The sequence below is a fragment of the Passer montanus genome, unplaced genomic scaffold, assembly GCF_014805655.1.
Source record: "Passer montanus isolate IOZ18808 unplaced genomic scaffold, ASM1480565v1 scaffold21, whole genome shotgun sequence".
Lineage (NCBI taxonomy): Eukaryota > Metazoa > Chordata > Aves > Passeriformes > Passeridae > Passer > Passer montanus.
Window position 1 is genome coordinate 11,915,399 of NW_024366703.1, and position 121,896 is coordinate 12,037,294.

Genomic DNA, 121,896 nt, shown 5'->3' on the forward strand with positions numbered 1-121,896 from the left:
CACACAGAGGGTGATTAGGCATTGGAATGGACTGCCCAGAGAGGTGGTGGAGTCAGCACCCTGGACGCGTTTAAGGAAAAACTGGCCATGGCACTCAGTGTCACGGTCCGGCTGGCATGGTGGTGTAAGGTCGAAGGTTGCAATCGATGACCTCAGAGGTCTTTCCAACCCAAGTGAGTCTGTGACTGTGATCCATTTCCCTGCCGGAGCTGCCCACAGAAGCGGGTCTGGCTCGGGGCCCAGCAGCGGCCGGCCCGCAGCCCGGGGCCGGCACAAGCTCCCGGCCGGGCGGGAACGCGGCGCTCCCGGCTGGCAGCGCCCGCGGCCGGGCGGAGCGGAGCGGGGCGGGCCGAGCCGCGTGCGGGGGTGGCGGCCCCTGCAGGACACCCGGAGCCTCGGCAGCCGCGCAGCCGGCGGTGTCAGTGCCACGGTGTCCGCCGGAGAGCGAGAGGCAGCGCCGGCGCCCGCCCGCCCGATCCCCGCGGCCAGGCCCCCGCATGCAGCCCTCACCCTGGAGCGGCGGCGGCGGCGGATCGAGGAGCTCTCGAGGTCCTCCCGGCAGCGGCTGCTGCAGTCGCGGGACAGGATGTTCTCCAAGTTCACCTCCATCCTGCAGCACGCCGTGGAGGCGGTAAGGCCGCCGGCGGGCCCGGCCACGCCACGCCGGGGATTCGATCCGGGCCTAGCGCCGAGCGCGGGCCGGGGGCTCGGACGGGCCCGGCGCCCCTTCCCCGCTGCCCCCCGGCGCTGCTGCCGGCGGGGCCCGCAGGGCGAGCATCCGGCTCAGCCCTGCCGCGGGCCGCGGAGGCCGAGCTGCCCGGGCGGGCCCCGGAGGGAGCACGGGAAGGGAACGAATCGCCCAGCGCGGCCCTGGAGAGCCGGGGGTGCCGGGGGAGGAGGGAGCGGCTGCAGCCTCCGGCTGTCACCGCCGGGCATTGCCGGCCCCGGTGCCCCGCGCCGGGCCTGAGGGCAGCCCTGGCCCGGCCCTCACCCGGCCGTTGCCCGGCTGTTTCAGCGAGACAAACAATAAAGGAGAGGAATCGGGAAACTCGCCAGCATTTCCATCTCGTCGTGGCCAGCAGACAATAGTCGCCGTCACCGGTGTTTTTGCAGGATGTTGTCAGTTTCAAAGCGACGCTTTCCATGCCTGGTTTATTTTGTAGTTGTGCGTGGGGTCAGGTTTGCCGGGGGACACGGGGCTGTGTGTGCAGCCTGGCTCCCTGACGGGACTGGCAGAGGCAGCGGGGCCTGTGCCCGAGCTGCCATTGCACTGCCTGCCCACACCGTTCATTTTTGCCTTTCAGTGAGGTGGGGTCTTGGTAGTAATTCCCTGCCTTTCAGCGCCTCTCCCAGTAAACCCACACACCCAGGAGACTGTGAAGAGGTGATAAAAATCGGCAGGGAAATACTCAAGGGAAGGTGGAAAGTGTTGAAGAAAAAAATGCTCAAATGGTTGAAAAAACAGCTTGCAGGCCAAATCCAAATAATTGAAATAAGAGCCTGCATGCCAAATCCTGCCTCATCTGAGAAGCAGCCTTTGTACCTTAATGTATGCTTCGATGCTGCACTTGAGCATATGCCTGTCTTTATATGAGCCTGTAGTTCTGCAGGAGTATTCAGGTTTTAAAGTTAAACATGTATTCATTAATTACAGGCTCTTATTTTGCTTTTTTAATGGTGTAGTGGCATTTGGAAGGAAATGTTTTAAATAATGATGAAATGTTTTACTTGAAAACAGTCAGACCACATGTGAATGCCTTCAATAGACAGCGCTTTCATTGGAGAGGAAACAGAAATTAGTGCCTGCCTGACTAAAGAAAGTTTGTTGTGGTGAGCTGTGCCACATTTTGAATAACAGAAATAAAAGTGGGTGACTGAGAGGTGCAGGAATGGAGGAGAAGATATTCTTTCAGGCCTACCAATTTGAGAGATGTAATAGAAGTTATTATTAGAAGAGTGTTTACATTATCAATGTGAGAACAAAAAAAAAGAAAGAAAACATATAAAGAACTGCATTTAGTTGAGATCCAGTAAAAAGTAGGAAAAACAAATGTGCTGAATGGAACAGGAAAAAAGTAGGGACTAGACACACTTTTTTGATTAGAAAATCCAAATGAAAATACAGAAATATATTGATACCATAATTTTGCAAGTAAGTGCTATCCAACAACATACTGTTTGTCCTTTCTCAACTCTGGTGTCCCTTTTAGAATTGCCTCATCCTGCTACCACCACCGTGGTGGATCTCCTGGTAAATACTGCACTATTGCATTTACAGGATTGTCACAAATACTAAGAATGAAACGTGGAATTCCAAAAGCAGGAAGATACTAAGAATGTTTCTTTATAAGTTTGACCCACTAATACAAAGACAGAACTAAGAAATATAAATGTTTAAGCACTTGAGTGGCTGTATGTGGCTTTGTTTCATTCTCCCTGTAGTAATAAGATGTGGTCTGCTTAGCTTTGCTGTGGGGAAGTGACAAGTGTTGTAAATACTAAGTATTACCTCAGTCCACTTTGATGCTGCCTGTTTCCAGACCCAAGAGAATTTGGAACATCATTTTTGCTTGCTGTTTTTGCTAGGGAGCAAGTATAACATGGGCAGCCTCAGTTGGATTCTTAACAGAACTTCTGTTTCTTATCAGCAACAGAATTAGTAACTAAGCTATCAGTTCTCCATAGTTTTGGGTGCCTACCCCAGAGTAGGTAGAGTTGCAACTGTACAATTTTCAGCTGAGCTGGACACTAAAATACACGTGAAGAGCCAGGGTTTAGCTTTCACGGGTGGGACTTCTTTAAACCAGAAAGGTCTGGATAGTCCTTCTGCCCTGTCCTTTCTCCTGCACATCAGTTCTGTAGTGCTCCTGCCCTGCCTCAGGGCCCTCCGGCCTGCAGACTCCAGAGAGTGCATTTGAACAGCAATGGTTCCCATGCTCTTAGATAGTCGTTGTTATCTTACCCTCAGTGTGCCACACTCTGACCTCTGACAGGGGCTCCAAAGGTTGACAGTCTGATAGACATGGCAGTATTTGCCTTTTACTTGTTGTCGGTGTGTCACTCTTGGACTGACTGCCCTTGTGACAGGGCTGTGCTTGAGGCAAGCATAAGGGATCAGTTGCTCTCTACTAAGGTGTTTTCTTACCAAGGTTTTTTCTCGGAGAGGTTGTGGTGGTGTTCAAGACTAGCCTGGATGGGGCTTAAAACAACATGGCCTAGTAGAAAATGTCCTGCCCATGGCAGTGGGGTTGGAACTAGGTGGTCTTTTAAGATCTCTTCCAACCCAAACCTGTCTATGATCCTATGATTTTCCTTGAATAAATCAAAACTTTCAGTCTTTTCTGACTAAATTGCCCAAGTGTTTGAAACCATATTCCTGATTTTCATTACCATTGAATTCTGGGGTTTTTTCTCATCTCTTACCTAATGTCAATCCTGCCAATATTTTAGATACTTTTTGCTTTTTAGATTTCTCTGCAGTATTCAGATGAGCAAGCACCACTGTGTTACCCTGCCAACAGAGAATCCTTAAATTGAGTCGGATGTGTTAGTGAGAATGGTGGAGAGGACTGCTGTCTCTGTTCTGTTACTTCAGGGCAGAATAGAAATGCTGTTGCTTCGTGGGGTTCATATTATTAAATCTGTGACAGTTTATATATGGCTTGTCCTCAAGATGTTTTCTCTTTGCTATGCATTTCTGATATCCTTTCATCCCGAAGGGCTATCCATGAGCACTACATTGTCAGCAGCAACACAATGTGTTGTACAATAACAAAGCAGCAAGTTAGACTTATTTTGCTCTTATCTTGTGCTTTTCACTCATGTTTCCCTAGACAAAATAGCTTGTCTGTGAAGTGGCCACTCAGTGTTCAAAGGACTTTCGTTTGTGTTTGATTTGGGTTTTTGGGTGTTTCACCTTGATAGTCAGTTCAAAAGGATGTTTTTGAGCTGTGTACCTTGCACGAAAAATGTAATTTTGGTTGGCTTGAATTTTGCAATTTGCTTTCAAACAGGAATGTTAGTACCATGCAATGGAATGAATGAAGATTTGGTGTGTGCTGCAGATTCTTGAGACCCCCTCTCTCCCAGCCTGTTATCCCACTGTGTCTCTGACACTGGTACATTACCGTACTTTCAAGTAGCTTCTGTTTATATTTTGAAGCAAACTCAGCTTTGAAAGAAACTGAGTCACTTGGTACAGGCAGTGCTCCAAAATCATGACCTGCATAACTGATTAGAACAGAACTTATTCCTCTTGAACCCACTTTATTTGATGTAATGACCTTACATTACTTGTTGTTTTAATGTTGTGCTGGTATTAGCAAATTACATTGCAAAATTGAATGCGTGACTTGCAAGCATGTGCAGCGTTAATTTTATGTGTGAGAGCAGTGGCCATTATAAACTCTGTGCATTCTCCAACTGAAGATCAAGTAAACCTTCAAGCATTATTCCTTTTTCACATTCTCTCAGACCATTCACATTGGTACAGTAGTAAGACTGAAGAAAAACATCAAGTGACTGTGTCAGTCAGGGCAGTGTGCATGCACTTCCCTTTCCTTTCTCTTTGACCCAGTTTTCTGCTCTCTATTTTTTTTACTCTGGCATCTGACCAGACAGTACCTGTAATTTTTTTATACAATGTTCTTTCCTTTGTGAATTTGCCCTAAAGTTATTGAGGCATATCACCAGCTTCTGATGTTTCCATCCTTTCCAGTATTGAATTGCGCTTCTGAAAAACATACATGAAAAATATGACAATGATTTTTACATGCACAAAAAAAGATTTGCTGTTAAATACTGCAGTATATGTGTTTCTTCACTCTTTATGTTATTTTTTTTCCTGCCTAAACATGAATTCTGTATGCTTTGGAAAACAACATGGAAATGTATTTTGGACAGGTTTTGTCTTGAGCAGACTGTACATCTGGTCAAAGATCTGTAGCTCTCCTGAGAACAGCTCTTTTCCTGAAAGGGAGTGGGCTTTGATTATTTGTTACATATTGTCACCAGAAGGATGAGGCAGCATGTGTTAAGTTCAGCTCACTCCCAGGAAGCCCAGTGTCTGGAGCTGGGCACCAGATGGAACATCTTGCTAATCAATGGCTGCTCCAGTGGGCTGCAGTTCAGTGGGGTTCAGTGAATTTTAGCTATTTTGTATGCCAACACCTACACTGCAGGCTTGAGGATCATGGGGTTTTTTCCCCGGAGGAAGAGAGCTTCACTTTGAGATTAGGAATCACTAAGAACATATTTAATTACATCAGGATTAATTCCAGAGTCACAGAGTACTCTGTGTTGGAAGGGACCCACAGGGACCGTCAAGTCCAGTTCTTTAATTAATGGCCTATACAGGGATCAAACCCTCAGCCTTGGTGTTATTAGCACCATGCCCTAGCCAGCTGATTTAATGGGGAGAAATAACTGCATTTTTAAGGTAACTCCTTCAAATTAGACAAGTAGCAGGAATTAATGGCCTTCACAAGGAATTCTGCTTTGCTTCAGAATCTCCATGCAAGCACTTAGACAGTAGAGTGGTTATACAGGGTGGCAGCTGTAACATGTATTCCATCTCAGCTGATAGCTAATAATTCATCCTAAAATAGGAACTATAACCTCATACTAGTACTACCTGTCCTACCAGGGTTAAAGGATGTCAGCCAAGTGCTATAGGGTCCTAATTCTTTCCAGTGCTTGGCTTTGTATACATATAAGCTGATATCTTGGTCTTGGTCTTTACCTTGCTTTGTCTGAATAAATAAGTTAAGAAGATTGCTTGGTTTGTTTTTTGGTTTTTTTTTCCCTTTATTTTTGTTTGTTTGTTTGCTTGTTTTCTTGTGGGTTTTTGTTGGTTTTTTTGGTCAGTAAACACCTACCTTAAAATAATTTGTTGGGGTTACATCTCCAGTCAGTGGCAATGCTGATGCCCAATAGGCTGCCCTCTGCCCTGCCCAGGTGCACACACATGCTTATGTTATCTCTGCTATGTCTGGCTTGCAGTCCTGGTCAGAGAAGACTCTGAAATCACTGGGTATTTTAATTTGAAAGGGCAGGACCTGTCCCTGAATTATTTTTTCACCTCTGAGAAGAGTCCCTAGAGGCAGTTGTTGAGAGGGGGAATGTCTCTATCCACAGTTCTCTCCCATGGTGGATAAATTATTGACAGTGCTGAGAAGTGAAATCCTTTTCCTGGCACTGCTCAGAGGCACTAAATTCATCTTGAGGCAGATGAGACGAGAAGAAGTGGAGAGGAAAATCACATCAGCCAAGGATAAATCTTTAATGTTATCCATCATGTGTTACGTTGGAAATAGAGTGGTCTGGGAGGCCTGTATTCCTCAAAAGTTGTCCCTGGGTTATTCATCAGCTGGCGTTGAGGTTTTGATACAGCTTTTTTTTTCCAGAAATGATAATTACATTGCTTGAAATACACATCTAGTGCAGCTAGCGTGACATACAGAGCATGATACACAATATCATATGCTCAGTCTTCAGTTTGTTTGGTTATTCTTCTGAATGTCAATAACCTAGTAAATGTCACAGTCAAATAAACTGGTTTTGCGCAGTGTGGAGTGTTCAGATACTCGGTGGTAGCTGCTGTGCTAATGTGCTGCTCTGAGTGCCTAGCCGTGGAACCCAGTGAGTGCACAGCCTGTCAGGGCGAGGATAAGCACTGTCAGTTTGATTTCCTGGTTGAAATTTCCAAAGGCACATTTCCACCCGGGATGGAGGCAGAGATAGTTGCCAAGCACCACTCTTTTTCCAGAGTCTTGCCTTCCAAAGTCCTGTGTGCAAAGGGCCATTAGCAATTAGCACTGCACTTATCTTGGCATGGAATATTTGTCATATACTGGGCTTTACAACTTTACCAAGATAAATTTAAGTGTCATTAAATTAAAGGCAAAGAAAAGACTGATGTGGAAAACATCCAGGGCTTTTTCAAACAAACCCACCAGCCAGTAGAGACCGTATGAGCCTATCCTGTACTAGACTGTATATGAACCCTGTGCTCCTGAGCCCTTGTTTGCCCAAGAACTGAGACAGCACAGCATATTTTAGACCCTGTGGGGAAACACTAGAGGAGTTCAGAGTTATAAGTCTCAAATGTGGTATCTGCAGCTCCTGGGGAGAAAACTTCCTTCAGTTAACCTTTCTCTGTGAGGTTAACTGACCCCTGGCACAGGTTCCTGGACAGGCTGTGGAGTCTCCATCCTTTGGTATATTCAAAAGCCATCTGGACATGCTCCTGAGCAGCCAGCTCTAGGTGACTGTGCTGTAGCAGGGGGACTAAACTGGATGGTGTCCACTCCCCTTCCAGCTTCAGCCCCTCTGAGATTCTGTGAAGGACTGGACTCCATCTCCTGTCAGGATGGTCCAGCTCCTTACCCTTCCAAAACAGACACACCAATTTATACTTGGGATTCTTTCTGTTTGCCCTCAGGGCTCATCGCTGCCATCCTGTCAAGTGATAATCCCCTATTTCAGGATGGCCTGCAAAAGAATGACTTGAGGACTTGGCCCAAAAAAAAAAGCCTCAAGCAAGTAGGATTAGGCCTCAATAAAAGTAGATTCTCATGTGACCTATTGAATGGTTGGGGTTTTCCCTATAGGATTCCTGATTTTAACCAGCTCAGAACATTCAGGGGCACAAATTCAGTGCTTGTCTCAGCTCTCACTTTGGAGAGCAGAGTGGTGAAGTGATTGTGGTCCTGTTTTCACAGGCTGCCTGTGGTGTGATGGGCCACAGGCCACCTGCGTCTCAGTGGGAAGGAGCATTGCTGATGGTGGCTGCATTTCCTTCTTGCACTGTGTTATTCCTGGATGCTGCTCACGCCCAGCCAGCCATCCCAAACTCCTCCAGGAAAGAAGAAACTTCCTTTCTTGAAGAAATGAAATAAGAAACATATTTGTTTTTAAAAAAGGAGCAACCCATCAGGCTCTGCGTGTGGGCCTAAAAAAACAAACCAAAAATTTGCAAAAAACAAACCCAACCTAACAACTGAACAAAGATTTTTTTAAAATAAGTTGTGGATAATGGGAAAAAAGGCATGGTAAAAACTGGATGAAGCAACTATTTGGTATTTTTAAGGGAGCAGACAGAGAACAGAGTGTACAGGAAAGCAAGAAGGCATCAAGAGCAGAAGCAAAAGAACATGATTTTTTCCTACGGGACAAAATTGTGGTCTAAAAAATACAAGCATACATTTCTAGTGTTGCTGTGCAGTAGGAGCAATTGCTTTTGTTGCTTCGAATAGATTGTCTGGTGATAGAGACATCACAGAGATTATTACTGATGTTTACAAGCAGTCAGTGTGGCAGGGGGCTCAGCCATGAATAATGAATGTAGTCCTTGTTAAAGGTAAAAGAGCAGAGAGTAACAGTTGTAGCACTATCTGCAGCACTTTATTTCCAAGTATAAGATAAAATTGAATTTAATCTCTGGGCAAGTATGTTCATTCCATTTCTGACTGGTTTTTGTTGTGTTTTTTTTCCCCATAGCTTGCACCTTCCCTTCCATTACAAGAAGATTTTGTTTACCACTGGAAAGCAATCACCCATTACTACATAGAGACCTCAGGTAAAAGAAAAAAGCCCTCTGGGTTTGTTTTTCTATTGTGGAAACTAGAATTCACAATTTCAGTGTTTTTAAAAAGTATAGATTAAGAAATACTAAATGAATCATGTCTTTAATCAAAATACCAACAATAACCAGTAATTAAAAATATAATGTACTTCCATGTGTAAAAGTAGACATGAAAAATGGTTGAAGTCTTCTTTCCTGAGTACCATGTAGGGAACTGCACTTTTTTACATCTGACCCAGTTTCTGCCTTCACATACTCTGTTTAATCTAAACAGACAGCTGCAGAAATGCAGTCCCTGCTGTTAACATTTTTATTGCTTTGCATCAGGGATTTTCTTTTTCTTTGCAAGATTTTAACAAAAGTAATTTTGTGGTCATAGATTTTACCAGACAGAGATGGATTCTGTGTGCTCAGTATTAGTTATTTTTGCTTTAATGTCTTGTCTCAGTGTATTTTGATAGCACAGACAACAAGTTTTATTAAACCTTACTCAGATGTTACACTGCTGTTCTTAAAAATAGATATTATGATGAAATATGGCTGTAGTTGCTTTTTTTAAAACTCTTTCCGAGTCTGGGGTTTTTTCCCAACAATTATGCAGCTTGTAAATTTTTAATTTTGGACCTAGTTATGAAACAGTTATGTTTTAAAAATGAATGTTGCCATGCTTCCCTCAAGCCTATTAGTTCTGACCTTCTGCTGGAAGAGCTGTTGAGTCTGTGTTTGTGTCTGATGATCTTGTTTATATCAATATTTACTTGTAAAACTGCAGCGTGACCCTTGGTTCCAAATACCCATCTTTTGGAACACTATGTGATGTTTCCAAAGGTGGAAATGACAGGGTGGCAGGGAAAACTGACACCTGCAGTGACGTGGTGCAGAATAAAAGCTGACCTCTCTCCCAGAGTTTCAGAAGTGTTTTGAAAAAGAAGTTTCCACTCAGTGGATGTATTTCTGTCCTCTGCAGTAGGAGCAGAATTATGTGTAGGAAATTCAAGCAAAACACTCCAGGCTAACTGGAGCTTGTGGCAAAGACCAAACTCACTCTGACATGGCAGTTTCCCTGTGTGATCTTGTTGCCAGTTGCAGGCAAGTGACAAGTTATTTTTAGATTGTTGCGTAAACAGTAGTAACCATTTCCCTAGGATAGTTGTTCATGTAGAATTCAGCTGAAAAAAATAAAAGAGGAAAATCTTCCATGTGTGGATATGTTCTACAATATCTGAATGTTAGCTCCTACTTCCAGTGGCATAAATCCACTGCAGTTTCATGACTTTAATATAATAAAATCAATATCTTACCCTTTCCTTCATAAGTTTGAATTCTATTTTAATGCAGAAACTACAAAAAAGAAATTTAAAAGCTTTTGGAGAATAAACAGCATAGAGTTTGAATTTTCTTTGTTGTTATCAGCAGAAAAGCCATTTATTTAGTTATCTAGTTTATAAAGGAACTGATCAGCTGCAAATTAAGCTGATTTTAGAGGCCAGATTTGAGAATAATGTATCAAGGGTCAAAGAGGAAGTTATTAAGACCTCGTGCATACTAAACAGAAGATTGAGAGTTGTAGATTTCTCTCCCTTGGCTTGCTCTCTGGCAGTAGAAATTTTCCTTTTTTGACCGTGTAATTATTGCATATTTTGAATTTTGGCACTTCACCTTTTCCCCATTACAAGGTCAGATATCTGCCCAATGGATATTCCAGTGTACATATTCAGATACAGTTCTGAAAGTTTTCTTTAAGACATGTTAAAAACCCATGCTCTATATAAAATTCTTTAAGTGGATGTCATGTTTATAAGTCTTACATTTGGAACTGAATTGAAATGAGGGCAGTTTTAAAATCATTCTTAATTTCCTATTTCTTTTATTTAGATGACAAAGCTCCTGTGACTGATACGAACATTCCCTCTCACCTGGAACAGATGTTGGATATTCTAGTTCAAGAAGAAAATGAGAGGGAATCGGGTGAAACAGGACCATGCATGGAATATTTGCTGCATCACAAGATTTTGGAGACACTCTACACACTAGGAAAAGCTGATGTATGTATCTCTCAGCAGAGCAGATTATCTCTTGTGTGAGCTCCTAGTTGTGACTGAAGTCCTACAGTAGGTGGTAGTGTGGGACACTGAACTCTAGCAAAGAGCTGCTTGCTTATATTACAAGTCTTGTGTGAGCTCCTAGTTGTGATAGAGACTGAAGTCCTACACTAGGTGGTAGTGTGGGACACTGAACTCTAGCAAAGAGCTGCTTGCTTATATTACAAATATTCCAATATACGTTTCCACATTACCAGGATATTACAAATAACAGCCTTTTACAGATGTGATCAGGGTGAGACAGCCCCTGGGGTGCTGGCAATGGTGAGACTCACCACTCTAGTAATGCTGATGGTGAAACTAAAAGTAGGAGAAACATTTTTCTTCAGTTTAGAGTTTTTCTGGCTACTACATGACAGTATTATCCCTCTCTGCCCTTTGTTAAATGTTGGGGCATTCTTGGGTGAAAAGTGCTGTGTTAAATACAGATTTTTGATTAGCTTTTCTGAGTGTGTTCAGCTATTGCCCAGAAAGACTTTGCTATCAGAAGACATTAATTTGAGTTGATCCCCAGCCAGCTTTCATACCTTGGCAGTATTGTCTGGTTCCTCATGTCTGCTTTGTAGCACACATGAAGTTTCCTTCATGGTCTTGGTCCATCCTTGTTGCTGTCTGTCTTGGCAGAACTTCTGAGCTGAAATGTGTGGGGCTGGGTGGATCATGGGGTGAATGAGCTTGGCAGCCCTGGGGGTAGAACATTTTGTACCACAGTGCAGATGCAGTTAGGGAGGCATGGTTTATCCTCTTCCAAGGATAAATGGAGCTCTCCAGGGTTTCTTTCTCAATATTTTACACATTGTCAAGAGTTTTTAATTGATTTTACATGAGCGGGTAACACAGTACAGTGGCTGTCTGAGCCTGAGATGTTCCTTGCTCTGGCAGAGCCAGAGATCTGCAGTACCTGTTACTGTAGCAGCTGTCCTACAGTCAGGCTAAAATACTTGCTCCAGCTGGGCTTAAAACCACAACACTGCTGTATTAAAGATACTTGCTCAGAAACACAGCTCGTTCAGTAATCTCTAAATGTTGTCAAGAAACCAAGATGAAATTGTGACATATGTGAAGTGGGTAATTAGTAGTGTGTTTCTAAGAGTTGAGAGAAGTCATTCTGTACTCATAAAAATATGTCTGTACAGGCAATTCTTGTACAGCCTGTCTTTACACTTTGCCACTTGTGAGTTGATACATCTGAAGTAAACACCCAGTTCAGTGCTTGCAAGATGTTGCAAAGATCTGGTGCAAAATGAATAGTTCCCTTTCACAGCAGTCAGTTAGACTTACCACATTACTGTGGATGTGCCCTGATGGTACATATCTTGCCATTTTGTTCAAAGAATTGCTTGACAATTAGCAGTGATTAGGGATTGAAAATCTAGAGATAGTTACTTAGAAAGGAGAGCCAGGTTAGGCTGCAGGTTGCCACCTCAGCTGCATTTGGACATGCAAATGAGGGAAATTATGTGGGTTAAAATTAACAGCATTTATTAACGTGGTTGATAAATTAGTTATTAACTAATTAGTTTGGGGGAATTTAGCTAGGAACAAAGGTATATAAAGGCCCACAAGCCATCAGATCTCCTGGAGATAAGAAGGTCCTTTCTTGTGGTGTGGTGCATTAGGGACAGTAGAACAAGGGTCTGCATGTTCCACACATATTTGTGATTTATATTCTGCTCAGGGAAAGCAGCAGCTTTCTCTTGTCCTGGATCATCTGTGCATTTATAAACACTTTAGCTGGCTAAGGTTAATTGCTCATGACTTTAAGAAACCTTCTGTAGGTATTAAGATTTTTATAGTTTATCATTCTGTATTTGTATGTACTGATTCACTGAATTGCTGGATTTTGTGGCACAGTACCTTAATAGACATCTGACCTGTAGCAAATTAATTCCGAGTTAATTTCCCCTTATCACCATAATGATACGGAATATTTTCTGGAAAGATTGGTAGAAGTTTGCCCTAGAGCAATTAACTGAAAGTATGAATAATTTGAAAGAGAAAACAGTAATGTGATCCAACATTTTTTATTGATCTCCGTTAATACTGGTAAAAGTAATATGTTAACAGATGATGACTTTTAGTTAAATTATTGCTGATTAATTAGCCATTCTAAGTGAAAAATTTACATCTGTATTTTTCTCTACATTTTTTCTATTTTTGTTTTTGTTCCAGTGTCCTCCAGGAATGAAACAGCAAGTTCTGGCTTTTTATACAAAACTTCTTGGAAGAATAAGGCAACCTCTTCTTCCCCACATAAATGTGCATAGGCCAGTGCAGGTACTTTTGAAGTCAACTGTATTTTTGCATAAGTTTCCTTTATTCTGCTGTAGCTAATGTTGTCTTTCATTTTTCCATTGTCAAGTGAATTAAGGAAATTGCTTGGGAGCCAGATCAGTTTGGGTTTTTTTAATGTGGTGATGTTTGGAATCTTGGACTGCCACTGCAATGCAAGTCATAGATATTAAAGAAAACTTGTTCATTGCAGTCTAAATCCAGAGCAAATGTTCCAGTCAGTACTCATACGTAATTGTAGTGTTTAGATAGAAAAATAATTCAGTCTGTTATTCCTAGAAAAAGCAATAACTTTCTGTCTTAATTATTCACTTTATGTGACAGAAATTAATCAGGCTCTGTGGTGAGGTTCTGGCAACACCAACAGAAAATGAAGAAATTCAGTTTCTGTGTATAGTATGTGCAAAACTGAAGCAGGATCCATACCTGGTCAACTTCTTCCTTGAGGTGAGTAAATCAATTCAAAATTTTACAGGTGTATTTACTGTGTCATATACAAAATCTAGTGGAGAACTGGTGGTGTCACGTTATGCTTCATAGCTTAGTTTTCATTCCATCTGTTACTTTTTATCATGTGATATTAGAAGTTGTTTTTTCTCCCAGAGACTTTATACATCTGATTTTCAAGGGAATTTCATTCAGGGCTCACAAGTACACCTGCCCAAGGTCCTTTTCCTTTGCAATGAAAGTGCCTTTAGAGTAGGGATATGAGTTGCAGTGTAAAACACTGTGTGAGGGAGACCTTGGCCTTCATGTGTTGTTTTTGTCATCCCAACGAAGACAAAGGGACACATTGCAGGGGACACTGAAACCTTGCAAGTTGCTGAGTGTTCTGCAGGATTGGGCCTTTATTTTGGTAGTGGCACATATGTTGGAGCTGCAGTGCCAGCTCACAATCTACAACACAACACATCTTCTGTCTGCAAGACAGCCTGTGTCTTTACTGCCTCCTTTAACATGTGGCATTATGAAATCAGAGTGGGAGGATAAACAGTTTCTAGACTGACTTTCAGTTCCTGTTTAGAAGAAGCATAAAAAAATTGGTTTATAAAAGTCCATTTAGTGGGAGCATTTTGCTCCCACTTTGCTGTTTCCTATGGTGACACGGTGTCTATTAAGTACATAATACTTAGCTGAAAAATATTCCTTCAGGACTATTTTACAACCTTTCCACAAACAAACAAGATCTGTGACAGCAGAGACTGCTAAATTGCAAAAAGATGTTATTTTTCATTAAGTATGTGATTTTCATTTCCATGTCAGTAGTAAAGAATCAATCTTGAGTTTCTTTTTACCTCAATTAAGTATTGTGCTGATTGCCATTGTATCCACTGTAGTTGTGTAAGCAGCAGAAATGGTATGAGGTTGAAAAGTTAATGTTTAAACATTAGAAGCACTCAGAAGCAAACTACTGCATATATTACATGCAAAATATGGTAGAATTCTAAACCAGGATTACTTTTAGTGTTATTTGTGTAAGTTGTATGGTTTAAGCCCCTTAAATAGTGCCCTTGCAATCAAACCTGAGAACCCAGTCATAAGAACCACAAGTGTTTTGTCCCACTTTATTAGTGTTCCTCCCCAAAATAGCAAGATTCCAATATTAAAAAACAGACATGGAGAAACAAATGATTCCAAGTTTTAAAGGGGTCTCTAGTTTCACAAAATGCTGGCTGTGGGGTTCAGGCAAGCTGGCAAACATTTCTTGTAGCTCCTGTTATTTCACAGTGTTATTCTAGGTGTTGCAGCCTAAAGCATTTGTCTTCACAACTTGTAATGGTTGTTTCCAGAGCAGTTATGTGGAGTGCAGAATTGTGCTTCATTGGAATAGGATATTCTGGTTGTTCACATTTGGCCTCTTAGGGGTGCTGTTGTGACTTGATCACTTTCAAATGCATGAAAGGGTAAATTTACAGAATTCTGTGTGGCATTTCTACCTCCAATCTCCAACACTTATAAGATGAAATGCAGATGGATCTCTCCAGAGAGTGTTTGTATCTGTTAGTTTTGCTTCCTTCTTTGACTGTTTCCAATCAGTTTATACAGGATTTTGTGAACATAAAAACTGAGTGTGTTCAAATGCACTTCCTTTGTATGATTCCATGCCAGATAGTTTGTTGATAGAAAGCTGGTTTGTATTTTATATTTACATAAATATGTGTATTATTGGTTAATCAGTATAGGTGAAATCTTTCACCTGTATTGCTTAATCAATAAGCCTACATGGCATAACTGTATCACTTGGACAAGTTACATCTGTTGTGGAAATAAGGACTTGAAGAACTTCATTCTACTTTTTTTAAACTTTAGGATCCCTATACTAATTTTATTTTAGTATTAATGTATTCCTTTTTTTAAAACTGAGTTTTCCTAACTCTTGTGCAGAGAGAAAGAATATACATTGTAATGTTTATTTATCACCTCTGCCTCAGTTATATTTTAGGGTAAACTTGCCTCATTGCATCTTATCCCATTTTAGATGAGATACTCCTTGCAACTGTTTCTGGCAAAGGGACACTTAACTCTCTCTGCTTCAATTTCTGTTCCTAAGACCTTGAATCATTTGGACAAGTCATGTCTGTTGTGGAAATAAGACCTTGAAGAACTTCATTCTACTTTTTTAAAACTTTAGGATCCCTATATGGTATTAATGTATTCCTTTTTTAAAAACTGAGTTTTCCTAATTCTTGTGCAGAGAGAAAGAATATTCATTGTAATGTTTATTTATCACCTCTGCCTCAGTTATATTTTAGGGTAAACTTGCCTCATTGCATCTTATCCCATTTTAAGTGAGATACTCCTTGCAACTGTTTCTGGCAAAGGGACACTTAACTTTCTTTGCTTCAATTTCTGTTCCTACGACCTTGAAAAAGTTCTAATATAGCATCTAAATAGTTTTTTTACCTTCATTTTATAAAATGAACAATAGTTTTACTGTTCACTTCTACTTTCAGTACTATGAATTATCACCTTTATATTTCTCACCACAAATTAAGTAGAGATTCTCATCAGCTGTGATATCACTTGATGTTTTCATAGAACTCTTTTTAAATCTATCAGAATTTAGACATGGCATCATCCACCACAGATTTTAAAACTGATGTTTACAAATCACAAAAATACAAAAGGGTGTTTTTATATTATCTGCTCTTTGTTAATGCTGAATTCATGTATTCAAGTAATTCTGAGTACTTGGTTTAGAAAGCATTGAATATGTGTTTTATGTAACCTTTTCTATTAGGTCATTGAGGATCCTGTTTTGCACCTTTGCAGGAGGCAGGTGAGCAGCTGAGCTGCAGAATTGCATGATTAAACAATAGGAAGCTTAAATACACACAAAGATTCTGCCTGTGTGTTATTCAATGTACAAACTGCTTTGTGTCACCTGCCAGTGTAAGAGTAATGAGCTATGGACACATTTCTAGGGGCATTCATACATTTGTATATGTTAGTTCTCTCATCACTGCTTTAGCTAAATAAACAATGGCCTTTCAAATGGCAGAAGAATCCAGACATGAACTAATAAGCTGCTGTAAGATGAAATAAGTATTTTACAGAATATTGCCCAGTTTTTGAAGAAAAAAAGGCTTTTGCTTTTAACAACTCTGCCTGCAGTTTGAGTGGTGCCAGCAACAGTGTTAAATCCAGGATTGAAATGCTGTTCCAACCTTTATGTGAAGGGTCACTGTTGTGATTCAGATATTTCTGTGTATTGATGAGGATATTGAGGATATTGATACTGAAGGACTGCAGAAGCTCTGGTGATGGGCAGACTTGGTTCAGACAGACACCTTTTTGTTGCTTTGCCAGCCTTGCACTTTTCGCACTGACAAAAAAAAACCCAACAAAGCACATTGAAGCAGTAATTTTTCTACTGCATTCAAAGATCATCCTTATTTTTATAGCATGCAGTCTGCTGCTTTTACCACTGGTTTGCTTCTCCAGGGAATTATTTCTGTGAGTGCAAATTCCCCACACCGAATGCACGGCCCTCGAGCAAGTGTTCACAGCAGCTCTCCAGTTTGCTGCCTCACTGTCATGTCCTCAGTCCCTGCTGGTTTGTCTGTACTAAAATCCATTAACCCTAAATGGTTAGTCTTTTAAATTATTAATGCTTGAGATATATTTGTAATAATTTTGCTGTTATCATAGAGAAGGGAACCGTTTGGATTTATAATCTCACTGCAGTTCTCACTTGAAAGAAATGTCTTGTGCTGCATTCTAATTTATGATTCCAATAAAGTATTCCTCACCTGCACTTATGCCAGAAGAACACTGAATTCTTGCCTTTCTGTGAGTTTCTTCATGGTATCACACAGCACAAATTTAAATATCTTTTTATGTGCTGGAGACAGATTTATGGGAAGACAGATGGGTTGCCTTTTGTCAGGCAAAGCAGGGATGATTTGGAGCTTCCAAGAAGGTTCTCTGTGACCTTTTAGTGTATCCAGTGCCCAGTGCTAACTTCTCTTTCCTTTGTCCATTCAATCTACTCAATTTTTTCTTCTTGAGAAACACAATTTGAGAGTACTCTGCTGTCAGAAAAGGTGTTTCTTTCCCTTTCCTGTTGAAGGTATAATCTCAAAAAATTTAGAATTATTTTACTTGGGTGATTCCAGCTAGAAATAGTGTTTCAGACATTAGGTGAATGTGAGGCCTTGACACAGAAAGGAATGTTTTATAAAAAGTGCTAAGTTCTGAAGGTGCCACACATAAGATAAATTAAAAACCTCTACCAAATTGTGTGCAAGTGAATATGTGCCTTAGGTAGAGAAAGAAATAGCTGCCATCCTTTTGTAAATGGCATATTCAGCCTTGAAGCAAAATGTGTAGGGCTTAAGAGAAATTTAAGCAGATTTAAAAGTGTCCTAGGTTTATAAAACACCCACACTCCCACAGCCCTGTACATTTTACATGGTTACTGTATCCAGCCTTGACTACTTCAAATGTTGATGTTAAAAAAATTGCTTTTAGTAAACTCCTGCTTCAGGATGAACAGTAATTTCAGCTATGTAATTCCAAAAAATGCTTTGCAGAGCAAGTTAAAAGCAATGGCTCTCCAAGGATCAGCAAGTGTAATCACAGAAGACATGATAAAAGACCAAGATTCCGTGGCAGCAGACACGGGGCAGCCTGGGCAGCCTGAGGAGACACCTGGTGCTGCCGGAGCCGAGCACATGGAGAAGGAGGATGAGCTCCCACAACAGGCAGAGGAGCTCTCTTTCAGTCTGGATGAACTCAATGTCACATCGTCACCTGAGTCCTCCACTGCTGGTCCAAATCAAGACTATAATTTAGTGAATTCTCTACTAAACCTCACTAAAAGTCCTGTGAGTTGTTTTTTTTTATTTGGTTTTTGGGGTTTTTTCCACTCTGTGTGATAAGATGAAATAGTTGGATGCTTTGTGAAGTGGGCAGAGGGAGTGAATAAACACACTGTATTTTAGCTATTAAAAGTGGTAGGTTTTGCAGGCACTTTGTGTAAATTGGTAATTTTCTTTGTAAATTCATATTAAAGTAAAAATGCCATTCCAGAAAATTAATACTAAGCTTGTTGATGGTAATATAAGTGAGTTTTTTAAGAAACTTGTATAGGATGCTGTATGTTTCACAGAAAAACTGCACAGGATAATCAGAAGGTTAAATATATCACAAGAGAGTGTTTTTAAAACTACTTTGAATTGTTCTGACTTAACCAAACCCACTCTCTTTGTAATGCCACTGAGCTATCTCTAGGAGTGTGTTTTCTTTTAAAAAAGCCTTTTTTATGTTTTACCCAGCTCAGTCCTCAAATTCAGACTTAGATTCTTTCAGAAAATTTAGAAGAGGTTTGGGTAAGCCTGTGATTGCTGCAGTAGTGCTGAGAGCTGAAAACCAAGTCTACCACTGTACCTCATTGTTGTTACCTGAGTAGTTTACGGGATTTGGTATCTTGGTCTCAAGCTGACCTACAGCTCTAGTTCTGTCAGCTGGAAGGCTGCAGCTGGCATTCTTGTATTTCACACAAAATCACGTGAGAATCTTTATTTTGTAGCATCCAAATTCACTAGAGTGAATTACTAGTGAATTACTAGTGAAGTAGACTCAGTAGACTGAGAACACAACAAAAATACATGTATTCAGTCACTGTGGGGGTGTGGAGAGGTTTTATTTGGAAAGTGTGTGCTTCTTGATTTCCAGTGGCCTTCATTCACCCTCTGATTAATTCTTCCATGCCCTTCTGCCAGGACGGCCGGATAGCAGTGAAGGCCTGTGAAGGTCTCATGCTTTTGGTGAGTTTGCCAGAACCAGCAGCTGCCAAGTGCCTGACTCAAAGCACTTGTTTATGTGAATTGTTGACAGACAGGCTGGCCACCCTCTACAAAGCCTTGCCTCAGTCACTGGATCCCTTAGACATTGAAACAGTGGAGGCAATTAACTGGGGGTAAGAATTTTATTTTTGTATTTAATACTCAAAGTGACTTTACACCTTTCCCTGAAACTAATTTGATAGGTAGATAATATGTATAAAATATTCCCCCCCACACACAGGCTGAAGCCTCAAGGGCCCAGCTGAGATAGAGCTGTAGCACAGTGGTGCACTTTGGGTGTCCAGAGTACCTGTGATTTCTGACATGGGGCCAGGTCTGCTGCCAGTCCTGGCAGAGATTCCTCAGGGGGCAACTTTTTCCACTGGCTTACATCAGCAGTTTCTAGTGATGTCACTGTAATATCAGGTGTGGATTAATATTCTTAAACAGATATCAAGGATTTAGGAAGCATAAACTTCTCACTGTACACAGTGGGCATTGTAAGCTGCTCTGAGGGGCAGGAAGGGTCTATTTGTTAACAGACTGTTGTTGCAAAATTTTTGCAGAAAAAAGAAGAAGGAAAGAATTGCATAAGTCATCAGCATGAAGCAAAAGATACATGCCTGTTATCCTAATTGTTTGTAATTTAGATTCTTAAAACATTTATCTTCCCCACTCTGCCCTCATTATTATGAATTGCTCCTGATCTGTTAGTACTGAGACAAAAGAAGGTATTTTCAAAATGCCTAGCAAAATTTCTGGTGGTTGGAGTTTGAAAAACGCAACTTTAAATTGTGGGATAAATAATCAGTGGAGTTTTTTACCAAAGAAAGTGGTGTATTTGTTATTCCTTACAGCCCTTAAATTGAGATAGATGTTTCTATCCAAAAGATACACTCTAGTTCAGGTATACACTGTGTGGTTTTGGTTGACTTGCCTGAGGTCACTTACAGAGTAGAGGAGAACAATTGCCTTCATTTTATGGTTCTGTGACTATAGGAGTTACTGATTCATTTTCTGTAGTCTGTATTCTGGGAGAGCAGACTTGGTGATCAGTTTTCCCTTCTGACTCCAGAAGCACTTAACCAGAGTACCTGTGCTGTACATTCTGTGTTTCCTTTAGCATGCACTGAGTACTTGTGTTGTGGTGGCACTGCCAGATCCATAGAGTCCAGCAGAAAAGCTTTTTTGATGTTCCCTTCATTACAAGTAGTTTGTTAATTATTCTGTTAGGTTCAATAAGAATGGAGTCCAAGATTGTTCAACTATTTGTAGACTAAATAAATATTTTTTCTCTCTATGCTCTAGTTTGGATTCCTACAGCCACAAAGAAGATGCATCTGCTTTTCCAGGGAAAAGAGCATTGATTTCATTTCTTTCTTGGTTTGACTACTGTGATCAACTCATCAAAGAAGCACAAAAGGTTTGAAATGTGTTCAGATGATACAAATATATTCAGAAAATAAGTAGTTCCAGTTGTTTCCTAGCTTCTGAGTTTGAGACACGCCATTTTGTACTTTTGTTTCAGACGACTGCTGTTGCTATGGCAAAAGCTGTGAGGGAACGATTCTTCATTGATGTTATGGAACCTCAGCTGATGCAAACGTGAGTAGCATCCTACAAGACACAGCAGAACAGAATCTGAGTCAAGCTAATTTTTAGGGAGTGGAAATCCTCTCCATATCTGATATGAAAATGTTTCATTCAGTTCAGAGATTGGAATCCTCACGTCAACTGCACTGTTGCACCGCATTGTTCGTCAGGTGACTTCGGATGTCCTGCTGCAGGAGCTGGTGTATTTTATCCTTGGAGAGCACAGGGAGCCAGAAACCCTGACAGACATCAACAGGCATCCATTGCGGCACAGGCTGATCGAGCACTGTGATCACATTTCTGATGAGGTGAGGGCTGGTCTGACACAGGATGTCTGCTGGACAGTTCTGGAGTGTGGAGATGCTGTAAACACACCATTGTGAGGAGTTCTCACATTTATGTCCAGTAACATTTTTTCCCAAGAAAGGGAATTCTGGGTCCTGGCCCTACAAATTCCCTTTAGAAAATGAAGTCAAGCTGTTTTCTCCACCTAGCAATATTTCTTTTTTTTTTTTTTTTCCCCCTAGATTTTTTGGTGAATTTGTGTGCCCACTATCCAGTTAGACTTGCTTGTCTGGAAGATAGAGTGAACTGACGTTTTGTAATTGCATTTTAATTTGTTGCTGTTGTTTTCCATGCTGTGTCAATTCTGTCTTATTATCATATAAGATATAGATAAAAACTTGGAGTTTATATGAACTAAGTGTGGTTGGAGGATATATGCAATGCCAATTAAAAGATGATGTGATAACTTTAAGCTCTTTGCATACACTAAGCATCATTAAAACAATTTAATTCAGTAAAATCTCTCCTCAGAAGCTGCTTGCTTCATTTTTTCCATGAAACAACCTCAGCCCTCTACTTTTTCAAATGGAAACTAGGGTTGCCTGAAATACAAATCTTTGTATTCTCTTACCCACTTTTTCAGTATGTCTGCCTTCTCACCCTGTCAGAATGAGTTATCTCTGTAAGTCAATTATCTTTGCAAGCACTAAGCACTCTCAAGCAGTCTTGAAAAATTGTCTTTGTATTGCTTAAAGTTTGTGTTCCTTTAAAAGCCTACATAACATCTCCATGTAAAAATCTTAGCCTATAGATCTAGTCACAATATCCCAGTATTACTTTCTTTTTTTTTCTGGGTATTTATTACTAACTTTAGGTCCTGTTGTGGGTCTCATTTGCATAATGATAATCATATTCCAGCATGACTCCAACTGTAGAACAGAAAGCTAAATTCTGAGTTCTCTGTATGTTCTTTGTATTGTTATTTTGACAGATTTCAGAACAGGTTATTTTACAGGAAAAAAAGAAAGCATTCCCATAGTGATTTTCAAATGTATGTGAAGTCTTCATCCATGTTTATACCACATGTAGCATCATCATTTCCATAATTTTTTTCCTTCCATAATGTCAGTAAGTGATTGCAGTGTTCTAAGATGGACAAAGCAGATAAAAGGCAAAAAGCACAGGGCAGCGGTGCATCAGTTTATTGAGTTTTTACTCTTTCTGTTGCAGATCAGCATAATGACTTTACGAATGTTTGAGCACCTTTTGCAAAAACCCAATGAGCACATTCTTTATAATTTGGTTCTGAGAAATTTGGAAGAAAGAAACTACATGGAATACAAGCCTCCCTGTCAAGAAGATAAAGATGTGGTAGAGAATGGACAGATTGCTGGAGCAGTGTAAGTTTCATTTTTAAGAGAAGTTTTCACAACAAGTAACTTGGATCCTTATTTTTAGAACAAAATGGGGTTTTTTTCCAGTAATTGAAAGAAAAGTGAGCCTGGAGAGCACTTGAGTGCTCTATGTATTAATCCATATCCGTAAACTGATGCAGAAATTCCTACATCAGCAGCTTATGGAAACTCTTAGAACAGGAACAGAAAATCTAAAATTACCACAAGCCTCTTTACAGAACAATAGACACTCAGAGGTCTTCGTGTCTCAATTTATTTATGCATCTACCAAGTTTAAATCTATGCATATTTTATTGCAATCAGTGAGAATGTTCTTGCAGTCAATAACTTCAGTGTTCTGCTTACATTTATGTTCCTAGTAATTTTTGATGGAAGAACATTTCTGCTACATAAAATAAATAAATGCAATACTGAGGAACTACATAAAATGTATTTGCTAGGTAACTCTTATAACTCAGTGTTTTAGTGAAGGAGAGGTAAGGACTGGCCACACAAACCTATTTTAGTAATCTAGAATAATTTAAATGTGTCCTGGAGTAAAACTCTCTCATGTGAAAAATGTGGCTAAGAAGTTTTAAGTGACTTGATGCAGTAATTTTGTCCAAGTCAAAAATGTCTCATCTGTTGTTCACTTTGTTGGGTATTTGCAAAGGTTGGTATTTCTGCATATTAATTATGTAATACATTGTGGATATTATATTCTGGAAAACATCCTCATTTTTCAGAAAGGAAAAACAGCCTGCCTTGTGACCTAGAGATTTTCCTGCTTTCCATAACATTCTGTGGATGATTATGTTTTTGTCTGATGTAATTTCACAGAGATCTGGAGGAAGATCCATTATTTACTGATCTGTCTCCAGATAACACATTGTCAGCTCAGGAGTGGCTCAGTACTTCTCCACCTGTCAGTCCAGAACATCCAAAAAATGATGGGAAGACTGAAGTTCATAAAATTGTAAATAGGTGAGTTGAAACAAAGACTTGAGGAAATGTCTGAATGTGTGGGTGTCTGCACACACTGTGCAAATTAAATGTGTACTCTGTAATGGATGTTATTCTGTGCCAGCTGGGAAAATGACTCCACAGAAGGAAATTGTGGCATTTTATCAGAAAGCTACTTCTAAAAGATTAGAGCTTGCATTAATTCAACATAAATGAGAAAAAATAGAAGAACTTTGCAGCTAATGGTTGAATACTCAGAATTCACAGTTATAAAAGTTGCTTTTTGCAGAAATATTTGCTGTACTTGAAATGCTGTTACAGGACTTGACATTTCTGGACAAGTCTGGGGAGTCTTGCCATAAACCTTTCAGGGGAAAAAAACCCCTCAAACTTTCTTAGAACTTCAAAGTTCCATCAATACATAGATAAAAGGAAATAATTGCCATGCTAGAGATAACCTTCTGTTCCCTGAAAGTCAGAGGGCACCTGTGTCACCTGTGGCATACCTCAGTGCCTGACAGACTCACTGCAAATTGGATTCACAAAGAGGACAAGCTCTGCTCTAAGCAACTTAGGGATGGTAATTCTCTTAGGAACTAATATTAGGACAAGGGCTGTTTGCTCTGTCAATACTTGGTAGCAGAGCAGCACTGGTGTGTCAGTGCTGACCTATCTGCCTGCCCAGAAATAATCAAAGGTGTTAGCCAAAGGAAGCAAACAGCCCAGGGACAGCCAGGACACAGTGACTTCATCACTTCTTGCCCTCTGTTCCCCAGTATTGCTATTTATAGTTTATGGTGGACATGGTTTGGAGCAAAGACACAAAGAATACTCTCCTAAATTCACCTCGTGTAACCTGCATCAGGGAATAGAAATGTTTTCTGATTTGCTGTGTCCTGCAAATTTGTATTTTTTGAGATAAAGATGAACTCCACATGACAAGTCACCTACTACATGTTTCTGCATATAAATTCTACAGGACTGTCCAGCAGTTCTTGGGGTATAATGAAGGCTGAAATTTGGAATCAGGGTCCAAAGACTGGGTTTTATTTTCTCTCCCAAAATGTCAATGGGTTTAATTTTTTTTTAATGTTAGTAATATTATTCAGATTTCCTGATGCATTTTACATCAGACATTGGTGAAGTAATAAGGACAGAGTATTTGACTACACACCTGGTAAAGGCAAATATACTTATAACAGGGACATTTATATGCAAATACTCTTGATGTGTCTTAAATGTTCATTTTTTTGATGAAGTAATAAGGACAGAGTATTTGACTATACACCTGGTAAAGGCAATTATAACAGGGACATTTATATGCAAATACTCTTGATGTGTCTTAAATGTTCATTTTTTTGCCACACCAAACTGGTAAATTAAACTACCTATGAAGTAGTTCAAGAAGAATTTTAACTGTAATTCTTCTTCTCTTCTGATATGTCTTAGATGATCATTTTTTGCTACACCAAACTGGTAAATTAAACTACCTATGAAGTAGTTCAAGAAGAATTTTAACTGTAATTCTTCTTCTCTTTTGGTTCATTTATTCCCAAGTATACTTTGGTTTAGCTCTAGTAAGATAGAATCTGACCTTTAGCAAATACTTGACCTATTTATGAATATTCCCTTTAATCTCCATTCTGTCTCCTGAGTCTCAGAAAATGCTTGCACTGATGACTTTACCTCTCATGCCAGATACAAAACTTCTCAAGTATATACCTTGTTATGACCTATAGCAGTTGGAATAGGTAGGCTTAAATAGATGCTGTGTTCTCTGTTCTTCACATAAAGTTATGGTAGAGTGTGTGGATTAATTGGCCAGACAGTTCAGCATTGTGTGTACACTGCTGCAGATGATGAAAAGGTATTGATCTGGTGCTCTGTGGAATATAGTCATTAATGTACTTTTTTTTTCTTCAGTTTTCTCTGTCTTGTACCTGATGAAGCAAAGTCATCATACCATGTGGAGGGTACAGGTTATGATACTTACCTCAGAGATGCCCACAGACAAGTAAGTCAGTGAACTCTTCCTTACTCCTTGAGAATTTGAAATGCTGGTGAGAATATACAAATGGTTCTGTAAATAGTACTATTAAATGCATCTTTTGGTAATAGAAGATGGGAAAATTCAATTTTCATTTTTAATGAAAACTTACCTTTGGAGATCTTTTGATGATGAATTCACCTTGTATTGCACTAGTGGGAATAATGGATGACATTAAATGCATTAATATTCATATAACAAATACAGCAAGAGAAAACCTGAACTGCAGATAGATTCTTAATTTGCTTCTGCATTTATCTGCATTCTCTTGGAGAATTGCCTGCCAAGCTGTTTGAAAGAACTAAAGAGAAATTAAAATGCTGCATAGGAGTTATGCAATCTGGGACTTTGCAAATAAAGGCTCATCTCGGGGAAGGCACAGCCTAAGGCATTCAGGTTTGAAGTTGGGAGGTGGGGTAGGCAGGGAAAGCTTTGTCATTTACTGTCTAGAAATAAATGCAAGTTTTGCTTTTACAAACATAGTTTCCTTGGTCAGAGGAGAGTCAGTGTTTGCAGCTTTCTTATTGAAACCTTATGAATCTTCTCAAATAGAAAAATTTATGCAAAGGAGCAGAGTAACTGAGAGCTATATTTAGTAGGTAATTCAAAAATTCCATAACCTTGGAATTATGTTATCAGCTGCTAAAGATAGGACATGTGGATTTCTGGATTTATATTCCTTCATCTGTAGTCTCTCCTGAAAAGAAAGGGAATAGAAAGTAGAGAATAAGGAAACACAGGTTGATGTAAAATGCCCCTATGTTGTATTCTTGGATGCCAGAAACCACTTATCATCTTCGTCTTTCATTCATGTCTTGGGAAAAAGAGTGTACTGGGAATTATTAGAGAGCAGAATTGGTTTCTGTCACTTCCTGACGATGATATGGCTGCTGTTAAAATATTTCCCCCCTAAGAGTAGCCCTGCCTGTTGCTGTTATTACATCCAAATAGCTGTTCTGCTTCCTTATTGCTATTCCTGGAAGCCTGCAGTAGTAGGTAAGCTACAATCAATGCAGAATTTTTGAGTGTTTTCTGATTCTTTTGCTTCCGTTTCTTCCTGTGTTCTTTATTTTCACTGTTTCAACTTGTGCACCTTGCAAGGTGTAATTCCTTGCAAGTGAGGCATCAGGCAGCACAAAGCAAATATGGGGCAAGGTAGAGAAAGACTGCCAGGAGTGTTAGGAAACAAAGAGAGGGAAGAGGAAGCCCTGAAATACTTTTAGTTTGTATGTTCTGCATGTACAGGTGCCTTTCTTGTCCTGGGAATTAGGGAGCAGAATGGTTTCAATAGCAAGATCAGCTACATGTAATGCAGTAGAAGTGTGGAAATCTACCCTCAAGAAGATGGTTAAGAATGCAATTCCTTCTTCAAAAGAGCCCTGATTAGGTTGTGTATTGTTGGTGTTGCTTTGTGTTTTGGTCCCAGCTGCTTTTTGGGAGCTCTGTTCTCCACTCAGTGCTTCTCAAACTACTCTAGTAGCAGGAATATCCCCAGGAAGATGACGTCCCTGCTGACAGTGGTTTTACTGATAGTGTTTACTTTAGAATGACTGATCTTTTAGGGCTTAGATTTATCATTTAGCTACAGATTATGGTTTTAAGGTGTATGGACTGTCAAAGGAAATGAAATTATTTCCATGGGAATTGAAGTGTGTTCTTCTCACTACTTTTTTGTAGTTCCGGGATTATTGTGTCATTTGCTTACGGTGGGAGTGGCCTGGATCTCCCAGATCTTTGGAAAAGTGCAATTTGGAAGCGTCATTCTTTGAAGGACACTTCTTGAAAGTTCTGTTTGAAAGAATGGGGAGGATTCTTGATCAGGTAAGAAAAAACAAGTATAAGAATCCATTTCTGATCCTTTCATGACTTTTAAAGAGCTGATCACCATCAGGTCCTGTGAATTCCCATCACTCTCTATTATAGTGTCATATTATTGTGTAATGTGCCATTTCCTGGTCATAAGCCTGACAAGACCCATGTGCACATACAAATACACAGGGAACATGTGCAGGAAGCCAGGAGTAGCCTCTGGGCCAGCTCTGTGAGTGTTCATGGGAACACTCTGATATGAATCTGTGATACCAGAAAGCTTTGCAGAGGTAGTAGCTCTCACTGACTTCATTTCTGACAGAAGACAGCTCAGGCACACAAGTGAAGTAACTTGTTTCAAAGACCTCATGTACTAGACACTACCTTCTTCTTCCGGCTATTGCAAATTTCTGTAGAACTGACTGTGCCCTAAGATTTTATTTTTAATTTCCTGAACTACAAAATTTCCTGGGTTTAATCTTTTTAGCTACAGGGAATTTTTTTAGAATTTATCTGATATGGGGCCATTTAACTGAGTCTGCTGACATATGGACAGAAATAAAAGCTCTGTGTGAAGAAGCAGCTTTCTTTAATGCTCTCAATTAGTTGGAATCACAACAGCAATCTGTCAGAACAATGCAGCACGTGTTACTCCTTTGTTTCCTTCTCCTCTTGTGAACACCAGATAATGCTCATACCTTCAAAGCTTCCTAATGAATTGTCTGACTCAAACAGCTCTAAAGACCTTCTCCTACAGTTCAGCTAGGTAGGCAGTGAATAGATTTATGGAAGGAATTTTTGTCTCTCTCTGCAGAGTAACTCTGCAATAATAACTCAAAATGTAGTGATCTCTTTTACCTGTAACATCTGTGGTCCAGGGGCTGAAAGCTTCATTTGTTAGGAGATTGGGATGAATCTATTGCTGGAGTGCCAAGTACAGAAATAACTGCCACTGACTGGAAGAAATAAGTGCTTTCATTTCAAAAGATTTATGAGGCAACTTTGCAATGCAATAGTGTGTGGTAACAAATTCAAGAATAAGATACCTAAATATTACTTATGTGGGCACATGTAGTCACTGGAAATTTTGTCAGAACAGCCCCAGTAGTCCCTGGGGCTCTTAGGCTGAAAGGCAAGTAGGTGTCTCTTTCAGAGCAAAGTGAATGACTCAGCTTCCTCAGCTCTGTGGACTGAAAGCTCCACTCAGGTGCCTGAGCTCAGGTATCTGTTGCCATTTTTGTGGTGTCCAAGATACTCCCAGAAGTTTGTGGTTACAACACAGATCTTGCAGGATCCACCCTCTGTGGAGACCAGCAGATACTTGGGAGCATCTGAGATGGCAGGAGATGTTTGTGTGTGGGCAGGTGTATGAAGTGACAGATCTCTGGTGAGTCAGCTAATGAGAGCTTAGACATGTAGACATGGCTAAATGTATCTGCCTTAATCTGAGGCTGAATTAATCCAAAACTCTCAGATCTGAAAAGGGGAAGAATCTGTTCTCTTATTCTTCAAGTGCTAACTTGAGAGCATAAAGATGAGAATTTGAGGTCAGTGAATCCTCCTCTTCCAGGTGTGATGATGCCAGTGAGGGTATTACTGCCAATATGCAGTCAGAGATTAAATGAGGGCCCTGTAATCCACTCAGATCAACAAGATTGATTGACACAGAGGTGTACCAAAGGAATGTCTGTCCTTCTCTTGTCAACTTAGTTTGTTGTGCCATTGAAAAAATGGAAGGAGGTTCTACTAGTTTGCAAATTCTGGGCTGAATTAAAATGTCAGCTTGTTTTCACTGGGATGACAAAATCAAAGACAAAATAAAAGTTTTGAAACATAAAGAAGCCATGGTGAAAATTCTTGCTTTTATGGAAATAACTTTCTTACTAGAATGGTCAAATCCTCTAAATTAGGCACCTTTTGTTTCCTGGAAATTTAGGTACTGTTTTATTCCTTATGACTGCTAAGCATTTTCCAGCATCTGACAGTGTTGCCTCTCCCATTTGATTGATTTGGGGAAGGGAGGTAGACAAGAAGCTCAGGATTTCCTGCTGCTTTCCCAGCTCAGCCCTGGTCCCATCTCCCATAGGTTGCTGCCACAAGATGGCCAGGCCTTCTGCAGTGGTTCTTCCCCAGAAAAAAATAAAGTAGAAGAGAAATAACCTATTAGCTGTAAACATGGATTGGTCTCTGGCAATTTCCTGAGCTCATATACTTTACAATTTCCCAGGAGAAGCAAGCAGATGTTTAATCTAGGCTGATTCCATGCTATTTCTTTAGCAGAAGAAATGTTTTACAGGAAGAGCACTTGCCCTGCAATAAATAAGTGTGCAAAAGCTTCAAGTGGTTGTAGTAGCAGTGCAGATAATAACATCTAATGCCCGACTGTCATAGTCACAGCACTGCTGTTGTGAAAAGCAGAGGTTGGGCCTGTCTTCTAATCTAACTTTTTATCTTTATTTATTCATAACCCTGTGGAAAAAGTTCTGGTAGTTAAATAAACATGAGGTGGATAAAAAGAAGCCAGCATGAAAATAACTAAGCAGTGTGTTTCCCTCTTTTTGCAGCCCTATGATGTAAATTTACAAGTTACGTCAGTGTTGTCCAAACTGTCCCTGTTTCCCCATCCTCACATACACGAATACCTTCTGGATCCTTACGTCAACCTCGCCTCTGGCTGCAAGTCTCTCTTCTCTGTGATTGTCAGGGTGAGTAAACACAGCAATAATTACACATGGCTGTGCAATGGTAATATGTTTAATAACTTTGCCATTAGTTCTGGTAGTTGCTGGGTATTTTATGTTGGTAAATGTTTGTCATTGAAAGCTGATTTCAAGTCAAGATTGGGCCTACATGGGTATCTCTGCTTACACTCTTTTTTTTTTTTTCTGATGAAGGGTGTTCTTGATAATTAAGTCCTGGATTTATCAAAAGTCCCCTTCTTCTCCAGTTCCATCTCTTCCTGCCAGACTTGCATCCTAGAAGTGCTGGCTGGGTGCCTGTCACACTGCAGTGTCCTCAGTCAGAATACAGAATCCCTCTCTTACCCCACGCACCAGCTGTTACAGGGCTGGTCAGGAGCCTGATAATGATGCTTGCCCAAGTAACAGAGGGCATGGCTCCCTTTCTCCCCAGCAGCCCTCCCCGTTCCAAAATACAGCCTTCACTCTCTCCCCTTGTGCTTTCATGAGGCCCAGGAATTCACTGGTTGATTGTCTGTGTCAACATTTAAAAAGACAAATGAATCATTGATGTAATTAAAAGAAGTAATGCCATTTGTGACAAGAGCAAGTAAGGCTTTTGTATTTCTTTACTTTCTGCACTCACTCACCCTCTTGGGCAGAGCAGCCTCTCTGCAGGCTGTTCTGTGAGCCTGTGAGGATGCTGAAGTGGGCTCTGAAGCTGCCACTGAACCTTGCTGCCAGGCACTCTGCAGAGGTGTTAACTTTGTGTGTTAATGGCCTGGGCTTTACAGGTGGTCGGGGACCTCATGGTTAGAATCCAGCGCATCCCAGATTTCACTCCCAAACTTCTGCTGGTCAGAAAACGCCTGCTGGGCTTGGAGCCAGAAGGGCCGATGTGAGTAAACACATTGCTCGTTCTCTGAGATGCGTGGCTGGGTTTGTGTGCCAATCCTGACTCCCTGCAATTCTCTTCCTGTCCCAGCATTGACCACATGACGTTACTAGAGGGCGTGATTGTGCTGGAAGAGTTCTGCAAGGAGCTGGCGGCGATCGCCTTTGTCAAGTACCACACCTCAGCCACGCCCTGAGCAGCCCGGCCCCGCCGGAGACAAGGCGGTGCCTCCCGGCCGTGGCAGGGGATGTTGGGAAGACAGGTTGCTTTCACCAGATGTTGAGATTGCAAATGGACTTGGAATATGAGCAAAGGCATTTGGGGAGAAACCAATACACAGCATTTCTAGACCCTGTGTGAAGAGCTGCAAAAGCTGCATGAAGAACCACAGCCATCAGACCTTGGTTATTCTGATGACAATGTTGAGAGAGTTTGGGCTCTTGTGTGTCCTGGGGCTCACATGCAACAATTTGCTCTTTGTGACCATATTACTTTTTAAAAAGCAAATTAATTTTATAACATTTTTATGTCTTGATACTTTTTCTTTTCAGTTAGATGTATGAAAGAAAAACACACCTATAGTTGCAACGTATGTTATTAAAAATGAAGAAATTCAAAAAAATCCACCAATCCATATGCAACAGGATATGTTAATGAGGGATCATTTTGCTTTTGGTAGATCTTAAGTACAGCTCTGAGCTTGATTCCTCATTGGTTTACTCCAAGAAATCTATCAGTCTAAAATCAATACTAAAGAAATTAATCCTGATTCGGCATCACATCCATAACAAATATATCTGAAGTGTGCATGTTTGTAGCATGTTTGTCATTCCAAGTGATTGGTCTCCAGGTCATCCATGTAACTAATTATCTTTAGCTTTTTACATGGGAGCTCTAGTTGTTTGACTCATGTCACCTTTACATTATAGGTTAATTATAGGTCAACAGTAGTTTTTGCTGAAACAGCATTTTTAATTTCTTTTAAATTGGTATTAGAATTGGTTTAAGAATCCTTTGTGCCTTGAAAATTGGCAGCATAAACATTTTGTTATTTTGAGAGACATTTTTATTGCTTATCTAACCATCACAGTGATGCCAACTCAGTTAAAGCATTGATAACTTATTTAGGACCAAAATTTGCACTGCTTTTCACAGTGCTGGGATGCAGGAATGCCTCTCAGTGACTTCCTTTCCATGTGAATGCCATCAGCCAGGGCAGGCACTGGCATTGCAAGCAGAGGCCACCTCAGGGTGCTTTGCTTCTGCCCTCCAGAGGCTCCTCACAGCCAGCAGCCTGTCTGGACGTTGCAGTCACACCCAGTGACCTGTGCTGCTCCCCTCACTCGTGGGTGGGACCCCTTTCCCCTCCTTTGAGCAAGGCCAGGTAGAGCTCAGCTCCTTCTGTTTACATTGCCTTTCCTCGTTTGTCTTTCCTGCCCCCTGTTTGCACAGCTAATGCCCATTTCAGATGTCATTGCTCATATGCAAACATGGACTAATTTATTCAGTCACTAGAATTGCTCTGAATTTACATGACTGTACCTAGAATCAGATTCTGCTCTTTAAAACAAGCCTTTGAAGTCTTGTTTTTTAATATTTATGGAAGCTGGATGTTAAGAGACCTTCTAAGTTAGCAGGTTAATTAGAGCACTGTCACAGTTAATGGGCTAAATTTATTCTTGTCACCAGTGAAGAGCATCCTGCTGTAAAAGCTTCCAGTACAGGATCAGCTGGAGAAAGCAGTTCTGGAACTGGGGAAACGTTTTGGTAGGTAAAATCTGTATTCAGTGGCTCCGTGTACTGGGACACTTTTGTAAATACTGTTGCATTTTTCTGACAAACAAAAGCATGTTTTACTTCTTCACCTGTTGGGTTTTTTTCTGCATTTAGCTCCAAAGAGTTTTCAGGTCCAAGTAGCATGGTAGGATAAAATTTGAAAAAACTGCATTTCTTTTTCTTCTTGAAAAACATACCTTGAATATAGCAAATCATTTTTAGTGATCTGCATTGCAGACAGTCCACATTAGGACCTTACTTAATACCTGACACGTAGTTTATAACATGTTGATCTCTATGCAGAGTGATGTTTAATACATACATTTGTTATTTATAAGGTCCCAATTCAGCAAAACAGTTAAACATAAACTTAGTTTAAAGTATTTTTTCCTTAAATTCCAGTCTTTTACATGAACAAAGTTAAGCAGTTGAGCAGAAATGCTGATGCTTTTCTGAATTTGGGTCTTTGTTGGTTTTGCTTGAGCTTCATTACTTTTTCCACAAATCATCTATTTATTTTTTTTTTAAAGTATGTGATCCAGAATATTTGTAATGTCCCAGTTTCAGTGGAAACTGGAAATGATAATACTACTGTAAAGGAAAGTGAGCAAAATGTTAAACAAAACTTGCAAGAGCATTCCAAGTAATACAAGAATTGATAAAGCCATTCAAGAGTTGCCTGATCTCAAATGAAAGCATTCACATCCCTTCCTTTGTCTGGCTGTTGTCACTGGTAGCTGAACTCCTTACCCTGAAAGGCTGCAGCCTCTGTGGTGTTCTGATGCAAAGCACTGCAGAGCTGCAAACACAGCTCCTTAAGCTTGTCCACGACAAAAATAAGTAGATAGAACTATGATCACTCTTAAATTCAGTGATTGTTCAGTCTCCAGTGACATTGTGATGCTCTCTTTCAAACCACATGTTAATTAGTTGATACATTTATAAGACATGGATCCATCCTCTGACAAAAATAAGTCGATAGAACTATGATCACTCTTAAATTCAGGCTATGATTGGTCAGTCTCCAGTGACATTGTGATGCTCTCTTTCAAACCACATGTTAATTAGTTGATAAATTTATAAGACATGGATCCATCCTCACACAAGTGAAGCCATCCTTAAAGTTGCTTTAGCCTAAACTGCTTTTGTGTGTGCTGCCTACAAACCCTTATTACCATACTGATGACAATGACCTTTATTTTTGTAAAAGTGCTTTAATCTTTCTTAAGAGATGGAACTCATTTAATTTTTTTTTGTGGTGATATTTTTCATGCACTTTTTTAATGATTAGAAGTTAGTTCAGGTCCATGTTTTCACCTTTTTGATCTATGCATGTCATGAGGAGCCCATTTTGTTTCTGTGTGCATATGTTTGTATGTGGTTATTTATTACCCAGAGAGGGCCACCAGAGAAAATACTTGGCCTGAAGAGTTCATGGCTTGTACAGATCCTCCAGATGTCAGTGGGAAAGACAAGTGCTCATCACCTTAGAGAATGGGGCCACTGGTATTAGATTGAAATACTTGAGATGGGATACTAGAATAATTTTTTATTTCAAAAAGCAGATCCAAACCACATTCTAATCCTGATGCACATGTGTGTAAATAGAAGCATTGTTTTATTTTTTTTTTGTTCATTTATAGTATGTATTTGATTTAGATTCTGATTTAGAAATTTTTGTAATAAGCCATGTGCTAGCTCTGGTAGAACGAGTTTGTCCTTAGGTTCTCCTATGACTGTAATATTCTTGATATTCAGATTCTGTCTGTGTAATGTTCTTACTCTATATTTGTCTGTGCAATATAAAAGCTGTGACTTGATGCACAGCTTGAGTCTGGTTGTACATCACCTATGTATATATATACATATATATATAAAAGGACCAGAATCCTGAGCTTGCTTACACTATGATTAGTGTAAAGATTGCCACACTTCATTTTACAGGGCACAAGTAATCATGGAATGGCTTTGTAAATGCATGGTAATTTCTACCATAACCTGCTGTGCAATCTCACAAGTGACATTTTATTACTGCTGTTTGTCTTGCTAGAAGAAATACTAACCTGAAGGACTTGGTGAGATTAAAGTGTCTTGGAGTAGACCTGGGGCTACATGGAAAATCCATATCTGATATTGCATATCATACAGGGTTTTCAAACCATGTCCTCAATGCTTCTGTGCCCTGTAAAATAGTGTAATTATATAAAAGATCTACTCCTTGTTTTGCCTCCTGCCTTGTTTACATTAAACAGAGGATATTCAGTAAAAATTTTCTAATAAACTTTGTGTAGGTCACTTACTAACAGTGTTGCCAAGGTTTCACCAATGTGGGAATTTCCAGTGAGGAATTGTTGAAACAGCCACATTACCAGACATACAAGATTAAGTTTTATGAAGGAGGTTGTGATAAAACTCAACTTTTTGTGCTAAGAAATGCATGGAGGATTAAAAGGGATATTCTCAAAATAAATTAATTTCAGTGAAGCAACTGCTTCTATTATTACAGAATCTGTAATAATTTTTGTATGCGTGACCTTGAGACAGGATGTGTTTTAACATTTTACATTATGCCTTTGATCCTGAAATCCTCATGTATTTTGAGTCTGTCACTACAGCATCTTCTGGGATAAACATGTTTTGTGTGCTGTGCTGTGCAGGGCTTGGACTGAATCAGCATGCTCTTGCCCAGGAGAATGGGAAACCTAGGGAAATGGGCAGGCTGGAGCCATCCCGGGCACAGATTAACATCAGCTCTTTCCTGGGAGCCCTGGTATCCTTCCAGAAAGGCTGCAGCTGGGCAAGGCCCTGGTCTTCTATTGCATTTGAGTGCAGAGTGTGTCAGTCACAGCATTGGTTTGTTGGAGATTAATGTCATGAGGGTGAGTGAGCATAGTTTCTTCCTTCAGGGCCTTCATGGAAGGGTTATACACAGGGTTTATATATGTTTTTATATACTTCTACATTGTGTTTGTTGTGTGTTTTTTCTGCTTTTGGTTTCCTTCTGGTTTTCATCAGCCTTTTAAAAATCTTGTTGCTCTGTAGGATCCCCTCTGAGAGCTGCACTTGGATGTTAAGCTGCTCCTTCTCAGTATTTAACATCTGCAAGTGCTCTTACATCTTTCATAAGAACAGTGCTACTGCAAGATGATGCACTTGACAGCTTTCATTATAGCTCTCTGCATCTTTCTCCCATCCTCTTGGTCTCAGAGATTGTCATCTCCCACCCCAGATCATTTATCTGCTGTGCCTGCATGAGCCATTCAGAGATTTAGGGAGACTTTGCTTTCTCAAGCAGTGAGGAAGTTGTATCAAAATGGAATGTTTTGCATCTTATATTTTTTCTCCTATTTTGATATTCTTGAAATGACTGAGTTATTGAAGCATGGTTATCTTATGGCACTTGCATTCTGATACAAGATTTTGGGGCTCTGCATCCTATGGGGGTGGGAGGAAAAGAGTGCTATAAGTGTGTGGTCTCTACTTCATATTCATTAACTCATTGTACAGATTATCAACCAGAGTTCTCAGTGTAGATACAAGTAGCACAGGATCTACTGATTTTGTTAACCTTTAAATATCAGCAGAACTGGTGCTGTCAAAGCCTCAAGGATTTTGCTGGTTTGGTATGTGATCCAGTTGGATTAAAGTGGATTAATGCTCAGTGAAGTGAATCTGTCCCAGGTTGTATGAGCCCTTTCAGCCTGAACCGTGTGTTCCTGGTGCATCTTTTATCAGCTGAGACTCCCTTTGAATGCTGAGAGAAAGAACTGAAGAGCAGTTCAGGAATCAAGTCAAGCATATGGTGGATTAAAATTTTCAGGTGTCACAAGCTTCTTGGAAACGCCAAAAAGAGGGTGTGAAATTTTAAATTTTACATGTTTTGACTGGTTGCCTTTGGAGTTAGATGTGTGCCTTTGGAGTCAGGTCTGTGAGGATAAAATCTTGGAACATGGTGTCTCACTGGGCTACCTGATTGCCCTTGCTAGGATGGCACATCCATTCTCAACTATGCTTCATTGAGTTCCTGCTGGTTATTACAATTAATGCTGCTGCTGGTATAAAATCTGCCACAACAGTGCTGTGGAACTCACAGCTTTGTCAGTGTCTTGGAACTCTGACAAAAAAAAAAGTAGATTCATCTTGCTAGCTTTTTCTGCTCTACAGCATCATAACTCAGTAGGGGTTTGTATGGTGTCCCCTTCCTCTAGTGAAACATTTTACAGACTGAAGAATAAGGAAACACATGAAAGAGAGAAGCCTGTTTCTGTGCTAGGCTGGAGAAACATATTCTCTTAATCACCTTAATTTTCAAAAAGTTGGAACTTCTTTTCTAAAGTCAATGGTTCTCTTCCAAAAAGAGGGAGGGTATCCTCCACAGGGAGCCCTAGACAGTGAAGATAAACCTGCTTCAGTAGTTTGCCCTGAGCATGGCAGAAATGTGGTGTTTGTTTTATATATTTGAAGGTGTGTAGTATCTAAATTCCAGTTTGGAGGGATGAAGCAGGTTAAAATTTAAGTCTTTGTGCTGTGTAATACGTATAACAAGAGACAGGATACAGGAAGTTCTGCAGAAAATAGCAAAAGATCTTATTTTGGAGAGCAGAGCAACAGTGGTAACTAAGTTTAGCACAATTAAATTATGGCTTAGGGTTAGAGGAACATTAGTTCCCAATAAAAAGGTTTGGAAGACTTAAGCAGCAAGACTGAAATAATTATGAAACCTTAATTTATAATAATGCAATTAAGAATGAAGTTATATCATTCAGGCAAACCAAAACTTGTCAGTGAAAACTTCCTAACCTTGAATGTCACTAGATCAGAAGAGGAAGGAGCCTGTAACCTCTCACTTTTGAAGCCAGACTGGACAAAATCCATGGAATGTTTCACGAGGAAACCGACCTGTGTCAGTGAGGTGAGGCAAACACAGTTACATCCTCAGACTCCCAGCTGATGAACAATTCCAGCATGACTTGGCTTTGTTCTGCTGGCAAGCAGGGAGAAGGACTGATCCCCTTGAGCATCTCCTGTAAATGAGGGAAGTTGCTGCAGCCTGAGGAAAGCAATTTTCAGGTTTCCCGAGCTCCACTCAGTGACACAAGAGCCCCTCTGCAGATGCAGCACCCATCACACGCAGCACAGGTTGATTAGCAGGGCAGGATCCCCCCATGCTGAGCTGCCTTGGAGAGAAAAAACAAATTACCTGCTCTCTGCATCGTCATTATCCTTTACTTGAGAAACCCTCTTCTACTTCCCTCATCTCCACATCCACAGGAAGCACCTGTCAAGTTTATATTTCTTAATTTGGGTCATGAATTTTTATTTCCTAGCGTTTCAGAGACTTCTGTTTTTACTGTTAGCAGGCTGTCCATCAAGACTGCACATTTCCAGACGATTTTCTTTTCAGCTTCCTGAAAGGCAAAAGAAATATCTTTGTATTGTTTATCCTGGCTTTTAGACTTACATTCTCCTACCTTGTTAATTCCATCCTTTCAAATAGCTGAAAATGTTTTTTTGTCTTGCCCTTCACCTTGAGGATTCAGTAGTCAGCAGTTTGTGCAGCTCAGCAGGCAGGGGGGGTTATGGACAGCATGGATGAAATCAGAGCTGCTTCTGCCCACCCAGGTCCAGCTGCAGGATCTGTACAGGAGGAAATCCCATTTGCATAGCAAACGTGGTGGAGTGCTCAGAGGGAAAACCTGGACACACTGAAATCTGTGGAAATCTTGCTGTCAGCAGGACTGCACACAGTCTTCACTCTGCTTCACAAACCCACCATGGCATTTCTGATAATGTTTTTTCAGAAGGAAAAACAGGGATGAAAATTAAGAAAAAAGCGGTTACTGAAGAAAACCAAATAGTCTGGACATGTTTAAAAGAAAGACCCTTAAACCAATATCTTCTATTGACCTGGCAGCACTTCTGAGCTTGCCAACAGCCGTGTTTGGTGCCAGCACAGGGACAGGACCTGGATCAGCTCTGGCATGTGGGGGACAACTTGTCTGGGATCAGGAGAAATACAACAGTTTGTAACCCTCAAAGGGCATTTTTTTAAAGAGTTACCACCGAAGTAAAGGTAAACCAATGTGAGGAGTAACATATTTCATATCCAGTTATATATAATAGATGTGAAATATGTATCATACCTATAATATTTCTAATTGCTTAAACTTTATTATTTTATGCTGTTTCTTTGTTCAAACAATCACAAATTACTAAGGAATGCAGTCACCCCTTGCTTACACTGGCAAAAACTTAGCAAGATCATATAAGATACATACTTAAGCCAGTAATAATTGAAGTAGACAATTAGAGATTACCCTCTTAGAGACATCCAGCAGAAGGCTGGATGAGAAGAATTTGCTGTTGGTAAATAAGACCTTCCATTAACACTTAGAACTCAGCTGTTCCCTGATTTTTTGCCAAAGTTTAGGAAAAGTAGTAGTAATACTGGCTAAATAATGCATCAAAACTGTGTGAGAAGTTTCATTTTATACATACATACATATTTTTTTATATATATATATATATATATATTTATATAATGTCTGCTTCTCTGGAGCCATGATCTCAGCTTAGATCATTAAATAAGGAGTTGGTTTAATATCAGCTAATAAATCACAATAAACCTTCATGTTTCCAAGATGGCAAATATGCTTATCAGACCATATTTTTACATTCTAAAAGATCAAGAGTGAGCACAAACCCTTTTCTCCCCTTTTATAATTAATTCCAAATGTCAATTTGATCTACTAATATAATTCTAATTACCAAATTCCTAAAATAAGGTTGCCTTTTTGTTTCTAAATATCAACCAAACAGAATAATGAAAAAAAATAGATGCCTTGATATGATTAAATGTGATCTGATCAAGCAGTCACGGCTTCCTCTCTCTCCAATTTATGTCTGGCAAGTGAGATGCTGGCAAGGACAGTTCTGGCTGGCCTTGCCTAAGAGGGGAAAGCTGCAACATGAAAAGTTTCTGCCTTTTACTTCTGGTGTAGAAAATGGAAATACATTATGATGGGTACTTAGAGATTGTGGCATATATACTTATCCTGGAAACCACAATTTTTATATTTCATTTTATTCCAGGAGGAAGCAAAGGTGTGAGAACTGTAAATGATGCCATGCTAATAATCCCAGCCAGCCTCTGCAGCAGTTGATGCCATTTCAAGGCACATTTTACTCTTTAGCCCTGATCACTGTCTTGTGCTGCCAATTGTTTCATTATTTTTAAGCAGTTTGCTTACTAACCACGCACTGAGGTGATGCTGAGTATTCTGAGCAATTTTGTTGAGTTTGTGGTTTTTAGTGGCAAATAGGTTTTTGTCTCCCTGTGACAGATGGATGACTTAGTCTGTTAATAGAGGAAGCTGTCACAGAGGAATTCCATGTATAGACTTCATTTACATTTTTAAAGTGCAAGCTGTATAGGTGAAATTCATCTTTTCAGCTCTTCAGGTATTAAACTGTTTGGTGGAAGGGGCTTGGCTTCTTAGTCCTGACTCAGTTTTCTACAGAAACTTTCTGTGCCCAGCAGCTTATGAACAATTACTAGAAGCCCCTAAGAAATTGCTCCAACATTGGCCTCACTGTTTATTACTTCAGTGGAAAAGTGTGGACTGCAAGCATAAGCTGACCCAAATGCCAGATAGAGAAGTTCTCCAGGTTGGAACTGAAATTTGATAATGAAAACTTGCACCATAATGAGCCAAGGTCAGTATAATTGTGTAACTCCACTATTTCAGCAGCTGAAGATTCCACCTGATTAACCTATTTATAGCATTGTATTAATTCAGTACCATTTATTCCAGATGCTCCATGGAATTTTATAAACAGCAAAGGAGACATCAACCCTGAGTGCAGTATGGAATGAGCTGGCTTTCATTAACTCCTGATATTCTGCTGATCCCCTACTTTGAGCAATGTGTTAGCAGGGTCTGAGTTGGATGACAAACAAATGAGAAATTTAAAAATAGCATAATAATGTAGCTGTGGATCCCTGTTGTATTGTATTGCCATCACTGTTAACAGGCCACAGGTTTAGTGCTGAGTTTGCAAGGTATGAAATGGGTTAGCAAATGTATAAATGAACCCAAACAGGTCTTAGACTGAGACAAAAGCATCACCATGAACGTCACAGTGCTCCTGGGGAAAGGCTTCGGCACCACCACCAACATGACCACTGAGCCCTAGGGAGCAGGGAAAGGGACCACAACATCAGAAAATGGGATAAAACACAGGAAGAGCACTTTTAACTGTTTTATTATAGGCACTGGAATTTTTTGTGTCTAGAAAAAGCTGCTTCTTTCTGTGATAATTACATCTGGGCTGATGTGGCTCTTGGAACAGGCTGCAAGTATAGGAGGTAAGAGGATCAAACACACCAGGAACAGTTTAGTCTCCTGCTGCCAGGGAGAAGACTCTGACAAAGCAGAGACAGATACTTCCATCTTCTGATGAAAAATGTCATCTGTTTTGTTGTTGGTTTTGATCCTGATACCCTCCATGCTGTGGAAAAGCTGCTTGAGGGCTTTTCCTGCCTGAGATCAGTGACATTTGATCTGAAATCTGTCTGGAGCCCAGACTGGGGATATGCATGAGGCTGTTGGTAAATACCAATCTTCAACATTTAAATGGTGCTGTAGCTCCAACTGAGCTGACTGCAGCCACACCATGCCTATTAAAGAAACAAGAAAACACCCAAGTCCTGTCTCCAACCATGCATTTTATAAGAAAAGCTCTTTTTCTTTGGTTTAAATATAAACATAGCTACTCAAGTCATATTCTACTCCACTGCTGCCTCCAGGTTTATCCAGAATAAAAAATTGCTACTGTGACAGTCTGACCAGACTGCTAAAATAGAAACATGGAATTTCATTCAGATGATCATCATTATTTAATCCAGCAAATACTAAAATTTAATTTCACCAGAACATATTTTTCTTTGGATTTGGTCCCAAATAATTTAATTCCCTGGGTTTTGCATTGTTTCAGTGGCAACCTACTCACACCATAATTATGTTTAAGGGGGTCAGTGTCCATGTGGGGAACAAAGCTCTCTCTCATCAGTGGGTACCATTCTTAGTATCCATTTGTCTCTTGGTTCCCTGAACCACTGTTGTGAAGCATTTCCAGGGAGCTGATAATCACAATTTAAACCATTATGTTTTCCACCATTTATAAGCGTGTCTGAGCCAGAAATGATTCTGTGGCTGTTGCTGCTGCATCCTTCAGGGACAAAATGTTCTAAAGAGCTAATGTTGCTCTTTCATTAAGAAACCTATTCAGAACCACAGAGAGTGATTTTGACAGTGCAATTGGTAGTTGCTCTAGGGCAGGAGCTTGACAGGAGTCCTATTTTAAGGTAAATGAATGTATTCTGTTTATTTAAAGAAACAGAGTCAGTTCTAGATTTTGGCATGCATGCACCTGTGCATCTTGTGCACTCTGCCTCTCCAGATTGCAGAAAATGATGCTGCCTTGATACATGAAGAAATGTTTGCTGCTGGGGAGCCCTGGCATGAAGACTAGGAAAGAAAAAAAAAAAAAAAGAAAGAAAAAGAAAAAATAAAGAAAAATAAAAAGAAAAGGAAAGGATAAAGGTTTCAAAGAAAAATCAGAGAGATTCCTACAAACCTAAGATCAGTCATTTAACCATATCTCATGTTTTTGTAGCATGAACACATAGAATCATTTTGGTTGCAAAGGACCTCTAAGATCATCCAGTCCAGCCATTAACCCAGCACTAGTGGTGTCAAGACCACCACTAAACCATGTCCCCCAGGGCCACATCTACACATCTTAAAATCCAGCTCAAAATCTACACAGCTTTAAATCTACCATGCAGGGGATGGTGACCAGCAGTTCCCTGGGCAGCCTTCCAATGCCTGACCAGCCTTTCAGTGAAGAAATTTTTCCTAATATCCAATCTAAACCTCTCCTGGTGCAACTTGAGTCCATTTGCTCTTGTCACCCAGGAGAAAAGACCAACTCCATCCATGTTTTGTTGGATTTAGTTGTGGGTGGAGAGAGAAAGGCATGAAATGAATAAGGGAAATTGAGGTGAAGGTCACTGAGATTCAAAGTGACAGAAGAGATTAAGTCCTTGCAAAGATGAACAGGGGTGTAGTGTCACATCATGGTTTTTCTGGTGGCAAAGCTGGTTTTCAAAAGTTCATATCCTTAGCTGCTGGGCATTGTGTTATATAAACAACATTACACTGGTCATTGCACCACAGCTCAGAAAGTTCAGCCAGCACAGGCAAAGGTTATAAACTGCAGAGGTGGAAATGTGAACCAAGGTGGGAATGGGCAGCACATTTCCTTTTGTCTCCATGGGCAGAACTGGAAAGAGCAGCAATCTGAGAAGGAAGGGTGCTTATGGGGCTGAGCTGTGGTCTGGGGAGCTGGCAGAAGCTGGTTTCTGTTCCTGACCCTGCTGCATGACCCATACAGCATGAGAGAAATATTACTGACAGTATTTCTTCAGAAGGGGGTAGTTATGTCTCATTAAAGTAAGAACAATGGAAGATGGTGTAAGAACACAGCATTGTAATCAGTCCCTCTCATCTTTATGAGTGTCACTGCTCAGGTAATCGCAGACTTTCAGAGTTAGATCTCCTGGTAGTGCTACCAAACACATGCTTGTGTCTTAGCAAAATGTTCTTTGTGAGGACTTTGGAGATCAAAGAAGTCTGGGCTTGATTGGAAACCAATTATCTACTGCTGTGTGGACCTTTGAAAACTAACAGGATTTTTATTTTGTTTGCACTTTGATCCCCAAAATGAGCAATAAAAAGATAAGGAATATGAGAATAAAAGAGTAGAAGTACCGAGCAGAGTGGAAAGGGAAAGAAGAATGTACCTACAGGTTAGTTGGATAGATTAAAAACCAAAAATTTAAAAATCAGGTTTCTGGATTGGGACATCCCAGCAAGCTACAGGCATAAGCAATATATCTTTCAGCTCAGTATTTCTGTAAGTCAGAAAAACACCCAAACAGGGCTCCAATATGGATTACCCATGGATGTCCGTGGGAAGAATATTTTTTGCTCCACATGCAACCTGAATTACAGTATTACTTGTGCAGCTGATGCTATTCAAAGTATCATTTCTTTGCTGTCCCTTTATTCTTATTGCCTAAATTCTTTAGCCTTTCTCTTACTCTTTTCCTTGTATGGCTTCATATTCCAGGAAGAACCCAATGCCTACAAGTGTGCTTTGCAGCTCCAGCTCTGTTGTCATTTCCAGTGCTCTCTGCAGTCTGTGGGCCAAGGAAAGCAGGTGCAGATCCATCCCCTCCTGCAGCATTTCACCCACTTCCACGGCCCCTTTACTTTAATTTTCGTTTCACTGTCTGGGGTCAGTCCTTGTACAGGGACAATTAACACTGAGCCTCTGAAATCTGATAGGGATTTAAAGCAGTGGGTGAGTGGTTGCCACCTGGTGAGAGGAGGAGGAAGGAGGGGGAGGATGAATGAGCCGCCCTTTTCCTTTCTCATCCGGCACACATTAGTGGATCAATGACTGAAATGGATGAGGGTGCTGCTGAAGTGTCGGCACTGCAATGATGTAGCTGCTATTAATGGCTAGAGCTCCAGCCCGGAAATTATAGATGAAGAAATGGAAAAAAAAAATATTTCTGTGGGCTCTGAATTGGTGATTTGAGGATTTTAATTTAGTGCTCGCTTTCATATTTCATAAAAAGGCTAGTGTGCACATTTTCAGAAGTTCGCCTGTTAGTTAAGGAAGGAATAAAGTCAATAAACTGTATTTGATCTCAATTCTCCTTCCACTCTCCATCTAAGATACGACACACAATCAGCAATGGTGGCTTTCCTTTAAATCAAGGTTCACGCTTTTCAGCAGATCTCTGCAGTGGGGAAATGTACCACCAGCTCTCTGGCTCTCTGGATTCAGAGCAAACATACAAAATATTTTAGTTTATATAGCCTGTGAACTCAGCATATTTCAAGGTCAAATTCCTATTTCACTGAAATCGCTGGCAAACACATGGTTATCTTCAGGCAGCCTGGATCTAGACACAGTAAAGGAAAAACAACCCAAAACTGATCAAAGCAACCCCAAAATCCCACAGCAAAAGCACCTTGTCTTGCAAAACTGTTGAAAAGGACAAATCTGCTATTCTCAGCTAAATCTGTGACCCGGGGGAGGCTGTACCCTTCCACCAGCAGTCTGACCAATACCAGAATTCAACAGGGTTTTATCCATATTGACTTTCTGTGGGCTTCCCTTCTCCTGCAGCAGTCAGGTCACAGGGGGAGCACGAAGGGAGGGAGCTCAGCTCCCTCCTCGCTGACAGTGATGCAAAGCAACACCCTCTGCTTCTGAGACACTAAAAAGTGAATATATCAAATCCTATAAGAAAGATGTCTATAGAGCAGTGCTCCCACTCTCATCTTTCAGGTTAACCTACTTTCTGCCTCCTGCTCTCAGGCTTTTCCCAGAGTCCCTGCTGTGGTTGCTGCTGTGGCTGCAGCTGCCCTTTCTGCAAGCAGCCAAGGGGAAGGCATCCAGCATGGGTTGGCTGAAACAACAATAGCTGGTCCTGAAAAGCAGCTCCTACCTAAATCCACAGCAGTCACGCCTGCCGAGATGAGGGAATTCTGCCCTTCACATGATTGCACCACGCTGCTGGGGCACCCGCCAGGCCCCACTCCCAGCCTTTCCTGCCTGGCAATTAATTCCCCACAGCTCTCTTAGTGGAAGCTTCAGTGTGTGCCAAAAAGGTTTTTCTCTAATTTCGGTCTCCTAACTTTTTTTCTGTGCTCCCTAAATTGCAAAGACTGTCTGATAAGGCAGCCCGCGGTGAGCGAGGAGAGGAGGCACTGAGGTAAACAACAACGGGTGATCGGGCATAAATATTTCAGAAAAATGTGCCAGCATAAAAGGCTTGGCTGCAGCTATTCCTCCTCAGGGGTCAGGCTGCAAAAGCCTCTTCCTCACTCCCCCAGCATCTGCCTCCCTGGCTCTGAGGCATGGACACATCCAAGCGCCCAATAAATCCCAGGGACGGCCAAGGCAGGGGAGCGAGTATTTACTTTGCACTCGTAAAACAGTGCTTATAATTCTGCCTTGTCGCTGGCTAATTAAAGCCTGCACGGCCAGTTCATCATCAGTGGGGGCTGGCAGCCCCGGTCGCTGTGCTGTGCTAAAGCCAGCCCGACGGGACTCGGGTGATCCCGGTGATTGGGGCGGCTCCTGCTCCTCATGGCTGCGGCCCTGGGCTATCCCGGCAATGGCACATCAGCAGCTTCACCCTTTTCTAACAGACTGGTTCAGGGAAAACGCTTCACTGCAGCTGGTATTTACCTCAAAATGCGCATTATAGAGAAAAAAATCTGTAACGCCCTGCCCTAAGGACCCAAAGCAGAGATTCAGCGCTCCCCGGGGGTTTGTGCTGCGCTGCTCAGAGGCTGCTCTGCCCCACAGCCCCGGCTGATCTGACCACAGCAGAAGGGGATGATGCACCTGCTGCTCCCCCCTGGCTGCCAGAACAGCTCCTGCCCTGCACACATCTGGTTCATCCTGCAGAGCTGAGCACAGCCGTGCTGCTGCAGGACACACAGCCCGGCGCGCAGCTTTCTGAGAAGGTGGGAAAATCCTTGCTCTGCTGAATTCTAATGGGAGCTGCACTCTGAGTCTATTAAGCAGCCTCTTAGTGCAAAATATCATGTTTGTGAAGACTGATAAAGAACTCAGGAAATTACTAAAGACTGTGGGCTGTCACCCTGAAAGTCACATCAGACCCAAATATTGTGTACACAGAAGCATCTTTAAACCACTCCAGCTGTGTGGATTAGGGCAGATGCCAGCTTGGGAATTCTCTGTGTTTGGATTCAAGCAGTGGAGTCAAGGATCCAAGTGGTGGGACTGCCCTGTGAATAAGCAGGGTTTTCATGGTCCAGCTCAAATTCATCTAACATTTATGTGTTCTAAATGTGGAACAATCAGGATGCCTAGAGAAAAAGAAGTGGAGCAAAATCTCAAGTTCTGGGTTCATCTGAGGGCTTGTGGGTTCCTCTTGTGCTCTTCAGAGCTCAGACAGCACCGGTGACTCTCAGCCCTGCAGCCACAAGACAAAAAATCCTCGTTGTGCTCCTGGAAGGAAAAATGCTGCCAGAGCCCTGAAGTTTAAGGACTTTGCTCATGGTGTATGGGACTTCTTAGAAAAGCTGGTTCCTTGCTTATTGATAATTTTTCCTCTGGTTCTGATTACAGAGAACAATATTGCTAAACAGAACATTAGAAAGTCAATTAAACATTGCAAAAGATAAAAAAGGGCACCTATTCTAGAAATATTTCCTTATTTCTATTTTTTCTGTCTGTCTCTGTAAACTTACCTGACTATATTTGCATTCAAGATATATAATTAGTATAATATTAAACTCTTTTGTGGGAGATAATTACTTTCTGTATTTGACTTACTTTGAGAAAATACAGCCAGAATGTGGATTTTCCTAATCAGGCCCACTGCTTGGAGATAAATAATTCATCTTTCTTTTAACATGTAATCTATTAATTTTTAATTAATAGTACATACAAGACTGGACAATTATTGTTACTTCTTTTGGCCTTTTCCACTTAGCATAGAAGCTGGAAAAATAAAGCTTAGCATATTCAAAATGATTCAACAAAATGTTATTTCTGACTCTTGAGAGTGTAACTCTCAAGATTGGTTTCATTTCACATAGAAAATAAAAGTAAATCTAATATGTGTTATATGAAACTGTAAGGGGAAAAGCACAGAACCAACACAATGATCCCAGCTTCTTGTCCTCTAAAGGTCAGCTGTGAGGATGTGACACAGTGTCAAATTACCAGGGCAAAAGGAGCTGGAATGCTGAAGTATGACAATAAAAAAGAAAGAAAATGAAGACTTGAACAATTCCAGGTCACTGCATTGTAGTCCTCAGAGCATCCACCTGCTCTGTAAATATTGCTTAATTAAATGTACTTAGATTGACAGCAATATTTAATTCCAATTGCATTATAGCAGAATCACTACCTGCAATATTAATTCCAGATTCCACAGTGGAAGCAAACCAGGAGTGGGTTTAACTTACATCCTGATCAAGAATTTATTGTGCAGGGCCAAAAGCGTCAAGTCTAAGGACAATTTTAATTTATTACAAGGTCATGCAGACCTCCACCTTCCTGATTCATGTTCTCTGCTCCTAACTTTACAGAAGACCTGCGTAGAGGTTAACTGCTTTGTCTGAATGTCATGAAGAAGAATGAAGCAAATAAGGTCACCCCTTCAAATTTTAGCTTCCTAGAACTGGTACTACATCCAGCAGACACTTGTCTTGGATGCTGTGAGGAGGAAAGGCATGGAGCAGTGGCTGAATGGGAAATCTGACATGACTACAAAAAATGGACTTATGATGTGTAGAAAATTCAGGTCTGTCAGTCAGACAAAATGTGAGACTCTGCTAAACTAAATGAGCTTGTTTATCACTGTAATTATGTAGCTTTACAATGATAAGGTATTGCATCTACATGTCTTTGTGCCAGGAACTGTTCTGCAGAAACCCAGTAAATTTAATTATGAGAGATAGAAAAAAATTCCTTTATTTCATGATCTATCCACCCCTGCAATGATTACTCTGGGGAAATTCCCACTGAAGCCAAGCAGATGGTTCCTACCTTGTTGCACACCCAGCTTATTTTCTTTTAAGCTATGAAGTGGTTTACAATGCCATTTTTCTCTGGAGCTGTCTTGCATTTGGCAGACCTCTGACTGTGTGTGAATTCTCTTTTATTGTATATGTGGGTGAACAGCTAGTTTTCTTTTTTACCACAGACAGCAAATCCCACTTTGGATTCATATAAATGAGGGCATGAATCACAAAGGTATCTGGTCCAAACATGCTTTCAACAAGATGATTCCCACTGACTTCGTTACAAGGGAGTCAATAATCAGATTTAATGTCACTGAGCCACAAGGGTGCATTTCCACCAACACCCATAGTGAGCTCTGGAACACTTGTCTATGGACCAATATTGTGTATTTCTGCTTCTGACTGATCCCTTGCTCCCTTTCTGCACAGATGTGTAAATCTGTAGCAAACTGGAAGTGGTTGGATGAGAGAGCTCCCTGTTTTTCCTGTGCTTGCTGGAAACCAACCCTAGAGGTAACCAACCAGGTCCTGAGGGCAGGAGGAAATGTGCCTGTGAAACTCTCCAAGGCAACCTCTGTCCTTGTATCAGGAGCCAGCTCAAGCCCCACACACTGTTCAAGGGATTTACCCAGGATAGAGGTGTGGCTGGGCATTGTTCTCAGCAGAAAGGCAAATTTCTGCTATTTCTCCTTTCTTCTCATAATTATTCCAGGCTAACAGAAGGAATATCATACAGGTTTTGGAAAAATGATGAACACTGATGATATCTCTCAGGAAACTTTTCTTGAAGTCAAATCTTTGTAAAACTACAACTGCCCAGATTAAAGGCTGAACCTAAGTTGGCAGGTGCCTGATTGAGGAATAGTATATACTTTATCTGATTTGAGACTATGTAGCTCCAAGGAGTTCTTTAAAGAAAGATAAATCATTAATCCCCACAATCAGTTCAGAGCAGCCAGAAAAGAAGATAAAGTTCCTATGTCTTTGTGCCACATATACCCCCAGGCATTTTCTAACAGATTTCTCTGCAGTTTGAATTCAGCCCTCTACTTCAGAGCCGAGACACACAGGGAAGCTGTGTTTGAAAGAAAGGAAAATAACTGAAAACTCTCAAGAGATATAATTTAAAATGGATGGTGGTGTGATGGGGAAATTTATTTGCAAGCATTATGTCATATTTTTTCTTAGATACCCATTAAGAGCATACACAATACCTGGATGACTTAACCTGTGACCATTATTTATTGTAACCTGTGTTTTCCCCAGAGTGAGTGCCTGAATTCAAATCTTCCATTAATGGCTAAGTGCACTTCTGGGAAGGGTAAACAGAGCAGCAAAGGCCTGGATCCCCAGGCAAGAAGCACACAGCAATCAAAGCCAGAAAGAAGAAAAGTGGCTGTAAGTGTCCTCTTTGCTCCTGGACAGGCTGGGTAAGACTGGCCTTAGTGAAAATGAGAAGACCCAGCAGTTTGCTCATTGTGCCCATAGTTTGCTCCAATCTTTCCCTTTTTCTGTGGAATAAAGAGCCCATTTTCAGGCCCTGGGGAGAAAAGCATTCACCGAGGAATGGCTCCAGCACAGTGATCTGTGCAATGCAGAGATTTGCCGCACAGCATCTTTGTTGCAGAATTACAGTGATGATCAAAGCCAGTTTAATCAGCTCTGTGGTTTGTAAGTGTTTGCAGCCCCTTCTGCCCGCCTGCCACTGGCCAGGATGTCTCCTTCACTTTGGACAGCAATGATGCAGGGAAAACCAATCACAGGTCTGTGGCCAGCCTCCCCCCAGGAATGTGTTCACCCTCATCCTTCAATGAGAGGACAGATGGAAATATGAATTACGAGTGGGAGATGTTGCCAAGTCTACCCATTGAGGGAAGGACTTCTGAGGGAAGGTCATCTTTTCTATCTGTTCCCTGCCCCATGAAGCCTCTGAAATGAGCTCAGAAGATTTCCAGAACCATTTGGAAGTGTGTGCCTATGAACTGAAGCATGGCCTACCAGCATCATACAAGGCTGTTGTTTTGGCTGCCAAGCCCAAGCACAAAGCAGAGCTGATTTCAGAGACATGATGGAGATCCTCTGACTCACAAACATCTTTCTGTGAGCATCTCCTATGGCTCCACTCTCATTTTATGCTGGTCAGACAATGCAGAGATCCCTGGAGAGAAATCAAATGTACTGTGCTGCTGAATCTCACAAACTCACAGTTTTCAGTGTTAAAACTATTGGACTTCAAAGCTAAACCCAGATGAATGTTTCTGAGGAGGAAAGCAGATCCTTTTAGTGTCTGAACCATTAAGCTGTACTTAAAAGAATGAGGGAAAGGTCTCAAAAGTCTTGTTTAATACAAGCTGCTATTCTAGATTTCATTCCTCCCCCAGCTGGTATTTCCTGCTCTGCAAGACACAGGGGAAAGCTAAGGCATTATTTAATGGGATTTCTCTGAAAGAGAAATCTTTAAGCTCTGCTATGGCACTAGAAGCAGGGGTGGCTGGGGGAGCTGCATGGCTGGTACCTGCCCAGGAGTGTGTGCTCTGCAGACAGTCCTGGAAAGTGAAAGCAGAGAAATCTGCCTCTGCTCTATCCAAGACAAATCTAATTTAAGCTTTCTTTTTGAGGATTTAAGTGGGGAAAAGCCTTGTCCTTGTCTTTGCACAAGAATTAAGCTTCCAGCAGCTGGAGCTGCTGGCCATGGAGCAGTCAGAATAACTGATCTACTCTTGCTGAAAAGTAACTTGTTAATTTGACTGTCAAATCACAGATTTCTTTCAGAGTCTCTCTCTCCCACTGCCAGTATTGAATGGGCAGGTTCCCACACTGACTTTCTGGGTTGCTGTCATTTGCAGCAGTTCATCTATTCCAACTCTTACCCCTTAAGCTGATTTTGACTGAAACAACTGTAAACTCTTTGCAGTTCATTCACTGGGGCTCTCACTTTGGCAGAGTATCAGACTGATGCCAGGACAACCACGGCCGCGGGATTTTTTTAAGGACGTTTAGTTCCTGCCATCTGTCTGTTGGCTCAACGCTAAGAAATTTAGATTGTGCTGCCTTCCTAAAGTTGTTTTTTTCCCCCTTGGACTGCTGTCAGGATATGCAATCTGTCTCTGTGAGTGTTCCACTGAGACAGTACTTGAGATGTGATAAAAAGCAATTCTTACATGTGTTACTTTATTTCTTAAGACCAGGTGATGACAATGACACATTCACGATGCACGTCGCTTTACAGGCAATGAGTAAAAAAAGGTTCCAACATTTTAATGCAGACATTGTGCATTTTAGGAGTAGTGTAACAACATTTTCTATGCTATTTCCTCATTTTGGCCTATAAGACCATGTTGTTTGGTCAAGCTGAGGTGTGAGATGAATTATTGGTTTTTGTGCTGCCACTAATCCGGGCTGGGGCTTTCCACAGTGGAGCCATTTCACCCAGCAGTGCAGGCATTGAGGAGGAAGTGGGGTAGCTGCATTACTTCTTGGTTGTGTGCAATTTGGTCAAATCCTACTTTATTTTTCACATTTATTTTCCTCCAAGGTGTTTTGAGAGGAGCTGGCATTTCTCTGATGCTCTGTACCCGTCCCCATGAGCCTGTTTTTGCCACAGTGTTAGACTGCCAGCTGGACTTGAGTAACACTGAGAGACAAACCTCAGAGCCAGGGCCATAAGCACCTGATCCATTTTGATGCTGAGCAGCTGTACATAATCCATTAAAAGTTTAAACTCAGAAGTGGTTTATGAATGATTCCCATGAGAACAGGAAATCCCTACTAGAAGATGGGAGCAGAGGACACAAGTCCTTTCCTTAGGTGAGTTGTTTTTATGAAATTTCTGCTTTTGACAAAGTTGGGGTACATATTTTGTGGACCAGTTTTCAGATGACTTTTAAAACTGGGACATTCCCAGTGATAAATCTGAAAGTATGGCAAATTCTGTCTGTTTAGGTAAATCAGTTATGAGCACATCAACATTTACATTATGATGTTAGACTCTGCTTGAGGGCCCACCTAGGCTTAGATTAGATCTTTTATCTTACAAGGTTTATTTATTTTAACGACCTTAAAAATATTACATTGATAGTGTGTTTCTAGATATAACCCATACAAAAGAGACATTTAGTTTATAAAATGAAACAATAAAACCCTAAAAAATGTGGGAGTGCAGCTGGTTAATCTCTGTGTTCTTGTCTAATTGACAGTTTAAAAAAATACTGTCTTAGCTAGAAAATACAATCTCTGCTTTAACAAAACACATCTTCACAGTCCTACTTGATTGCAGGACTCACATTTTATCTATATAGCTGAAGTCCAAGTAAATGATCTTTGTTTTTAGCTGACTGCAGTGGTTTTGCAGAGAATGATGATAAATCTGCAACAGACAAAACCTATATGTTTTCAGTTTCAATAAAAATTAGTTATTTTTTAAAGGGAGAATAACAACAAAGAGGCACAGATTAGACAATGTAGGATTTAGATAAATTTAGGGTTGCAACAGTTCTCTTGCCTTCAGCCAGCATAATGAATAATTTAGAGCCAAATTTAGGGGCACTCCAGGACTAAAGTATTGCACTATCTAATTTCTGTTGTTACTCTGAAGTGTAAGCAGCAAGCTTATTAAATATGAATGGAGTAATCAGACAAATTCTATGACTGTGTGCAGGAGCTTCTCATTAATGATTCACAATGAACCATCATGAAAGACTAAATAGACTGCACTGGATTTAAAAGTAATAAATATACTCCAGAAAGAAAGTAATTTAATGACCTTCCTATGAATGATGGGGCTTAAAGCAAACGAGTACTCAAGCAGAGTATCCTCATCAAAGCTCTAACTCAAGCAGATCATCTTTGTACATCCCTCTTGATTATCTTTTGTCAAAACAGCCCTGCCATGGTGGCCCTGTTTAGTGCCTCTTTTCAATGCTGTGTTTATTCCCTGGTAAGCTCAGCCACCACAGCCTGCCACGATTTCACCCCTGCAGAGGGTGATTGCTGCTCCTTAGTAGGACAGAGCACGTACCTTCAAGCCAAGCTGGCAATTAGGGCATGATTTTCAGCATCCTTTACCTCTCGCTGACTTCAACGGATAGCACTCCTGGGATCAAGCTCTTCAGCTGTGTAAGTGAATACTGCTTCAAAGGGAAATTCTGAGCTAAAAGAAAAAAATACTTGGGCCTTTTTTCAGCTTTCCAGGAAGGGGCTTTCAACATCTAACAGAAAAGATTCTTCAGCTTATTTTTGTGTGTTTGAGATTAGATGCACTGATGTTCCTTTCAGAAGGGGAATGTGAATCAGGATACCAGAACAGCAATTCCTTTCTTCATCAAACAGTTTAAACAGATTCAAATTAAACAAACAAACAAAAAAAATTAAAATTGACTGACTTTCTAGTTTTGCAGTTCTATCAAATTGGGTTTTTTCCTAAACAAAAATATTTGTGAATAAACTTTCATTATAATTTCCCCACAGTGATTTACTATAAACCCCAAAAGTTCTCTTTGTCAGCTGTCTAGACAATATCCTTACTAATCCTGCAAGATAAAATAGCCAATGAAAGAATGATAAAAATACATGAAAACCTGGAAGAGATGCCAGAAAACTGGAAAATACTTGAATTCATTTTACTTTCCTATTTCAAAGAAAATTATAGGTCTTCAGATATGACAGGCAAAAATATAGTCTCAGGGTGCTCATTGCACATGATCAAGATATGGGATGGGATAACCCAGAGTGAGTGGAATATTGATTTGGGTATGTGTGCTGGGCAAAATATTTATTACTTTGTTCACACAGACATGATAAGTATGGAACATAATTTTAATTATTGTAACCCAGACTAGAAAAGCAGAGTTCATCAACTTTTTGATCTCCTTGTTTTTAACAAGGTACATGTAAGATCAGTCTTTCTTCTCTCTGCAATTTTAAGTGCAACTTTATGGAAATAAAAAGCAGGCATTATCAATTTAATCCTGCAGTTGTCAGTTAGCATCTTTACAGACTCTGAAGCCTAAACAATTAAAAGTTGAATAATTTATAGCAAATGGAACCATTTCTGTCAACAGCATTGTAACATGCATTTGAAGGATGCTTCACTGCCTGGAGCTGCTTGATGATTGATCCTGGAGTTCTCATTAGTGATGCAATTGCTGCCCCTGCCCCTGGGCAATGGCTACTTCTGTTTGCCTGCACTTCGGAATTAATTGTAATTAAGTTGTGGTTACTTGTGCTTCTTCAGGGGACATTGTGACAATAAAAGGGGGTGGAGGAAGTGTGCTTTGGCTGCCCTCATGCCAGGAAAGTATCTTCCAGGCCAAACCTGATGGAATGGCCACTGACTCCCCTGGCCAGGGAACACAGCAGGCACTTCCTCAGCTCCAAGTTCATTCTTGGGACAATGGACAGCAAATCCACAGCTTTGAGTTTCTTATCCTAGGTAGCTGCTGACGATGTTTATAAGCCACTCACAGCATAGATGTTTAGCTGGGCAGAAAGTAGGAAGCAACTGTAAGGATGAATGATCAGGTAGATGAATATGGGAACTGTCTGTCTTTGAAAGAGGATTGAATACTTACAGGGAATACAACACCAAAAGGTGGCTTGGAAAAAAGCTGCCAGGGTAGAGCGAGGCTGAGAAAGGCCAGTTTGTGCCCATGTGGGATGACTGATGTGGGGATGTCTCTGGAGAGATTTGTTGATTGAGGCCATGTCTAGCGGTTGGTTATCTACTTTTATGTCCCTGCTCTTTTTGGCAGGAGGAACCTGAGATGCTTAACTATTGCCCTTCGCAGGTTTCTGGAGAGCTCTTCCTCTTCAGTGTGAGGAGAGGGATTTCTTTCTTCCTATGAGCATAATGGTAGATCAGAGCTTTTAAGCAATGTTACATTTTGGGCTGTAGCTCCAGGACCTTCATGTGGAGCGAACCTTCATCTCTGTGCTTGTCTGGCTGCCTCAAGCAGAAATGTTTTCACCTGGCAGTTCACTTCCTTGCTGGGAGTCATCCAGGGCAGGCTACTCTTGGGAAGAGTGTGAAGGCTTGGCAGACTGGGAGGAAAGACTTATTTTAAAAATAATGATGTGTGATATACTACTTCTGCAGAGGATTATACTTTCCCCCAATAATTTGTGTGTTGTACCCCTAAAAGAATCTTCCATGCAATGGAAGATGGAGGATGCAGGGAGAAAGGGAACAGCTCTCAGGGATCAGGCAGCTTCCCTTGCAATCCCTGAAGTCAGGAAGTCAGGAAGTCAGAAAGTGTGATGAGGGCCAGGGACACTGCAACCATCCATGCCCTGCTCTGTTAATGATACTCCAGGTGCAGAAAGAGCCTCAAGAGCTTTGCCCAGGAGGTCAAGATTTGAACCTCATAAAGAGATCAACAAATTAAATTGGGTGTTAAGAATTTTGGAAAGGAACATAAATCACAACAGAAGGTCATGCTATAAAACCAGAGCATGGCCAGATTTACCTGCTTAGTAAAATACTGGCCACCCCATATCAAGAAGGATGTTGTAAAATCTAAAAATAGATGGTGAAGATATAATAATGAAAAATATAAGACAAAGAATATCCTCTGTACAAGGAGCAACTCAATAGGAAGCTTCAGAAAGAATTAATAGGATTCTTCATAGTGAGAGGAGACAGATGGGGACGAGCAAGATATGATTTAAGACCTTTCAAGTCATGAAAGAGATGGAGGAAGTGAATGTGTGAATTTTTCATTTTTCATTGTACTAGAACTGGGAAGTACTTAGTGCAAGTCAAGGTAACTCGAAATAAAGGCCAAAATAAATAACACTCCTTCACAGAACCTCCAGCTGACTGGCTTGGGAAAGTCACTGCACAGAGGAAAAGTGAACGGACTAATGGCTTCAGAGCAATTAGGCAGAGCAGACAACAGCTAGAAGACCTGTGGATAAAGGGCAAATATAATGGCCCATGTTCCAGCTTTGGCTAAAAATACCTCCAGCTGCTGACCACAGAAAGCTGGGAGTTATGTCAGGGGAGAAGGAAACTCCTAGCAGTGCCATTCTTATTTCCCCAGCCACTTCTCAGGCTTCCAGCAGCGGCACTGGGACCTGAGCTGCCCCTGTTTCTGCAGAGGAGATGGCTCTGCCACCACTGCAGGGACATTATCCCAGTGAACCTGGACATGCAGGAGTGTTCTGGGAGAAAAGCTTTTCCCTCTCCACAGGTGGGCCCTCCATAGACTTCAGCTTTCTTGTGCCAAGAAAATTACACAACATTTATTTAACTTTAACATGAGTTTAATGGCAGATGTATAAGGTGGTTAGTTTTTTGGGGTTTATTTTTTTTGTTCCTCGAGGTACAATCTCCTCCTTCCCTTGAGTGAACAGGAGAGGAAAAGAGGTCACTTGAGGAGCTCAGGTGTGCTCTTTTCTGCACATTAATCATAAACCATTAATCAGAGTCTGTATGTGTGCTCACAAGATGAGAGTTGCCAAAGGGCTGATAATTAACACATTTATCTGAATGCTGAAATTGTACAAAGCCAGTTGAGAAAATTAGTATAAATTTGAACTGCTAGTGAAGATACAGATCTAATTTTTTCCCTGTCTCCCAGAATCTCCAAATCAAGATTGAGTATTTTTTAAGAAAACACACTCCAGATCAACTCATTGCTGAATTTATTTTCTAGCTGTGGCATTACAGCTTCTCAGCTGTAAAAGTGTTTAGATCCTTTTAACCTTATGTTCTGAATTTACAGAGGGGCAGGTTGGACTTAAATTGTCTATATAAACAATCTCTCATATGCTGCCTTCTTCCACATGCACATCTGGTGAGTTCTTCATCATTCCTAATTATGATGCAGGTTGATGGAAAATTACTTCTTTGACAGAATCTGTAGCAAGAAATGGTGTGAATTTAAACAAGAATTGAGAATCCCACTGAGACTTTTATTAGCAGAAAAATCAAAGATCTGCAAAATGTATTTTCTTTTTTTTCCCTTCAGCATCACTGAATCTTCTGATTCCAGAGCATGCACAGTCCTCTGTCATTACAGACAGACCTGGGCACACATCAGAGATTAGAAGTAACTTTCCAGATCTATCCTCACTAATGCAATGTGTTTATAAAGGGTCCACAAGGAGCAATTGAAAACTCTGTCATATTTTTCTGTATCACTACATGTACCAGTGGTCAGGAAAAATTGCTGTTTTCTTGTTTAGTTGACTGCCAAAACTGCATTTCACATAAAGAAGAAATAGCTAAAAACCTTTGGATCCTACTGTAGTCTGTCCAGTCCAATTCAAATTGGCACTATAAGTCTGCATTGAACCAGCTCACCAAAACCTCCTCTTGTCTAAACTATTCTCAATGAAAAAGAATCCCACTAATAACAGAGAATCCAGCATAAAAATCTAAAGAAAATATTTCTATAAATAATAAGTCTAGACTTAAAATCCAGATTGGTGTAAACATTGACTGCTGATCTTCTGGACAAAATGCAAAAATCTGCTCATTAAATACTTGCAGTTTAGGAAACTGTTTTCTGGGGAGAATGATTAATTGCCAAACCTAGGACTGGTGTATGCTGTGGGTAGTTCTATCTTTCCCTCACATTCTGTACCTGACATTCTTTTTTCAAACCTGCTGCAGTTCAACAAGATCCTGAAGAAGCTGCCTTTGCTCAGAAGAGCTGCTCAGAAATTATGAATGAAGGATGTGCTTCATGCCCGTCTGAATGGGACTTAATGAACAAACAAATTGCTGTTATTTATCTACAACTTATTACCCAAACACATGGAACAGTTAAAGGGAAAAAAATTAAATATTTCAGGCTTTGGTAGTCCTTATTCCAGACAGAATCCCTCTGTCTGACAAGGGAGCTGTTTACGTGACTGTGACCTGAACTTTCAAACAGCTGCAACTCTTTGTTTTACAGGAGACCTTGAGCTGTGATTGACCTCCTTGCAGTTGTTTGGGTACAGATGATGGAGCTGGAATTCTGAAATGAGCACAAACACAGGAATGGGCTCTTGCTGCTGAGTCTGCTTCCAAAGCTGTAATGCAGCACCAGTTTCTTCTGCGTTGTGGTCTCTGAGCATTACCTCATCCAAAGCCAGTCTGAAAGCACACAAAGCAGGGAACATCTTGCTGGAGGAGGTAAAAGGAAGTGTTGCATCTGTTCTGCACAAGCAAGTCAGGGATTTCTGCTCTCCTGCAATAGCACTCATCTGCTGTTTGCATGTGCAGCAGCTACTGCCCATTCATTATCTCTGTACAATTGCACCAGGTCCTCAAGGCATTGCTTTGTGCAGTTCCAGTGACCTGAGTGGAGGATTTGGGCTGCCTCTACCAGACCTGTCATGTTCCATGCACAAAACAACATCATCCTTTCAGCCATTTACTGAGCCACTTTATTAGGGTTGCAAATAAAGTCAATAACTCTAATCATGCTTTTGGTCATTGTGAATCCTGGCTTGGCTAGGAATCGTTGGAGATAAACATCTCATTTCAAATAAGCTACTGAGCAGATGGTAATGACTTTTAATCACAAGCAACACAAGGAAAATCTGAAATAAAGCCCTTGAGATGAACAGTTTGGTACATCATTCCCACCATTTTGGATGCTGAATAGCCTTGCCCCACAAAGAGCCATGTGAGATTTACGTACACATACACTTCCCGTAAACTAAAATACTGGCAGTCATTAATTGTTTTTCACAATTTTTATTTTGGGCCCTTATCCAATGCCCACTGAAGTTAAACCAAACCTCTTCTTTCTAAGTCTTCAAAGACTCCATCTGCTGCAATTACAAAGTGTTGTGTTTTAATTGTGGATGCAGAAGTTTGGGAGACCTACAAGAACTTCCTTCTCAACACTGAAAACAAGAATGCGGGTAGTTTCTTTATTTACCTGAAATATTTCCCTTAAAAACAAACAAACAAACAAACAAAAAAACCCCAAACAAAAACAAAAGAAAGTACTGCTGATCAGACACTGCCCTCAGCTCATAGCCTGTCCCTGTGTCAGGTTAATGGCCTCATTTTAGACTCTTCTCAGGTTAGGTCAATCCTGAGGAGGCAGCACAGGGAATTTTTTCATAGGATAGGGCCTATCAGCTACTGCATTTTTGGAAAGTTGAGATGAATTAAGGACAATTTTATGCCAAGAGTGGAGCTCTCATTTCTATATAATCTCCCTTTGATCCTCTGTGATGTGTTCAGAGCAGTCTGCTTGCCCAACGATATTGCTGGCCATGGCAGTGTGGCAGGTTTGTATTTCAGTCCTTGTGCTGCAATCTCTGTGCCTGGAAGCTCACTAACACCATCTCTTAATGGTCATGTTTAAATAGTTTTGCTGGAGCCCACTTACAGAGCAATCTGTGCTCAAGATCTTTTTAGCAGGGAATTGGCGAGAACTGGTTTTCAAACAATGTGATTAAACCATGTCTGCAACAAAAGCTCCATCACCATTTACAATATGCCTTCCACACAGTGCTTAGATTTTAACTCCATGTAAATCAGTAGTGATTTTCCAGTTGAATTCTTCCCCCAGTGTGGCTTTGCTATTTTATCTTCCCAAGAAGGACTCTCATACCTCACTTCCATGTCCTGCAAAGACCTGCACCACTCACCAGGGAATCCACCCTCGCAGCTTATGGTAACAGTGAACATTTCCACAGCCACATTACAGCTCTGCAGATGAGATCCAAGCAAATAAGGTGCCTGGATAATAATATGCACGAGAGAAGTGCAGGGGAGGCTGGTTGGCATTGCTGGTGGCAGGAAGCCATTCCCCATCCCATGGACACAGTGGTGGCAGCTGCAGCTGGAAGCTCCGGGGAAGGCATGGAATGAACCACTGACTCCAGCACTGGCTGAAAACCCACACAGGGACCTGGATCCTGCTCTGCACAGAGACAGCCATTGACTTCAGCAGGAAGATTTGCTTCTCTCAAGCTCTGGAAAGGTCTGGGAACATGGCCCTTAGTTAGACATGTATTTTTTTAGGTGCTTCTTCATGGTTTCATCTGCAGGCTCTTGCAAATGAATAAATTAAATCCATGAATGAAGCATCCAAGCTCTAGGCGCTTTGCTCAAGCATGACTTGTTTAAATGTCTTGGGAGTGTTGTCAGAGAAACGAGTCTGTACAAATCAGACCTGGAGAGGAAAACCCACACGCTGTACTTATGAATGGAGGCGAGAGATCCGACAGAAGCCTTCCCAACACTCTGTATTAAAACACCTACAGAGGCAGGAAGATTAATGGACACAGCAACCAGTCAGCAGAATATCACAGAATCAATTAGGTTGGAAAAGGCCTCTGAGATCATGGAGTCCAACCTACGACAGAACATCACTGTGTCAACCAGACCGTGGCACCGAGTGCCACATCCAGCCTTTCTCTGAGCACCTCAGGGACGGCGACTCCACCACCTCCCCGGGCTGTCCGTTCCAGTGTCTAATCACCCTTTCTACCAAGAAATTCTTCCTAATAACCAAACTAAACCTCCCCTGGCGCAGCTTGAAACTGTGTCCTCTTGTCCTGTCAAAATACAATTCTTTCCATTTGGGCATGGAAGGTACGGAAACACTGAGCGAACTCCCCCAGCGATGCCTGCAAATCGCTGTGTCTGATGGAGCCGCCTCCACATAATTTTGGGGCTGGATTTTGGTTTAGATCTTAGATTGATGGATTTTAGCAACGAATTTACTTTCGCTTTCACATTAAACATCCGCCGACGCCCTCGCCGGCGACTCTCTAAGCGACCTTAAAGCTCTCCCTCACGGCTCCTCCCTCGCGTCCCGCCCGCGCGGCCGCGGCTCCCGGCGGCCCCGGCAGCATGGCGGGGGAGGCGGGCGGCTCCGCGCTGGGCCGCGCGGCCGACAAGCTCTTCTCGCTCAGCGGGCTCTTCGCCGTCCGCAAGCCCAAGGGACCCACCTCGGCCGCCGTGCTCAACCTGCTCAAGGAGAGGCTGCTGGCAGGTGAGCGGCGGCGGCCGGGCCGCCACCTCCGGAGAGGTCGGGCCAGGCGTGCCCTGCCCGGCGCGGCTGTGGGATGGGGCCGGGTGTGTGCGGTCCTTGAGGTGCGGGAGCTGCAACTCCCGGCAAACCACTTCACCCTCTGCTCAGCGCTCAGAAAAGCGGAGAAAGTGGGGCTTAGTGTCTCTTTGTGGGTTTTTTGTTTGTTTGTTTGTTTTGGTAGTAGTTCATAGCCATGGCCCACCTTGGAGAATGGAGTTATTTCTTGGTACGTCCTGGCTCGCTGCGCCAGGGGAGGTTCAGGTTGCACTTTAGGAGGAATTTATTCGCGATTAGGCATTGGGGTGGGTGGCGCAGGGAGGTGGTGCAGTTATGTCCTTGGAGGCCTTTAAGGAAAGAGTGTGCAGAAACTGCTCTTTCTGAGCAGTCAGATATTAAGAAAAAAACCAAAGTGACATCATTGCAAAGGTGTGAGCGACTGTGGCCTAGATTCTTTTGATAATGGGTATGGGGACTTTGTCATCTAGTCTGGGCTTTTGGGCACTTGCTGGTGAAGTGAGAACATACTTTCAGACTAGTGAGTGCTTACCTGATTTACTCTGTTCTGAATTGTAATGTAGGCACACACTTTGTGTGGAAGAATCACGTTCCCTGAATGGAGAGATAATAGATATGGATAAAGGAGCTTAGACCATTTGTCATATTTAATACCAATAAATAAGGGGCATTGGACTCTGCAAAAGTCCTGGAGTCATCAGCTGTATAGGAAGTTTGCTGGGTTGGTACACTGACAGCTTGAAAGCAACAGTGAATAAGTTCAGTCCACTACAAAGTTGCCATAGGGCTGTGAATATGCAAATAAACATGTCCCAATATAAGGCAGTAAATACGTGAAGAATTGGCTCAGATTATGTAGCATAAAATTTGTGTATAAATAGAAGTTTTGGGAACTCTGCTGCTGGTTCTTCCATGCTTTGTTAATGAAACTTCACAGGCTTGCTACCAGTACTTTCCAAAAATCTGTTTGTAATGGTATGTGAGACTTCATTAGCATGTAAGTGAAAATACCTTGCAAATACCTTTGCAGGAGTAAATCTAAATTAATCATTGGTCTTCAGCAGTACAGAAATTTCTGTACTGCTAATAAATAGATTAAATATTTGATTTTTATTTTCTTTAGCAGTCTGGAAATGTGTGCTATTTTTCCTACATTCTGAGGTTATTTTATAATGCTTCCTTTTAATTTCTATTTGCAGAAGCTGGTGTGCAAACAAAAGGGAACAAAAGAAATAAGGTTTTGAAAATTGGACATGGAGGAACTTTGGACAGTGCAGCCACAGGAGTTCTGGGTAATGAAAAACATAATTATAGTAATCAAAATATGATTTCAGGAGACATTTTCATGCCTGCATGAAGTCGGGTGGAGGAACAATTTGGGATACACATGGCAGGTTCTGGGGGAAGGAAGAATGGTCTGGGTTAAATTTCCTGTGCATACACTTCTACATGCATGTAACATGTTTCTTAACAGAAGGCTGTATTCTTCCTTCCTGCCTTCTCTCCTCTCTTCCAAATCCTCAAATAACTTCTCGGTTATTACATGTGGGAAAATACAAACTCCTGTGTAATGAATTGTAAAATACCTGAGAAATGGCTTTTTTAACTGAAGCTGGGGATTTATAGTCATCATAATCTGTTGAATTATTTTGTCTCAAAGTAATGCTATTCTGGGATTTTGAGGGAGCTTTTAGGGCTGCTAATACTTACCAAAAAAAAAAAAAAAAAGATGTATTCAGCTGCTGCTTTTCTTGCAGCTCAGCACAGAAAAAGTTTTAAGTATTTGTCCTGTCTTGCTTCATAAAAAAGAGTATTCAAAGATATTTTGTCTTTTAATTTCAATAGCAATCCATGTATTGATTTTTTTTGTTAAAGAAAATATGTGTCAATTGCTGGTATTAAAATCTCAGCTGTGGGTGTGATTGTTCCCACATCATACTTTGTCACCAGCAGTTTTATTGATAAGTAACATGCAGACTGCAGCTTGCTCAGATCATAACCTTGTAGCTCTCCTTGGATGGAGAAATAACAGCAATACATTTTTGCTGTTGAAAATAAACAGGTGCAACTCTGAGTAAACACTGACAGTAAATGCTCTGAGTTTTCATGAATGACTTCTCTCAGGAAGAATTCAGCTTCAAGGGGAGGTTGGTTGTTACAAGTGTTGTTTGAGGTCTGTAGATGGTAATTGTGACTTGTGAACATGGCAGAATGTGACATTCTTGGGTCAGAATGGAGCACTGCCTGGTTTGGTTTGAATTTCCTGTACTCTTAGAGAATTCAGTGTGCATTCCTGAAGCAGAGGTTTTCCTTTTACACAGGTGTTTGTTCCCTTTGAGCATGCTGCTCCTCACTGTGCAAAGTCAACAGCATTGATCCTTGGGAAAAACAAAATCACTTGTGCTTTTTAAATTGCTTTTCCAACTGCTCTGATACCCAGCAGTCTCCAAAGCCTGCTTCTGTGGCATGGCACAAAGTCATTTGGGCTTGATGTGCTTGGTGTAGATAGAGGAGCACATCACCTTAATTAGCTGTGGATGGATTGAGAAAAGGCACAGGATCTTTCATTCCACTGCCATACAAAACATACAGGAAAAAATCAATGGTGGCTACATTGGAAGGGACAAAACTGGAGAGGAGTGGGAAAGGGAATGTGCCCAGATTTCTTGTGTGTTCAGGTAAGAATTGAGGAGAGAGGGAAGGATACAAGAGAAGCAAGTTACTCAGAATATGTGTGCTGCTTTTCAGGATGGAATGGTGGAGCAGAAACCTTTCCTTTCTCATGGATAGGAGCATGAGAGAAGTATTAAATATTCTGAAACCCTTTGTGATCTTTACTGCTTTCTCCCAGGTTTTATGTACTGCCTATGTGTGACTTTGTTCCTTGGAATTAACTGATTCAGAGTCCTGCTTAGTGTGCCAGGTGTACTGCCAATCACTGAGCAGTGCTCCTTATCAGAAAATATACTTCTATATTTCTTCTCTTTCTGACAGCAGATGTAGATGAGGAAGAGCCTTGGAGGTAGAGGTCAGTGATCTATGACATGTGAGAGAAAGGCAAGGTTAGGTCTTGATGAATACCTTTTGGTGTTATTCCAGGGCTGTGGTTCCAGCTTGCTGTTTCTTGGTGTTAATGGGAATTTTGTTTGGCTTATTTTTCTATGGCAGTAATAAATTATACTTCCACAGTAGAAGAAAACACGAAAAAGTATAAAAAAAATTAAAATTCAGTTAAATCTTTCTACATTGTGTAGTCTCTCAAGTGAGAGAGTTTTATGTCACTGTTCAATAACACATTCTCCATAAGCTGATGATTAATGGAGAAAATTGTTAGTATCTTGTTCACAAAAGCATTCAGTGTTTCTTTAAAATTATTCCATTGATTCTCTTGACACTCTTCAGCAGATTTCAGCTCAGCTGTTGAAGTTATGTTCAGTTATGTCATCATGTTGCAAGAGAAGTGCTTGGTTATAAAGTCTTATCTGTGTGCTTATCTCCTTTTCTCAGCCTTCTTGCAGCTCTTTCCTATCTGGCAAATAACAGGAACAGGTTGAACTGAAGATACATGAAAGCACAAGCACATGTGTGACTGAAAACCCTCAGGAATGAGAGGAGTAGTAATGGAGAACAAGGAGGAATCTAATGAGTCTCAGAGCACAAAAATTGAGAAGCATTAGAACACAAGTAAAAAAAAAAAATTTTTTTTCAAAGTTGATTTTCAGTTTGATGTTTTCAGTCCTGGCTCTTGAAGCTGATTTCCTGAAAGCTCCCTTCACTCCTCTAGTTTTATTAAAATAAAGTCCATAAGCTGTTACACATTCCATGAGTTGTACACAAAACTAATTTCCTTCTAAAATTTTCTTTGGATTGCTGTAGGTGGAAAAAAATCAATAGGAAAGCATTTTAAAGGCAAGCATCTTGTAAAGAGCTTTAAAGTAAAATATAAAATAGAGCTCTTTTTCTGTCTCTTTCGTTTATGAAAAGCTGACTGATTGCTGTTTTTTAGAATACTGGTGTTAAGATTGAAATAACAGTAATCTGTACATGCACAGTAAGAGGCAGTTGGGCCTTTTGATTATTTTACTTTCTTCCTGCATGTCTGATAAACAATTCTGTTGTGCTGTCTTGGCTGTATTACTCTTGGCCACTGTCAACCTTTAAAAGGACTATTTGGTTACAATGAAGGGTTCATTCATTATTGGTGAGCCATAACCTTCATCAAACCAGAGGCAATGTTAATTGCACTCTCCATTTCTTTGGTGATTAAAAGATAAATAAATGTAGCAGTTGAATTAAAGTATTGTAACAGTAGATGAAGGTTATTTATCTTTTGCTTTAGGCTTTTTCCTTTCAGTAGTTCCATGTTGTTTGAACATCAGAGATGCTTTCTCAAAAGTGTTGACTCTCTTCATATGCTAACAGAGCATGAAAGGCTGAGTTTCTGACTAGCATAATATTTGGTGTTGAACGGTGTTGAAAAAGGGAACTGCAGGGCTGTTTTGAAGTAGCATTTCTTCTTCTCTCTTTGCAGTGGTTGGTATTGGAAAAGGAACAAAAATGCTGGGGACTATGTTGGCAGGTTCCAAGGTAAGGAATGCTAAATTACTTGTAATAGGGAGTTTTGTTTGCTAGTTCTCTTTTTTTCTGTCAGTAAAGAGCTGAACCAACATGCAAATATGTCAGCCATGCTGCATATTTAGTTCAGATATATACTTCAGCTCCTTTTTGCAGTTAGTCACAAATGTGTTAGTCAGACTTTCATGTCCAGACTGGTTATTTAAAAAAATTGTTTGTCTCAGTTTTCTAAGAAGTGTTAATAAATACCAAATTACCATTTTACAGGAAGATTTCTATACTATTTAGTGCACTGAAAAAAAGAAAGAAAAACTAATGAAGATGGCACTACTGAAACTGATGTTTTGGGGATGTAGTTGTGGATGGATGACAGTTCAATTTTTGGTAATTTTCCTTATGTGTAGATAACTTCATTGTTATTGAGCTTGAAGTAACAGATGGTCTTTGTTTCTTTTCTGTCTTCTTAAATACCATGAGGCCTTAAGAGGCCCTTTGTGGAATTTAGAGTATTTTGGATTGCATTGCTGGTGCTGTAGAGGAGTGCTCTACAAACCCAACAACAGACATGTGAGAGGCCAAAGGTAGCAAAAGCCCTGTTGCTGCATGAAAGAATCCAGACCAGAGCCTTGACAGACAGAAATTTGGTTCACTACTGGTTTTGATTAATTTTACTGTGTTAATTTTACTTTGGTGACCCCCCAGACCATAGGTGTTCCATACACAAAAAGTGCAAGTACTCCCAAGAGTAATGTCCCAGTGTTGATTCCTTCCTCACAAGTCAAACCTTGTGGGTTTAGCCATTATTTTTACAAGAGAAGTTTAGATAAGATTGACAGATGTAGGGATCAATTAAACCTTCCAAATTTCATCTTAAATGCAGGAAAAGTCAGTAATGCATTATGTTCACCATTTTTCCCATTCTCTGAACACTTAGGATCTTTTACAGCTGCTGAACCTGTAGCTTAAAGGTAGAATTTGGTTGACAGTCTTCAGTTCAACTCAGAGGGGAAATAATTTGACAGAAAAGAAAACAACCCAGGATGAAAGGACATAGCTGTAGAGTGTGATCCAAAACTCAAGGTAGGCAGTGCCAGTCTCTGCACTGGCTGTAATTTGAATTTGGTTTACATGAGTGCATTTCAGAGGCATCTGTGTTTTGAAATGTGCAGTAAACAGCTGGACTTACAGGGGAAATGTAAACAGTTACCACTGACACCTCCTTTGAAAGAACTTTAAAGTTAAAAGAAGTCATAGATTTACTTCAGCTAAATTAAGTCATCACAGCTAAATGTGTAAACTGTTGATTTAAAAACATGTAAAGCAATTGAATTAGCTCTTAAGCTGAGGTTCACAGTGGAAACGGCTGTGATGGATAAAGTATTTGCAGGCTTTTTGGCAGAAGATGGTATGCTCAGGTTCCTTGACATCTTCACTGTGAAGTCCTGTAGCCAAAAACAGGGTTGTCCAGCCAGACCTTGTTCCCAGATGGCTCCCAGGGACTTAGAGCTGCTCCTGAGGGGCAAGGGAGGGGACAATGTGCTGTGGGGGCAGCCTGGTGAGCCACCCCAGGCAGATCCATCCCTGGCCCTGCAGGGCTGTGGGCTCTGGGCACTTGGCATCTTCTCAGAGCTCAGCAGCTCTTCCACTGCAGCTGTTCCTGTGTGAGGTACCTGACATCCGTGCCAGATATGGAATATGCAGCATTTCTTTGGAGCCTTTCCTGTCTTTGCCTTCCTATTTTCTATTTGTACTTCAATAAATTAGGCATGCAATAGTGTGTGAGGCTTAAGGAGGTTGAAGGATCTCTCACAGATGTCTGTGGAGTTTTTTGACCACACTGATAACTCGTAATGTATCAAGAGTTACATTCATGACTAAGTAGATTTGACTATCTTTTTGTATTCCACGCCATGTGCTTGGAATTTATACTCTTCTTTAATTTTTTCCACTATTTTGGATGGTAAAGTGTTTGTTCAAATGTGGTGTTTTTCTTTTGTTCCTTTTGTTATTACAAAGATTCAGAGGAGCTGTCTGACCCTCTCTGGCCAGAATTTACTGTTTGCTTCTAGGAATGCATCTTGTAAAGAAACAGCTCAGTGTATCATTGCTGGCAGCAGAGCTGTGTGGAGTGGCCAAAATGTATGGTACTGCAATAAACTCCATATGGTGACTCTGCCAGGAATTGGACTGGCTCTTGACTTTTTCCCAAACATTGTGTGAAACTTTCCTGACTCTGTGTGGCAGTTCTGAGCGTTATCCCTTGGTGTGCAACTCACACATGTTCTGCAAAGAGTTTTACTCTTGATGTGTAAACTGAGTTCTTCATTGGTTTGACCTCCTTAGGAGTTAAGACAAACAGAAATGTACAGCCAAGGGCAATACCTGCTTAGTGTTCCAGTTTTCTCATCAAATTCTTAATGTTTGTCCAGAAATAAAAATATGTACAAGCTGGCTTAGCTTTTGTTTGTTTGCTTTTTGTTGTTTTAAATGTTCCAAGTGAGGGAGAAGCTGAATGCTCTTGGATCTGGAATTTAAATACTGAACATTTAATACATGTTCCATAGGAGAATCACTTTTTCTTGTTGTTCTGGGACTTGCACTTGGTCTTGTTTGGACTTTTTGCACTTCAGGATTTTTAAGGATTTGTTTTTTTTACCGTGTTGGCAAAATAGAGTGGAATGAAAAAAATTTCCTGCTTCACCAGTAAAATTAACATGTTGAGTGTGGACCAATATTTATTATCATAAATTGTTTCTGAAGAATTCAGTCTTAGGTATGACTTGTCTGTCTCAAACACAATGCACAGGTGTGGTTTTTCTGGGAGGAAATGGTTTAGAAAATGGTAGATCAGTTTCCAAAGTGGCAGTCCCATTTAAAACGTCTCATCTACGAGAATGTGCTGTTACATAGAAGCAATGAGGCAAATAATCATGTGCTAATCAGAGAACAAAAAATGAGAAGCACTAAGCAATGAAATTCTTCATTAATCTAATACTTTCCATGGGGAGGAGATAGCTCCCAAAATACAGAGCCTTTATGGATAACTGAGACTTTCAGGCTTCAGTTCTGTGCTTAATTTGCTTATTTTTCAGTGACATAGCACCTGGGTTCAGCCTAAGAGAATTTTATTCATACGAATGTGAATGAAGAACTCCACCATCCATCAGGCTGTCCTTGCAAGCCCTGCCTCTCCATGAGTGGATAGCTTGGGGTGTTATTTGTTTGATCTGGGGATGCAACTTCTTGTCATGGTCCACATAGAAAATACCTCCCCAAGTGCTCAGTGTGAAGGAAGTTCCCTGAGTACTTTGTGGTAGTGGCACAAGCTTGGGCAATGACTGATTAAAACAGAAAATTTAATCTCAAAAGTTGTGGCTTCTCCAGAATGAAGCTATCAAAAAAACCCCCCAAACTTCTGGGTAGAGTAAAACCCAAAGTTCAAGTGTTCTCAAAGCCTAGAAAAGGAAAAAGAGATTGTGGGCAGAATGAAGATACATCTGTGACCTGATGTGTGACAACTTTCATTTTGCATAATAGTTAAAATTTGTGTTCTTATGAATCCTGGATAGAAAATGAGTGCTAGATCAGTGATTAGGTTTTAAATCTTGCCAGTCACACTTGTATAGTGTGAGAGAGGACTTGTCTGTGCAGGAATTGGTTCAAATCACCTAGCACAACTTCTGAGATATGTAAATTACTTTTTGCAGTGTGATTCTGGGATTAGAGCCTGTGTATTGCAAAATTTTTTCTCTGGAGGGGTGGCATCAGATCCTGCAGAACAAAGTGTCCATAAACAATGTTATTTCTTTAACTCTTGTGATTACCTTACTGTGCTAAAATAGAGTTTTTACTTATTATCCCATAACTTCTCACACTGTTAAGCTTTGTCTGTGAATTCTTTCTTTTTTTTATTTAATGAAGTCCTTTGCTTGCATCCTTTGGCAGTGAGTTCAATGAATTAACGCATTAGAAAGCACATCCAGTGGTTCTACAAGGAGCAAAACTAATGAAGCCTTTGCTTGTGACTTCGTTTGTTTACAGCTCGTTAGACACCAAAGCCCCATGTGGACTTTTTGGTATCCAGTAATTCAGTGGGGCTCCCTCTGGACCCTTCTTAGTAGAAGCTGCAATAGATTTATTTCCTCTGTCTGTCTGTTTTCAGGAGGCTCATAAGAACTCGGCATCTCTGAGACCTCTATTCTTCTGCCAACATTTGTGTGTTTGCACATTGACATGCACACCATGATGGTGTAAGTGCTATTTCTTTTGAAATTCTAATTTTCATTTTAAATAGCCTCACTGTGCTGGTTTGTTGCTTTTTCTTTTTAGTGCATTTCAGTGTTTGTGCTCCAGTTCATTTTTGAGTTGCAAGTGCAAGAAAATTGAGTTGACTTTGCTTTCAAAGGATCCTCTTGGTGGTGTGTGCTCTTTAGAGTATTTCTCTAGAATTTCTCTAGAGTATCACCAGCTGAGCTCTGTGATTTCTTTTGGAGTTGGTGAAACCAAACCCACTTACTCATACAGTGTATAGGGATGTGTTCTGTTTTCTTTTTCAGATTCTGGTATTTTTAACATTGTCTTGGAAGTGTAGGATTTTTGGGTAGTAATAATAATTTTATTAGACTAATTGTTATGGTACATAAAATTAGGTGTTTGAATATGCAAGCCCTCTCTCAGATCTAAAATAGAAGCCATAGATTTTAAAACTAAGCATATTTCAGATTTGTTTAAAGCTTAGTGGAATAGCATGGGAATAAAAAGTAGGTAAGTTCTGTGTGGGCAAGCAGTTATATAGGTAATATCCCAAGTCTGCTTCACAAAGATAGGCTACATTTTATCACCTGCTTTTATAAAATATATTAAGAAAACAGTTTTATTTCTTGAATTGGGCAGCAAGGATTTGTTCACAATGGATCAGCCAACCTCCCAGGCATAAGGCAAGGAGGACTTACTGCTAGCTTGGTGATTGGATTCTTCAGATCCCACCTTGCTTGTGTTCATCTGCTTTTGCATTCAAATTGTAGTATTTGTCTTTGAGGAATCCAAGTAAAAGTGGTTTGTTTGCTCTTTAGCCTTTTCCCTCAGAAATTTTTCATCTGCAGCACCTTCTCATTTTTCTCTCTGTGGTTTATGCCACAGGTTTACCTTCTCACACCTCTTTGTTCATGGTACCTCATCCAGAATAACCAAGGGTCTGACAGAATTTCTTTTTGTAGTGAGATGGGAGGGGTAACAAATGAAGTGCAGAATGTGACTTGCTCATTTAAAGAAAATGGATTGTAGCTCCACAAAATGTCACTACTTTGCCTTTGCTCAATCCCAAAGAAATGATTGTTTCCTTACAAGGGAGGTAGAGGAGGGAAGAAGGAGATGATAAAGTTTTTTATCTCCTAGGGGAAGGAGAGAGCCTGGTAGATGATAGGTTGTGGCACATGGAGGGGTTAATGTGAGATAACATCATAATGTGCCTGAAATCCAATATCTCTATTAGAGTCCATAGGTTTTTGTGAACCCAGTGGAGTTATGAATTTTAGTACCCAGGCTTGTTTTGAAAGATGTTTTATGGGTTTTCCTTGAGGAACAGGACTGGCAGATTGGAGATGGAGTTATTGTTTTATGAGAGATGTTGACCCATGGGCAGATGGATGTGTTTCAGCCCTTGTAGGTGAATTCTTCCTGGCAAATGCTGGTTGCTTAATTTCTCCCATTTAGTTACCATTTAGAAGAAGTATATTACATTCCTGAAATATAGGTATAGGACAGAGAAGTCTTGACATTTCTGTTCTGTGGTATTTGTTATCTTATTGTGCAAACATTCAATGAATACTTCCTCATATGTTTGTACAACTCAGTGCAAAGATCTGTGTTCATAAAACTTGTCTGTAGCCTTTAACAGCTACATCTAGGAATTGCTGTAATAGTTTAGTGGTTTTTTTTAACCACTACTGGCACCTGAGAAGGTTTTTGCAGAACCAGAACTTTGTACTATAACTCCATGAGCTCTCTAGAGCAGAGGAGATTGAATCTGAGACCCATTGTTGTGTATGCAAACTTGGCACTGGTTTCTGTCCTGTGTTATTTTACCTTATTAACAATGGATATCTTGTTCCCCAAATGCCTCCCTATATTAGATCAGTGTCAGTTTTTAAAATCACATTGAAGACAATGTGATTGTCTTCCTTATTTTGTCAAAAGCAAAATGCTTACAAAAAGGAAGGCAGGGAAAATGCATGAATGAAGTCGGTTTTGATGTGTTTTGAGAATGTGTAGAAGGTGTTAGCAGAACTTGAAGTGGTGTCTGTACAAAACAAGTTGCATTGAGAGAATGCTAAGCCTGCACAGTGGGGGATGCAGGAATTGGGAAGGGCTAAAATGTTAGAGGGATAAAATGGCTTTACACACTGTCAAACATCTTCAATTACCCATTACTGAAAAACATATGGCACATTTTTTTAACCTGCTTTCTTTGGTAACAGATCATAGAAGAGGCTGATTTTAATATCTTTTTTGCCCTGCCCAGTATCTCTAAAACAAAGTTGTAGAAGAAGAAGAAGCTGTTGAATAGTATAGATACATCATGTACTGCAGTAATACTGTTAGTAAGTTGGCTGAACATGCTGTGTAGTGCTCAAGTCTCTTTTATGCCCACCCCAGAGGCCTAATCTATTAATAGCTCAGCTTCATGCTCTATTAATATTCACACTCTTTTTTAAACTGTTGAAAATCTTGAGGAGACTGCACCTATTGTGCTGCTCTTTCCTCCCCAAATGCTGAATATTTTAAGAGCATATTCTGGTGTGATTTTCCTGTTCTTCCATTCACGAGGTCAGTGGTGCTTTCTTCCATCTTGACCTTGCTATAGTTGTGCATATGGCTGTGCTGCATGTGCAGTTCTTGCTTGGATTCATTAATAAAATCATGACTGCAGCATGGCAAGGCTATTTTCTCATTCTTTATAAAAATATCAGAAAATAAAAACAATAACCAATTTAGATTAGCCATTCTACACTGTTTTACCTAGTGTTCATTTCCAGTAATTTGGAGATGCTCTTAGCTGTGCCTTTTAGAATTTGCTGCATCTTGGCCTTAACAATGCTTTTGAATTCAGGCAGAGACTTTCATGCATTGAGTTTTATCTGTGATTTTGTATGTAGCTATGAAGTCTTACCCTTCTGGAAGGACTGTCTTCTATTTCTGGACAGAGAGTTATGTATTTCTTTAAAACTCTGTTTCTCAGGTAGAATTTGGAGGTCATCTTTATTTTGTTTTATCTGTGATATGGGTACTAGAGCTGGGGATGACATTTAAGAGCCAGCCTGAGACATTTTGATGAGTGAGGGAGATTTCCACAGAGAGCAGTTGCCAGAAAGGTTTGCATAGAGAAAGTGTGGGTTTCAAACAGCCACCTTTGCACATTAACCTGCCTCCCCTCTTGCATGTTGTGAGCCTGCACTGTGTTTGTAGGTGATGTGTGGTCTGGTGCTATCTCAGGTGATGCACTGTGAATGTTGGCACTGTTCTCCCACATGCCCCCTTTCCTGCACTGCTTTTGACTCCTAAATTTAAATTTGATACAGTTTTTAGCTAATACCTTAAAGCTTCTCTGAGCTGCAGGCAAAGTATCTTCTGTTGGGTTCCTCCTGTTAGAGGGGGTTCTGGTCCTTCCTTCTCATGAAAAATCTAGCCATCCCATAATGTTTGAACTCTTTAAAATAAGCTGACATAAGAGATCAAAAAATCCTGTTAGTCCACAAACTAAAGATCAGATAGTTCTTCAGCAGTGACAGTGCAATTACAGCATCCAGCACTAAATGCAATTTAGTGCAGGCTTAGCACAAAGTCAGCTTTTTCTTTTAGGAGTAAAAAATGAATGTTAGAGAAGTTGTAAATGTTTATGTATATCAAAAGGTCATGTTTGGTGTTTGATAATTTTGAATTTTTAAAACATGAAACTCCTCCCTCATCCTGCAGTCTTTATTTTGCCCTCTGTGCAACCTGCTTTTAAGAGATTAGGGCTCTGTGCTTTTAATATATTGGAATCTGCTTAGTGAGAGTGCTTTGTTTTGGAAAATAATTGAAACTATGGCAACCCTTGGGGTTTTTTCCAGCTTATTTGTCTACCTCATGCACTTCTCCATTTTGGTGGATGATTAGCATACTGGAAACCACTGGTAGCTGCTAATGTTATACAAACAGCAAAATAAGTTCTGTAAATATTAAATCCAAAACTGTTTATTTGTGCTTTAGAAATCATTGGACACAAACTGAATGTCATTATAAAGCTGAGAGTTTAAGGCCTCTTCACTATCTCAGTGGCCTAAGTGTACAAATCTGTAAGTGCAGAGCAAATGGTTTTGGCACAGAAGCACTAATTCTGATCAGTGCTTGCCTGCTGTGTGCTCCCCTGATTTCCATCAGGTTCTCTAGAGCACTTGTTTTATGTTTGTTTATGTTCAAACTTGTTAATAACATGCAGACATCAGTTTACATAAATTGCATTTCTGTTTCTCTTGAATATGACTTCTGTTTCCCAGCTTTCAGTCTCTTCCACAGGGGATTGTAGCCTTAATTTATTTATTTTCCTTTTACACTTCTGTGTTCAGTTGCTGCTGTGATTAGAAAATGGGTCATCCTTGGATGAACTCTTATGAACTGCCTCTTCCAGAGGGCTTGCTTGCCTGGGAAATTCTTGTAGTGGGAGCCATCTTAAAATCTTCCTGACAGCTACTGGTGACCTTGTTTAGTAATTACTTGTGGTTCTGTCTAGCTCTTCTAAAGTGTTGCTTCTCCATGTATGAAAAAGCTTTTAAAACATGTTATAATTTAAGATTTCAAGTCTCTGGCTTCTTTCCAAATAAAACCTTGATGTCTCAACAGTTAAAACTGAGAAGTTCTGTTGCATGGTCTGTCTGGCGTTTGCACTGATAAGTGGGGCAGACATGCCTGGCAGTCAGCCCAGGGCCTTCAGCCTCCTGGAGCCCCCCCGGGTGGGGTTGTGCAGCTGAAAGCTCTGCTGGCTCTGCAGCCCCTGAAATGGGAAAGGATTCTTCCCCCTTCTCCTTCTCTTCCCCTTTTCCCAGTTAAATATGCATGCTGATAAAGTCTTGCCTTTATTCTCTCTCTTTTTATGGATATTCTTTCTCTTTCTGTGCTAGTCTAAGCACTTTTCTGAAACTGGGTATGAAAATAAAAAAGCCAAATTATAGCTGCTACTCTCTTACTAAAAATATGGTAAACATATGGTTTGTTATTTGTGAGAATGTTGACTGTGCCCTGTGGTTGTGACACTAAAACAAAATTCCTCTTCCCAAGACCTGTGAGATTTATTAGAGGTTTGTAATTTGTTTCTTATAGATTCCTGTAGTCCTATTTTTTTATCCAGTACTGGCTTTTTATGGTGTATTTCTTTCTGGTCGTGGGTATGGTGCACATGCACGACCATCCAAGCATTTCACTGTGTCTGGGCTTGTTGGGGTTGCATGCAGCACATCCCCCAGTCAGTGTGACAGAGTTTGTGCATTATCATTGACAGAATGCAGTGGATTGTCACTGTAAAGTATCTCCTTAAGGCTTTCTTCTCACTGCTGTGAATGGTGGAGCTGCTTATACTCAAGGGCTTCTGGTCACTTTGCTGCCTTTTGTTTCACTTGCTATAATGGTTTTCTTTTCTTTCAATAAAGTGTTTTTCTGATTGGCTGGGAGACACAGCCATTCCCTGCTGCAGGATAGTTTTAGAAAGGTCTGTTTGTCCTCAGGGTGCTGTTGCACAGTTGTGAGGCTGTGCTTTGGGACCAGCCCAGTGTTCTGTGTTGGAATTAATGCATGATGCTGCAGCACTTGTAAGTCGTGACTGGGAACGCTGGATTCAGCTTTTAATGCGCTGCACTTGCGTGTTGTGCAGTCCATAGGGAAGCTGAGATGCTGCTTTAATCTTTAAATGATTTTGGTCCTGGTCTCTTGAGTAGAGGGCAAGGATGTAGGGGCTGTTGACAGGCAGGATATTACCTGAGGAGCTGCAGTATAGGGGTGCTTTCTGTCACAGTCTGCACTTGTCAGGCTTTGCCACTGCCTGCAACACCTACTACCTTGCTTTTTTTGTTTTGGGTTGAGTGGGTTGAAGGCAGAGTGTTGTGAGCATTTTCTGTCTGTGTTCCTGAAGTGATTTGTAATTTGAGAGTACAGGGAGAATGCCCCTAGATGTATTTCATAAAACTGGAAGAAATAAATGATTGCCAACACAGGTGAGAAAAGGTCACTGAACACTTATTAAATGACTCAGATCCATTGGGTGCTTCTGAGGGCAGCATGAGTGAGTCTAAAGAGTGTTAATGCTGAATTTTGACACAAATAATTCTGGACTCTTGTATTATCTTCTGTCCAGGTTCTGCACCCTACCAAAGGGGAAGAAATAAACCTTATCCAGTGGCAAGTAAGAATTATGATATATAATTGTAGATAGCCAAGGGCACTTCAGAGATGGATCATAAACCAGCTGTAATTCTTAATTTCCTACCCTGTTACAGCCTCCTTTGCAGATTATTGCATTGCTGGCTTGAGTATTTTGTGACTCTTTAAAGGCTTCTGTAAGGAATAGGGATTTGTGACTAACATTTAAGGACGTTCTTTTTACAAACTGTAAACCCTTTTGCTCTTTTTGCAGAAATTAAAGGGGAAATATTGAGATTTGGATTGTATTGTTCATGCCATTCGTGTTTACATATTAACAGATGAGACATTATCTCTCTATTGCTGGCAGATCAAATACAACATGTTATTGTAACAGATAGCCTAAAGCAAGATAACCAAAACCAGAGTTAAAGGAAAAGAAGTAATTTAAGCTGAAGTAGTATGAGTATTTTGATTTGGAAACATCAGAAGACAGTGTGAGTTTTTAAATTTTCAGATTTAGAATTTTACTGAACAGCTAAGATCATTCATCATGCTTAGGATAATGATGATCTGGTCACGTGTTTTTATTAACCTCTAGGTTAGGTGCTGAATAGTGTATTTCTGGCAGTACAATTAAATGTTCAGAACCAGATCATTAAATGTCTCAGAAAGTAGTCAATTTTATTGTCCTAACAGCTAATATAGTAGTAAAAGATAATGTACCTTAAAGTTTATTTAAGTATTTGTTGTGGAGCAGCGTTCATCCATTCTTTCTTTAGTTTCTTTTTTCATGCATTCCAGAAGTGTGTAAACTTGAAGAATTTTATTTTAAAATACCTAATTTTGCAGAGTTATCAGACATCTGCAATATTTAGGGAAAGTGTAGCCCTAATGTGGTGTTGTGATTAAACCTGGCAGGCAGCTAAAACACCACACAGCTGTTTGCTCACTCCTTGGAGTGGGATGGGGACAGAATGAGAAAAAAGGTGAAACTCAAGGGTTGTGATAAAGGCAGTTTAATAAGTGTAATGGAAACATCTATGTTATCAACACTGTTTTCAGCATATATCCAAAGCATAGTCTCATCCCAGCTATTATAAAGAAAATTCTCTGTATTCCCAGCTCAACCCAGCACATGAAGTAATCAAAGAATACAGTTATTTTTATGTTAAAGTCTGCACTCTGCTGCATTTTATCTGACTATTTCTGCTGCTTCCATTTTGCAGCAGTTGCTTGAAGAAATCCATTGAAGTGGCAGGTTGTCACATGGAACAAAATCAAGGCATGTCTTACTAGTCCAGTGGTGTGGGTGTGATTTATATGCCTACACTGCTATTACTTGAGCTTGTTTGTACTTTGCAAGTACATGAAGCAGGATGCATTGCATCTCACAGTAAAATGTTAGTGCTTATGTCTGTTTGGATGTGTTCCAGTAGAGTTTGGTCAGCCAGCTTCTAGAAGATACATCCTCAGATTTGTATTAGTTCAGCTGGGAGTAATTTCACTAGAACCTTACTGGGAAATAGAGGAACACTTCGATTTTTCTCTTCCAGGCTTTATTTGAAGGCCTGTGGATTTACCATAGGGAAGTTGAGGGGACTGGAATGGGATAGGCAATGGGTCAAACCATTGATGTAATACTTGATGGTATCCCTAAACTTGACTCAGATCATGTTTCAGAGTGAGCCTTGGTGTGTTGACAGCCTTGTGACAGGTCATGGAGCAGCTGGTGCAGGGGAAGCCTCTGTCAGCTTCAGCAGGTCGTGCTGTATGCTCAGAGCTTGGCAGTTCTTAGGGTGAAAACGTGGGAAAGGAGGGCATCAGGTGAAATGTAAGGACAAGAGCTGCTGTCCTGGAGTCAAGTTGATTCCTTCTTGCAAATTACAGGCGTATAAACTGAAGAATTTTTTAGAGAAGAACCCTGAAAAACCCTGAAACAAATATTCAGAGAACTCACAATGAATATAAGTGTTATTCAATGACCTTGAACTCCTTGTGCTGGTCACAGGGTCCTTACCGGATCTCAGAAATTCAAAACTGCAGCATCAGTTCTGCATTTCATGGCAGAACCATTGTAATGCTTTGTCTTGGCAGTGGGTGTTTTGATTTCACAAGTGAAGGTCTTTGTGTCTTTTTTTTTTTTTTTTAATGTGCAAAGGAACAGAAAAATTGTCTGTGAAAGGTACTCCTCTGTGCTTTGCTTCAACCATGACATATGACACCCCACAGAGACTTTGATGTTACTCCCCTATTATTTTCTTCATGGTATTGATGTATTTATAGTAAAAATTAGATTCCATGTTGCTTCTTCCTTGGGTTTCTAAAACTGAAATCACAGGCACATGTAATACAGGATTTAATTTTTGTTTGATTTCATGTATTTTTATCTTGACTTTTGCTTACCCAGGGTTGCTGGCTTTACCACTTAGACAGTATTCTTCCTGTTCTGATTTGAATTAATGGGTGGTTGCAGTCTTTATCTTAAAAAAAATAAGAAAAAAGAAAAAAAAACCTAAGAAACAACCTTGAAGACTTGACTCAGTAATCTCTCTTATTCCTTCCCAGAAGTACACTGCCATTGGAATGCTGGGCAAGGCCACTGATACATTAGATGCTACAGGAAAAGTAACTGAAGAAAAACCTTATGGTAAGCATAAATGTATCTATACACTCAATGTCATTTAAAGACATAAGTGGTTTCTGTCATAGGAAAGCGGAAGAGATGTTTGGGACTCTGAATTAAGTTTAAATGTGAAATTAAACTAAGATTATTTCATCTTCAACTTCAGTGCTCATATAATTCAAACCAGCTTCATGCAATTATGTCCAACGCAAGTGTTCATTTCTGCTGGAAAAAAACAAACCAGCCATTAGATTAGGAGGGAGGAAATAGAATTGGGCAGGACTGTGTCATTTTAAATCTTTGACAGGCTGACAAATGACGTGCTGTGTCCAGTAACATTTTCCTCTCTCAGAGTGTAGTCCCAGGAGTCCTCTTTTAGTAAAACCCTTTAAGGCCAGTGGAGGAATAAAGTACTTGGATCTTCCCTCTAGGACACCACTTCACCTACAGGCTGCTTAACATTTAATGAGGATGGCATAAACTACCTTCTACATATGGCTATCTTCCAGTTCTTGGTCTTGCTTACATCTTTAATAAATGAAATTTTCTGACTGACAGAGCACAGGGCAAGGATATAAAGCTTCAGAACTCATCCTGACTGTAGTTTTGCTGGGCATCTTAGAAACAGTGTAGTAACACAGTAAATATATTTGTTATTAGTTCTTTCACAACCTTGGGGAAAAAAATTAAAAAATAATAGGTAACCTGTTGCTTAGCAACCCTACACGTCTGACATTCTTTATACCTGGTAACAGGTACATGAAGTAAATAATCTTTTGTAATGGTGTGATGAAAAGCCTGGATTTCATTTCTCACTTCCAATCTCTTTTCTTTTGCAGTTTTCCTTTTCTCATGAGGCAGGCAAGCATGAGTTTCTTGTCCACATTCTAAATAGTGTTAATTACTACTAGGCAGTGTTATTCAGAGATGTTGGATCATTTATTTATGCTTCAGGATCAAGCTCTGAGTCTCTCAGCTTCTGGAGGCCTGAGCATCCACATGGTGATAGAGTTGCCAATACCTCATGGTGCTTGAATGAAGTGATGATTCACTTTCTTGGTATTTATCTGTATAAAAATCTGGTTTTTGAAACACTAGTTTTGCTGTTTTCGTTTTGTGTTGTTAACTGCAAACGGAATTTAGAGCCTTGTTTTTGTGTGTGTTTCTCTCCCTGGCAGCTCCTGTTACAGCAGTTCCCGCCTCTGTACCACCTCTGTTGTGGTGTGTGCTTTCTGTGGTTGTTTCTTAGGCTTGGGGAACTGATTTGGCTTAAAAACACCCCCTTTTTTTCAGTTGTTTGTCATTTTAAACTGACGTCAGTTGCAGGATCCAGTTCATCACATGGCCTGATGAAGAGCAGCATTGGCACTGCTGGGCAGTGCAGTTTGGGGTGCAGTTTCCTTTTGCCTTCAGTGATGGCTGAAGGAAATGCTCATGACATTGGTCTCAGTTGCTTTCCATGTTGCTGCAAATCAGTCAGATGTGATTTCTTCAGAAAGAGAAGAAGATAGATACTCCTTTTTTGCTCTCCACGGTACCTGCATGTTTTGTATTTGTCATCTTTTTCAGTGTCTTCTCCAAAACAGTTTGGTTTTCTGAAGGATGCTCTCTTTGGCCCACCATCCCTAATTTCTAACCCTCATAGGTATAAGAAAAGGCAAACCAAATGTTTGAGTTGAATTTCAGTTTTCTTTTGACACCTACAAGGATCCTTGGAGAAGCAGAGCAAGGGAATATAAATCCTGCAGTGCCAACATCATCCAGGATTGGGCCTTAGTGCAGAGAAAGGGCACTAAACCAGTTTGTAAAATGTATAAAACTCTTCTTGAGTGACTTCATTGGAACATAAGAGCAAAGTGCCTGCAGAAAGTTGCCAGCTATATTAACTGTAAGGAAGTGTTACCTTTTAGTCCTCAAAGTGTCCCTAGACAGCAACTTAGGAAGCAAACTGTACAGTCAGTCACAATGTCAGGATGTACTGAAGAGAGTTCCTTGCTTTTAACCCCTCCTGAGCTTCTCATAGCTTTTTGTTTCTTACCACAAGTTTGCATTTCCATGGGAAAATAGGTTATGGTTTCATACTGCTGCCAGGCTGTCAGATGCTCACTTGGAAGCAAGTAGCATTTAGTATTCCTCTGATGCTTTTTGAGCACATTAGTGTTAGTAGCCCTTTTTTAATATTTCTAACTGTGTACAGGAATGTACGTTCTGAAAGCCACTTCCTCCCAGCTGCCTATAGGCTATATCCAGACTTGGAGAGCAAAATTAATGAGGCTTTTCTCAGGTCTCTGATGATTATGCTGAAATATATGTTTAATAGAGCTACCTGAATCTTTTGGAAAGTGTAGTCCTTTCAGGATTCTGCTTGTCTGTTTTCAAATAATTTGTGCTGGGTCAGACTGAATTGAGGTCATTTGCTAAACTTCTGGTACTCTATCACAGATAATTCTTCATGTTCTCTTTTGGAGTAGTTTGTTAACATGCACAGGGCAGAATCACCCTTTGGTGAAGGCTTTTTGAGGTTGTGGCACAAATGGCACTTTTTTTTTTTGGTTTGGTAACTTTATTTTCCTTCCTCTGTAGCAGGAAAATCAGTCAATAGTCACCAGTGCTCAAAAGCACATCAGATCTTAGCAAATGCATCATATGTAAATATTTACTTTGATAACACATGACACAACTCTTGTTTGTTAATGCATCATTCTTCACATGGGGATTTTTTTTTTCTCCTGAGACAGAGCTTGCCTGTATCATGAGTGACTTCCTCAGAGGCCACATGTAACATCTTAGTCAAAGGAATATGAGATCAAATGCAGTTCATGGAGTGGAGACTGGAAGGAGAACTCCAAGGGGCACTTACATCTTAAAGGGTGCTTACATCTGAAATACTGAATTTTAACCTGAAGCAGCCTGGAGTTCACAAGACTCTTAGTCAAGGGAATATGAGATCAGAGCCAGAACTGAACTCATCAAATGCTCTGGCCACAAATGCAGTTCATGGAGGGAAGATTGGAAGGAGAACTGCAAGGGGCACTTGTGCTTGCATCTGAAATACTGAATTTTAACCTGAAGCAGCCTGGAGTTCACAAGAAGGCTGACAGGATCACTGTCATGGGGCTGGGTCATGCTGACTTTCACCATGTAGTTTTATTGTGATATGTTGCTAAATAGAACCAAGATTGAAATAACCATTCAAGAAACTCTTCAGAAGGTTCAGAGTTGCTGTACAATTGATTTTGTTGTTCCTAGCCTGTATTCTGATGTAAATTGGTCTCTCTTTGTGCCTTGTGCTTTGCAACCTTGCTGTTAATAACACATCTTGGGACAGCTGCTTGGGCCTAGGGACAGCATCTGCTCTTGAGGCTGCAGAGTGCTTTATAGAAGTGAGGAACCACAGGATCATCTCCCAGAGCTGCTGTGAAAAGAAATCTCATCTTTTTTACTTACAGCATGAAGTACATCTGGCTTTTAAGGTTTGCAAGTAAATGTCTGTTTCAAAATACAGTGAAGGCTTGATAAATAAATTTGGTTGGTTTATGTTCCAGAATGCTGTTGACTTAGCAGGGATGACACTAATTTAATATTACTTATGAGAAACAGGGCTAATCAAACCCCAGACAGTAGAAATGCACTGAAGTGCATGTGATTACAGATCTTATGTTTGCACTCTCTGAAAAAATTAGGGATGAATGTAATTTCTGTTGAATAGAGCTCCAGAAGACCAGTGCAATCAGCTACTTAGGTTATAGTCTTCCAATAAAAGCGGGACAGATGTCTATGTGTACTCTTAAAAGAAAGTACATTGTCTAAACCAGCTGTTTTTCTTTTACAGAATTTTGTTAGTAAAACTACCTTACTTAATATATAACTATACCCCAGAGTACATTTGCAGGTTAGTTGTTTGACAGGGAAATTTTGATGTGTTGTTTCAGATAAAGTCTTTTTCTAAACCAGTGGTTTTGTTCTCTAATGATCTGTTGTATTTTTCCCTGCAGTTAGGTTCTCTTTGAGAGAAGTTCCCAGGGTTAGATGAGCATTTTATTCTTTTTGGTGTTTTTTTAAAAAATAAGAATATTCCAAATGTTGTAGCTTTTATATAGTTTCCAAGAAAGATGAGTTTGCAGCCTCAAGAGAGGGGAATTAGAAAAGAAAACATTAAGGAGGATTTCTGCCCTTCTGAAAGTATCCAGATTGTCCTGATCACCTTGGACAGTTTATTCCACTCCTTTTGTGGTAATTCACATTCCTGCCTACAATCTGGTTTTTATCTCTTTTCTTTGGTGTTTTTCACCCCATCTAAATTCTGAATGGAGGGAACTCTTATTTGTGTCTGCTTGCAGAATGTGATTGATGCCATTAGTGCCATGTGAATAATCAATACTAACATACTGATTGTTTTCTTTCCACAGACCAAGTAACGAAAGGAGATCTTGAAAATGTTCTTCAAAAGTTCACAGGGGACATTATGCAAGTTCCCCCACTGTAAGTTCCATGATGTTCACTCACTCTTGGCAGTTGTGTTCGGCTGTCCGGACTTGCCAGCAGAAGTCAGCTCTCTCAGAAGTATTATGACACATTTTGACAAGAGGATGGAGGCCAGGCAGTCAGGAGTTTAACATTTGCAAATGGTGATCTGGAGTCTGTGGGTGTTTTGGGTAAATGTAAAGTAGCAAAAGTCTGAAACAGCTTTGCAGGGCTCATCTTCTGTCTTCCAAACTGACTGACATCTCTGTGGAAGTGCCTTAAATGACTTTGAATTAGTTTTCAAAAAACTTAGAGTATGAATGAGTGAATGATGATTGAGCTTCTGTAGTTTAGCAAATTTCTTCTGGTCAGGTGAGCCACAGTAGCTGGCAGTGTGCATGACTTAGCTTGTGACAGATGGCTTTTATGGTGGTTTAAGCTAGCCTGATTTCCTTTGCATTTGCCATGTGTCACTTACTGTGGTTCCAGCGTTCCTGTAAGGTCACTAATGCTCCACGTGTTCTATTTCATGTGACCTGTTTCAAATTGCCCTCTAATATTGTCAGCGAGATCCTTTTGGATTTTTCTGTGGTCATCTTTCTGTTGTGACCAAAATTGGAGCTTTGGATAAAGTTCCACATAATCAGTGAAATCAGTCTCTGTGGTTCAGTAGTGGTTCCCTAAACATCCTAGAACATGGCAACTGCTGTTCAGGAAAGACCCTGGTGTGGGCAAGGAAAGGTGCAATGTAGGATTACAGGAGTTGCCTGAGTGGCTCCCAGTGCTCAGCTCAACATAACACTGAGACAGAGGATGCCCTGCTGACTGCTGAGACATGGGATGTTAGAGGCAGCTGAAAGTGTTGTAACCCTTCTAGAAACCCTTTTATTTCATAAACTGCAAAGTGAGTGATAAAATGCTTTTAAATCCGTACAGCAAGAGAGAAATACAAGGCCATCTCTTGTTTTCTGGTTTATGTAGCTACTGGTAAATGGGATGATTCTGTGTCCAAGAGATTTCAGCAGCACTTGCTGTTTTTTGTGGGTTTTTGTGAGTACTTGGAGAGTTGTAAAATGTGTGCTACCCTAGTACAATATTACCAGGATCTGGAGAATGGGAAGCCTGTTCTGTTACAACCCTGTGACACATGTTTTCATGCTCTGTCTGATCAGCTATTCTGCTTTGAAGAAGGATGGAGAAAGGCTTTCAACTCTGATGAAGAGAGGGAAAGCAGTAGAAGCAAAGCCTGCTCGGCCAGTGAGAGTGTACAGCCTTTCTCTCCAGCAGTTCCAGCCACCACTGTTCACGCTGGGTAAAGGTCAAAGATTATTACATAGAGCAATGCTCCCAGCTTGTTAATGTTTATTTACACAGAATGGGACTAAGAGAGCCAAATGGGTTTCATTTCACTCAGCTACTTATTTTGGTGTGAGCCCATGTGCAGAGACTTTCACTTTGTATTAAAAGCACCGTATTTTGGTTTTAAGTTAAGCTGATTATATCTAATCTCTCAGTGAGGCAAAATTCTGAGAGACTGGTCAGGGGATTATTTGCATCTGTCCATGGTTTTGCAACCTCCAGCTCATTCCTCTCTCAGGTCTGCTTACTTCACTTTGCCATTCTTTCACACAGATTCCCAGACCTGCTGGCATCTCTTCCAGGATCAGTTTCAGTTATTGTCAGACTCCTTTCTTGTTGAGGAGGCAGGATCTTATCCTTCCTTCTGTCATTCATCAAGAAACTTGGGTAGTACATTAAGAAACATATTAATAAATAAACCAGAAAAGACTTGTAAATGTTTAATGCTACTGTAAGGTCAAGATGATGCCTTGCATTGATCTGTCTGCCCAGTTGATCCCCAGTCCTGTGATAGAGCAGATGTTTTATGAGGAGCAGGTATGACTGACAGAACTCAGTGCTGTGTGACTTCAGCCCTTACTTTATGGTTGGGTGACAGGCACTGATCACTGGCAGAGAGGGAAGGGAAGGGCTGAGAGAGCAGGGAAAATTAAAGTTGAATTTTAAAATTTTAATGGAGCTGCCTGTCTGCAGTATCTGACAGTCAGTTTAGGCTATACTTGAAATAACTTGCTTTCATCTTGAGAAATATGGAATCAACCTGAAATGCTTAAAATGAATAGGGCTGAAACATTTCTTAACATACTATAGCAGGTACTTAAATTCTGGTGAGTTAGTACAGTTGCCATTTTATTTGCTTTCCCTCCTGTCTAGCTTAGCAATTTCACCCTCACATATGTTCCAGGATGAATAATTGATGTTGCATCCTATAAATATTTTATCACTGGGTTGTTTGCTTAGCGCATTTTTACATTTATGTGGGGGCATGGCTTCTATGTAAAGTAGATTTCACGTGGCACTGGCAATTTACCTTGTCTCTTTTAACATTCCAGATGTTGAATGTGATGGTGGCTTTTATGTCAGGAGCCTGGTCAATGACATTGGCAAAGGTAGGCATGGAAAAAAACCGCATGAAAATATAAGGAACAAATGTGTGTTTATGGAAAAAATGTGTCATTCTGTATATCTCAAGTAACTAGACCTGTGTGTTATTTTGCAGAACTGTAGTGCTATCACTTGTTTTTATATACTCAGGTAATTTCCTTAGGGGCATGGGGGAATGATGGCTAAATAATTGCCAGGGACCTTGGGGGCCAGCTGATAAAAATGGAGCAAGCAATAGCACTGAGCAAGATAATGCAAGGCAAGTGGTGGGGGGGAGTTTTTTCCCCTCTCTTTCATGTGTTAAAGCTAACTCAGATTAAGGATGAGAAGAAGAAAGATACTGTCTTTTTAAACATTATTCATCACATTTTGAAAACAGATTGCACACAACATTACCATGCACATAATAAACCCTATCTGCTGGAAAGACTTCCACACTGGTGATGATTTTTCGAGTGTTTTCTTTCTCTGCCTGAACAGTGAATAGTTTTGCTTTCCCACAGGGTTATTTGTCTTGTGCTCTGTATCTATCAAACTGCATGATGGAGAATAGATAATCCATTTCTAACTTTTCTTTTTTTTTAAATGATACATTTGTAGGAAGGTAAGTAATGTGGGATAACCCTATGAATTTCAATGTTGTTATTTGTGCTTAGGCAAGTCCAAATTTCTGTTACTGCCTTCTGAGCATACTGGCTTATGTTTAGCTCTTTAATGAAAACTAAGATAAAGTCTGTCCATGTCTGGCTTCTTTTCAAAAATTGAAAATGAAATGAAAACCTTCCTGCATCAGAAAGGATGGGAAAGAATATTTTAGTGTACCTGTGTGTTTATAAGTCAGTGCTTGTTGCTGTTATGCTTTGTAGCTTCTTGATATGTAATTATGTCCTGCTGGTATTTATTTAACACAGGAGAGCATTTGTACATATTTTTTTATTTTTCCTTATCTTGGTTTCTGTTATCCTGATAGGCAGCACAGGATAATAATAAAAATACCTCTTGAAGGCAAGAAGTGCTAAGGCCTCAGAATGTGTAGGAAAGTAGTTCACGGTCACTTGAGAATGCACAATGTTCTGGTTACATCTTATGACATTTTTTCCTCACTTTCCATTCTGATCTAAATCTGGGAAAATTCTTGACAGCTTTCTGTCAGATTCTGAACTCTTTACTACACTGGACAGTTATTGAAATCAAAGGACATCCTTGGGTCAGATTTAAGAAGATACAAACGAGTGATAAATCTTCATGACCTTCCTTGTCAAACAAAGCAGAATAATATAAAAGGCTACATACAAAAATACATTTTAAGTGAGCTGGAAGTGGTTACACTTAGAAAGTTTATCCATGTACTTTGTCCAATGCCTCTTTCCTCCTTTGCTGCAGAGCTCTCCACCTGTGCCTCGGTGCAGGAGCTGACGCGCACCAAGCAGGGGCCGTTCACGCTGGAGGAACACGCCCTGCACGAAGACAAGTGGACAATTGATGAAATTGCTCAGTCCTTGGAGCACTGCACAGCCCTGCTTCTGGGAGAGCCAGCTCGGAAAAAATTGAAAACAGAGCATCCAGGTGAAACTGCTGTGATCTGTGAGGATAAGTGATAAGTTGGATCAAGGAAAAAGACTGGATGATTGAGATGTTTTAAGATTGCATTGGGATTGTCTCGCCTCCTGTGTAAATCTACAAGTCTCTGCTGGGAAGGTGACAAACTGCAGCACAAGAGGAATGGTTCTTTTGTTTCCTGGGGTTAGAATGTGCACTGAAAATATTCAGTGCTAAGTGTTTCTTGATTGTTTCTTTTCCTTCTTGCACACTGTAACTGATGCCAAATTTTTATAGACTTTTAAAGAACTTACAGGGTGCAAGATGGCTGCTGTTGAAAATTCATCAATAAAAAATTATGTAAAATAATGTCTGATAAATGTGTTCCAAAGCATGTTTCTTTTTCTTTGCAGCTGGTAATCAAATCCTGAAATACCTTGGTGATAAGTCTCTTATAGCTTAAAGAACCCAAGAATGTGGTGTGGCAATTTGCTTTCTTGAAATTTCTTTCAGGATATATCCATTTTACCATAGTTTTTCCTATGCAGATTGTTCTCCAGTCAAATGTTCCTAGATGCAATATATGAAGATGCTAATATTTTAAGTCAAGGGAATAATTTTAAGTATAAACAATCTCTGAAGGTGATTGGTTTGTGTCTGCATCTTACAAAAAGGTGGTACATTAAGTGTTGGTTCCAAACTTATTTTCAGTCTAAGAAATTAAATAAATATCATGAAGTTCCTCATTGCAGGATACCCTTCCAGACACCTATAGGATTTATTTTTGTTTTCTATACAATAAGAAACTGAAGTGTATGCAAGATTAATGAAGGTTTTGTTTAGAAGGAGGATAGACTTTGTTTTATTCAGTAAACACTTTTCTTCCTTTGTATATTCTTGTAAAGAACTTAAAGGAAATGTTGAAAATAGAACAAGCAAATTGAAATGTTAGAGCACTATAGCAGCAGCACATTTAAAGTACAGTATGGATGAAGTAATGGATACAAGCAATTCTGATTCCTGGGATGGGAGAAAAGCTTGTGTCCAGTGAGGTAACAGTGTTTTGTTTCTTTTTGGGGTGTGTTTTCTGGTACTTTGGGTAGAAACAGAGAAGAAAGAGATTATTTCCTAAAGAAATTTAAAAAAAAGGCAGAAAATTTTCATTTTCCACTGTACTTATCTTGAAAAATCAAAGACTTTAATTGAAGCACAGCTTCTCTTACTGTCTGAATCTGTATTTTCCTAGTTTATGTTATCCCAGTGGTTTTCTAGATTAAGTTCTCATTTTATTTTTCTTCCTGGTTTTTGAAAAATAGCACAGTTGATATAATTCTATTAGTCTGCTTATTTTATCTTCAGGGATTTGTTTCTTTAAAAATCAGTGCAATTGAGAAATCTTTCTATTAATAGGGTACATTTGGATACAGTGTTGTAAGTGTCTAACACATTCTTAATCTCATCTGTTTGTTTAATGCTCACCAAGCCTTTCTTGCTATTCCATTTAAGAGCCCATGATATTTTTAGTTTCAAAAGAATTCTATTTCCATCAGCTTTTTGGTTAGATTGCAATTGGTCTGTTGTAATTGTTGCTAACAGATCTGTGATCCTGAGAAGACAGGATCTGCTCCATAGTCTAGTCACTGGAGAGGAATGAAATGGTAATTTAAAAAAGCATCTTGTGGACATCAACAAGTTCTGGTTTGGGCTGCAGGTCCTGATGCATATCGAAAACATAGGGAGAGATGGAATGCAGTTGTTCATGTTCAGGAATCTGTACAGAGTCATTCAGCTTGGAAAAGACCATCAGGCCTGACCATTTCCCCAGCAGTGCCAAGTCCACCAATGCACCACCTTTTGCCTTTCTTCCTGGAATCCTTTCCTCTTCTTCAAGGCAGAATTTCTTTAGCACAAATTAATGACAAACTTCTCCCCACATAACTCCTATTGAACTACAGAAGGTATTTCCCTTAGCAGGTGTGGTTGGCTGGAGTTGTGAGTGGCTGGACAAACCCATGGCAGGCAGCAGGAAGTGTTGGAAAACACAGTGTGAAGAGTGCAGTAAAGCACTAATAAATACACATTATGCAATAAGCACTGATGAGTGTCACTCCCATTCCATTCCTAAACACTCTATCTCAATGTTCAAACATTCCAGCTCCTCAGGCTCCTTCCCAGTGTTTTCCCTGTGTCCTGGGCCTCACTTGTATGCTTTATCCCAAGTTCCCCCATGCTTTAATGGTTCTCTGTGCCCTGAGTGAACCCAGTGAATAGTAACTGGGAAGCTGCTGAAATGTTCAGGAATAGCCTTTTTAGTTATGTTTTAATAAGTGTTTAACCCAGTATCTTGAAACTGTCCAGATTTGGAGGTGTTGTGTTCCCATGGGAACCTAGGGAAATGTTTCAACTTCCTTATTCTTACTAACTCATCCCAGAGCTACCAGAGTTCAGAATTGAGCTATATCCACAGCAAAATGTATTCTTGTTCAAAGAAAATATCCCATGACCCTGGATTTGGTTACTGACAGTCATGATATCTCAACATTCAAGAGGAAAAATGTGTATAGAATATTCTGAGATTATTGAAGAGTTAGTACTGAGATCACAGCTGAAGCAAATGGTAGTTAATAGGAATTTTATGGTACTCTGGCCGGAAAATGTGTCTGTGATTTACCATTTAAAATATACCCGTGACACAGATTGAAAGATTTGTCTCATTTAAATGAGTGTTGTTCATGGGGAAAGCCCTGATGCCAAAGTGTGTCCTGCTTTTTGAGCTGAATATTGTCTGTCCTAATGTGGACTTGCTCTCTTCAGTCCGTGGAAGTGTGATACCATAGCCTGGCCCTGAGTGCTCCAGTGCTGCTGCTGCTGCTTTGGTGAGTTTGACAAGGGCTTCAGAATTTGTCTCCCTTTAATGTCTCTGCCTAGCTGGCTGCCTGTCTTCCTTATTTAAATGGTAGTTTTCACTTCATAATATATTTCTATTGCCAGCAGAGTAAAACTTTGAGTAACTCCCCCAATTTTGGGATGCCTTATTTTTTTTATAGATGGTGAATTTGCTACTCTTTGTATAAATTTGCTACTCTGTGTATGAATAGCTCCCAAACTCTAATGAATAGGGTCATGCTGTTTGCTTGGCAGAGTTAAGGAGTGAGGTTGCAGTGGTTTTAATTTGATAAAAAGACCTTGCAGAAGCAAAGTGAGAGTGTGACTGCAATATACAGCCAGAGGGAAATCAGAGACAGTGAATGGATTCAACCAGCCTGGGCAAAATTATTGTCTCTATTAAAAAGCAGTCATTGTTTCTAATAGCCATGGGTTTAATTCTCTTCTTTGTGAGACCTGATTAAGTAAATCACCAATAGTTAAAGGCGTGTAAGGCAAGCAAGTTTATCATGTGAATGCTTATGTCTGCTCTGGGTGAGGAGGTACCATGTCTCTGTCTCTGCCATCAGCTGCTAAGATCATATAGGTGCAAACAGGCAAAGCAAGAAGGTGGTAATTGGCAGTGGGTGATCGCAGTCCTCAAGAAGAAAAGGACTATATTGCAAGAAAAAAACTCATATTTTGCAATTCTTGTTTTGGGGAGCTATTGGAAACAATGCCATGGTTCAGAGAAGGTCTTAGCATGGCTGCCTGAGGAAACACATGGGGTGTTATGGGTGTGAAAGTTTGGGACTTAAATCCTTGTCCCTCGTCACCTCTAGCTCCGAGAAGTGGGTTAAATCAAAGCTGCAGCCTCTCTCCAACTTCTCCATGTCACATTGTTCCATGTGGATGCTGGAGCAATCTTCTGCTCAAACTCTGGGCTCTGAAGGGGATTGTGTTGCTTGCTCAGAAGTTAACAGGAACAGAATAGGGAGGACAAAAAATGAGGCAATGGAAATTGAAATATAAACACAAAATAGATTTCCTCTTGCCAGACATATTCATTTTAGGTTACAGCTCTGTGTCTGGCCTTTCCACTCTGAATCCCATTACCTTATCTCCTGTCTGAGACAGTTCATCCTGAAACTTTTCTTATCCTGTCTTTTGAATTCCTTTCTGGAGACATGGGAGCTTTGGGGCTGTGTGGAGCAAGGAGGCTGTGTGGTTTGTGGGGAACAGGAAAGCTGGTAACAAAGCAGAGCTGAAAAGGATGAGGTGTGTCTGGTCCTTTTCTCACCATGACCCTTTTGTAAGAGAGATGTGGTTCTGAATGCTTTAGTGCCATTTCCTTGGCACATGGGATTATTTTAGATATTTCAGATTTAAGTACTTCAAAGTCAAATCTGCAGCTGAGTGCATGCATTAGAAACAAAATGCATCATTTCACAGATGTCACGCTACTTTTAGTGGCTTCAGAACATGATTTTACAGCTTAAAGGGAGGGGGGTAGAAAAGAAACAGCAAAAGGTAAATGCATATTTCAGTTCTTATACTTTTAAAGTAGATGAACTCAGTTTTGGTGATTATGTAAGAAAAGACATCAAGTGTTATAATGGAGAAAAAGTAAAGAGAAGGAACACATTTTTTACTGCCTTTTCTGTTTCTTTTAGCATAGAACAATTAGCTTAAATATGCCATTTCAAAGCTTAAGAAGCTTTTATGTGGAAATGCTTGAGAGATTGTTACAGTGTGCTGATGTGAAAAAAGGCATTTATTTTCATTTCAGCAGTTGAAAAGATAGTTTTCTGTGATGCCCTTCAAAAGGCAGTGTTTTCTTTTGCTTATATGAAATTACAGTAAATCCTTGGCATAACTTCCTCTTGTGAGTGCTGTGTTCACAGTAAATCATTTCCCGCAGCTGGCTGTCCTGGGGATCACAAAACTGTTTCAAGTTCTGCAGGTACCTAGTAGGCATTCCCAGTGGAAATGGAACATTTTGTACAAACACCAAATGCATTTAGAAAACAGGACAAATTCTCAGTAATCTTTGCTATGCAGATTGCTCTTTTGGTAAAATAACATCCAGGCTGCATTAAACCTCGCTGCTACTGGGCTGAGTTGCTTTGTGTACAGTTTCTTACTCTTAATTTCACAAAGGGCACTGGCAGACTCTTGATTTCTTGTCCAGGTGATTAATTTCACCCAGCTGCACACACAGAGACATTCCTGGCTTTTTTTAACCTCTTCATTTACTACTTAGGATTCCCAAGGACGGCGTGGCCTCGGCAGAAGGGAGCGTGTGCTCACCTCACCTGTCCCAGCCCTAGGCTGGTGTGTGACGTGTTCATGGTGCAAATAAACCAGAATGTTGGGAGAAGACCCTCTGTCTCATTCTGTTTGTCCTGATAACCTCCAGCAAAAGACTGGGAGAACAACAGGGGACAACAATTTTCCAGTAATCCTCCCTCCAAGTAAGAATCAATGGGAAATGGCAGCGAGGTCTGTGGGTGCAGAGATGACTTAAAGCATGTGATTATTTCTTTTTACCTCAGTGAGAGTCTTCTATCCTGTTTTATTAAATTATGTAAGTTATTACTCACTGAATTAAGGCCTTGTGTGTTTCATTTTCACCTATCATGTTTTGGGGTTTTTTTTCCCCATTTTAGTAATGTGAACTGATGGTTTGAAAAATTGTATTGCTTCTACAGGAGAAAAAAGAGACTAAAATAAATATTAATGGTGTGGCACAACACTTATAGTTGTTCCATGTCTAATGAATATGTAGCAGTTCTATTTTCTACTTAAACACAAAAATTGTCAGAATAGAATTAGTGTTATTTTTTAAAAAATGTGTTTATCTAGGAAATTAATTTCTCTAGGGAGTGCTATTAAAGGCTGTGCTGAGTGGAGAAACTTATTTGAGTGTGTTGGTGATCTGTTTGTAGAGTTAGGAACATTTTTATTGAATTGTGTGCCATATCCCTGCACCAGTTTTGCCTGTTTTTCTTTGCTGTGCCAGAGATGTTAATTACTGGAAAGAGCACAGTCATACAGTCCATGCTGCCGTTCAGCCATCCCTTTCCATCAGTGGAAATAGGGAGTGCACATCCCCACTTTGCTCCCCTGCCTTAACAAATCCAAACTGGTCCTTCAGAATTTTATGGAAGTGACCCAGAACGAAGCCATCTTGCCACAGAGCAAGCAGTGATTAGGATTTCAGGAGATGAAATTTTGTGGAAGCAGAGCATACTTCATGGGGCAAAGAGAGAAAACTCAGCAGGATTGCCTATCCCGTGAATCAACATTTTGAGCCTGAACACACCATACCAGAGAGATTTTCCAAGGAAGTGCATCTTGTAGAAGAGCATCAGGAGTACAGGATCACAAGAGTAAAGTTCCTACTATTTCTCTGTGGGATTATCAGAGTAATTGGGTGAACTCTCACTTCTCCTTTGCTAAAGGAGCTCACTGGTTCTGTTTGACTCCCACATTCCAAGGCCAGTTTTCAAGCTCTTTGGTCAGCTCTCGAAATTCCTGCAGTTTTCTGTGATTCTATGCACACCAGATGTGATTCATCTCTTGACACTCCATTTTTTCAAATTTTCACCGTTTAGTTTAGGAAAAAAAAAAGGGAATGTCTGGCAGCATCTCCTCTGTTTCAGGTACAGACTTTTTGCTTTGTGCCTGTTGTGTCAGGTAAACCTGGCAGTAGGAGAAGGCATCCCATGGATCTCTCCCTGTGTTTGAAAAATGCACCTTTCTGGAACATGTGCTTGCTTGGGTGTTTTTTTCAGAGTTGGACAGCTTTCCCAAGCCCTTCTGCTCCTTGGTACCTCGGAATCATTTGTCTCTCACTGCAACAATGAGCTAGTTTCATAACTGGCCCGAGGCTATAAAGCAAAGTTACAGTCTAGGGATGCTGCTGACTGTGGTCTGGAAGGGAGAAAAAAAATTGGCCAGGAGCAAGTAATTGTTGAGTGGCAGAAACACCTGAGAGACCTTGCTAAATCAAGAAAAATAGCTGGTGTCTGAAAACACTGGTGTGGTACAAGGCTGCAAAAAAATGGGATTCGGCTTTCCAAGGTGTTTTTACAGCACTTGGCTTTGTTCTTTCTCAGCAATGTAACAGCACTCTCAGAAAAGTGGGATTATTGATATCTAGTCACACTGTTGCAGGTTTTGGGAAGCTCAGTTGATGCAGCATTTGTTCATTTTCTGGCAGTCTTTTCTGTATATGTAAAATCCTTCAGTAAAAGGCAATAGGTCATCAGCAAAGCTGAATTTCAAACTTAGTTCCCAGTGAATTCCAGGGCACTTCCCAAGGAGCAGCTCTGGAGGAGTGAGGGGTCCTGTGGCTCCATTCTGTAGGGTCATTGCTCATGAAGGTTCAGGCATTTTAAGGGAATTTTATTCAGCTGGGAAGAAAAAGAAATCTTCAGCCTCCACATTAGTGTATTTTATCCTTCAGTGAGAAAAATGTCTTTGGGTGTTTGTTTGGAGGTAAGGTCAACCCAGCGACTCGTCTGTTATATATAACCCAAGGCACAGGCTTCATCTTCCATTGTGGAGATTTATTTGAGCCAGAGAGACCAGTGAGGAGCTGCAGCCAAGGGAAGAAAACACTTTATTTCTCAAAACTGATGAAATACCAGATGTGTGCCCACAATGGAAGAAATTTTAGGCTACTGTTACCTGAATTCATTTGCATAAAGGAATAAGAAACTTTCTGTTGTGTCAGCTTATTTCATTTCCTGGGAAGTTCTCTCATTATGGGGGATTACTTTAATTCTGCAATAATTATAATTTAACCCCACTGCTGTGTGCATCCCAGTGTATACTGTAGAGAGAGATCTGATTCTTGCCTCTAAAATCTGCTGTGTATAGACTCCAGTGTAAGCTGAGGAACTTCAACCAAGCACAGCTGGTGTTGTTATTTCAATGAGTATGAAAATCTTTAAAAAGAGAGTGAGTATTAAGAATGATTCAAAAGAGGAAAAAATATTTGTATTTTGAAATATTTTCTTTGGCAAATAAACCTGTCAGTAATCTCAGGGTTAGCAGGGAACGTTTCCAAAGCAAGGATTACTGTCTGTTTAGAGAGGAGGATTCTTAGACAAGCTGTTGAATATTCTGGTCAGTGGGTTCAGTGAGCTGCTGGGGCCTGACTGCCAGCTCAGGGGTTGCTCCTCACAGGCTCCTGCTAAGTCAACGGGATTTAATTTGAGCTTGTGTTTCTGTCATGCCAACTTGGTCAGTTTGTTGGCTGCTCTGTCAAAGTTACAGCCTGGTGCATCAAAGCTTGAAAGTTTCCACACAGCTGGCTGAGTCCAAGTGATCAGAATTAACTCTGTAGGAAAAATGCAACCTATGAAGGAGCACAAGATGGAGTGGGCATCAGGTATGCAGGGAAAAATGTGAGGAGGAGGGAATTTTTTGGGGTTTCTTTGCTTTACAACTCTATTTTATTAGAATTTATTTGGATTTGGTTTACTCAAACTTACATTAGTCTGTGCATCCTGTTGCAGGCTGACGGTAGAATGAAAAAAAGCTGCAAATTCACAGAAGTTCTCCAGGTCAGAACTGTTACTGCTAATTGCAGAACTGTCAGCGTCATAAGGTTGTGTCATGTAAAGGCATTTTTGAGTATTACTTAATATTTACCTGCTTGTCTTGCACATCTGGAAGTTCTTAATCTGCCCAGTTATGCTTCACAGAGGATAAGTCCAGGAAATGTGGGTATTAATACGCTTTAATTTCATAAGCAAATGGTAGACTCAGGACTGTTGACTCATGGTCACAAGGGTGACAAGCAGGGCTTTAAGGCAATTATTGAGGATTTTAGCTCACTTAGAGTGGGATCTGGCTTGTGAATGAGGCAGCATTAATGTGAAACATTAGAGTTGCTTCCCAGACAGTGTGTGTATCACAGCAGATGATGTTTTACCTCTCCATATGCTTCCCAGTTGAAGTAGGGAGCCAGACAAATCATGAGGAGGGGAAATAAACATCCATGTTTATGGGTGTGAACTCTTAACAGCAATTAAGATCAACACATCTCTTAGTCAGTCTGAGATTAGCAGTTACCTGGATCATGGCTTGTTCTACCAAACTGAAATTCTGCTTGCCATATCATTTAGGATTCATGTGCATATGGTTACTGGAAATATAAACTGGTACCCTAGGGCAGGAAATACAAAAAATGTATGAAACTATTTTTAAAAAAATATTTTGGGGAGTAGCTTTATGTACCTTAAGGCCTCCAGCTTGGATGTAATAAAGTCAAATTTAATCAAAACAACATGTGCAACCTGCTGTGCTCCCCTCGCCCCTTAACTAATGGCAGAATATCTGCTTGTCCCTCCTTCTAATTAGATCAGTCTTAACCAGTTCAGCTCAAATATGTCTGTGTAATGCCCAAATATTTCCTCTGACTTCAGTGACATTATTCCAGATTTATACTTGTGTGATGTAGAGCAGAAATCTGCCCTGGAGAATGTGGAACCCCAAAGGCATTCACAAAAGCCATTTTTTAATAATAACAACACAAAAAGAAGATGCTACAGTTGAATGCCATTTGTCATTGTCTCCCATTTGCTTGTACCTAGTTGTAAAGGAGGAATGCAGGAAAGCTCTGCCATTAGCTGCTAGCTCAAAGCTGGCTCAAAAAGAAAGCCCAGTGCCCCCTGGAATCTCCTGTGAGCAGTGGGCTGATCTCTGCAGGTTGCTGTTGGGAGTCCCTTTAAATCAACCTGTCCTTTGGCTTTGCCTCAGCCTGTTATCTGCAGTCCTGTCTAACTGGCAACTTTCAAATGTAATCGAGGATGTTATGTTCAAAGCACAGAGCTTTCTGAGAGGGGCTTTGCACTTCAACGAGTCATCTTCTGATGCAGTGAACAATGACCTCTGTCCTGTTTTGGGGAGAGATAAAGCTAACATGGAAGGTTCTGGCATTCTTTAAATGTCCCAGCTAAATATGCTTTTATATTTCTGAGGTCAAAAACGCAGATGGCATTTCAAAGTCTGGGTTTTACTATTTTCTTTATTCTCTAAGTAATTCCTTTTACTCAGCACTACTAAAGGAGTTCAGGCATAAGGGCTGTTCTTTTATAATGCCACATATTTGTATTGCACCTCTTACCTGGGGATATGAAAATAATTTGCAAATGTTAATTAAGGGTTCCACCTTAGTCAAGTGGTAAGGCACTGACAGATTTTCTCTGTGAAAATAACGAGTTAGGAGAGGGTTGGTGAGCAATGCAGGGTCCTGTGTACCATCTCACTGACCTTGACCTCTCCTGACTGCTCTGTCTTTGCCCTTCCTTTACCTGCTGCTTTGTTCTGAAGTGGTTTATGGCAAAAATACCTTCTCAATGTGAGCAAAAAAAAAGCCACTCTTTCATTCTGGGCTTTAGGAACACCATAACATAAATGGGTTTATGCTCGTGGGCTGGGTGTGGTATCTGCTGGTGGATCCATGAGGAGGAGCAGCTCGTGGGCCAGCAAAGCTGTGCCTGAGCTTTGTGTCACGTTTCCTGTGCAAGGAGCATGGGTGCCATGGAGCTGTGCCTCCCCTCCCTCTGCTCCATCCCCAGGTGCCTGCACAGCCTCCTTTCTCCTTGGGAAGGTGAGCTGCAGGTCAGGCAGGGGCTGGGGACACCTGGAGCAGCTGGGCTGAGGTGCCTGAGCTCTGCAGCTGCAGAATCCAGGCAGAGCTGTGAGCAGCTGGCAGCGCCTGCAGTCCCACCTGTGTTTGTGTCCTGGTGGGATGCTGGGCTCCCTGTGCCTAATGAGCACTGAAAAATGGCCCACTTACACTGCTGGCTTTTCCAGCAGACTAAGGAAAACCTCATAATCAGCTCGTGATTAGCAGGTAGTAAATTCTGCTGAGCAGAGAGGAAGGGTAGTGAAGGACTGTGTTATTTAAAAAATCTGTCTTGTACCTGCATGAAACAGCTCTGCTGTGGCACCACTGCAGCCTGGGCTACCTTGGCAGAGGCTGTAGGGAGATTTCTGGGCTGGCAGCTTCCCAGGGTGGGAACACACTGAGCAATTCCCAGCTCTGAAGAGGAAACAGGGACGAACTATCACTCAGCCCTTGCTTGTGCTGCTCTCACTACCCTGACAGAGCAGCTCATCCACAGCCTTGCAGTCACCTGCACTTTGGGAAATGTTGAGCTATAGGAGCTGTGATGCCCTGGAGCATCAGGCTCTGTGAGAAAATGTTAAGAAATTATGGAAATGTGCTGGTGATGAAGGGTAAACCTCAGAGCTGTTCCATCTGTAGCTACAGATTCCACTCATCAGAATATGGACCAGAAACTTCATGGCTGGAAATTTGTTCTTTGGTCCTTATCATCCTCATGATTGATTCCTAATGGGATCTGCTCTGAGGATCTTCTCCTGCCTTCTCCCTGCCACAGACAGATTTAAAGCCTGGAACAAGTTTGTCCATTATCCCGGGGGAAAAGCCAAAATTTCTTTTAGATTCACTGCCAAGGTTGCAGGATTGTGTCTTCTGTTAGGAAGATTTAGACTCTGCAGATTTAGACTCTGCAGATTTAGACTCTGCCACCTGCAAGCAGAATTAAAAGGTCAGGCTAGCTTAGATCTCCTTCAGTTCACGTCCTAACCTGTGGCTCCCTTAGCCCTGTCAGATGCTGTTGGAAGGTTTAGTTTGTTTTTAGGCCAGTGCAGGAGGAAGGAGGGAGACTTCCAATAGTGTAGGAACTGCAGAAAGTAAAACTGATTTTTCATATGCTCGTGGGCATGTTTGTGGTGTTGCGTCCAAGGGAGTTGAATCCCATGAAGTTCAGGTGATGAGTCTAGATTTTCTGGAAGATAAATTGCCTGGTTTTCATTTTATGCAATATTGGAATGCAGCTAGACTGAGGGGGTTTGCGCCTCTTCACAGATATTTGGACAGTGGAGATGCTGACCCCTTGAATTGTCGCTAACATTACCATTACAGGAAAATCTCTTCTGTCAGTAACTACTCTCTACTGGCCTGGTTTCCCCCCAGCAGCTGCACAGCATGGCACCAGCAGTGTAATTCAAGTCTAAATTTATGGAAGTCTGTTAAAGTGCAAGTTGCACTCTCATGCACTGCTTGTTCTCAAACATGTTAAAGCAGTTAGAAAATAAAGGAGTGGAGGGAAAGAAGGCACGGTAATGTAATAATAAGAGTGGAAAGCACATTTTCACATCTAGTCATCTAAGAAAGAACATGTTACAGGATTCTGAGGGAATGCTGAAAGCTTGGGGCTGTGGTACATGGCTCAGAGATTTAGAGGGGAAATGTTCATCCGTGAAGACATTGCCTGCTTCTCTCTCTGAAGGGCTGGTGAGCCCAGCCACAGCAGCAAGAGATTGTCAGTTCTGTGTTCCTTCTGCATTCGAATTGTGCTTGAAACCATCAGTAACCTGGGGTGCAAAGACAATGAGGGGCTTCAAGTGGTGGAGAACAAAAAGCTTTCTGAATACTTTCGAAAATCCCAGACATTAGCATCACAATCCTTTTACTGTCTGTTCCCATGCACTAATTATAGCTAACCTGCTTTGGCAGTAGCTATTTTTGACCCTTTCAGGGTGAATTCTGTCTCAGGGATGCCCCCTCACTCCTCCTTCCCCTCTCCCAGCAGTTTCCTGGTGACCTTTGTGGTGGCAGTGTTAGTTCCCTACCTCAGCATTTTCTTTTTATAATAGGTTAGAGCTCTCTGGTGTCTACTTCACCCCACTCTACTGTTTCTACACACATTCTTTATGTTTCTTTTGTTCCTTTTTTTTCCCTCTGTCCTTGATTGGCATTGTGGTTCGACTCTGTTTCTGAGATTTCTTTTGTTTTGCTTTGTTTTTGCTGTAGTAAGGGCCCAAACAGCTGGATTTCTCCTTTCCTCTATCCCTTAGTATTGTCTATTTTTCTTTACACCTTAATGAGCACCACACTCCCTAGGTTTCCTGTACAGTGCAGGTTAATCAACAGGGATTCTCCAGCATTTTCTTGAATTATCCTGCCCTTAGCTGTATTATTTACTGTTTTTTTCTTTCTCTTCATTGTCAGCTCCAAAATAAGAAACTGGACTTCATTTGTGAAAAGCAATGCACAAATAGAGGGAGAGATTCTATGTCAAAGAAACTGAAACTTGGGAGGTGAAGGATGGGAGGAAAGATGGGGCCCAGAGTGGTGAGTGGTGCCCCAGAAATCTCCTTTTAACACCGTGTGCTGAATCACAGCACTCCCTTCCCTGAGGATTTAAAACTAAAGTAATAGGATGTGTGAGGGGGAAAATATATACAGCTCAATACATTTCAGGTGTTTCTGTTGCCCTATAAATGCTGCTCCTTCTACACTCCTCCCGTCCCTTGTGTCTCTTACCAGCTCTCTCCAGCTTCTACCTCTTTCCAGTCTCACTTTCCCCTCTTGGAATCACTTTCTGAGGGTTTCATCTGTGCCTTTTCCCTCTCCGCAGCCTGGGGAAGGTGGGGGCAGCTTTCTTTAAGTGAAAGGAATGTCTGTGGGCATGTACCTTAACTCTGTGAGCAGCAGAGGAAATTGAATTGTCGTTTGCAAGGTTCCTGAGCTGAACTGATGCGAGGCACTTTGCCATGTAAGGGTGCTAGAGAGAGCTGTACTCTTAAATTTTGAGTTAGAGATGTCAGCAGTGGTTACCAGGGAAACTTCTAAAATTACTCTGGCAATGTCTCTGCTCAAATACTGTATCAGATCTTGGGGAAATGGCACCGAGTGAGCAGGCAGAGATACACTGGGAAAGTGTCACTGTGTAACACTCAACGATGCTTTACCTACAAATAAAATAAAAATTTAAAGCTTTGTGCTGGTGCAGGGTCTTCAGCTATGCAGTCCTAAGCCAGGAAAATAGCATGAATGAAGTAAAAAGCAGTGGTTTTCTTAAAATGTCAATCAGACAATAGATATCACAGGTTTGCAGTTAACCTCCATTTTGGGTTTTGTTTTCAACAATAAAAACCAGAATTGCTTCTAAAGATAATTCACAAAAACGGAGGAAGACACCAGATAATTCACAAAAATGGAGGAAGACACCCTCCACTCTGCCACCCCCAAGGCCCCCAAACAAAGCAAGTGTAGATGGATTCATGCATATTTAAATACATGCTAATTAGAAAGAACATTTGGGATTTAAGCAACTGTCAGAAACCCATAAAAGGCAAAGTAACAATTGCAGGTTCTTCACCTGAACATTGTTAAACCTTCTCTGGCTGAGCTGGTCTGAGCCACAAGCTGATGGAGACTGGGACAGTACTTTAATCATTCCCTGTTTTCCCTGTGCTGGTTCTCTCTTTTGATTGCTTATTGGAGGATGGCCAAAGGTCATGGATTGGGTTTGATGGTCGTGGGTCTGACTTGACTCAGCTGGGCTCATGTAGGGACAAACATCTGTCCTTCCTGGAGCTGCCAGTTCCCTGCTCCTTGGAAGGATGGGCCTCTTACCCTCTGCACCTCTGGGCCTCATGGGAACTCTTCTACAGCTGAGCCTCAGGTACTAGCAGTGTGTCCCACATACTGCATGACTAAGTTGGACACAATTTTACTTTTCTCTTCACCCATACAGGCCTCTGCTCAATGACAAGAAATATTTTAATCTAAAATAGATATTTGTGTACTTAAGAAAAGTTTGCTTTCAAAATACATTGCCTGGCCACATATGTTTATTATTTATAACAAATGTTGTTGGATCAGCCTCTTGATTCAACCACACTGGTGAAAAGTTACAGTTATATTTTAAAAGTTGTTAAAAATATCTCTTGTTGAGTGGTGCTGACTGCAGAGTGCTGATGCTTTAATGGGATGACTTTTGCCTCTTCCATGCAAGTGCTCCAGGAGCAGAACCCAGGCACATGAGGAATGTGCAGAGGGATGTGGTCCCTGTGCAGCCAGTGACAGGCAAATCCCACCTTCAGAGCTCAGGGATGCTGCTGGGAGGAGCTGATTGCTATGCTGAATCCAAACCAGAAAGAGTGCAAGTAATTAATCACCATATGATTAATCAAAAGCTCATCACGCTCTGGATGAAACAAAAAGAGCCTTAAGTAGCAAACCCTCCAGGGGCTGCAAGGAAGGTGTTGTAGCTGCTGCTGCTGGGTGTGGGTGGCTGCCCTGGCTCTCAGAGCTGGGTGGGAGTAGATGGTGCCAGGGACACCCTGATATAGGAGAGATTTATTTTTGACGCTTGGTGATAATTGAAGGTAATATTAATTCAAAAATATTAATAAAAGATCGAGCTCTGTTTTGATTTCATCTGCACAAAATTGTTTAGGCTGTGGTGTGACAGGGTCTGCAGGCAGAGGATGTTCATGGCAGTGTAATCCTGCAGAGCTGGTGGGAGGGTGGCTCTGAAGGGGAGTGCTGAGGTACAGTGAAAGTGGGTGGTGGTTGGAGCCACCTCAGGAGTATATGTTGACCTCCTGATGCCATTTCTTCATGTTCCTTATTGTTTCACCAGGAATACATTTTTTATTCTTGATGTGAAAAGCTGGTGTCCTGAAAACTTCAGCATTTTGAGTCATGTCTGCGCTGAAGGGGTGTTACAGTCTTTTTTTTCCTTTCTGTAGCAGAAAGCCACTAATGATGCAGCCTGCCTTTCCTGCGGAGCAGAGCTGACACACAGCTCAGCAGTTCTGGGAAGCTGTGGGAACACTTAATGAGATGTGCAGCAGCCGGGCACAGCTCTCAGGCTGCCAGCCCGTGGGGAAGGGGCAGCCCCGGAGCCCCTCGGGGCTGGCCTCTGCTCTGCTGCCTGGGAGTGGGCAGAGCTGCCCAGCCCTGCCCAGCCTGGCTCCTGACCCACCGCGTCCTTCCTTAGCTGTGGGGCAGAGGCACTGCAGGGGAAATGTTCCTTTTCCTCTGAAAAGCAAAGCTGCGCTTTAAAAAGAGAAAAAAAATATATTTTCCCAGCTCCCCAGAAAACCCATGTAGGGATTTTTAGCATCACAGGCAGTTTGTTTCTTTTTTTTCTCACTCATAAATTATGTTTTAGGTATAATTATTTGCAGTACTCTAGTGTCGACAATAACCACACAAGGCTATTTCATGAAAACTTAGAGCTTTTAATTCAAATCCTACAAAAGTTCTTTAATCTTCACAGAGATGTGGAGAAAAGCTGTAAAAAAATGTGTGAGAATATATAAGATATTCCTGTTTCTTTAGGGTAATGTTTAATGATCAGTCAGTGACTGAGTTTACATACATTAAATATTTATTTTTCTTCTGTAGAGCTGAATGGGGGAATGTGCTCACTTTCCTGGCAGATCACTAATTGGGTAAGTGTGGCTGCTCAGGGTGTTTCTGAAGCAGCAGCTCTAGCTGTGGTACTTGTCTCATTAAGGATTTCACTGTTTGTATTCCAGAAGTCACGAATTCTCCAGCTGGGGTTGAGACTTTGATAAATTGTCATTTCTTGTGTTTGAAATAGAACTTTATTGCCCCTGAGTAATAAAAATTGTCAGTTTGCATTTATATATATATATTTTTATATTTTTACAGCACAAGTTTCTATTCATTCTCAGTGTTTGCAAAAGCATGATTTTACTGAAATCAGTGGGTTTCTACTGGTTGATCTGACTGCAGAAACAAGGCCACCCACACGTGGGATGTGTGACATTTCTCACTGCTCCTCTATGTCTTCAATCTCAGATTTCTGGTGGGAGGCTTTTCTCAGAACCCTTGCTGTCCTCAGAGCAGGTCCATTCTTCTGGCAGGCATGAAGCAGCCTTGGCTTTTCCTGAGGAGAGCAGCACTCAGCAGGGGCTGGCAGCCAGGGGAATGAATCCATGAATCCTCCTGCCTCCTGCTGTGGAGGTTCTGATGCCAGCAGCCCTCTCCAGCTCCTGTCTCACCTGTCCCTGCTGTGTTTCTGGGTTCTCCTCGTCGTGCTGGGTTAAATCTGGCCCCGGACAGAGCCTCCTCCACCATGAGGGCAGCAGGATCAGCAGTAAAGGCCCTGCTCAGTGTTTGTTGGGGAAACAGACTGAGCTGTAGGAGCTGACCCTGCTGAAATTGTATTTTAGGCCATCCCATGCTCTCTCTGGGCTTTTTTTCCCCCTCCCACAGGACAAGGATTCCCTTCCACGCTGCTTCCTTAGCACCCCTGAGCCCAGCTGTGATGCTGGCAGCTTCATTTGTTTTGCAGTCCTCTGCTTTCCACACTGGTTTTTGTTGTTTTTTTTCACCAGGAGAGGCGTTCTCAGGAGCTCTGTGCTTTGTCAGAGCTGAGCTGTGCCATTCCAGCCCAGCAGGAAGGAGCTGAGCTTGCACAAGGTGTGCAGGGCAGGATCCTCCTGCTCAGGAGCATCTGGGCTCAGCGAGTCACTCACACCTTTCTTCTCCTCAGGAGAGCAATTCTATCCACTGTTTACTTCATGTTCTGCCCCAGCTTCATTTTGGAAGCCTAAGAAATATTTTTAAGTCTTCTATCAGCTTTTGGGTGGAAAATAACATTCAAATAGAGTATGGGTGCTTAATCTCCCACTTGTTTGCAAAAAGCCCTGGGATACTGACTGAAATCTCTCTTCAGAGAAGGATATTTATTCACTCTCTTTCACCCTTTAATTGGGCACCATTTGCTGCACTGAATGTTATTGCATAGCCTAAGTATCACTTTAAAAATGAAATTTATGTTGAGTCTTTAAAAGATTTTTCCCTAATGGAGTTTTAAATACAGACAACTGGACACATGGCATGTGAAGGCTTTTTCTGGTGCATGTTGTTGTGGTTTGGTTATTCTTGATTGTTTGCTTAGTTATGACTGGCTCTTTTTCTTGGCACATTAAAGGTATTTATACATGGAGTGCTCTAAGGAGGCCTCATAGCCAAAATATTTGACATTACAAAGGGTCAGAGCTAAAATTCCTAGAGCTCAGCTTCAAGTTCCATTAATGCAATCCACATCTGATCACTTTAAGGTCACATTGTGCAGGTTTATTTATCTCTTTGTAGCCCGTGAGCAGTCTAGTCTACTGCTTTTATATGGAAGAGAAAAAAAAAAAGAATTCCACACAGTTTCTTTGGAACTTTCATCTTTAAAAAATATTTAATATTTATGCTGTCAAAATGAAAACCTCCTTAAGGTAATGACAACTGAAACAATTCAAAATACTCCTGGAAGGAGTGAGCTGTCAGCCTGGCAGTATTGCTTCCTGCCCATCCCCTGCTCCTCTCTTGACTTATCTGCCTTGGAGCTTTTAGCTCATATGAGTCTCTCTCCTGCCTGGAAGGCTGTATATAACTCTTTATGAAACAAATGTTATTTGTAGAGTGGTTTTGGTGGGTTTTTTGCTCAAAAAATATAATTTATCTGAGCCAATCCACTGTTACCGTGTCACTTTTAAAAGCAAGATTTTTTTCCTTTATAACCACATCCACTCAGATACACAGTAATGTATGTCCTTTCATTATTGTAATTATTTATGAGATATTACAGCATAGGAGAAAAACCTAATTGTGTTTTTTGCTTTAATAAGTTTGTTACATCATTTCAGTGTGGTAAGATACATAATAAGGGAAACCCAGTCTCAGTGCATTCTATTCCACAATAATCTACAGAATCAATAGTTTCTATAAATAAGTTTAAAGCTAAAGTAGATGTTCATGCATCTACTGTCATTAACAGACATTTTTAATGCCTAAGTTATGAAATGGGTGTCACCTAAAGTAGTTTTTTTAGTAGAGACTGATATCAGTGAAGGCACCTGCAGAAAAGGTGTGAACTCTTCCTGCAGATTGTTTTTTTCTCTTCAGATATTAAATATATTCTCTGAGCTTGAGCAGTTGTTTTATTTAGGTTGAATCTGGTGATTTTATGCTGATTTATGCATCTACATTTAATGTTAACTGATGTAATGGACAGATTTATTATTGCTTTACACAAATAGGTAAATAGATACAGATGCATACAATAAAATGAACCACTAATGGATTGACACAAGTTTCATAGTGAAAAATTTTACAGAAAACTCTGAATGTCCTGAAACAGGATATTTAAGGGCAGAGATCAAAATTGTCCCTGGCTGTGCCAGGGTGTCCAGATACCAACTGGGCCAGCTTCACAAAACAGCCCTGCAAACCAAGCTACAATGTGATCATTTTTACTGTTTGAATGAACCAGAGAAACTCTAGTTGGGCCTTGATTTCTGAGTGCTTTTATCCTATTTTTAATTTTTTTTCCCTTCTTTTTTTTTCTTTTGAATTTCAAACCTTTATTTGATAATGCCCAACCTCATTATGTACTACAGAAACTGTTGACAAGACAGTGGCGTGAACACAAAATGCAGCTTGCAGTGTGTTTATAAATTCTGGGCAGTAAGTGATGTTTCAGCTCCTGCAGCAGCGCTGCCAGTGGGGAGAGGTAGAGAGGTGTCATCTATTTAAGAGTTTAGACAAATAGACAGAGAAACAGAGGAGATCTGAGGCCAGACAGCTTGCCAGTCCTCTTCCCTTCATCATCCTGCCTGTCCCTCATCTCTAAAAAATCTCACATTGAAGAAAAAGCAAAGACTGAGGAGCCTTGATATGTTTCACAGCAGAGCACTGTGCATTCAGACACGTGTTCACAGGGGTTCCTGACAGTTTTTTCAGCCACAGGTGGGTGGTTCCATGCAGAAGGCTGCAAAGCTGAGAGCAGAATGAGACTTTATTTCTCCAGTGAGGTAGGTGTACCTATTAACTCATAATAAAGAAAGAGAAAGAAAAGCTGAACTGATTCTACTCTGCAAAGAGAAAATGAAATGTATCTTATAAAATCTCTGAATCCTGCTGCTTCTGGGAAACCTAATATTTTGCCCAGTTCTACCATCATAACCTGCAACCTAAAGCAGGTAGCTTTCCCAACAGAGAGTTTTCCTTTCTTTTTCACTGAAATACTCATCACTTAGGCCTCTTGTTTTTTTAGGGAAAAAGTGTTATTCTGTGTGGCCTTTGTAGAAGGTAGTACTTAAAATAGATTACCATCATAACCTGCAGCCTAAAGCAGGTACCTTTCCCAAACAGAGAGTTTTCCCTTCTTTTTCACAGAAATACTCACCACTTAGGCCTCTTGTTGTTTTGGGGGAAAAGTGTTATTCTGTGTGGCCTTTGTAGAAGGTAGTAATTAAAATAGATGGAATCCAAGTTTCCCTCTTTTTGTTATTTTAATGTCTTGTCAGGAAATGTTAATGCTCCTGTGCCATTGCTTAATGGTTTTGCCTGTTTCTACAGAGGTCAGAAAGAACTACATTTCCTTCCATTTTTAGAACTTGCTTTTGTATCCCCTGTGTATTATCTCAAATTATTGCATGTAATTTTCATTCCTTTTTTGGCTTGTGCTCTTCCTGAAAGCAATGTTCTGTATTGCACGTTGCTCTGTAATCTTCTTAAGTCATCATTTCACTTGCACTGTAAATAGAAATCCATTTGTGTAATTAATGATTTTGTTATTATAGGAACATTTTTTTTTTCTTTAATTTAATTTCTCTTGTGCATAGCTGTCAAACATGCTATCTTTAGCCCAGAGCTATCCAGCAGTGTGTTTAGGGGTCTCTTTCTTGCTGGAGAGAAAGCTGAGGTTTTCAGGTAAGAAGCTGAAAACTCATTTTTGACCTCATGATTGTGAGAAAGACCCTTCTCAAAGTGGAAATCCAACAGCTGAGCAGCAGCATTTGCCCAAGTCAACATCTCTGAGGGAGCATGAACTTCCCAGTCCCACTATTCCAGTTCAGGAGCTCATCCCCAAATCTCATGTACAGACCAGCAATCCATTCAGTCTCTTACAAGTGTAGGGAAGTGCTAAGATGCAAAGCTCATGAGTGAGGGGAAGAAGTGCAGAGAGAATCAGTGACTGGCTCATGAAAGAAAAAGAGAAGATATGGAAGAGACTGCAGAAAAGCAAAAGGTAATAATAGCAGATTAAAAAAATTCTGCTCAGTGAGAGAACACAAGAGTGGAAAACTCATGCCCTCAGGATGTGCTCAAGAGTATCTCTGTATTCAGAGTTTTTGTGTTTGGCTTTCACTCTCCATGTCAGTCTTCTCCTGACAAGAGTGGGTTTTGCTGCTGGCAAAGGAGCCTGAAGAACAGCAGCTCTCATCATGGCACATGGACCTCTCTCATCCCAAACGTGGGATCTTTGTCTTTGGAAGAATAACCCGGCTGTGCTGCTTAATAAGAAGAAACATGCACAGTCTGCTTCAAGCTGTTTTGTGCCTTAGCAATATCTAAAGCAATGGAACATCCCTAAACTGAGGTGGGAAAAGATGAAAGTCATTCCATCTTTACTCTAAAACTCTCCACTGATAGGCTTCCATTTCCAGCAAGATGGAAAAACTCTCCTTACTCCATTTTAAACAGAAAACTGGTTTCAGGAAAGGCAATTTTGAATTCTCTGCTTGCTGTCAGGAAAATATATCTGTGGTTTTCTCTTGTGTTGGTCCCAGAACTGATTGAAATGCATGCATTTGTCAGTGCATTGATATTTAATTTCTTTAGAGTCCCCATATCTGAATTTGATATTTTGTATTAAAAAGGAATTACCCCCAACCCTTCATTATTATGAAAAACCAGAAACTGAGATGTCAGACACTGAGGAAACCATATTCTTTTATGACCCTGTCTTGCCCTTTATAAAAGCCAGCTTAAGTTGGTTAGAAATGCCTGTGATTGCTCATCTTTTCTAGTCATTACTTCCTGCATACACATAGCAGAAGAAAAGTCTTGTGCCAAAGAAGATTAATGAAAATCTACATTACACTTCATTCAAAGCATCTGCCTGCTTTGGAAGTCATGCACTGGCACACATACTAATTAGAGCAGAACAAAATGTGCCTTTTTAAAATTCTTTTGGGGAAGAAATTGAAAACCAAGAAGCTATTTTCTTCCTAATTTTTTTAAATGGTCACACCAGCTGTGCACATTGAATATCTCATATGCAATGTGCATTTTGTAACTGAGACTGCTGCAGGGGTTAAATTAATAATTCCGCTTTCTCAGAAAAAGCACAACATAACAATCATCCTTGAAGAGGGAGAAATCTGCTTTTCTACAAATGAAAAAGTCAAAATGATCACTAAAAATATATCTGCACCTTGAAAGAATGGCCTGATGCTCTGTGCACAGTGCTGTGTACTGGCTGCTGACTGAAGGGGAAAACAGATGGTGCATGGTGACTAATTTTTTCAGTGGGAATAAAGCACAGGTAATAGTATGCCTGTTAGCAGAGAGAGCTGTTGAGGAATTTCCTGGAAGTGTGGAATGAAGTGTGCGGCAATACTTGCTCATGCTGAAGAGATTTTCCTGCCTCGTGGCTGTGAAGGAACGGGCGAGGAGGAAAATCAATCCATGAGAAAGTGAAGTTGTTCTCCCAGGGCAGGTGTTGCACTGGGACAAACATTGTCCTTTTTTGTGCCTGTTGGCTCATGTTTTCCTCAGGGACAGGCTGAATCCAGCATGTCCAGACTGTTCCTGGGCATGGCCTTGCCCCGAGCCCTGGAAAATCCCTTTGCTGTAGGGACCAGGAGCCAGGAGGAGCAGGTGAGTGGCTGCCGTGGAGCATCACAGAGGGGAAGTCAGCAGAGTTCCTTGGAATTTAGAAGATCACTCAGTTGTGCCACCAGTTATGAGTCATCAAGGAAAGGATTTCATATGGTAGAGAACAAGGGGTGATTCTAGTTCAACATTCAGGGAAAGATTTCAGGATTGACTACTGAATGTATATATTAAAAAAAAAAAACAAAACAAAAAAGAGAGTAACCAACCACTACCACCAACAAAATCACAAAAAAACCCCATCAAACCCCCACCAAACCAACAAAAATCCACATAAATGCACTTCCAGGTATCTACATCTAAGATGGATGTGCTTGGAAGAAAGAAAACTTTACACATCTCCTCATCTAGTTTGCTACATGACAGAATAACATCCTTCAGTCTGTCAAGTTTTTGTCATCAAAAGGCTATGAAATTCAAAGAAATGTGTTCTTTATACATTATTCAGTGTAGCTTTCCAGTTGCATACTTTGTAAATAGTATTTTTAGGGGCTTTGAAATGATGAGAAGACAGGGGACAGCCAGTTTTCATTAGATTACCTTACAATTTTCAGCAGAGTAGAAAATAATTTTTTAGTGCTATAGAAAATGGTATAGTGCATGAAGAACACAATCACCCATTTTTCCTACAGAAAAAGACCCTTCTGTCAGTGAAATGTAGTTCAAGTGAAAAATCAGAGTACATTAGCTATGTGGCTCCAATTTTGTATGTAAATTGCCTTCCCACACCCTCTCAGTATTAGTGCTTTGGTGACAAGCAAAGAATGTAATTCTGTTTTGAGCTTTTTATCTGATGATAAGTCTCTGTTCTCACTGCTCCCTAACTTGTCACCACTGTGGTGAGATCAATTGCATCCTAAGTGCTTCAAGTCATAAGATATTTAGCATATATTCATTAAAATTCTGTATTTTCTCCATTAATATTTTTAAAGGAACTCCCTAAGGTTTTGGGTTCCCCTTGGTGTTAAAGCTAATTTTCAAGGACTTGTTTCAATAAATTGTTAAGAATATTTGCTTAACATTAATTTCTTTTGTCAAGAGGTGATCGTTGCTTTTCTTCAATTCTATTGAGCTTGAGTGCTCAAGGAGGCATCCAGCAGACAGTGTTACACTTCAGTAAATTGGCCTGCAATATTTTTACACTGAAAAACTGGGATTGATTCCACCTCAGAAATGCATGACATAGATATATGTCTTCAGCTTAGAAAACCTGGGCCCAGAAATTAAAAAACCTGAGAGCTTGGATTGTGCATCTTAGTGAAGTCAAGTCAGAGAAATGTTGATATTGATGGCCATGAAGGAATTGTGGGGAAGAGGAGTAAATGCCAGGGAATGTCAGAAAACATTGGAGGCAGAACAGATCAAGCACTGGCTCGAGTGCTGATCTGCAGCCCCAGGTACAGCCAGGGTGCAAATGAGGCATTTTTTAATGATTAGAAGACTTTGGCTTTGCAAATAGATTTATAGTGGCAATAGAAAGAGGAAAGTGCCTGGTCAGATGGTGGTGGATGGACACTGGGGGTGTTAGGGCATTTCTCCTGCAGGTGCAGGCAGCCAGGCTGAGAATCAGCTGCCCTGTTCAGTTCTCAGTCTGCAGGAGCTTTGCATCTCATGTAACTGTCAAAATCAAAGCCTTGTGCTGGGGGAGGCAGGTCCTGAATTTTGGCAATGTGGTATTTGCAGAGTTCAGGTTCTGTCACAAACTGTCTGCTGCCTTGTGGAATAAAGGGGGAAAGAAGGAGAAAAAAAAATTAATAACTGCCAACACAAGGATTTTAAAATGATGCTGAAATAATTTTGTAGCTTCCTGCATCATATCTTCATTTCCTCAGCTGCCATTTCCCTCCAATACAAATAAGCTATCCCAGTAACCCTGCTGGTAACCAGCACCATGGTGATACGTGATTGAAATATATTTAAATCTGAGAAGAGAAACACCTGACTGACACATGTTCAGGTGTAAGTTCAGTGTTTCGTTTAATGGTGCTCAAGCTTTGAAAAAAGGAAGATGCTGTGAAGGGGAGGCTTGACAACAGCATCTTTGACTGCTGCATTGGCTGGGCTTGCAGGCACCCATTCTTTTAGGATGAAAAATCAGATTTTATAGTGCATGGAGACACTTTAAAGGCTCTTTAGGGTACAGTGTGGAATTAGTCTCCCCCTCTGTTCCCCCAAATGTTGTCATGTCATGAGACACAATGAAGTTAATGAATAAACAGTTACAGCATCGAAATGAAAACCAGTGCATGGTGCCAAGAGATGGAACAAGGCAGGAGCTTCTTGATCAGGGCCAGGCAGGAGGAGTGTGAACGTGAGCAGGGGCTGCTTTGTCACTGTGATCTGCTTATAATGACAACGAGTGAAGAAATCCAGGGAATGGGCTGACATAGAGTCTTCCTTCAGAACTGGAAAGCAACATCCTATCAGAGCAGGTACACCCTCAGAGAGAGCAGCAGGGCTTTGAACACTGATATTATCTTCTATATTAAACTCTCACACTGCAGTGGGGAAAGGGACACAACCAATACCACAAAATGCCTGATAGTAAGAGAGCAGCAAAAGCATTTAGCAGAACTTTGGCATGGACTGTAGATAATTCTAATAATGTGTATTAGGTTCTGCTCTTATCTCTGTCCTTCTTTTATTTTGATTATTATAAACACATTCCTAAAATTCTTATCACTTCATTGTCTCTTACACTGGGTGTGTTATTAAGATGATCTCATACACTATTCTTCCTGATGTATTGAGATGGTTTGTTATACTGTTGTGTTCCAGTTCTGAGATGCTGGAGATATCAAAAAATTATTTTCTTTTTAAAAGTTGAGGAGGTTTTTTGTTGTGTTTTTATTGTTGTTGTTGTTGATTTATTTGTTTGTTTACTTCTCTCTTTCACTTCCTTGTGGTTCTGGGAATGGGAACAGGCAGTGCCAAGTCCTAGGTACTACTGGAAATATTTCTCAATTAATGTTTTAACTTGCATATCAAAAAACCTTGGGGCAGCTGAGGCTTGGACCCTAAAGATTCCTTAGCATTGCCCAGGATGGGCCACACGCTCATTTTAGAACACCCTGAAGCTGCTGCAACAGCTCAGAAACAAATGTGTTGGCTGAAACCTGCTCCAATGTGTCAGGAAAAGACAGACTGGAATTAGGCAGATCTGAAGAACTTAGGCCTGTAAACCTGCAGGAGGCTGCTTAGGATAACAAGTAAATCCAGATTTAAATATTTAAACTTCTAAGTATCAGAAAATGAATGCATAAATTTGAAGCCCTGTAAATCTGTTTGTCAGTCTGTGTGTAAGGTCAGGTCAGGTAGGTTGTACCATCTGATTTACTCTGCACTTTAGCTTCAGTGTTTTACTTCTGTCAAAATCAATTGCTGAACTTTTGTAAAGTGTTTCTTTACATCATTTACTGATGCAAATTCATATAAAATAGCTCTCCTTGCTAGAAAGGCAATGTGGGAGAACACCAAGGGTGCTCTCAGATTCTTCATATTTAAGAAATGCTTGAAGAAGTCTGTAGGATTTATTAAAAAGATATGGTTTTATCAGTGAAATAACAGAAATATGTCAGGTTTGCTTGCTTAGGAGAGGCTGGGAACATAACTGTGAAGCATTACCAGAGATGTGTCTCTGTGTCCCATATAGAAATTATATTAGGAGACAAGAAGCTCTGATGGAGCTCTTCCCTGGAAACACCAGGTTTGGATGAATCTCTGTATTTTCTGCTGTCCTTTCTTGCATGCTGTGGACTTAAATAAAAATGAGCTGATCTGGGTTTGGCTAAGAGCAGAAGAGTGGTCAGAAATATAATTCTACTTCAGAGATGGACAGCAGCTTTTGGCTTCAAGTTTGGCCTCAAATTCTCACATTTCTTAGTGTGTAATGTGGAATTGGGCAGTACAGGCCTAATTTTTTATTTATTGGTTAGTTATTGGGTTTTTTTGTTTTGTTTTGTTCTTAATACTGGTCTTAATTCTACTGTAATGCTTAAAACAGAGAGAGAATTTGTTACCACATGTGCAATCAAATAAATGTAATGACTGGGAAAGCCTGGTCCCTTCTGATTTAATAAAATGATGCTATATCTGGAACAAGGTGAAATTACTTCCTATTTATCCACACTCCTGCTGAGACTAAAATTAACCTAAAGAGGTGCTTAATGGCACCCACTAAGCCATCATATTAATTAAACAGCTTTATAACATTTACTTTCCAGGAAAGCACCTTTTCTTTTATTCTCATGATTTCTTTTATTTGACACTGTAGAAATCATATATTCTAATAACTCTTATGTCACTAGTGATTTGCAGCATTTTTTTGGGAAGCAGCTCCCACACTGTTCTTGGCTATATATATGTGTGTGTATATATATTTTTTTTCATTAAAGTGGTGCTGGCAAAGCATCCCCTGCCATCACGGGCACTGACAGCTGAGGTGGCCTGGAAATGCCAGTTAATTTGGACATTAGAAATGTTATACTAAATTTTATCTCCTTTTTAGGGGTGTGGCAGGGATAGAGTGCAAGAGGGGAAAGGCTGGATGATGGAGGACATGACAAGGGTCTGCTCATGGTAATTCAAACCTGGAAAAAGCATCCAACTAAACACAGTGATAAAATATACTGGAGATGGCTGGTGGCATTTAATATTGATTCAGTGCTTATGTTTTATTTTCTTTCAGTGTGCCATTGGCTGAAGATTTCACAGATACCAAGGAGTGCAGTCTTCCTGGAGCCTGAGGGGCAGAGAGGCACCAGAGGAGCAGGGAATAATAACCAGGTCTCCTGCTTCACAGCCCCATATTTACATTAACATTTCTCTTCTTCTTCTCTTGTGTGTCATAGTGACATTGGTGCTGCTCTAAATGCATGAGAAAAAATGAGAATTGTGACAGGAAGGTAAAGCTCAGCAGAGGATTGTACCAACATGGATAGGATGGATAAGGATCTGCACAGGTACAGAAACATTTTCAGGGATCTGGTTCCCCTTTTTTTTCCATCAGAATTTAAATGGAACAGGCAAAACCTGGTTGTGTAAAGGTTTCCATTTACTTTCTCCCTTTTTCTATAGAGACTTGAAAATTGCTGTTTTTCCTCCTGGGTAAAGATGATATACATACTCATGTTTCCAGACTTTTTGTAGTAGAAATCCCTTTGTGTTTCCTTTGAGCCACTTCAGTAATGCTCATGGCTGTGGATGTGCCTTTCATGGAAGCCTGAGGGGAGTACACACCTTTTCCTTACATGGCCACATATTTCCTTACTTTTTTCTTTTCCTCCTTTTCTTCTTACTAGTAAGCAAAAAGTAATTTCCTTTTTAATTTTTGTTGTTGTTGTTTACAACTGGCCCATTATTTATTATGCTCAGTTCTGAAATCCATCAGAATTTTATCTGAAAGTCTAATTTGCCTAAAGGCTGGACCTATACTTTTATTCCCTCATGCAGTGCAAAGGCAGTGTACTCTGTCAAAGAGTGTGGTTGGACTGGATTCAGGAAGATTCCAGGTCAGGCTCAGGTCCCCAGGGCTGGGCAGTGAGAAGGAGCTGGCTGTCCATCCACCTGGGCACATCTTCACAAAGAGCCAGTAAATGACTGCAGACTTTATTCAAACCAGTAATGCTCAGGTGCTTGCAGGTGCCAGCACAAGGAATCCCTTTCAGAAACAATGCTGTGCTTTCCTAGAGCTAGCACAACCATCTGTGTATTCTTGGAATTCCATCCCTGGAGCGTGGCTGAAGCCTTCTGCATAAAGGAAATAAGTCTGGTTTAGGAGAGGAACCAGAAGAAACAGCTATTACTGATAAGAAGTTATTGCAAGCAGAGCCTGGGATCCCATGCCAGTTGGCAGGCTGAATTATTGACCAGATTTTCATCAAAAGGACTTGGATCCTTTTGAAAAGTGATGCAGGAACATGCACTCGAGCTGAGATATCTAATGATTTAAAGCTTTGTATTAAATAACTATTCAGCTGCAGTTACTGAGTCAGTCCAGCCCACCTTAAACCCCTTTTCCTAGCTTGGAGCATTGTAAACTTGGTGAAAAATACCACCTTCCTTTGTGTACATTAAAAAAAAAATTATTAGCCTTTTAGAAATGATGAACAGTTGAATTCACAGTAATTGTCTGTTACATCATAACTTGCGTTAACGGATTCCCACTGTGATACAAGAGCTGGAAGTATTTTTCCTTCAGCTGGTTAATGTATTCAGAGTCTTTTAACTATGGCTGGAAGTGATGAAAACATGTCATTTTTCTGACATGTATTCTCAACCAGGAACTCTTTACTTGTCTTTTGCAAGTACAATAGACTGTCTATAATAATATCTTAGCTCAAGCTGGGGTATTTTTGAAGCAGATGCTCATGTTAGTCATCAGCTCTTGCACATATTGATGTGCCTCAGATACACCAATATCTCAGTGAAGGCAGTGGGGGTTTCACTGCACAGGTATATTCTGACATGAACTGGGGCTGCATTACCCATTCCCTTGTATCCAGGTCTGTGCCCAAGGCAGAATGTGAAATATTCCCAGAGAATGGAGCAAAAGGAAAGTGAAAATTTTATCTAAAGCATATTTTTTGTTGGTAATCGTGGTAAATTTGGGAATGGCTTCCATAAGAATTCTGCTGTGAAATTTGTTCTGGGGAATTTAGATATTTTTGCCTTTTTATTTTCTTCTTAATGGAAAGAAACAACAATAAAAGGACTTATCAGATATTGCCATTTTGTGTAGGATTTCAAACCCTTACATTACAATTTTATAGCTGTTCATAGGTCAGCTGGAACACATATTTTAGAAATTATTACTTGTTTGGGCCACTGAGAAAGGCAAAATATAAAGACAAGTAGCAACAGAGGAATGTATGTACAGTAGCATACAAAATGTTCAATGCACAGAAAAAAAACACTTTTGTAATACCATGTCTCCTTGCTTTGGGGTTTGGCAGCCCATACTTGTGCTGTGGTGGGCTGCCCCATCCTTTACCAGTTCTGCTGGGTTCCAGCTGCCCTGTGACCCTGTGCTTCCAGCCCTGCCCAGCAGCATCTTCAGAGCCGAGCTCCTGGGCCACAGCAGCACAATCCTTCATCCAGACCCGAAGCACAGCACCTGTGAGCCCCTTTGAAATGCCTGGGTGGGTGAATTCTGAGATGGTGTTGGTGAAATGCTGGGAATTGCCTTAAAAAAGAAAGGATATTTCAAACAGCTTTTGAAGCAATTTTCTGGCACACACAGCTTCAGGTCAGTTTTGGTTATGGGTGGTCAAAGCTTAGCCTGTGTGTTTTCAATTATTTGCTGGAAATATTTCTGTGTATGACATCTGTGGAAGGGAATTAGTTTGGTTGCTGGATGGTAAAATTATTATTTCAGCTATTGTCACTTTATCCTTCTCCTGTGAGCACAGATTTACATATCTACAGAAAGAGCAGTGGAGAATTATGATTTCTAGAAACGTTTGCCTTCTAGCTGAAGCCACAGTGAAATGATTAAGTTCATCTTAAAATAGGGTTTTTCAGAAATAAGCTGACAGAATGGAGAGGGTTCACTACAGGGCTACGAAAATGATTCGAGGTTTGGAAAACCTGCCACGTATTTAGAGGCTTAATTAGCTCACTCTTCTTTAAAAGAAAATTACCATGTGATCTGATCAGCCTACAAATACTTACTTTGTCATTCCTAGTGACAGCTCCTTTCTCTTTCCCACAAAAGCATAACAATATCCAGCCAAACCACTCATTGCTTGAAAATAAGAATATTTCTAATTGGATAGATAAACAGATAACTGTCCAAAAGCAGAATGGATACTTGAAATCTTTGATTCAAGACCATTGACTTCCTAGAAGGATGAACTTAGCTCCAACACAGCCTGATGAGGGCTAAAGGACACTCACCAGCAAGGACATCCAAAAGATCAGTCTGAAGGAGGAGGTGAGATGACAACAATTACTTCTGCCCTTGTAATCCATGACTGTGTGTGAGGGAGATGGATAGGTAGCAGAGAACAGAGCTTATTTGGAATAGACACTATTTTACAGCCTACTAAAGACGTCAAGGCCAAAGTGAATACCATAATAATGGCAATTAAGGTAGAGCTGGCTATCTTTCCAGGTTAGGCTTTCCAGTTAATCATGCAAAGGTCACTGCTAATGCCACTCAAGCACAGCAGACGTGTAAAGCCACTCTAAACCACCTCTGATTAAAATGAGTTGCAAATCTTATCTTTCTAACTAGTCAATTAAAAAATGTGTTATTTTTGTCAGCTGTACAGTTGTTCTCATATTTTTAAAGGAATGTCTGCTTTATAATATAAGGCCCATTCCTACAGATCTCAAATATTTTACTGGAATTTCAGGCATAGGAACAGAATTTACTTGAAATTGTGTTAATTAAAAATATGGTATTTCTAAGTTTGTTTAACTTTTCTTTCAGAAAAGTAAATAAATACTTTTCAGAAAAGTAAATAAATACTGAAGTGAGATAAATAGATACTGCCTGAGTAGGCAAGAAGACAGAGAGAAATAATCTTGGAAGTCTGTTGCATCGAATGGGTAAATTGAATATGAAGTATAGCATAAAATGTGATTGTTTAAAAAGGAGGCCAATTACGTTTCTGTTTTGAAATACAAATCTTGCAGCCTTATTCACAGATTTGCTCTCTACTATTCCATGCAGCTTGCAAAATTCTTGATGAAAAGAAATAATTTTTTTTCATCCCTCGTGGAGAAGCTGTTTCTATTGAGATGCACAGGGAATGTTCTAATTATTAAACCTTTCCTCTCTTAGAGTGTGCTCCCATTGCATAATGTTCTGTCCCCCAATGGCCTTTTCCCTTCATGTTTTCTCCATAATTAGGAAGAAGGCTCTGTTGGAGCCTGTGCTGGCAGAGCAGAACCCGCGTTGTCAGGGCTGGAGCCTTTTGCAGAGGATGAGTCTCTGCTGTGCCTCCACAAGGAACTCACTGCCAATTGTTTGCAGGGAAGAGCCACCTCACAGTAAACATCTCTCTCTTAATGGTGACAGACTTAGTCAGGAGAGTGAAATAATAAATCCAACAGAAGCAGGGAGCTGGCCGAATCATTGGAGGAGAAATCACTCCTGCCAGGTGCTAAGAACTTTGGTGACAACACAAAAGTCTCCAAGCCCTGGAGTAAAAGTATTTTGCATTTTTAAAGCATTTCATGTCTTCAAGATGCAGAACAGATGTTTCTTAATTCTTCTAATGGTTCTGTGAAGCAGGTCAGCATTATCTCAGCTTTACAGATGGGCATGGAGTGCAGAGGGGTTGAATGATTTGTCTCGGTCCAGGGTATGAATCACTGTCAGAACCAGGAATAGGACTCAGCAGCTCTTGGGAGTACATGCACATGCTGAAACCACTCAACCACACTGTACCCATCACAAGAAATGGAAATTAATTTTTAATATTCCTGTTTCTAAAGTGAGATTTTGGATTTCAGAAAAATTAAATATTTATTTCATTATGTATGACTTCATAAGCCTATAATTTATACCAGATAGATTTATTGGCTTTATTTCCCCATGATAATTAGATAGTCCTTGTCGATCTAATGGGTTTGTGATTTTTAGTGATGTCTCCATCTGCCCAAAGAAATAGCATTACTTGCCTCTTAGGTACTTAGGAACAGACTTAAATGATATGCACATAAAATCTTATGGAGCTACAATATTAAAATGAAGGGGTTTTCCTTCTCCTAAATGCAGGTTAAATAGACTAAATTAATTTGCAACTACTTCAGTTTTCTAAGCAAATTTAATCCTCTGATATTTATCAGGCTGGCATTATGGCAGTCCTTTATGTACTTAAAATATTGAGTATTTAAACTGCTGATATGTTGCAGTGATACCAGAGTTTGCAAACATTAGTTTGCCTTTAGCAGTAAAAAAGCCCCACACAGTGCCTCTGGCTGGATGGTGATTCAGCCCTGTGTGCAGGACAGTGACTGACATTGGGAGACAGAACATTCTGGACTGAAACAACTGCAAAGGAGAGATTTTCCCTTAATCCCAGTAATGTCCTTTTTCTTCAGCATCTCCTGAATTACTCCACTGCTGTTACTGTATGTTACTGAAGCCTCTGCAGCCATGGTATTACCATCAACATGAAATCTAAAATTCTAGTCCTTTTGCCTGGCCAGCCTCAATTTTTTTTTTTATTTTTTATTTTTTAATCAAAATATAATTTCCCAGAGCCACAGGGCTCCTTTTCCCTGTGCAGAAATTAATCTCAATTTCTTGCCCAACAAGTCAAGGACTCCTTCTGTTTCACAGGCCAGTCTTGAATCCTTAACATTTTTTTCCTGGGTGAAAACCAGATCAAACTACATCTTCTTTGTATAACTAGTATACAGGAAACTGAAAACTGTGGCCCTGAACATAAAAAACCTAAAGAGTATCCTGACCTTTTCCACAAATGAACATTACATTTTCAGCTAAAATGTAAAAATAGATCAAGCATTATCATATTTTTCATTCCTGCATTATTATGTTCATGATAAATTTGGGGAATCCTGCAGATGTATTCAGCCAGAAAGTCAAAAGCAGGACCTTGATGAGTATTTTTGAATAAATGTGTCCTTTAAAGGTTAAGTATGAAGGAGAGGATGTAACATTTTTGTTCAATTACACTAATGTTTTAAAGGCAGCATTACTGTCAAGCCAAATAACATCTTAAGAAAAGACAAGGATGGAGGGAGGCTGAAAGAGTGACCCAGAGGAATCTCTATACAAATGTAGGGAAAAAAGACAACAGCAGAAAGAGTGAATGGGCTAAATTGTGAATGGATATATTGGTTGTGATCCTGCTTTTGCTTCTTCTTTCTCTTTCAGTCCCAAATTAGACTTCATCCATCTGGGTGCACATGCCCTGCTCGCCAAATTTCTGCTTAGCCTTGCAAGGATCAGAACTAATTACCCAAGCAAGAGATTCTCATCTGTTCCCTGCCTTGACCTCCTGTTGGTGCTCTGCTCCTCTCCAGACAGCCTGTGCACACACTAGAGCCAGAATTTGGCCAGCGTGCTGGCAAAGGGAGAAGAATTTAAAAGGGAGAAAAGAAATGCAGATGGCTGAGGAGCACCTGTCAAGGATTCCCAGGGTGCAGACAGATTAGTGATGCTATTTTGGTTGCAGTGGATGCAACAATCTCTTCCCCACAGCACTTGATGGGGACAAGTTTCTACTCCAGGGTGAGAGGTGAGAAAGGTGGTTCCCCTTTTCCTCCACCTGGCACATAGGGGAGACACCTTTAAAGCCAAAATGGAGAAACCAAGCTGTTTATGAGAGTCAGTATTTTCCCCATTTCACATGAATTTTCTCCTATAATATGTTAGGTATAATTTTTTCCTTTGTCTTGTACTCTGAATTACGGGCTGTCCTACTGTGGCTGGTTTGACAGCCATATCTTTCTTGTTTATAATACAATTTGACTGACAATAAGTCAGGGAGCTGTGATTTGAACTCCTCATTGTGACTGGCCTGACAATAATCTCTTTCTCATTTATAACCATTTGATTGACAATAACTCAGGGGATTGGCAGCTGGTTAGGTTTTTTTTCCCCCTGAATGCATATTTCTAGCTAAGACACGACATCTATTCCTAAATAGTTTGACAGATAATTTGTACAAAATTCTAGAAGGAAGAAAATTTCTCACCATTCTTATTAAAATAATATTATTCTTTGGCTTTGTACCAAATTCACTTTTAAGATGATGGTTTTCCATCTTTCTCCTGTGCCAGTTTTGTCTCTATTTTTCATCACCATTATTAAAGCATTATAAAATTGCAGTTTATATGTTTGTAACTGTTACATGTGTTCTTGATAATTTTTCTTCTTAACAAGTATGAGAAAAGCTATTACCTGCTTTGCCAAATCCATGTAGATGTGCTCTAACTGGGAGGTTTGGGGAACTCTTTGCAGTAGTTCTGCTTGTGTATTGTTAAATGTAGTCAGTCACTTCCAGGATATTTTCTCTATTTTTATAGAGAAGGAATTCTGGCACTCAATGAGCTGTTGATAAGTAGCATCTCTAAAGAAATCCACTTT

General features: G+C 40.6%; 2 protein-coding genes and 1 long non-coding RNA gene across 10 annotated transcripts; all 3 read left to right on the plus strand.

Moving 5' to 3' along the window:
- The first annotated feature begins 497 nt into the window (after positions 1-497).
- Positions 498-31,749, plus strand: FHIP2A (FHF complex subunit HOOK interacting protein 2A). 2 transcript variants are annotated; one of them, XM_039709139.1, is made up of 18 exons: positions 498-631; positions 8,500-8,578; positions 10,460-10,629; positions 12,859-12,963; positions 13,303-13,425; positions 16,220-16,258; positions 18,015-18,308; positions 19,206-19,402; positions 20,577-20,691; positions 20,797-20,873; positions 20,977-21,169; positions 22,377-22,546; positions 23,381-23,524; positions 25,427-25,517; positions 27,228-27,371; positions 29,924-30,064; positions 30,832-30,935; positions 31,023-31,749. In XM_039709139.1, the coding sequence occupies exons 1-18, from the start codon at positions 587-589 to the stop codon at positions 31,126-31,128; spliced, it is 2,337 nt and encodes a 778-aa protein (XP_039565073.1). In that variant the 5' UTR covers positions 498-586; the 3' UTR covers positions 31,129-31,749. The 2 variants fall into 2 exon arrangements, with proteins under 2 accessions (XP_039565073.1, XP_039565074.1); XM_039709140.1 differs by lacking the exon at positions 16,220-16,258.
- A 7,842-nt stretch (positions 31,750-39,591) lies between these two features.
- On the plus strand, positions 39,592-44,494 carry LOC120502080. Its single transcript, XR_005627442.1, has 2 exons — positions 39,592-40,424; positions 40,523-44,494. It is a non-coding gene; the product is annotated as an uncharacterized LOC120502080 (long non-coding RNA).
- Positions 44,495-61,026: 16,532 nt separating this feature from the next.
- On the plus strand, positions 61,027-121,619 carry TRUB1 (TruB pseudouridine synthase family member 1). Of its 7 annotated transcripts, none has more exons than XM_039709096.1 (9): positions 61,027-61,305; positions 62,559-62,651; positions 65,891-65,946; positions 78,889-78,970; positions 83,356-83,428; positions 84,583-84,728; positions 85,822-85,878; positions 114,517-114,614; positions 116,783-117,536. In XM_039709096.1, the coding sequence occupies exons 1-9, from the start codon at positions 61,164-61,166 to the stop codon at positions 116,957-116,959; spliced, it is 924 nt and encodes a 307-aa protein (XP_039565030.1). In that variant the 5' UTR covers positions 61,027-61,163; the 3' UTR covers positions 116,960-117,536. The 7 variants fall into 7 exon arrangements, with proteins under 7 accessions (XP_039565030.1, XP_039565031.1, XP_039565034.1 ...); XM_039709097.1 differs by having other exon boundaries at positions 61,033-61,305; positions 84,583-84,722; positions 116,783-117,530; XM_039709100.1 differs by lacking the exon at positions 116,783-117,536 and adding an exon at positions 120,682-121,619 and having other exon boundaries at positions 61,039-61,305.
- The last annotated feature ends 277 nt before the right edge of the window (positions 121,620-121,896 follow it).

Coding starts and splice junctions, on each gene's coding strand:
- FHIP2A (XM_039709139.1), top strand. CDS start 587: ATGTTCTCCAAGTTCACCTCCATCCTGCAGCACGCCGTGGAGGCG. Junction 19,403..20,576: donor GTGGAGGCAATTAACTGGGG/GTAAGAATTTTA, acceptor TCTATGCTCTAG/TTTGGATTCCTACAGCCACA. Junction 30,936..31,022: donor TTGGAGCCAGAAGGGCCGAT/GTGAGTAAACAC, acceptor TTCCTGTCCCAG/CATTGACCACATGACGTTAC.
- TRUB1 (XM_039709096.1), top strand. CDS start 61,164: ATGGCGGGGGAGGCGGGCGGCTCCGCGCTGGGCCGCGCGGCCGACAAG. Junction 83,429..84,582: donor ATTATGCAAGTTCCCCCACT/GTAAGTTCCATG, acceptor CTGTCTGATCAG/CTATTCTGCTTTGAAGAAGG. Junction 114,615..116,782: donor GAGCAGGGAATAATAACCAG/GTCTCCTGCTTC, acceptor GGGGTTTGGCAG/CCCATACTTGTGCTGTGGTG.